At 39.6% G+C, this 108828-nt stretch overlaps 2 protein-coding genes across 2 annotated transcripts; one reads left to right on the top strand and one right to left on the bottom strand.

Annotated features, from left to right (window-relative positions):
- Positions 1–10223: 10223 nt before the first annotated feature.
- On the bottom strand, positions 10224–34198 carry kif18a (kinesin family member 18A; the record flags this gene model as incomplete). Its single annotated transcript, XM_079161947.1, has 17 exons — positions 10224–10887; positions 11159–11262; positions 11501–11593; positions 14893–15274; positions 20188–20244; positions 22120–22397; positions 22504–22625; positions 23597–23761; positions 24351–24513; positions 27338–27435; positions 27556–27630; positions 27757–27933; positions 30720–30917; positions 31211–31321; positions 31605–31709; positions 32260–32417; positions 33883–34198. 17 exons carry the CDS (start codon positions 34196–34198, stop codon positions 10757–10759), a joined length of 2733 nt encoding a protein of 910 aa, XP_079018073.1. The 3' UTR covers positions 10224–10756.
- Positions 34199–35716: 1518 nt separating this feature from the next.
- mettl15 (methyltransferase 15, mitochondrial 12S rRNA N4-cytidine) lies at positions 35717–81199 on the top strand. The gene is made up of 6 exons (XM_079157549.1): positions 35717–35740; positions 38211–38456; positions 60127–60263; positions 73146–73337; positions 74720–74898; positions 80077–81199. The coding sequence occupies exons 2-6, from the start codon at positions 38226–38228 to the stop codon at positions 80505–80507; spliced, it is 1170 nt and encodes a 389-aa protein (XP_079013675.1). The 5' UTR covers positions 35717–35740; positions 38211–38225; the 3' UTR covers positions 80508–81199.
- The last annotated feature ends 27629 nt before the right edge of the window (positions 81200–108828 follow it).

Raw genomic sequence — 108828 nt, 5'->3', positions numbered from 1 at the left:
AATCTTAGTCAAACTGTTCCTTTAAATTGCTCAGCAAAATGGAAATCCAAACATCTACAATTCCATTACAATTGTGAGCAAAGTCCAACAGCCAAAGAAGATTTTGTGATGTGCTTAAAAGCTCCAGAAGATTGTGTATTGACAACTGTTGATGACATATGTTTTCATATTTGTACACCTCTTGTTATGAACAACAAACCTTCTTGATAAACAATGTGACATGGTTGGTCAGGTGATGTTTTTTCATATCTGAACTGCATGCCCCCAACTCCCCTTCAACCTCCCCACACTCCCCAACAAGATTCCCCATTACAGTTGACAGACAGACAGTAGGCACAAAGTTTAAAATACAGGTCTTAAAGGGAATAAAAGCTTTGCAGTGAATGGTGAGGGAATTGTTAAGGATAATACAAAGGAGTGGGATTTCTCGTGCATTTGTCTGCGAGGGATATCCCAGCCAAAGTTTCTCTATACATCAAAGGGCCGCGGCAAATAAAAGCACACTTGTCAGGGGCGAACAAACTGCCTCCTTTGTGCCTTCTACCAGCCAAATTCAGGCACACAAAGCCTTTGGATGTACAACACTGCAAAGAAGACATACTATTCAGATGACATGCTTTGCTCTCTCTCTGGTGGTTTGCTGTGTGCTTTTGTCTGCCCTGACCAGGATAGATATATAATATCACTGGATCAAAAACCTTTCAGTCCCTTTTACTCCCTGTTAAAGACTCCCGTTACACTCCCTCCCCCATACACTCCACTATTCTTTCTTTTCTTAAACAAAGTAAACTTGATGCAGCCAGATAACACTTGCAGCCCTCAGGCCTAATGCCCAAAAATGAGTCTCAGGTTCATTCAGGTTTTTTAGGCAAAGAGTCTTTGGTCAGACAGACTGGACACGATTCACTGTTGCCTAAGGAAATCTTTGTCCGTTTTGGTTTAAACATCTGTTGCCAGCATCTTTTACATTCCTGTGAAATAAATCGCTTTCAAAGTTTCAAAAACGTCCAAAAAAAAAGTAAGCAGATGACTCACACTTACACTCACAGACACACACACAGACACACACACACACACACACACACACACACACACACACACACACACCTACACACACACACACACACACACACACACACATACACACCTGAATCACACATAACTCTATAAGTCCATCCAAGTGCAAACTAAAAACACTGAACATACATACAATTTATTGCGTTTCAAGTGTGAAATCATCACATTATTGATCTATTTCAGTCAGGGCTGCAACTAACGGTTATTTCATTATCAATTAATTTGCTGATTATTTTCACATTACTGGCTTGTGAAATCTTCACATTTGAGATGCTAAAAGACGTTAATTTTGGACTAATAATTATAATATTTTCATGTATGCATTGTTGCGCTTCTATAAATGTCTTATGTTTATTTTAGGGATTTTGCTCTCAAAAAGTTTACAATAATCTATGCAATTGAAAAAACAAACGAAATATGCAGTATCTACCAAAACCTATTATGATACAGTGGCAGTGGTTCCCTCAAACAAACTGGAAAACTGTTGGCAGTGGTTCCCAACCTGTGGGTCGGGACCCCTCGAAGGACTCACAAAAAAAAATAGAAGAAAGAAGAAATTCAGTAGTGTTCACAATTCCACCTTTACTGTACATGCAATGAAAAGCTCAGTGAATAAAATACAGCTCCCATTGTCAACAGTATTATTAAAATAGTGACTTTCAGTCACATTACAGAGCGCATTTATTCCTAGCAGTCTTGATTATTTTCATTATAACGACACGTTTACACTTATTTCCAAGGAATACCTAATTGTTGATTGGCTGTAAATGCTATATAAGGCCCAAGATCACAGCTAAAGGAGTTATTTAATTGTAAGGTGTGTGTGGCTGTGAGGATTTGAATGACTTTATGAGCTATTTTTGCTCAACGTTTTTTTTTTTTTTTAGAAAAATATCAAGGCACACCTGAGCTCACACTGAGGCACAATGACGAGAACCACTGCTTCACTCTGCCTTTAGAGATTTCAGGGTGTTGAATAAAGCAAGTCTCTGAGTGAATGCAATGACTCATCACCAGGGTCATTTGCCCTTCATTGCAAATGAGTGTGGGTGTCTGACTAACTTGCAGTTATAAGCTGGATATTGTTTTTTAATCATTGGAGAGGGGGAGAGAAAGGGTGAGAAAGAGAGACCTAGTTTTGGTGCTTGTGTGTACAGTAAGAAAGAGTGCGTATGTGTGGTTTTGTGTGTGTGTGTGTGTGTGTGTGTGTGTGTGTGTGTGTGTGGCTGTGTACAGTATGTGCGTCAACGAGACAAAGACTGAGGGTCGCATTTTGAGTCTTTGAGACGCATTCTGCACCCGGAGCCATGCGTGTTATTTATCAAACAGCCGCTTCGGCCTGGAAGTGCAGCTACCTGTCATCTGACGGAGAAGCCCTCTGTGTGTCTGCCTCCCTCCCTCCCACATTAATTTGAGGGAGGAACGCACCAAAGGTGGGAGGAGATATGAAAAGTGTGGTTGGATGCACATTCTGCCTGATTTCTTAAAGTTCACACACTACGAGAACTTTTTTCATCTCGACAAAGCAGGGGCATTTTTTGCAGGTTTTAAAAATGAAAGGCTACGGTGGGTAGGAGAACATTTAATTAAGCTCTATCTGCAGAAATCCAACCCACATAGCTACTATAATATCCATGGTAACACTTTATTTAAAAGAGTGTACATTGCACTATTATGAAAGCTGCTAAGATCATGAATTCAGTTGTGTCATTTACTCAATAATGTCACCCAAAAGTGTTGTCAATTGCTTTAAGCTCTCAGCAGTGTAATGCCACATAATCATTTCTTTATGAAACCTATAAACTCTACCATCGTACAAGTAAATGCCTAACACAACTGACATGAGAGCACTTAAAAGTGTGATGATACCTTTTAGTTCAATATATTTATTGGTTTTCATTTTTTTCCACCATAAACAACAATACAAGAGTAAAACAAATCAGATATATAGATACATGTAAATAAATAAATAATTTAATGAATTAATAAAATACAATATTTTATACATACCTTTTAATTCCTGGCATGTTTTTCACATGCTTAGCTAAGGCCATGTTGCCATAACAGAGACCCCCCTTTTGTATAGGAAGAGACATTCAAATACATTACGAACGCGGAAAAAAATTGCACAAAAATGTAAAAAAACCTGATTGAATGCTTGCACATCCCCACAAAACAATTGGGGGGAAACGTATTTGGATGGACCTCAATTTCAGTGGATTTCCGCCTACGGAAATCAAAATTTGACCAATGAAATGTTATACCTCCAGGTAGCTTGCTGCCAAAATACATCTTAACAATTCAATTTCACAGCACCCAATATTGTGCGACAAAAACTGCAATAACTACCTCAAAAGATGAAAAACAATAAATGACTTGATATCACCCATACCTTATATGTTGGTAACGGAACGGGGCTAGCCACAACAGCTAGCACTAGCATCAAATTTGGGGTCCAATTAGTTTTATGTATTGTGTAGTTAGCGTTCGCCCCTTTAACATTCTCTGTCGTGATATGTTTTTGTCGTGTGGATTGGACACGGGCTCTATCGGGGCTCTTTTATGAAACGTGCTTAAGTTTAAGTTTAGGCCAACACGGAAAATTCTCACGTGTGCATAGAAGTTATGCAGAAAATTTCCATGCGGAAATCCGTATTCCCGCACCACATTTATGCATCACAATGGAAAGAAACAGCTTAAATGCCAGACAGATGCACAAACACACAGGGCCGCAGAAAAATATGTCAAAATGACATTCCTTTTGGTTGTTTTGTGATTATTGGCGGAGCTAGCTAGAGCCCCAACAAAACAAAGTGAAGCCTTTCAAAAGAAGTATGCTTAAGATTCAAGTGGATTACATTTTACACCATGTTTATGAACAACGAAAAGAAAAATGTGAAACAAATAAAAAAATATATAAAATGAATTAGGCTATTAGTGTATTAGTTTGAGTAATGATATGCACATTTTTTTATGTATTTCATAATGATTTGTAAAAAAAAAAAAAAAAGTTACACACGCACAACTTATAGAAGCGTTTTCTAGATTGGCCTCCAAAGAAGAACGACACCATCGAGCCCCAAAATTAAACCTTTACGTGCACATAACAAATCCCTCTAGCGGCTGTAGTGATTATTTCGGGAGCAAAGGAGGAAGTCAGGTGATGTTAATGTTGGGAGGAGGTCAACAAGACACATGGCTTTAATTGGGAGACTGCTGTTCATTTCACATTTCCAACTCCAAGTGTTTTTAAAGCATGACCCAGAAAGATCCTTAAACTTAGCCGCGTGGATATTACTGTAACAATGGCAACGAAGGTCCCCTTACCTTGACGAAGCCTTTAAAGTTAAAGTTTGGTGGAGCTATCCAGGTAATAGAGTAGCTAAAAGTGAGGAGTTACTTTAGAGCTTGAACGTAAGAGTAACGACAAGCAACTGCATTAAAAAACTAATTTAAAAAATAATGAAATAGTCAATGGTGGATCATTTTGTTCCCAATTGCAACGATGAAGTGTTTCGATTTTGCCAAAGATCTGATTTGTGGGTCTATGACCTGCACCAATGATGGCTGAGGCTCACAAGTGTCGTAACATTTAGAGCCAGCAGTCTAGTGTCGTAACATTTAGAGCCAGCAGTCTTTGTGAACCGACAGAGAAAACAGGATTTCTCAGAAAAGCAGATGACATAATTAAAACTGAAGGCGATAACATATGCGTTTCTCAAATTATCCAGGAGACATGCCTCTGTGTTGAGAAACAAAGTGGATTGTGTAAAAGAAAATATTGAAATTTTCCTTGGGGGACAATATTAATGTCACCTTATCTCATTACCTGAGGTGACCAAACTATTTGGACGTACTAATAGGAATAGCACCCTAACAGGTGCAACAAAACGTGAAAGTGATGCAGATGTGAATCAAGCACAGCCTGTTCGCAACCACACAGTCCTGAGAGGAGGTCTAATGAAAACACCTGTGTAACATGCATGTGTTGGCTCTTCGTTGGCTCTAACTGTATTTGAAACAGGACAGAATGTGTGAATAAAAAGTTGTTGAAGTGAAGAATAAAAAGGATGTTTAGTTCTGTGTTGTGCTTACACTTTCCCGTGCAGGTGCACGTCCTACTGCCACACCCCAGCGTGCGCACAGGCAGTCGCCTACAACGTGAATGTGAGAGATTTACATATTTTACTTAGTGGGCAGCATAGTTGCTTAGTGTTTAGCACTGTTGCCCCACAGAAAGTAGGTCCTCCGGCAAGACAACCTGGGGGTTGGAACTTTCAAAAGGGCAAGATAAATCTGACATGACAGGAAAGCAGAAAAAAAAAATGTTTTATTTTAATACCAGGTGTAAATGTAATCTGTTTATATCATATTAAGATACAATCTGGATATGAGACACATTTTAGTGGAAGGTGTAAAGGGGGTCAAAGGGTTGCATGTGGACCTCGCTTTGTTGTAATGAGCCAAATGCCAAAAATACTCTACTCAAATGATTTGCCCCTAAAGACGTCCACGCTGGGTATCAGGGATAGTATTCCTACAATGTGTTGCCCTGGCCTCAAAAACAGGGTTTGTCCCCACCAGGCCCGCAGCACAGGGATTATAGGGATTAATAAAGTCTAATTTAAATCAAATAAATTTAGACATATCACTTCAGCTACGTCGTCATCGGGTGGATAACCCTAACCCCATTAGTGGTAAACTTTAGGATATAAACAGCACAAACAGAGACAACAGAAGGGCAGGATGCTACAAACCGAATGAGGAACAAGGGGAGCTTTCCGGGGCATTTGAAGGGAATAGGTGCGAAAGGCTGCTGGGAAACAAACGTAATTTAAATGTCTGCATATTCCCTAACCATCCTAAAGGGTGGAGTCACCCATCCACTCAGTGTGCAGTGTTTCCTGGAAGTTGCGGTAAAGGGTAATGAGCACACACTCATGCACTGTAAAATACCAGTAGGTTTGGGACTTAACCCTGTCTCCATGGCAATTGCTGCAACGATGACAAATTTGCTGTTTCACGAAACAAAATGACTAAAAATTCTGGAGCATTAACTGGTGTCTCATTGCTGTGTGTTTTAGCGACCTAGTCATTACATGTGTAACTCAGAAGGGACACGTTAACGCAGGAGGATATTTTACACCGTGTTTCCTCACAGACAGAATAAAACTGAATTGGTTTGTCAGAGTTTGTATTTGCAGTCTGTGGGTTGAAACTGTAAGTCAGCAAAATACTTCAGTACACTCTGCAAATCTTGAAATGTTTATTTGCAAGGGTACCTGCACCATACAGCTGATTCTCCTGAGGATGAGTCATCCACAGGCTACATACAGTACATTTGAGGTGGGCTTTGGATGAGCTCCTGGAGGAGAACGTAGAGGGGCAAAGAACACTGCTGAGCCATCACAGCTGTACTGATTTTCTGTCACATTGTTTCACAACAGGAGACATTAACTGGTAAAGGAAACTGTAAATCTCACCCATCCCCCCACTATAACCACTGCACAAGGTCCTGTCATCAGTCAGCCGTGTATTGATAAGGGGAGCCAGGCATTCGCTGCCACAATGTTTCCTCACAAAATGTGTTTTGCAGAGTTAAATGTAGAACATGAATAATATTCCTGCAAACAAACAGCGAGGATGTCAAACAAACACTTAACTAAATATACAGGTATTCAGATAAAATTCTGTTGCTGCAAAATAATCCGTTTGGTAACATTTGACTGATTAATAAACACAGTGTGCCAGCGGGTTTTCTCTGACGTCTCCTCCTTTTTGTATACGGACAGTATACATATAATGTCCTCTGAGGTAAGATGTTTGTTGTTGCCTCAGATCGACAGGGCTTCATTTTTTTTTCAAAGTCAACCAATCAACAACCAACTTCTTTGTAATATATATATTTTGAACAGACAATCACGGGCACTCATTCACTAAAAAAATGTAAATCAACCAGCTGATTCAATAATAGATTCCGTGTTTAGTCCATAAAATAGTACGAAATACCCATCACAATCATCTTGGGTTCTCACAAAGCCCACAAAGATTAACGGAAAGTTGTTGCAGATTTTTTGCTGACTGACTAATCGATTAATCAAGTTATTGTTTCTGCACTCGTTCACATTTCTGTGAAGGTGTAAGTTATCAAGGCTTACCGTATCCAGAATCACTTTGTCTGACCTTCTTTTTCGAGTTGAAATATCTCCTCACAATGTGATCCAATTTGATGGACAATACACTTAACTTTTTATTTCTACTTATATGTCGATTCCTTTGCCTCCCACTGTCGGATGTACTGGACACAAAATGTACATGGTGTAAACAACAATCTTCTTGGCCCTGCTTTACATACCAAATCCAGGGTGCATACCAGGAATTTCCATAACCCGCATTTAAATATTTGCATCAAGCATCACGGGACAGGACGATGAGCAAAAGCAACTCTTCGCTTGTGCTTCGCTTATGATGCTGTATTTTCGACTGAAAATAGAAATACATTGAATTTTCCATTTTTTTCTTTTTAATCTTCTCTTTTTTTTGTCTTCTTTTCTTGCTTAATTGAACGATCCACAAATGCATGTGTCCCCCAAAAAAGATGAGCAGAGGAGGACGACATAAAAAAATACCAAGGCTGCTCTTGACGAGTGTTTTAAGCACAATTTGAAATATGAATCCTCATTTTTCAGCGTGTTCGCGTCAACATGAGACTCAGTAAGCTGACGACGTAGGTGACATATCATTTTAGGCTAAGAGGTAAAACAAAAGTAGAGAAGAGACACTTTCAGTGGTCAGGGGACAGACAGTGTTGGCGTTCAGCTCTCCACGAGTTATTCCACTGAGACATGTTGATGTCAGGTCATCTAAGTCGACAAGGAACAAAAAGTCATGGTTAGGAGGGATCAAATGCTTATATTTGTATGTGGTAATCTTTCCATGGCCATGCACAAACATAAAGGCTCTTTTCAAACACCGGATTTACCAAAACACTCAAGGTTTCTGGAATCAGAATTATATTACAGTCAAATTGAATTGCATCAGTGCTTTGTGTACGTTTGTGTGACGGTATCTGCAGGTGTGGCAGGTTGAATATTGCTTCAAAAGCAAATGCAGATGTTTCCTCTACGTGTAGAATCTTAGTTTTCAGCAGCCTCATGTTTTGTGTTCACATGCCCTCATCTCTGACTCTGCATGGAGTTCAATAAAGGTTATTACCTCGGTAATCAGAAGTGAGAATGAATTAAAAGTGCCCCGACTTGAGGGTGAAATGCCGTTAAAGTCACGTGATCTTTGTTTAACAATACAAAAATAGAGTTAACAACTGTGTGACGCATTTGCACAGGGGTGTTTTTTACTAACAAATCACAACACATAGCATGTAACGTCTCTCAGGGAGGCAAGATAAAACAATGGGTCCGACATGATCTGAGATTCTACCTGCAGTTGCTAAGCAACACCCACCTCCAACCTCTCAATCTGTCCCATTGGTCAGCAGGAAAAACGCACAAGGAGCCCCATTGGCTAAGAGAAAGTTAATAAACTTTAGCCAAGACCTGCCTCCTTGTGTGCGCACACACTCTCTCTTTCTCTCTCTCTCACACACACACACACACAATGAAGAGATTCTTGTGAATGAGAGCATGAGAGGGTGTCAGTGCTTGCGCAGTACAGTGCTGATATATGCATTGAGCTCCTGAGCTAAAAATAAAGATCACACTGAATGCTGTGCCACTGAAAGTTGCAAGACTGAATTGAAAGTGACAAGTCTAGTTCTCTCCAGACAGAGCAATGAGGTCCCACCCTCATCACAGATCCAGCAGGCATTTTTTGACGTTCGTTTTTAGTACAGAATTCTAATAAAAGCTTGTTCCTGGCAATTCTTCACATTTGATCAGGCTAAAAATGCAACACAGGAAAGCCTAAATATATCTTTGAAATACAATTCAAAAGACGTATTTAGCAGTGGTTCCCAACCTTTTTTTTCCCCCCAAAGCCTTTTCAGATGAGCTCAGGTAGCTTCACTTATTTAAACGGGATGTTATTTAACACTGAATATGATATAGCCTAAAAGTGGAAATACATTACATTATTGTTTTTTTTTCTTACAACTGAATTGGCAGAAGTTGGACATTACAATAGGCTGTTTTCCTTTATTTATAGTTACTTAGCCAACTAATTTCACTCCTTTTCGGCTACATATTTCAATCATTTATCCATTAGTTTAAGCCAACTCTATCGTTATTCTTAGTTAACAATTTCAATCACTGATTAATTACTTTTAGCTGGTTTACAATCTATTATATTGCATCCATGCATTACTATTTCGACCGTTTATCAAGTACTTTTGAGTAATTTTATCAGTCACTCTTAGGCAACTATTTCAAGGATTTATCAATTACTTTGAACTATTTCGACTTCCCTGCTAGCTTGCTAATTGGATTTTATGCTCCATCGCACACCGTGGCTTTACGTGTTGCACTCGGCTCAGGTTTGTAGACTACTGGCCTGTTGTAGTTGTAAATACTAAAGGGCAGCCCGTAATACCGTTTGTGAGGTAATTTTTCTAAATGATGCAGGTACATTTTTCATTCAAATTTTTATTTTTTCAAACTAACTGAGCTACTTCACCATCTTATCATGTTGTTCCAGCGACTGTAGGCTTTTGCTTTGTATATTTCAAAATTGTGGATCTTAACTGAAGTTTTGGACATCGGTGTTTGAGTTAGTGGCAACGCCTCTTTCAAGACTGAATGTGGAGTCTGTCTGTTTAAAGGTGAAATACACTCTTCATCCTGAGGCCCCATGAGGCATTGGTGGAAACAAATAGCATATCAATCACTACACTTGAGGTTTACCTTTTTTCCTAAAAGGCATATGAAACGGTTGCTTTTTCAATAGGAAGACAATAAGAAAGTTATCTTTGCGAGTTATGCTGTGAGTCACTCCCAGGTCAGTTACATTTTTCTTGCCGTTGTATTTTTCATCTTTTCTGAGCCTGGCCTACGTCACTTATTTATCGTCGGAACAACTTGTAACTTCATTGAAAACCCCAGTCAGACTCAATAGCAAAAAAAAGCAGATATTACATTTTGGAAATGGATTTACTTATTGAAAAACAGGCACAGATTCTGTTACAAGGACTTTTATTATGAGATATCTATTACCCCATGTTAATAACTGTACAGGATTAAAAAAATACAAAAGTGTAGAGCAGTTTCAGTTCTTTTGCAGCCATACGTCCATTTGAGGTAATGTATAACCATCATTTTTTAGAGAGCAGTGGAAAATACATAACATGTGTAAACCACAAAACATCCACAGTACATGTTTTTATTCTTGCAGTTAGTATGAACACGAGTGTTTCAATATGTTCAAATCTAAAGGAAGGCTTAGAAATGATTACAAAATGGATCCTTCAACTATGATCTATACACATGTCCTAAACAATGTTTATGTACAAGTCAAGTAAAATTTCACTGCAGTGTGAGGCTAAAAAGACAAAAACTAAATAGTGCAACTTATATTACATTTCGTCTCATTACATTTTCATTTCAGTTGGAGAAACCTACACAATGGAACACTTTGTTTTAGGTTTTGAGAAAATATTTTGAAAAGATGAACGTGGTTGGAAAAGGGTGTTCATAGGAGCAAAACGGTGCGATTCAAACACAATGTTGCTTTACATTCGTTTGGCCACTCGTTTTAACTGTTGGGACGTTTTATAAAAAAAGGACTTCGATTTCTGAGGGTCAAGAAGATTCCCTTCAGAAACGCTCCTCACAACTCTCCGAGGCTTGTTCTCCTCTGAACCTGGGCACAGACACCAAAGTAAACAAGGATTAGTAGCAAGAATTAACACATCCACAAAAAAAAGAAAAAAAAAGACGACACTGTTCCAAACATAACGCAGAAACAGTTTGGAGTCGTGAGAGACAACATATTTCTGGTTGCAACTCACCACAGTGAAAATAACAAATCCCATTCGGGTTTGTTCCAATGAAAATTTCATCGGAAAATGATCTTTTATTGCAAATTATAAGATCATTTTCTTTTAGCTGTGTTTGTCTGTGTTGTCACTTACCAGCAAAACGACACACTCTGAGTGGCCTGCGGGCCACTGAGGGGTCCTTCTTTATGCGCTTTGGTGCAGAGACACCCTGTGTTAACTCTTCTTGGATGCTGGTGCTGGTACAGTGAATGAAAAAAAGTAATCAATCACAACATTAATAACTGGATTCCTTCATAATAATAATAATAATAATAATAATAATACTCAGAACTGGCAATGAATTTTGTTATTTTGGTGACAGTTTTGACCAGCTTTGGTCCGGCTGCAAGCAATTATACATATGTTGAAGCAGAGTGTTCAATCCGCTGCTGGTATAAAATAAGCTGATTTACATGAACATAAGAGGCACATTACCAGGTAACTTTACGCTTCCCTTGCGCAGCAGACGTCATGTCCATGTAGGTCCGGTGGGCTCGTCTCAAGTCTTGTAAAGACGGGATCTGTTGTCTACAGAGCAGAAGTTCATGTTACTGTCACATCTCCACTGTTTGGACATTTCCCTTTATATTCAAAATCGTAATAGCTTATAACTTTTAAATTTGCTTGCTTTGTTTTGCAAAAGCGATGTGTATACAAATCTTAACTCTCGATATTTGATGCTTTGTTTCAACGCACTTCCATTCAGGAATTGGGATATGCAAATGTGGTGGTCTGTCAAATAAATTTGCAGCATTTTATTTTCTCATGGCACCTGCAGTTACAAAATGTGTAGATGTAATCTCACAATCCTCTAGCAGGTCCATACATGCTGATGTGAGGTTTAAAAAAGGTACAATGTTCAATACCGGGCCACATGGTGCAAAAAAAAAAGGGGGGCAGCATTTCACCTCTACTACTGGGTCCATACAGTGTAAATTTACAGCCATCAATCATTGAATACGCAAAATACCAAACTGCTGAAACTCCGAGAGACGATAACACTGCTGTCTGCATCCGCCTATAGTTCATGTTAGGCATCTTTGTGCAATGCCCCTGGAGCTGGAGTTTGCACTGGCTGAATTTGAGCTAACTGCTAACTGGGGGGGAGAGGAGCTGCAGCACGCTCTACGCCAGGGGTCCCCAAACTTTTTCCTGTGAGGGCCACATCACTGAACATATCGTTTGACCTAGGGCCCGATTATGGGGGGGGGGTGCTACGTGCGTGCTACTCGCAGGTGAGCGACTGTTGCATCGTGCGCGTTGATCGGGGCGGAACACCACCGTAAATAAATTAAGCACAAGTACTCGTCCTTCAAGCTCCGCTGTCTCTCGGCTCTTCTACTTCTTCTACTCTTCTACTTCTACAGGGTGCGCGCATGACAGCTCTCATCTCGTTCGCCCCCTGGTGGTTGGCTGATTCAGGAAGCGTTTGATTTGATATGTAGCAGAGCACGTATTTTAAACGTTAATATCGCAGACGATCATGCTCATTTACTCGTGGCAGCCAAAATCGTGATCGCGATTAAAATTCGATTAATTGTGCAGACTGAAAAAAAATCATAATGCGTCTCTGGTATTGTTCAGGGGGCCGGACCAAATGTGGAGGCGGGCCGCATCCGGCCCGCGGGCCGTAGTTTGGGGACCACTGCTCTACGCCCTGCGAAGTAGCATCACAGAGGCGGGGAGGACGAGGCGTTTTTCCGTTTCTGCCACTTTGGATTCAATCTTTAAATAAACCATCAAAACGCATACGAACCATGAATGTATAGAGAGCTGCAGGAATGAGTCCTAAAACCCCGAAATGAGTCCGCATTTTTGCACTTCTGGTTCCCTCGTCTAAAATATAATGGGTTTTTGGCTAAACACCTGAAAGAAGGTCTGTGGTTAACACAAGCTTAAGAGATTTAAACGTTTTTTTCTACAACATAAAATACATCAAGAATCAGATTTAGAGAATAAATGTAAAACTTTTCCTCCCTCTAGTGTCCCTGTCCACTAAACCTCGCATGAACCCAGCCCACTGTACCGACAAATATTTACAACAAATTAAAGCTTTTTCTTGCTAACCAAATGGAATAGTTTTCCTTTGAGATTTGACCTGTCTGTTGCAGGACAACGTAGTATCCAAGTGATAAGTGCTCTCATGAAGTCTGGATTAGCCCCCGATCTTTAGCACGAGTGGAAAAACAACTCTTCTTGATAAAGTCAGATTGCAGGGCAGCACAAATGTTGCCAAGCAACTGCTATTTCCTTGATTGAGGTGATGCATTTTAATTTTTAGGCTTGTTTGTAACACAAACTAATACACGGTCAATGTGTTAATGTGGGGGCTCATCTGCTTGGAGCATTATTCACTGACACAAACCCTGTCTGATGCCAAAATGTTTCCTATTCTGTTTGCCCCTTCTTAGCTGACTTAAGCCTCTTGGCCCAATGTTCCAGTCTGGAAACTTGCTGCTGGTGAGAATCCGTATACTGTTTGGCCTCCAGTCTTTGTCTTGTTTTGAATAAGGTTTGGGGGATTTATCACTTTTGAATGGTTTAGTTGCAATCCACACTGAGCGTCTTTTACACAGAATCCTTCAGTTGCTATGAAACTTTCAGTGGGCAGCTAGGGGGACATGTTTCAGATTGTTTTTAAACATTTTATGGAACCGTTCATTCCCTCGGAACCCATTTATAAGAATGTTTTTATAAAGATTTTGTTCTTCATGCAATTTTCTGTTTACTGCAACCAGGCTTGCTTAAAAATTTGATAATTTATGCTTTCGGGGAGTAATGATTAATTCATAATGTGTAGTACAAGAACTGTCCGGGTTTAAAAAGGCATGAACACTCAACTATCATGCTTCGTTTTTTTAAGTTAAGACATTTTAACAAGATAAGCATGGGTGACATAAGGAGTGTTTTTTTAATCTGTACCAATTTCTTTAGAAACACCAAGAAAAAGAAGAGGGGATGTCCCGGACGTTTTAAACTCAACAACAGAGTTAATGACATTCATCATCTGTGTTTGATATTCTTGTTAAAAGCTTCAAAACAGATAATTCAAAGATTTTCCCACATTTAAAGACGCAATCTGGAGGATTTTCAAATAAATAAATGCCTGTTAAGTCACTATCTATCCCCAAATAATGTAAAACGATGGTAATTGAGCCTATAGCCAACTGATGAAAGTATTGGGATACTTGCAGTATTACAAACTGGGTGTCTGTAGTGACATACCCGGAAACAATATTGTGTAATAGTTTTTTTGCCATTACATACACATAAAAAAAATGGAACTATGCACACAATTCTTGATAAAAGCATGTTCAGATAAATTGTTTGGTGAACAGGAGGCAAGAAAATGTGACAAATGGTTTTGATACATCACGGCAGCTGCTGCATGTTTCCTTCTGAACTGGACTTATAAAAATGAATGTCCACAACTCGATTGTGATGTTTGGTTTTGGTTTCTGCCGTTACAGCAGTATTTACTTACAAATGTTCCTGTTTAGAGAAGTGAGCACTGTTGTAGCAGAACATTTTGGAGGGACCACAGGAGTGCCGTAGGCGGTGTGTGGGTGTATTGATGCATTCGTTTAAGACTACTTTAATGTGTTAATCGGCCGCACCATATGGACTGCCAACAGAACCAACATGCGTAGAGTCAAGAGAACTGTAGTCCACATTACAAGCCAGCCTGAAAATTGATTTGTTATGTTATCTAATTGACTTTCAGAAGACAGAAAATATCTTCTGAAATCACGTGAAGTGTGTCTAAATTACCATGTACACTGTTAAACATCCTCAAGTCAAAAGAAAAGTTTTGGATATTTTCTCACTTTTTAGCAGGAATCCGGTTTCCATCATTGGCCTCGGGAGGATGGAGCAGTTGGCTGGGACCAGAGAAGTCTGTTGACGTTGATGCTGGACAGGGACTACCACTGCTAATTGTAATCGTTCCATTACTTGCAGTTTGTTCATCATTGTCCAGAACTTCAAATGTCATGTTGGGATCCATGACGCTGGAGGAGCTCTGTGGCAGGGCCCAAACAGTCTTTTGTGAAGGTTCTGGTGTGCACTGGAGTGGGAACATGCCCTCCTCAAACACTTGGGCCTTGGCAACGGTCCGGGGGCTTTGCTGTGGCAGGGACGCAGACAAATTTCTCCGAATTGGCATTCTGGGACGTGGTTCCAGTTTCATATCCGTCAGTTTTCCTTCACCTAAAAACAAAACAAAAAATAATTTACAGTTAATAGGAATTAAACAAAGCAGCAATAACATTTATTCAACCTAACTGACAATGCACCTAAATCCATGCAACCCAATTAACAACCTATGAAAGATGAACATAGTCATAAAGGGAGTTTAAAGAAAGCTGCTTAGCACTTTGACAGGGTAAAGTCCATGAAAACAACTTTTTACCATTAGTGATGTGGGCCAACAGAACCACAACTTCTTCTGCCAAAGCCAGAACAGTTTTGGATATTCTACATTAGAGACTTCTTTATTAATGTTTTCTTCTGTACTCGTCCCGCTAGTTTATAGCATTAATGGAAGTTGTGGGTTCTTTGCATAAGTCCGGCACTTCAATCAAGCCTGATCAAAACACACCCACACAGTCACGGTGAAGCAAGTCATTTGAGATTTTGATGTTTTTACAAACTTTAACTTTGTTAGTCAAGAAAGTTTATTTTTATAGAAAAATGAGATGTGAGAATATACAGGGGCTTTAACAAGGAACTGTTTAAGCACAACTAGTTTCATAACAGAATTATAAGGTTCCTTATCAAAAAGCAAATAATTGAACATAACAGAGGAGAATCAAATCACACGGAGAACTCTACAGTAGATTGAAAGGGGAACGTCCCAGTAATCTGCTTTCTGTATCCCTTATTCACTTTCTTTGATTAAAATATTACCGCCGCAAACTAATGTGTGCATCCAGTGTTTATGGGTGCAAATGTTGCGTGTTTGTGCTTGCTGATCAGAATATCACAAGACATAGGACGTGGTATGGCAGCAACGTCACCATGTGACTTTGTGACTAAAATGCCTGCTAAGAGAACGATCAGCTCTGCAACCGACATCGTTTCAAGACGTATTTGCAGCAAATCAAACTCCTTTAAAAAGTAAGCATGGCAACACTAAACACACCCCTCCCAAAACGATGCCGTCCCCCATACTAAATCAGTAATAAGCACTGAAGTGCCAGCCTTAGGCTAAACAGTGCAAATTAAAAAATGTCCCAACAGAGAAATGCGATGGATTATTCCCTCAAGTTGCATCAGAATGTGATCAGGAGATATTATGCATGGCACAAGGCATTTAAACATTATAGTGCCCTCCTTGCACATATAAACTTTACAATGTAAGAATGGAGCCGTGACATGCATTATCACCCCACCTCCCCCCAAAAGCACTGCATTTTATAAATAGACATGAACTGGGGGATTTTACCTGCTAACAGCCTTGGATGTTCTTTTTCAAACTGAGAAAAACATGGTGCTCAAACACATGACTCTAAACTCTTTGAACTCTACTTTTGAAAGGAGAACATGTAGGTGCTGCTGCTGTAGGTTGAAAATAAAAAAAATTGCATATTTATTTTTGTATATATATTGTAGTTTGTTGCTCCCATGACGTTAAAATGTACCATTGCATTGAGTACAAGGGAACAATAAAATCGTGATGAATGTGCCCTTAAGCGGTGTGCTAATATTAGCTAGCAATCTTTTTTTTGGTTAGAGTTTCTATTTTTTTTTTTTAACTTAAAACATCAAATGTCCCATCTCTCTAAACACTCTGCACCCAATTGTCCCCCAGAAAATCAAGGGCATGATCAATGCAGGCTAAATTAAAAATGTTTTTTAAATTGTATAAGCTGTATCGACATGTATTTTGTAAGTTCGCCAAGTGGATGGTGCCTGGCTATTTGCTGTTCAAAAGGACAAACAGAATGATGAGTTTATTGGTCAGTTATTGATCTAGCTTTAGCCAACTGTGGACGTCAACCACGCATACTGTAGCTAGATAATAGTCGAGTACTGACAGACAACTTTTGCAGATTTTACCAAATTTAGAATCCACTGACAAATAGCATAGAGGTTGGTTGAATTTGCCTTAATTAGTGGTAATTATTAGTGGTATTGCAAGAAAGCCGATTCCCTACAGGACTGATGTTTGTCATTCAAAGCTAGTTAGCACAGTTAAATACCTTTAGATCAACGTTGAAATCAAAATATATGTTTAGCCCCAATGATGATGAACCCCGTGGTTTATTCAGCATTACTAATCTTAAACACTAAAACAGGATTACCAAAGTATACATACCAATGTGTATTAAAATACAGATTGATATGAGAAATTGTATCCAGTAACTTTTTGCCACATTGTCTAGCTTCATTTAAAAACAACAGCAACAAGAACTTGCACAAGTTGCAGCGCAGAATGAGGTTAAATCTCGGTGTCTGCATCACATTATGCTCATGGCATTTCCTGCTGGCGTGTAGTGGGGGTTAGGGAGGGGGCTAAAAAGGAAAAATGCCAGCACATTTAGGAAGTGAGAGCACTAAATGCAAAGTTGAATAACTGACTTAGACATTACCTCAAATATCAAAATGCAATATTTAGCAAATGTGAGTCAGACCTCAGACAGCACACCGAGTGAGGAGACGATGACAAATAGCCCTTTTCTGTGGCAGAGGACATGTCCCTAGCAGTAAATGGCAGCAGAGTTCCTTCAATCACATATTTTTGGCTTGTAGGGGATTAATACATGCATGAGTTGCTATTTTTGGTAGAGGCTGCGCTGAATTAGGGTCGCCTGGTTGCTGCTGCCTGTTTTTTATAGTGCGCCTTTTCTGGTTGGTGGAGCAGGGGAGCTTACGTCTGTTGACGTTTTTTCCTGCCCTGCTGTGGATCTGCATTTTCATGAATGAAGCTCAAGAGGGATTGGGAGGGTTAGATGCTAGACAGACAGAGAAAAACATTTCAGGGTAGGATGGAAAGAAAGGTAGAATGGAGGAAAAAGCCAGACTAACGGATGTTTGAAGCAAAAAGGGACAGAAAAAATCTGAGGAAAAAATAGATACGAGAAGTGAGAGGTTGAGGATTCAATTGAAATATAAAAAGGAACAGCATAAAGGAGGCAGTGGGAGGTAGCTGAATGAAAAACCATGAAGCTATTAATAAATGCATGTGTGGACACATTTAAAAAAAAAAACTGAATCGTGTTCCTTCCAAGTGATTACTTCTGTGTGATTTGCTATTATTAAGCGGTGCTCAAAGAGTTAATGCTCTTTCAAAACCTCAACCCTCTCTAAAACCAAGGAAATTTGATTGGCTTTGCAAACTGCAGGGTGGAGCTATTTCTCATAACATGCTGCAGTGACTACCATGAAGAGCTGAGGAAGCAGTAAGGGACTGCCAAACAGCATCAGGATAAGATCAGAGCAGTTTGTCTGGATGCTATGTAAGAGCATTATTCATCAAAACATCCGTGTTGTTTCAGATGTATATCATTTTGAATTGTGTCAATAATTGACCACATAGAACAGCTGATAATGCTGCACAACACATATGAAGCTGAACCTATTGTATATAAGTGTGTGTATATACTACATGCATGTGCGAGTGGTAGCTCTGACATTAAGAGGGACATGGTGCTTTTCAAAAATGCAAGTATGAGCCAGAGAATAGAAGAACAGTTATGATTGAAATAGTAGACATATGATCTGAATTATGGGAACATAGTGATGCAAAGACACTTTTTAAAGGCTAAATAAATTACACTTATTGTACTTTTTGGTAACCCATTATCATAAAGCCTACAAAAGGCATGGCTTGCATGTATATTGTGTTAATATAGGACGAATATCTGGACAATTCATTATTTCTTAAAGGTGCTGCTGTATGTAAGCTGTAGACATTGTTGACATGTCAACATACATCTTTTCGTGTCTGGTATATTGAGCTATATTACTGTTCAGCTGTGTCAACCATTGCAGAGGGTATGTTTTATTAGTTACTTTAGGTATCTTAAAGGTTGCAGATTATATCATTTTTATGCCCTCGGTTAATAATAGGTATTATTTAAGCATCATTATATTAGTGGAAGGTAAAAAGTATCAATTAGTGTTTCTCAAATACCAAATCCACCCAATGTTTTATTTTGGGTGTGTCAAATGCTGAATAAAGTTAGGTCATACAAGTTTTTCTTTTGCTAAAATGTTAAAGCTTACCATAGTGATACCATTAGTGTGTAGGTGTTGACATGCGTGGAAAGACAGCGATAGATGTTTTGGCAAAGAAAAGTTAAAATATGAGAAAATTACAATGAATGACCAAATGGGGAGAAAAAAACAACTATAAAGCAACTGGCTTGACATGGAGTGAAGGGTTGGACAGACAGGCAAAACAGATTTTTTTTCATAATAACTTGCAAGGAGATTTAATAGCAGTGGTGACAAACTCCCTCGTGCTTTCATGTTTCATTTCCATTCACGGAACTATGGTCATCTGGAAAGAGTATTTTCTTCAAAAGTTAAATTTCCCACAATAGGTTTCAGTGAAATGTAGACCACCTGCAGTAAATATCATTACAGCCAATTTGAACTGCAATATTTCACAAAGGTTTTCGTGTTACATTTCCCCAAAGGTTCCATGTGTACAGTTTTCCCTCTATAAAACTGGTTGTGAGTATTCACATCGTTTCATTATTCATGTTTTGGCCAAGACAGAATGTCTGCAGCACAGCTATAAATCAAATTATATTACATGTTTGACTTTTATTGTTTATTTTACTACTCCCAACAAGTACTTTTACTTAAACTGCTAAAAACATGTTCAGCAAATAAAAAGCAACACGGCAAGTGGAAATTTAGGCTAACCCAAAACAATTGAGCATTTATATGGCACATTAAAAACACAACTTTATGGCGTGTGTGTTCTGCTTTAATAAAATGCAGCATCATCTCTTAAAGTGTGTTTGGGCAAGTGTGATGGATTGAGTGAAAGCTGACAAGGAGAGAAGTGAATGATTGAGGGGGAGGTTGGGATTAACAGGCATGCAGGCGTTTTAGATTAATGACTACAGTATGTTAGCATGACGGGGGAGAGAGGAGAGCAGATTTACCTTTGGGTGACGGAGCAGCATTGCACAGTGATGTTCTTTTCGTACGGCCCTCTGCACCTGAGAATTAAAACATCATAAAGAGGTTCAAGGAGAAGCAACATCAACACATCATTACAATTACAACAACTTCTGCAAGCCCTAAGTGGTTTTCTTTAATTAAAAATGTTACATTGTTACTAAATGTCTGAAAAGTGCCCGCTTACTTTTATTTCTTGGATTTTCAAAGTCAGTCAAAGGAATTCACTGAACATGTTCTTACATGTGTTGCTTTCTGACAACAATATGAAACACTACCAAGGTGAAACACCACTTTCCAACACTATGATTACACACATTTCATTGTGTCTACTGTCTATTTTTTTTCTAGAAAGAGTCAATCTGGCTATTGTACAATGTTCAAGAAAATCAAATCTCACACAAAATCCCACGCATGATGCACAGTGCAATGTGGCCCAGCCGTGAAGTCAGAAGAAACAGCTGTCATTTATAATGAATTGCCCAAAGCTCAAGTGAACCTGGAGTGTTTTGGGTCTTAAACCAACATGTTTTAATCATTCAAGCTGTATTCTATGATCCACAGGAGGCTGACACTAATGTCTTTATTCAGGACTTGTCATTCTTTGTTCAACTGACAATAAGTTTAGTTGGAATTCCACAAAAACAGTTTCAAAGAAGTAATGAATGTAATACAATCTGAATCGAGCCAGCAGTGGAACTGAGGGACAGGTGCAGAGTTTAATGTCTCACAAACGATAGACATTATCATAGTAATTGATTATTGTTAGCCAGCTTGGGTTCATTGACCAAATTTTCATTTTAACTATGTGCAAACAAGTTTTTGCTACAACTATATAATTATTGTTTTAAAGAACAGCAGCCTGTGCTCAACGGGATACTATTCATGTGTGTTTGGAGTTTCAGCCACTTAAGTTGTAACCTGCATGTGCTACAGTGGGACGTGACACTGTTACCACAACCTAACTGGGGGCAGCCTATTCAAAATAGTCTCGTCCATCCGAACGTTATACGATCCTGAATATAACGTAGCCCTTTCAGATGCAATGGCATCCGTTTTGTGGAGCTTTGATGACAGCATTGCAGTTTGCTCTCAGCTAAAGGAAAATAGGAGAACGTTGAAATAATTTTCCAGAACATTTGACTTTTTCTGTCATTTTCCATTTATTATCCATTACTGGAAAATTGGCCAACTGTTTTCCAGTCTGCATGGGAACCCTGATCAAGCCCAAATTGAACTTCAAGTAAACGTATTTACATAAAAGTATCTGCTGAGATTCTGCACGTCAGAGGGATGAATGGCCTATTTGATATATTTTTGACTATTCGCAATTAATTTACGTTGGAGCTGTGGTGCATTATCTAAATTTCTGTTAACATAACATTCAATGGATATTTTCCAAGTCGCAATCACCAATTATTGCAACATCTAATGTTTTGGTTTTTTGAGCATTTTGCGGTCATGTGGTCAGGTCTTTATGTATTTATAAAGCAAAAATGGCATCTTCCCATTCAGGCTGTATGGCAGTACATTTTAAGACTAAAATAATTGGTGGATTAATTGATCAAGAGAAAATGAACAGACAATTTTATCTTTGAATACATTTATCAAGGAAAATACCAAACACTGGTTCTAGCTTCTAAAATGTGAGGATTTCTTGCTTTTTTTAAAGAAATCATTATAAATGTAATACTTTGAGTTTAGAGACGGGCATATTTCACCTTTCTAGACTAACCAACTCATGGATTAATCTAAACTCATAATTGCCATGTTAATTGATAATGTAAATACTCATAATTTGCTCTACCCTATTGTTCCAACCTTCACTAGTTTTGTAATTCTATCCAAATTGAATCCATGTAAAAGTATGCCCAATAAACAACAGAAGAATAAATGATAAGAGTATGATGACTTACTGCAGGGGCTACTCTGGTGGTATAGCAGATGTGAGAAAAACAGGACAGGTGCCAACTCGCTGCGGTCCACCTCATTCGTCTCCTGCGACCCCTCTCTGATCCCCACACCTTTCAGCTGCTGCCCCACCCCTTCCTGGTCGGCCCAGACCACGCCTCTCTCCCTCAACACAAGGTGCTCCAGCTCATGGTTCTCCATCTCGTCTGCGGCTGTGACCTGCCCAGCCCCCCGCAATGCAGAGTAGTGCCGACTATAAGCTGGCAACAAGATGTTCACCATTCTGAAATGCAATGGAAAAATGTTTTTGAGACATTTCTTCCAGGAAAATGAACACGAGTTACAGTGAGGTGCAGCATCTTCATTGGTTCTTAGTATTGTCAACCTACTTCTGCATGCGCTTGTTCTCCTGATCCTGCAGTGCAGTTAGCTCGACCATCTGCTTGATGTGTTGTTTGAGGTCATTAACCTGCAGCTCCAGTCTGTGGCAATGTAGGCTCCTATCTAAAACCTGAACAACACAGATAAATTAGTTCAGAAAGCATAAATGATGAGGCAATAAGCATTCTAACATAACAGCATATTGAATTAGCTCCCTGGTGGGCAGAATTAAAAGAAACAATAGGTGGTTAGAGGTCAAGATACTATAGAGAGAAGATGCAAAGTTCTGTTTTCATCCATGTTTCATCAGAAAAGCTATCTGCTCAGGGTAAGGGAGAGGAGGGGGAAAAAAGGAAAGAACTCTGACGTAAAGAAACTACGAAACAACAGCAGAGAGAACATTTGACCGGTAGGTGCGTCATAGTTCTGGGTCAGTTCCTGGAAGAAAGGATAAAGAAGAAAAAAATAACATGGGCATGGTTTTAGGTAACTGGCTGCTGTGTGAGGGATGAGTAAAGGGTATTGATTTATTCTCTTCAGTGATCCACGAGTGAGCCGGAGAAATAAAATGAGCACGGTTCTAATTACTAGGAGAACAGATGGGAAGAAAACAAAGACAGTCACGACACCAGTAGAGACACCTACCTTCCAAAATAAACAAACAAAAAACACCAAGCAATGAGTTTTGAAGGATGTAACCCACATTGTGAAGTTTTTCCTCTACGTCCAATCATGCTCGTTTGTCTTCATACATTAACTCAAAATATTTCATCCTGTCCGCAAGTTATGTCATTTTAGTAACTAGTTTTACTCACTGTTCGCCTCTACCGAGCTATTGTCCAAAGTCTGACCAAAATTCATGCACTCCATCACCAATGTCGGTGTCAAGTGCGGTTAGAATTCATATAAACGTGGCTAGAAGCACTGTGGTTACAATCAAAGATATAGATTACACTTAACATTTAAGCAATTCTATTTGTTTAAACAAAACAAGTGTGAAAGGTCAATATACTTTAGTCACAACAGAACATATATTTGCCAGTTAATCACTCAGCAGTTTTTCAGCACCAGTAAATGTGAGAGTCAATTAGTTCTCCGTACCTCTGAGGTCTGATCATTCGACTTCAGCAGCTTTATCTCATTCTCGACACGATGAAGCAAGCCGTCGTTGTCCAGGAAACGTGTTCCAGTCTCTTTCAAACGTTTGTGAATGTGTTGCTGCCGAGTGCGTAAGCTGGCAATCTTCCGTTCGTGCTTACAAGTAGCCTATTAAAAGAGACAATAACAAAAGTCATTTAGGTGATATCATGAATCGTCCATTGTCTGTGCGAGCATTAGTATAACACACTATTAAGTATGTGGTCTAAATACCAATAATTATAGCTGCTAACAACAATATGTCACCAGGCTCCAGTCAAGCAATATTGATTAATCTAAAAATATTAAGCATTTGTTGTATATTGTTAAGAAGTTAATGTGAACCAATTTCTTCGAACTTACAACTACTGTAACTTTTTTTAAATAATTGTTTTGAAATGCAGACGGATGATTCAGCCACACTCTCTGGTAAATGCTCCCACAGTTTAGTTTGTATTGGATGACAGTGAACAATTCTGCAAAGTTTGATACTAATAATTCACTTTTTATACTTTCAATGGCATTTACAGCTGGGACTAACACCGGGGCTCAAATGGCAAAGAGGAGCCAGGAGCTGGGGAGCAGTGACCCTGTCTTGTAGTGGTGTAAATGAGAGGCTAAGACAACTATAGAGAACAGAGAAGTGAAATGATGACTCCGCAGCTGATTATCTGCGGGGATGATGGACTCTGTGGATAGCAGCGTAAGCATCAGCTACCTTCTCAGTCTTTTCCTTGGCACAGAAACATTGGACCTGCAGGTTGTCCTCCTCAGTGTACCGCTGGCGCAGCTCATTCTCCTTCAGTTGTCTCTCCAGATCCAGCTGCTCTTTCCTGATTTGGGCACGGCCCGAGAAGATTCGCTGCAGAGCTTCTGACACCCTAGAGAGAGAGCGAGAGAGAGAGAGAAAGAAAGAGAGAGGGAAAGGAGTGATGTTCAATTGCAAGAAGCTTCGCCTTAAAAGTGGCGGCATTAGAACATTTTAATGTAACAAAAGTGATTTAAAAAGTGGTATAAAATCCCTTTGGCAATTTAATTTAATTAAAACAATAAAACAGGTTATTCTAGTCTCAACTTCTTTGCAATTTAAGGAACATGCAATATATGTAAACAGAAATGGCATCTTGTTAATTGACAATAGCCTTGATAAACTGTGTCTTTGTGTAACTGTAAGGCTCAGTTTTAGCTGGTACTGTCAGACTGGCGTTCGGCTGTAGTGTTGTTTTGGACTGTATTTTATTGAAAAGGTGTTTTTTTTTGGTCCACTTTGATTCAAATTCATGGGACAGAATATTAGAAACACCTCTTGGTATAATGCAATCCAATAAAACATCGCCACCATCCCAGGGATTCAAGCAGGATGTGATTAGAAGCTGCTGTGCCACATGTAAAGGAGCTAATTTATATTAATTGCTGTGCCAAAAGCTCTTACAAACCACTTGTTCCGAGTATTTAACACAATAAAGCCCATGAGGTATTCAATTGTTTTATAAACACGTCAAAACCAGTTTAAATAGAGTAATACAGCTAATGTCAACATTTACCAATGTATTTCATCAAATGCTTGCATGGCTAATACAAGTATTCTCCACGATGCTGTTAACCTTTTCATTTCATCTAGATCTACTACACGCCAGTTCTGTTCGTACTGAGCCAGAAAGATATTTTTAGCTATATGATGTATATATGTATTCTTGGAGCAGAGTTGCGGTGATATCAAGATTGGATGCATGTGGCTGTCTGGTTGAGTTAAAGCAGTCGGAGAGACAGGAGAGGCATGCAGGTAAATAAGACCGGAGAGCTGTCGCTGAAATGTGACTGCACTCTTCAATGTAACTCCGGTGACGTAGGAGACGTCGTGGCCTTGCTAGACTGCTGAATTTTTAATAGCGTGAGAAGCGTGCAGCCTCTATTCAGAGCCTCTCACTGTGCGAGTTGTGAATTCTGATGCCAGTGAATGAAATGTGTGGGAGTGAGACTCATTCAGCTTTTCCGTGTCCCCCGCCCCCAACCCAAATACCCCAACAGATGCCACTGTGTGCCTTAAAGATGAATCGATGGGATGTGGTTAATCTGATTTATATAAAAGAAATCAATGTGTGTATATTATTTGAATTAAAATAAATGTTCTGCACAGCTGTCCCTATCAAATTAAAACTCCACATTTAAACAAAAGATAGATAAACTAATGTTGATTGTAGAAGCTATATAAAACACTAGTATTCTTTTATACACATAGGTACCAACTGTATATTTGTGGGAGGTATAAAAAGGAAATTAAGTTGCTTCCCCCAAAAGAAATATTAAGACTGTAAATGGCAATGTTTTTCAATCTTGATTCTTGGGCTTCAGAGCACAGTTGTTTTTTAATCCAAGAAGTAAAATTGTCCCTGACTAGATAGCTTTTATAAAGTTCCCTTTGAAAGAGATTGGTAAAGAGGGACATTAGATTGTTATGAGGATGCACTGTTTTCTAGGAGGTTCAAGTGACCATTTCGTGGCATAGCATTTCATAGAAGTAAGACAAACAAGTTGTTTAGCAGAAGACACATTGGATCACCGATTCTGAAAAGTTTGTTTTCAATGCACTCTGGGTAGGTCAGCTGTCAAAAACACCACTAATACAGTGTGTTGAGAGTGTGTGCGCAATGCAGCACAAACAAATAAATAAACAGCAGTTGGCATTTTCAACTAATGATATCCACACAGACACTGTGAGTTACCGATCAAAGAGAGTAGAGTTGCTTCGGGTAAGAAAAAGTTGCTTTGCTTCTATTTTAGCAACATTTTGCTGGTGCACCTCACCTCGAAAATGCTGCTCCTGGTTGAAAACTACATTTGAACTTTGGGATTTTGTTTATAAAAGTAAAGGGTGAAAGCAGGCTATCCAAACGACAAGCCTAGGAGCAGGCTCTCTGCTCCTAGGCTGCACCTAAAAATATGTATGGTGACCTATAATGACTTCAGACTTCGAGGTGCGAGATGCTTTATCTCGCACCTCCAAAACCGAAGTCACTACACTCTGCTAGAGGGAGTTGTTTTTGGGAGTGACAAAAGTCAGAGATTGGAGAAGAGCCACTGCTTCTTTGCTTTGAAAGGAGACAATCGAAGTGGTTGGAGTGTCTGGTTAGGATGCACTATGGACGCCTCCCTGTAAACGTATTTAAGGCACGTCCAGCTGAGAGGAGGCAGCCCTGGAACACACTGGAGGTATTATATATCCCATTTGGCCGGGTAATGCCTTAGGAACTCCAAGGAAGAGTTGGAGAAAGTGGGAAAGAAGTGTGTGTGTATACCTTATCCAGTCCTATATACCTCATGTTATTAGGCAATGTTTTAAATATTATCAGACAATATCGAAGAAAGATTTTTCTAATATAAACATTGACTAAGTAATGCTCGCGGTTGGCACTATGGTTGATTTACAAGAGCTCTCTCCGGCCTGTAATATATAAAGGGTCACTGTCAGCATATCAACTGTTAACTAATATGCTTGCTATAGGGACTTGAGGTAATACAATAGAAGGCTCAATGATGATAAAATGTATGTTTGACCATCGTGGCTAATTTCATCTTACACTGCCTGCAATCAGTGTGTGCATTACAATTACAATGTCTACCATAACAGAGTTCATTACACATAAAGAAACAACCTCTGAGATGTCTCGGGTTACAAATCTGAATGACAATTATTTACGTGCTTACCTTTTGAACTCTGCCTGTTTCTGAGATGAGATCATGTCAGAAGCCCCATGCACCGTGTTCTTCTCATATTCCGTCAGTTTTTTCTTCAATTGTACAATCTTTAGAGAACAGAACATTGAAATAGTCAGAATTGAACCACCGACAAATGAGAAAAATATTTTCTGTTTATCGTTCTTCAAAAAAGAATGAAGCAGGGTAGTGTGGTTGTTTCATAGTACCTCTTGCCTTTGCTTCTCACATATCACTGCATACTGGCCAATGTGGCTGTCCAGGCTTACAACATTACTTTTCAGCTGAAAGTTAAGGGAAAAGACAAAAAATGTAATGATTAAAGAGGAATTAATACATCTATAGCGCAAGTATCACATTAGTTATAACAATTGACAATTATAAAACAATAAAATAACTTTAATACTAACCGAGGACTTAATCTCCTTGGCCCTGTTGGCATACTTCAGTGTATTGTGGATGTCATCGTATGACTGGGAAGAGGGGCTAACATTGGCAATCATAACCGTCCTGCAGTTGCCCCCCAAGGAGTCTTTAAGCAGCCGCGTCAGCTTGCTGTCCCTGTACGGTATATGAGTTTTCTTACTCTAAAACAAAGAAGAAAAAGATAACATTAGCCCAAAGAAATAAGACCATTTTTGATGACTACGGTGTACACAAACATGCAGCTTAGAAAATAAAAAAAAATAAAAAAAAACTCCTGTGGTTCTATTGAGTTTACTTATTCAACAAATGAAAGTTTGAAATGAACAATAAGAGGATTGGTGATTTCAATTCAGTTCAGTCAACCATGACACACAAATGTGGGGTGCGCCTTAATATGCATTCTCCATCTGGACAAGCTCAACAAGAGAAGCTTAGTCATATTACACTATTTGGTGGGGACCAATAAACCTAACGGGTAGCAAAATTCACGATGGAGTGTTCATTTTAGGGTTAAAACAAGGATCAGCCATCCACAGCACTGGTCTGGAGTCTTTCTGCAGCTGGTCTGTGAACACAGCCCAGTCTTTAATAATGGCATTAGATAGACTACAGCTGCTTAGGTGAGTCACAATCTCGTGGGTACTGGGATTGCAGAAAGTCACATTAAAGTTAAGTAACAAAGGAGTATAAAATAATCTCTTTTGGGGTTAGCAGCTGGGCCTGCACTTCTCCCTGGAAAAACACGAAGCCTACATCTGGATTCAAAGACCTTAGTTATAGTTCATGTCAGGACCAGGGAGTTTCAGGATAGGTGTGCCAATTTGGAAAAAGAATCGCCTTTTTAATAAGAACACAAGCGCAGGCATCCTTACTCATTCTAAAAGTGAACTCAATTGTTTAACTCCATTAGTTTTGGCAATCGTATTGAATCCGTCACAGGTTCAATGTAAAATTACAGGCAAATGGAGGGGTGTAAAACAACCGTGAAAAACAAGTGCTGTCTTCAAAAGGAACCCAGTGACAAGGGGCTATGTCTGGTGATGCATACAATGTGGTGCTTTGTTCCTTCACCTTCTACTCTCCAGATCACTCATATTGTTTTTCATCATAACAGACCACATAATACAACATTTTTGTTGTCAAACAACTGCAAGAGCAAACAGTCATTTGAACACAATCTGTAAATGCTACTTGTTAGCCAAGGTTAAGAGTAATTCCACAGACAATCTGTCTCATGTACTACTGTAGGATATTGTGGCAGTTTAATAAAAACAACTTTCTGTCATTTTTGCTCAAAGTTACCAACTGTGGCTTTAACAATACTTCAAAGATGCTGATGTCTGAATGTATCCACTTCGGACAAAAACTTTAGAAAGCCGCTTTTTTGTTGGTGGCAAACACTGGCCTTGTGCGGATGGATGGCCAAGATGGAGCCAAAGGATGCAGCGTCAAATGTGTCTGCATTGCTTTGGACATCGCCTTAAGGCAAACAACTTACAACAAAAACCTCTGTGCAGCATAGCATGAGGATGACATACTGAACAGTCCAAACAGAAGTAGCGGACATTCTTCTTCACTCAAACGAATGGCATGTCAGCCCAGACACAAGTGGGGACATTCTTTCCTGTAAACAATGGCCACAACATGAATTCCTTGTCAGCCAACAGTAAACACTGCAGCACCAATAATCATGGGGATAGGGTCGGGGAAGGAGAGGGGATTTGTAGTGGGCATTGTAAGTGGACCAGATCAAACTACTGTATGTCCAATGACGGCAACACCCAAGAATGGTGAGCAAGGTATAATACTCACTGGACACAGTTCTAACACAAGAATTAAGTAACCTGTTGAAGAAGGATCACATTTCAACATGGACGCGGTACATTTGCACAGCACTTCCTGAATGCATGTGGCCTGCTTGTGCCTCATCCCTCGAGACTGGTGTGTAAAATGAGAAGACTGCTTGGCAGGTTAATGTATGCAACTGGAATGAAATAATACCCAAATACTCAGTTGACTTGCGACTTTCCAGGCTCTGCGTTTTATATATGGAGGCTTGTGCTTATCTTCATATACATATAACCGTAATAATATAGATAATGCAAAATTTCACAGATGATTTGCTGACCATATGCAAGCATAAAAACAGTACTAAATACAAAACATAGCTGAAGCACCTTCACTGTAGTTGTGCACTGTCTGTACAAATCTATATGTAAAATATTTTTTAATGTGTCGTGACTGTGACATTCTTTGTCAGATTGTCTGTAAACGTGGCATCAACATCTGTAGTTGGTTATAGAGTGAAGAGCTAGTAATGCCACAACCAAATTATACAATTTATCAATACAGACTACTCAGAATCTAAAATTACGCTATAACTAAACTATATATCAGCAAACAGACCGTGTCTTCCATTTTTCCTCTTTGCAATTTTCTTTTGAAGTCTGGAAAGCAACTCATTTGTTTAATTTTTGTGTGTATTTGATTACCTTTATTGGTTTAAACTGTAGGATCTCGCTCGACTTTACATTATCTGTAAAGCACTGTGTAACATTATTTCAAAAGTTTCTAAACAAATCATTATTCTAACTTTTGTTGGGCAGTGATTCACAAAGTAACTTGTCTTTTGTTACCAAGCTAACCAAACACTTTGTTCAGTTTCGACAGTCTGACAGATGCTGCTGTGCACAGCTGTCTTCGCTAACCAGGAGGTGTCTTCTGTGCATTCAAAAGTGTTACAAAACCCGGCACACAACACTGTTTGAATGTTAACTCCTTTGAGAACAGATCACTAATCTTAACCTCCAGCTGTCACTGAGACATCTGACAGACGGGTCCCAGCAAACCGAAAATGTTAAACACATATATATTTAAAAAGAGACCACATTTTCCACATTGTTTTTTACAACACTCTGTATGTTATCTACAGGTAATATAAACTCACCTTTGGGTCAGCAAGTGCATTGATAACATTTCCCAGGGCAAGAAGTGAGCGATTGATGTTAGCACCTTCCCGCAGACGTGCACCTTTGGCGTTGGTGGCGCTGGCTCTCTCTGAGCCGGCCAGATCAATCAGGCTCATTTTGGCAACGCAGACATTAGGATTGAGGCTGGCGGTTTTGTCCTGCTGTCTTAAATATATCTGAAGAAAATAATACAAAACTTTGAATTCAAGACAATCAAGAAGCAAACGTTGGCGCAATGTTTGACGTTTGTAGTAAAACAAGATACTTAAAATAATTATCATCTTATAAAATGAAGATATCAGTAACTGCCCACTTGAAATTGGTGAGTCGGAAAAGTTTGCAGTTCAGCTATTGAATTTATGTTTCTTCCTTTGCTCGTTATTGTATTTCTATTATCTTATTCTATGTTTTGACATCATGCTACAGCCTAATTGTGCCTTGGGATTTCAATAACACTGGACTGAAATACCTGAAATACAGCATGGGACCGGGAAGAGGTGGCATTCATGTCAGTGGGGTGCTGTGTCCGGTTGCGATTGCCAGAATCCAAAGCCTCAAGAATGTGCTCTGCAGATTTGGGCTGTATAGGAAAAACAAAGAAAATACATAGATGTAGTGTGACCCAATAAACCCCCACAGCTACAGAACAGTGAGGATGTCCAACATTAAATAGAACATTACATTTCTTGTCATCTACTCTGAGAAATATGATTTTCTAATTAAAAACATGACATTAAGTATTGCAAAAGCAACTGAGGGAAACTTAAATGGGTTTTAATAAATAGACTTTGCAATGACACCAGTATTTCCCGTTAATACACACTATGATGCCATGTATGTAGGATACATTTGCTGCTACTGACCTGATGCAGCGAAAGGCCCTGAACAACCACTCCTTTGGAGCTGTCCTCTCTGACTGCAAGAGGGCCGACATTAGCCAACAAGTCTCTGATTTGTTCATTGTAAACCTGAAAACAAACAACAAATATAACTGCAAACAGCTGCAATCTCATCAAAACCACCCCAAGAGGTCAGTCAAGACAGAAATGTATGATTTGTATGATGTACGCTTTTAACAACCGCAAAACTATGTCAAAAAAGCTGTTGACAAACTCTCACACAAGTAGTGCATTATAATCCAAGTTTAACTAATCCAGTTGAATGCTCGGTACTTTCCAAACACATGTATTTATGCTAAAACCGTACTATTTAAAACATCTCTGACTCGCCTGGACTTGCACATGAGATTGTTTATGCAGAAGTGTTTTAAATAGTAAGGTACTTCAATTCATCTTCATCTTCGTTCAATGTGGAGGCATGCGAGATAAAAAAAGAAAAGTTCTGAAATTCTAAAAGAATTCAAGGTAACACGGGGTGAGAAATAGATACACAAACGGTCATTTTGTGGGTGAAGGGAGGCTTTGTACGGGAAAGGAGTCTAAGTCTGAGAATCACTTTGACACAAAATAAGAACAGGTTCTGCACTGACACAGAGAACAAAAACAAACAAATATTCACCTCAAGATATGAGAATGCCACAGCAAACTCTTTCTCCTCCTTGGCCTCATCCATGCGTTTGAACAGCTCCGTCATGGTGCGGTACATGACCCCAGGCTCATTTTGAGAGCCTAACATAGTATGCGTCTTGCCTGCTCCAGTAGCACCGTAGGCGAACACTGCAAGTGAAAGACGAATTTAAATAAAGTAAAACATTTATATAAGAAATAAATGCTTATCGCAACAACTATAACATCAAACTTACTTTGGATGGAGCGCAACCACAAATCGTATTGTGAAAAATGTAAGTGATGTTCTAATCAGCCCACATCAACTTAAAACACCAACTAAAAGACATGCTTTGAACTCTTTAGCATTCTGCATCCGGTATAAACTCAGTTGCCAGATTATTAGGTGCACCAATGCAGTGTAATACACACATCTTACAGTAAATGCTACCTTCATGAGGGTTAGAATACTTAGTTTTTGTTGAAACTGTTTTAGAGAGGAGTTGCTTCGACCGTATGATCATTTTGGAAGCTGCAGTTTGTGGTGCCTTTGAATTTTATTGCTGTACACAAAAAAGTGCTTCTATTATTTCATCCATCTCATTTATATCAATGAGGTTAGGCTTAATAACAGAAACACCTATCTGTATAAGTTCAACAGCACCACCAACCACAACCTACAAAATGACAGTACATTTGAATCAAGGCCTCTTCAACAGAAACTGAGCATTATAACGTTCATGACGGGAGGATTTACTACAGGACTGCTGTATTAGACTACATTGTTGTAGCTAGGTGTACCTAATAAACTGCCAACAGAGTGAATATTGTTCAGCAGGATCAAGAGGTTTCGCTGCTCTAGGCATCTTTCAATGGATCAATGATGACTCTCTAAAGCCATATTTGTTTCGGGTCCTGTTTACAGCGGGTACACTAGCCGTCAAAATTTCCCATTTGTGCAGATTCACTGGTACTGCACATTGTTGTGAGCTAGTGACCAGCAAGTGAACCTTGGAGCAGACAAAGTAAATTAACAGCAGCCAGCAGTTTCAATTAATGATACAGCAGCATGAGTCAGCAAGCCATGTTGAGAAAAAACACAGCTCTTACTTGGTGCTGGAGTGGCTCATTACTGCAATTGAACTTCAGTATTTGGTCATGCTGGGGTTGAAGAGAGGCAGTCAAACATCCAAAACGTTTACTGCCATGGCAGATTAGCTCATTTTATTACAGAGCCCCTGATGGGTCATGGAGGGACTTTTCTTTCAAGTACTTTTGACTTCCCTCACAATACCTTGCAATGAATTATTTGTTCCCTTGCTTTAAGTTTTGCATTACGTGAGCTACTGTATTCTTGAACTCCTGTGGTTTATTGGGAACACATCAGTTATATCAGATAGAAGCAGCGCAGGCTCAAAACCCTGTATAGCCATAACCATAACACCATTTATAAAACCACACCCACAGCTTCAATCACAATAGTCAGGCAGAGCCGTGGTTGTATATAGTCAGTGCTCAGCCTCTCGAAAGGAGTATTTAGCAATAAAAAGATAATGTAAAGTGTCACATAATCTCTCCTTTCTGTAGACCAAGATGCTATCTGTTGCTATACATCTTTTACACATGAATTTGTTACCTGTGCAGTTAAATCCATTCATCACACCGTCCAACACTCCTTTTGTGGTGCTCTCAAAGATGTCATCTTGGGTAGAGTTCTCACCGAAGACGTGGTCAAAAACAAACTTAAGATCTTTGTTAGCCTTCTTGTTGACATTTCTGTTTCGTCCTCTTTGTGACCCAAAACATGATGTATCCTCTTCCTTGGGGTCAAATATTAGCATGTGGTTGTCAACAACCTGGACCACATTTCGATAGTTTTCACGCTTCTCCCTCTCGATAATTGGCCTCACTCGAACAACCACCTTTACGTGGCTGCACACGTCACTTGCCATTTTGGTCCTTCTACAGTGATTCTGCAAAATGAGAAACAAAAAGGTTAACTATATTTTCCACATTACAAATTAAAATCATCACTGTCATTTTTACCAATATGCTCAAATAATCATACAAATAGAAACTGTGGAAATGGACATAAGACAGCACTTCGAGGGTCCGAGGATAGAAGGTGTCATCTGCTGTACAGATTGTAAAGCCATTGAATCAAATTAGTGATCATGGGCTATATACATAAAATGTACCACACTGAATTAATCTTAAAAGTTTCACGAGCTTCCCTGGAATTTTTGTCTCAGCTTATCCTCGATGGCATTGCAGATAATAATTGATATGCTTTCAAATCAGAGTGAATTCAAAAGTCTTATTGTAAAATGTTCTTTTGGTACATGTTGAGCAAAGCATTGTTTCAACATTTTGTGTCAGTAGAGGGTAAGATAACATTAATAGGCTAGTTAAACCATGGATGTCCTGTATGAGGTCTGGGAGATGCATTTGAATACAAAAGCCCTGCAATAAACTATAATCTCATGAAGGACATGACTTTTAGTTTCGTTGAAAATGTTTCAGAGATGTCTTGATTCAAATTGATGGTAATTTGGAGGCTGTAGTTTTGCTTTATACTGACGTACATTTTTTAATATCAAATAGGATCTAGTATTTGGCCAATCTTCCTTGAAATAGCTAGCTTTAAATAGGTTCGGCATATGATGAAAACATTTGAAGTTCTGTTGTATAAATACACTGGTTTTAGCCAAGCGTACCAAATAACCTGATAACTGAGTGTATACATGTGCAAAAGCAAACTGATGCTACTGGCATTATCTTTATGCACACCGTCCCTACCATTGCACAGATAATACAAATGATTACCATGCTCCGTTGCTACACATTGCAATGAAACTAATGGACTAACGTTATCGTAGCTAAGTGGCAGTTATCACCTGAATAAAATCCAAGACGTAACGTGAAATCTACCGGCAATAACAATACATTCATACCCAACAGTTAACCTGATGAATAATATGATTACTAGCGTTACTCTCAAGCCACAAACGGTTTCACTGTTGGTTAAGATATTCAGCTACATGTTAGCAAAACTTTTTTAATTCAAGCACACATTAAAATGCGATAGAATTAAAAGCCAACCTGAAAACGTAAACTTGGCAACGGTTGGCTAACGCCTGTTAGCTATAATAGCTAACAGCTCTCGCACAACTTCCAACGGTAAACTAGCGTTGTTTTCTTGATGTAGAATTCACCGTATGCGATTAACTTAGCGTTACTTCTTACCTCTTGTCATTAACGGTTATCTGTATTTCCTGTAACCCGTTTTTTTCTGATTGTACACCAGTAGCTCGTATTGGAAAGATAAATTCGCTAGGGTAACTTAGACATTGCTAGCACGACTAGCGCCAATATTTTCAAAAACAAAGCCCTCTTCCTCTGTCGCAGTTGATTGGATGCGAGTTGCAGTGACGTCACCGTGACGCGCCGGACATGCTGCTGCTGGAGGAGGAGCTACGCTCTGTTCGACCAAGGTAAGCTACTGATACCTTTCAGAGGTGTAGACACGTGTCTCCGTCACAAGTCACCTTAGTCAAACATTTCTAACGGAATGTCCTGTTGCGACCTTATCCGTGAATTCGTTCGTGTAGGTAATCGCGCGTGGCAACCCAACATGGTGGCATAGCAACAATATCCTATGCATCCTTCTATCGTCAGGCTTAAAAAGCCCAGCCACTGACATGATAACGTTACAGCCACTGCACACACGCGATAATGAGTAGCACATGGTGTACTGAACGTTGCATAACCCTTCTTAGCTCATCTCTTAAACTCTACACGAAACACATCTTTAACACCCCTGTTAAGGTTAGACTGCGCATGCGTAAATCAACTCCATTCTTGTACATTCGCTCTACGTTAGCTCTTGTGTTTTTAGCAAGTTAGTTAGCTAACGTTGACCTGCTTCACACAAAAAGTTTTTTTTGTGTGATCCAGCAACATACACTTGAATCCAGGCCTCTGGTACAATGAGACATTGTTAGCAGCTACCAACTAACTGTTACTCAGATTGTGCTGTAACGTTATGCTAATGTGACCTTTTAAGCTCCACGCCTAGCTTAATGGCTACAGAAACTAAGTAGACATGACGAGAAGAGGGCCTCGAAAACAATACCTCCTCCTCAAATTGAATAACAATTATCTTATCACTAGTATTTTCTACCAGATGGGTTGTTTAATAGACCTATGTATGATGATACATCTGTTATATTAAGTTGAAGCGATGCCACATATAAAAATAATCCTGTAAGGTACCGTGTCGTGCTTTGCTGCCATTGAACATTTGCTTTGTGTTCACCAATGCTTTATGCAAATTAATTGAATTTCTTCAGCTCCTGCACATATTTCTATTTCATTAGAATCGTGCGTCACTAACTGAGCTCTAATTTTCAATGCATCTTGTTGCCAGGAAACACCTGAATACCCTTTTAACCAAGTAGCTCACTGCAGGTAGTGTTCATGTAGAATGCCAAAATGTTCAACTAATTAACCACAGATGTAATTACTTGTATTGAGGGTGTAGTGGGGATACAGTGTATAAGCCAAAGATGTGGGCTGCTGGAAGAGTTCAACCTTCAGAGGGATCTCAAACGTCTTGAAATCATAAAACCAGTGGCGGCTGGTGGAACATTTTCTAGGTAGGGCCAAACAATCAATTTCAGCAAACATCCCAGTATGATTTAATGCAAAAAAATTAAGGTATCAAACAGCATTACTACTTTGCAGTTAAATATTTAACATTTATTCCAACATGAAAAAAAGCAGTAAATAACACTTTGATAAACACGTCAGGACATCTTATTTTAGTCACCCTCACAGGGAATTCAGTATTATATATATATATATATATATATATATATATATATATATATACATACACAGTATAATATATATCATATAATAATAAGTATAATATAAAACACACACATGCATATATAGATATAAGCTATGATCAGTTCACTGTTAATTTACCATCTCAATTAAATGTTGATGCCTCCATGACCAAGTTCAGCAGATGAGACTGAGGACAACTATGTACAAGAAAAGATGTTCACTTTGCCTAATATGTAGCTTGACAGAGTTCTCCATGTGTGCCCTGGTGTTCTCATGTTTCCTTAACTCCTCCTCCCTCACTCCCTACCCTGGTGTTCTCATGTTTCCTTACCTCCTCATCCCTCACTCCCGTAACTGTCCGTGCTGGATCTGTCCCCGTTGTTTTAAGTTATTAGCATGACTGCATCCAGCTAGCCAAACCTGTCTGGCGTACAGGAAGTAGAGAAGCTTCGCATGTTCTGCTTCCCTTTCCCGCTAGTCTGCTGTCTGATTGTGAGGTCAGGCTGATCTGGGATCAGCTCGTTGGCCTGAAGTTTCTCCTCCAAAGTTCTCCTCTCGGGTCTTGGAGGAGTAGTGCTCGCGCTGGCGCTCACGCTCGACTGTAGAGACTTCTCCTGACGGGAACACGCAGCTTTCTGAGCTGTGCACACAGGCGGAGAGGGCGAGCTGGAAAAGCATATATTTTGCGCAGATATCACATTTTACACATATTACTGGGTACATTTCATAGTTCAAAAACACAAATATTGACATATTTTGTTTTTTTGTGTGGCTCAAGGTGGGGCCAGGCCCCATGGCCCTCTATTTGCCAGCCGCCAGTGCATACAACTGTGATGCCCTCTTGTTTTGGTTGGACACCTCAGGTTGGACACCAGCTGTTTGAGTCAGTTAAAAAGCCTCCAGCACAATATATCTGCAAGTTTGCTCTTATGATGTAGGCCTAATATTTGTGTTCCAAATTATTATACTTGATCACTACTCCAAATAATAGCATAGTAAATACAAACACTTATTCGGCTATTTTCAAATCTGTGGTCACCTATCACAGTGTTACAAACCCTGCTCCTCTAAATTGGTTTGAACACGTTGTTGCTCTTGTTTTCTCCATAGATCGATAACGGGATCATGCTTTTTTCAGTGTGCTCCAACCCAATCTTATGGAAAACAAATCGTACTGTGTGGAGAGCATGGAGGTCATGGAAGTTAAGCCTGCACTCTTCTACAGCCTGTGCATCTTCTGGTCCTGGTCCCCTTGACAGATCTGAAGAACTGTCTTCTGTTTTAACCCAAAAGCCTCCTCACACACCTGTTATGCTTAAAGAGGTGCTTCATTACTTAGACATCCAGCCAGGTCAGGTACGTTTGCATCTTCGTTATTTGTGCAAGTTTTTCAAAAGGAAGTTGATGTCTGTTTGCTAAAATGTTTATAAAAAAAGTCAAAGCTTCATTCAGATCAAATCAGTTCTGTGTAAAAGTATTCAAGCAACAGTTTAATTTTACTTGTTTCGTATTACAATTATTGCTAATAGAATGTATTCATCCACTAATGTGTTCATACATTAAAAAGCTCTTAGAATGTGTTCAGACTGTAGACAAATCTGATGGGTGTCTATATTGAATGTCAAGGACTGATTTCCCACTTATATAAGTAAGTGATTAGGTCCTATTTTTATTTTCAGGCAATGTTCTCTGGTCTGCTTTGGTTGCTGTGGTAATGACATAGGCATGAAAACTCATGCTGAGAGGTGTTTCTTATATTATGTCCCTCTGATTTGTGTCAGGACATTTGAAACACCAATGAATGTCATATACTTTGATACAACAGCACGACTAACTACATTCTCAAAAATGACTGAGCATCAACAACATTGTACATTTGAATCTCCACGAAGATAAAAATGTTTTGCATGTCTGTTCTATTAGTTTAGTAACAAATACATTATTTGATTTTAATTGGATTTAAAATGAAAGAACATCAGTCTTAAGAAATTGTTTTCCAAAATGCGTGCATCATAACACCTCAAGAGTATATCGTTGTTCTCTGAAGATATTAGAAATGACCTCTTTACTGATAATTATTCTCTTTACCGAGATGTTTCTTGCTTCGGTATGAAGTCTGTTCACAGTCTATACAACATTTTGTTATAAAGGAATGCGTGAATTGGACAGGGTGCCGACAGCTTTTACTTAATGTATGTACTACCAGGACAGATGGGCATGAGTCAAAAGCCTTCTGGTGTGGCAGGCAGCATAGGAGGGGAAGTGATTCAATTCAATTTATTTTTGTTAGTTCAAAATCACAAATTACAAATTTGCCTCAGAGGTCTTCACAATATGTACACATGACATCATCTTGTCCCGGAACCCTCACATCGGAACAGGAAAAACTCCCCCAAAAACCCCTTTAACGGGGAGAAAAGAGGAAGAGACCTGTGGGAGAGCAACAGAGGAGGGATCCCTCTCCCAGGATGGACAGAAGTGCAATAGATGTCAAGTGTTGACCAGCATAACAGAATTACAAGTCATTTACAGTCATTACAATGTAATTTCAACACATTCAATCAATGTATGACAGAGCCATAATGCATGGTCAAGACAGGTGGGGGCCATGGGTCAACAACTTAGTCAGGAACTGTGCCACTGTAAGGCTGTTGGCAGGACACAGGGTGCTGCGTCGCTCCTGCCTGAACTTAACGCCTCTAAACTCCTCCGCTGCCCGCCCATTTGCCAACTGTCCCAAGACAGCTTGCCAATCAGATGCTATTAAAAACAGTTTGATAGATTTTGTTTTTTGGACAGTACATGCTGCAGACCTCATGACGCGTTGTGGAAATGTTACATCCAGAAGTCGTGTCTTAAATGTTGCTTAACTGCCAATGTCTGCTAATTTATTTACTTAGACGATGACACACGTGTAATGTTGCAGTTATATCAATTCTATAAGCACAGCAGCACTACAACCTGATTAGAGTGCTGACACATTGCCATGTTACACATTTATATAGCTAAATCCTCACTCTGTAAAGACAGCCGCATGCCCTGTCAGCCTCAGTCAGGCAATCAAAAATCTGAAATCTGACATGACTCCCTGACAGAGCCGTCATTTAAGCAGTCACATTTGTGGTGGTTAAGTGATGGTGTCACTAACAGATCAGTTGCTGTGAGATTGAAAACCTGATATCAGACAAGTGTCCACTGAAATCACTGAGGGCAGTGAGATGTATAATTTGAATGACTATTGAAAAATAATCGCCAACATGTAATTGCTCTTGTCAGCTGAAGCAGAGTATGTGTGAATGGAGTACTTAAGCCATGATGGGTGTCGGAGCATATACTGCAGTTTAACCAAAAGTGTGTAAATGCAGCCTTTCAGTGCCCTGCTGCCTCCCACACACAGGCCGTCTGGCTGTAAATGTGTATACAGGTTGCTAATTTGCTCGGGTAGCCTACACTATATTTCCACTATTTTACAAATAGCCATCATGCTTACTGGATCTGGATTGATAGTTTTCATGTTTCTTCACTGAACACATACATTCACTTAACAAAGATGTACACAGCTCATCTCTAATTGACTTAAAGGAATAAAGAAACATCATATCTCACATGTTTTCAAGAAGAATCACAAGAGGTTATGTGTCTTGTGTGTGACTGTGTGAGTCTGTGCATCTGTGACTGAGTGAGGGTGCACCTCTGTGTCTGTCCAAGGCTAATCTCGCATCCTGCTACAGCAAACTATGTAATATTTTGGGTGGCCAGTTACCTCTTGTGGTTGCGATGAATCACACTTTCTGAAAACACCTGTTATTGCCTGTTTTATACTGCCATTGACTCCCGGCTGACCCCTCACGCTCTCACTCTCTTAACCACTCCGGCTGCCAGGGGCCTCAATTGATAACACTGCTGAGGTCATCGCTTTGGACAGTGTGTTTGGCTAACAACTAAGACGTATTCTCCTCAATAAATTCAGCTGTCATTTCCAAACTCTGGCAGAAACTCTTTCTCTCTGTCGTTCCTACTCACCTAACCACAGCTTCCTATGCTGTCCACTACAGAGCCTTGAGTCATTCAGAAGCTGGATTCACTCACTTTTTTTACTAAAATACAGTTAATTGTCTTGGTTTAACTCGAGAGGACTTGCAAAAATGTTGCATAAAGTAGCGGACATCTAGAGAAACAGTTAACGGATTGACCGAACTATACATTTCATTGTGCTTCTCATTTTCAATTGTTTCTTTTTATTTGGGCTTCGTCTCATTTTCGTTGTGAAAGCAAATATTTTTTGTCATAATTTTTTGTTGACAAATGTAACACTCTATACACAGGCCCAGGTTAACTGAACTTTAGTCAGAGAAAATGAAAGCAAATTTTAAAAATGAATATCCAAACTGTCCATTGTGAACATCCTTCACAGTTTACCAACTGATCACCTGGTTCAACTTTGACCTACTTGCCATGATTGTTTTGCGACAGGAAGCCCTCAACCTCTGGTTTTGCATCAACATAAAATGGTAGCTGATCTAAGTAAGCTGTTGGTTGTTTACAACCTGTATGATCATCTGATCACTCATCTTTTGTCCCCTGTTGGACGTCTCTTAAGCTTTTGTTAACAATGACTTTTATGAGTAGTGGAGCAATGTTATCATTCAGTTGTGGAAGTAAAACCCACGTTGTCATCAACCATATGTTTTCTATTAATATTGTCACAGTTTTTTCAGAATGTATTATTGAACTTGTCCATCAGATAGAGATTTTTACAGTCAAGACTTGGGAGTGACCACAGTTTCATCTGGGGAGGTCAGTGAGAGCTGGAAGGACTCAACTTGACAGTCCGCTAAGACAATAGGCTTTAAGGTGCACAGAGCTGCACACTGATGTTGATGCTCAGTGGAATTGGCAGAACCTGCAACCACTGTAAACTACAGCAAGCCATTTCAATTGAGTTTAAATATCGTTGTCAAACTTTGCTATCATCACAGCTGTGAAGCAGCAATAATAAATCTCCATATTTTTAGGTTTAGGTTTTTTCTTTGTTATAATGCTTTCATGAAACGTCCCCCTCAACTTGTTAATACTCATGGTTATGTAAAAGCATGGGCTGAAAAGGACGAAGGGTGAGAAGTCCTCCACTGGCACAGGCTGCTTGCGTAGGGGACCTCCGCTAGAATAGATTAATGAGCCATCAGCTGAGAGTCCAGGGGAAAAACCCTCTGCTGCTGTAGAAGGAGAAACGAGCTGCCTACTCCTACATTTCAGTCTCAACACACTCCCTCTTGTGGAATTTATAAGACCATAAGTGTTAAACCTCCTTTTTTGGATCAATATCGGAGTCTTTCAACAATCAACACATTTTTTAGTAGGATTAGGCAAATAATAACTGTCGCCGGACAGTTACACATGATGATATGGCAGATCTATTGTTCCTTACAATTATTGGCTTTAGGATATGTCAGTATTAATGTTTAACAAATGTTTTGTAGTTGTTAATTCAACTTTTTTTTTGCCATTCATATAATTATTTTGCTGAAATGCGAGCATCATGCCAGTCATTTAGAAATGTCCACATACAAATAGTCTGGATGAACAGTCTATATGATTTAATTCAAGTCAACTATGTATCTCATCTCTGTGCTATGCAAATCCAAAGGCAACAGCAGTAAACAATAAAAAACTCCTAAAAGTGTAAACTTTTTTTTTAGACCACCAAAGCACTGGAATCTTGAAGCCTGGGGTCACCATGAAAGTACCAGATGCATGAATGCCAGCTCCTGTGGAGAGCAGGTGGTCGCCAGACTAGACTCATGATGACGATGGAAATGTAGCACAAAATACAGCAAAACAGGCAAACCACAAATCACAGGTGTTGTAGCTTGTTAAGGCCCTGAACCACAGCAGTTGAGTGCTGCATTTTTCACTTCCCCTGTTATTTGGGTTATTTGGCTGGCTGTAATTCGGACACATGATGAGGCACTCTGTTCTTTGGATGGATGACCACAAAACACTCTGCCAGCTGCTACTTCTTGTTTTTTTAATTTACTTTTTTTACATTTTTAGATGCAAGATAGAACACAGACTAGTGTACAGCTGTGTGACATGAGTTACCATCTGTTTTATCTGTAATTTGTCATTTTTACATTAAATGTGTTTTTTGTGGAATTTATAGCTTATGGCGGTTGTCAGGGAGGAAAAATGCATCAATGTTTAATGCAAATGAATCCAGCATATCTTCAAATGTGTCCCCTAGTGTGCTAATGTCAGCAGAGGATAATCTTTTATCGGGTACTGAGTGTACCAGCTTGTAAAGAGGGGCATTGATGGGGTTAATATGATCTCGTCTGATTTAATTAGTTTGAAGTCTTACAGCGGAATTTTGGACCAGCTGAGGTGAGAAACGACTCTCTGAGTCTACAGTACAGGGAGCACCATGTACTTTTGTGAAAGGCTATTAAGAAACTTAATATACAATCTATAAAACCTCTGTTGTAAAACCGACGGGCAGCAATTGAAGGACATTTCAATATGCGTTTTATATATTCTCTCTCTGGTTGTCAGTACATGGGACGCAGCATTTTAATTGTACACTATTTCAGATGAGCAACATTTGTGCTATAACTTATATTCCCAGCATCAGCCAGGTGAAGCGCTGTTGTGGATACAAGCAAAGGGGTAATATGATCTTGTCTCTACAAATTAGTTAAAAGCCTTGCAGTTGCTGTTTGTGCTGTGCAGCTGAAGACTAGAAATTGCTTCAGAAGTAAATATGAACTACAGGGAGTTAGAGTAATTCAGTTACCCTCAACATTTTGTCTTTGCATCTTTTCTTTTTGTAAAGAACTATGTAAAACTGTTAAGACAGGCACTTTATAAATTAAGTTTTATTTATTTCTATAAAATTATTTGACACTGTTTGTCAGCAAGTGTCTCCTCAGACATCACTGGCATTTCATGAATGTCCCAAGAGTTTATTCTAATCTTTTATTTTTTTATTTTCAATTTGAACTGTAATCCGTTGTGTATTTGTAGGCTTAATAATGACATTTTATGTACATTCATCTGACAACAAATACTGAAGTTGTTTTGTAGTCATTCTTTAAAACGGTTTAACAGCTATAGACAAACGTATCTGTTGTATATGATGCACAGAATAAACACTATCTCTATTATCTGGAGCAAGCAACCTATTATTTTCTGTGCACAAATAATGCCACCACAACCTCTTCTGCGTCTTTAATGTTTTTTTTCTTTTTTTTCTCTTTACACTCCTTTTTTGGGAGCACTGAGTAGTGAAAGAGGAGGCTGGTAAATAATTGATCCTTGTAATTAAACACTCCAGCCAGGGATGCTGGGGCTGATTGACGGCCAGATATTAGGCCCTTGTCTCGTAAGGTTGCAAGTTTAGTCTGAGGTTATCAGTGGCCCGAAGACTCTTTCTCCGTCCCTGCCTCATTACTTTCATGAGTAGAACATTTCATAGTAGAGCGGTGGGTGGGGGTGTGGTGTGAAGACAGTCTGGGACTTCATTAGCCAAATGGGGTGCCTCAGTCTACAGAGCGCCAAATCGTTGGGCTTTGCTGAGCAGACAACCCTTTTGTGGGTGATTCACCACACTGTCTTGTTGAGTTGTTTTAGCCCTTTCATCTCACACATTCTTCAGCTTCACTTAAACAACAACTTCAACAAATAAAGTGAACCTTCTTGTGCCTACCTGAGCAGATGGTGTCTATCATAATTTAGCTCAAGTAAATCCGCCTCCCACCTTCCAAACTATATTTGCTCACCTTTCCAGTTTTGCTACATTATATATAGCTCACAGCTTACACTACAACATATTGCCCAATAAAGCTTAAATACTTTCCCAAATGTTGCACTTTATTAATGTTTGATTGCCATAAAACCATTGTGTGTGTGTGTGTGTGTGTGTGTGTGTGTGTGTGTGTGTGTGTGTGTGTGTGTGTGTGTGTGTGTGTGTGTGTGTGTGTGTGTGTGTGTGTGTGTGTGTGTGTGTGTGTGTGTGTGTGTGTGTGTGTGAGAGAGAGAGAAAGAAATCTCTTTAAAACTGATGCATGGCACAGAGGTAAACTGGAGAAGAGTGCTGCTACAACATAAATTATTGAGTTATATTTGCATGTAGCTTTAATAACAATTATTGAAATTGTATAACTCTATGCATCCAATATTGCTAAACTCAGTGAAAATACACTGGAACCCATCCTCGACACTGAATTGATGCTATTACACCAGGGTTTATTGCAATATTTACATTTGTTCCTGGTGTGTGAGTGTGGGTATGCTAATCAGATAGATGCCCTGTGGACAGCAGATGACTCATTCCTGCAACACATCTTCAATTGGTGTTTGTGTGAGGTCCAACTGCATTATCTCAGTGGTCTTTCTCTGAAATATGTTCAGGATAATTATAAAGCAAAACATTCATCATGTAGTCTAGTTACTGTTTATAACTTTCACGGTTTAGGTATGTTTTTGATTCTTATTTTTTCTGATTGATTCTGTTTTTTAACAAATGGTTCCATTTCTTGTCATATTATTAGACTGACATTTTGCTGATAGCTAAATGTATCTTAATTTTCACCCTATTTCGACTCGCAGAAAGGTTTAGCTATCACAAATGTTTAGATATTTTTGTTTTGTTTTGTAAAACGGCAAGAAAGAATCATTAAATGATTCCCGAAATGTGAATTTCTATACCTTGCTGCAGTAAATTGTTTGTCATGTTCCACATGCTTCCCCTCTTGCATGAAATTATGTTTTTAACAGAAATCTCATATTGTGTTATCATTAAAGTCTACCGCGGGCCCAGCCACATCTACAAATGCTACAACCAGGCTGTCATATTGTAAACACGAGAGATGTGTGGTGATGCACGTGGAAGCGGTGATGTAGACAAAAGTGACCTGATCTGTAAACACCAGCCAACACACACTTGCTTTTTGTGCAGTGTCATCAAAGGTGCGGCCCATTTCACAAAAGCGTTTTGTGAGCACACGCAGATCGAAAATGGTGGTAGCGTCGCGTTTCAGAAATGATTGTTTCTCTTAAATTGCAGACACATTTACGAGTCCTACTGGGCTCTCAACTGCTTATGGGCTGCAAGTAAGGCATTTGCTTTTTAAGGATCGAAAGAGGTCAAAATTAGCAAGAGGAAATTACCTCATGTTGTAAATTGCAGCTTGCACATGTGGTGAAATGGGCCCCTGGCTCAACTTGACACAGTGCAGTGCAATGTCATCAGCAAGTGGTCGAATACATGCAAGTTACATGCAGACAGGGTAATTCTACTCTTTACCTGATGGTCGAGACGGAGGAGCCAATGATAGTCAGCGACCAAATGAAGGTGATTTAAAACCGGTGTTATTTCTCTTACTGATCTTTCTCAGCATGTGTTCCTGCATCCTAATGATCTTTTTTTAAACTGCTGTTGCACCTTTTCTGATAAAGTCCGTTGCAGTGACCTTATCTGTGTATTCAACATTATCTATATTCCCAGCAGCATCCCGATGAAGTGCTGTTGTTCTCAGCTGGAGGGCTTCCACTCCTTGCCTACTCCGTTTCCCGACTAATTTGGCAGGGAAGAGCATGTCCGCTCGACACTACATGACACTACTGACCTAAACCAGTAGCAGAAATTTCCTTGCTTCCTTTTCACAGTTCTTACACAGTGTCTACCTCCACAGTTTAACCAGAGTGTCCCTGTACGGGGTTGCCGATTTTATATAAACTAGCCTATATTGCAGACACCCTGCTTCACATGAATTTCTTAAAAACCTGCTTGGTTCTTCTTAAAAAACAAAGATGGCCACAATATTCTCCCTCCCTTGTAATACTTTTGAGGGAAAGCCTTTCTGAGAACCATTGCATCAATTCTAACATTACAATGTAACTCCACTTCTGTGCCGCCAGCCACCAGTTCCGCTCATTTTCTAATGTTAGCTGACTATCCAGCCGCCAAATGAGAAAATGTAAACAACTTAATGGTAATCTACACACTCTTGTCACAGCGTAGTGAAGCACATAGCTATATATGTATATATAATCAGTCATTAACACAGATTTAGCAGATTTAGTCATTTACAGATGGCTTAATTTCCATTACACAGAAAGGATAAACACTGGGTAGAGGGGAAGAGGGTCCCAAACGGTCGTCTCTGTCTCAGAATTGGTCTTGCAAGATTAGGACTGATTTAAAACAGTAGATGGCGTTTTGAGCCATTTTCAACAAATGCAGTGCAGAATTTCTTTTATAAATTTGGTATGAAATGTCAATATTAAAACCAGCATTGATCTGTTTCATCACAGCACAGTCATATTATTTAATTCACAGATAACTTACAGATATGCTTTGAATCACACCTTCACCTTTTGCTGATAGGTACCTAAAGGAAATATATGCACACTAGCAGCATGCGTTCGATGTGGTACATTTTATCCCGACTGTATCAGCAGTGTCCTGCTAGGGGACAGCCCCCATTCACAAGCTTAGGTACCCTCTAGGCAGCCATAGGCTCCTGAGACTTACCATTACCCCCCAAAGACTGCTGTCAGAGATTGAAAGCTCGGGGCCGGCTGATGGTCATTTGTTCAGCTCAAAGTCTGACCTTTGGTCATTTCCACCTTTTACAAACGACAGATCTGTGCCAGCTCAGGGATGGAAAATATGAGCGTATGTACTGTGGGATGATTGAAATGTGTCAACCAGCCTGGTTGTAGGTCTTTGAATTGCTGCCCACATTTCTGATTTGTAGGAGCCCTGTATGAATGAATTTGAATATCATTGACACTGGGGCAATCATTTAAGAAAATACAAAATATTAGTGTACTGATGATAATACCAGTCATGGAACGGCCCAGGGGAACTCAATCAGAAATCAGCATAGCGCTGCACTGTAAAGCTTTCCTCAGAGCACACCCCCTCCCCCAAGCCACTGTCCACTGCCCCCGCCCCATTCCCTAGTTCTTTTCATTTCAAATTGTTTTGTATACCCAGTCTTCAAACTACTGGAAGCATCTTCTTAAATGCCTAGAAGTCTTTTCCCTAATACCATGCCTTCCACCACGAATCCTTCATTTAGCTCGACTCCTCTTTGCACTCCCTAATGGACTTGGCCCTGTTCTTCTTTTGTCTTCCTTTAGTACCATGAAATTCACCTTCAGGAGAGGAAGTCATCTTTCCTGATGCTTCTTTACATTTTGTGAATATAGTTAGATGATTCCACCCCCTCTTTTCAGTTTCCCATCTGCTTTCTCTCGGGCTTTATATAGTTTGCATTGTTTCCCTGGCACACTGTATTGACAGTAGTGTCACACTGAAGAGAAATCCTTCAGAGCAGTGAAGAAGAGCAATGAAGCATGTAATCATTTTGAATAGATCCACTGCATCATATTTGACCTTAATTCTTGTTTCCTGTTAAAACAAAGAAACAGCCTTTTGGCATTTCTGTCACAGTTTGTGGCATTTCCCATTCCCTGAAAGTTATCAGTCTATATTTTGTATTTTTACAACAAAGCATTTGTAGGAATGTCAGAATAACAGCATATGAGGTTGGACAACCAGATTGAACAAGACGTTTCTATTTTCAGTTGAGACTGGCCTCTCAAAATTGACAGTATTGTTTGTTCAAACTGCTTAAAAAGGCTTGTTTACATTCAGTAACACAGCTAGAGGTAGTGTGGCGTACAGGGCAGCAAAATGTCGTAGCAAGGAGTGGCAATATTCAGAGTTTCGTCCTCTCACCCACATTCAGTGTTTTTTTAAAGGTGCAAGATCCGTTACTGGGAGCATTTTAAGTGCTTCTCAACGGCTTTCAACATGTCGTCGGTGGGCTGGCTACAAACTACAACTAAAGTGCAGATAGAGCTAACAGTGTTAACCTGAGGGGAGGTTGTGGGACGCTGTCAGTTGGGACGGTGTTATCAGCTGTACCCGCTGTATGAGAGCAGAGCGGTGGCCGTGAGCTAACCAGTGGGACATGCTCACATGCACTAACACGCACTAAAATTACGTGGATTTTGTGCCTGATATGATTGTCACATTTCTTAAAAGTACATACTCCTTGAAAAATCCAGAATATGCAAATAGTTAAAAACATTTAACTGCTAAACCCAAGTTGTCTCCTACTTAACTGAAAAGTCCATTCTCATCTGCGCAGTGAAGGCGTCCTGTTTCCACATCACACCACGATTGGCTTCCAAACTAGTTGTGATGTCACATAATCATATTTATAGACTTGGACTGAGCACACCAAAACTTTCTCTTTCCAGCATATGGACATGAAAACAGCCATCTAGTGTTAAACTCTGCAAATGTCATTCTGCACAGTGAAGCTCAAATGTCCAAGAGAAGAAACAATAAGTAAAACTGATTTTTGATTGGAGGAGGACTTAAATATTGCATTAGCAAGTTTGCCAAAGCCTCCTTTTGGCAAACAACTCATAGACTGAAATAATAATGTCAGTTTGTGAAAGTAAAATGTCAAATAAAGTTCAGTCTTTATGGATATTTACATACCAGCTCAGGTATGACAATCGTGATTTGACCAGACTAGTCAAAGTAATGAGGAGGATTTCACACATGGTAACCCTCTGGCCCCTATTTTCCCCAAACTAACCTGCTAGACTCTGGGAAACATTAATTGTATTATCATGAACGACGGTTACAGAGCTAAGAAGTGGGGCTGTAGTCTGTGACGAAGTAAGGATGTTTCCTGGAGCCTCAATGCACTGGAGCCTCAATGCACTGGAGCATCTGTTTTGTGGAGTAGGTTGTTGTGACTTTAGTTAGTAAATCCTTATAGTTTAAGCCAGTTATATTGATAAAGGAACATGTCAAAAAATGTATCTCAGATTTGATTTATCAGACAGATTTCAATAACAGTCACTGGATATTTGTTGTAGTGTACCTGCAAATTTGAATCATGATGTTATTCAATAATTTCCTTGTTAAAGTCTGCATTCAGTTTTATGCGAAAATGAATCTTTCCAGCAGAGAAAATATAGCTCAGTAAATCTCCAACCTGCAAGACAAAAACAGACAGTTTGGCTGGGGGGGGGGGGGGGGGGGGGGGGGGAGAGTGATGACTCATGCACACAGTCGAGGTCCCTCCCTTTCCATTTCTTTCAGTATCCAATCAGTTCTTCCCCAGCTGTCACTCATGGCCTCCAAATCAGATCCTCACAATGCTTTACCATCCCCTGTAAATCACTGTATGTGCAAAGGTTTACAACTTGAAAGATAGATTAAAATGCCATACTGATATAATTTGGACACAAATCGTTACTTGATAATGTGATTTGCAGTGCAAATCATAATCCTCTGCATCTAGGATGCTTTGGTCATGCAGTGGCCCCAAATTCAACGGAAACACACATCAACACATTTTCGGATCCTCCAGAAGAGATTTTAAAGTTACTACTTAATGCACATTAAAATATGTTTTAGTTTTAATAGAAAAAGTACTTAGATAGTTCTCCAAGAAGCTAGATGAATTACTCATTCTTTTTAAATGAAATTACTTTCAGATTACTTTTTCAGAACACAGGCAGCCTATAAGGCATCAGAAAGACTAATCATTGCCTTGGATTGCCCACGTACAGTAAATATTGAGTTATTGGCTCAGAGAAGATACAAGTGCCTGCTATCCGTGTTTCTCCAGGGATCTCCTCATAACCACTGTGGTGTAAGAGCCAGGAGTCCTTGAAGTGGGCGGATGCTTGACATGGGCTTTATGAGCTTTATGTAGAGGACAGGGACCAGGGTTTTCCTCTTTGCAGTAAGATTTTAATTGAAAAATATAACAAATGTAACTGTGGAACATAGGCAGAGCTGGTATAAATGGTCTGAAAGTGGTGGAGAGGGGAAAAAAAAGAGTACATAAGGAGAAGAAGGAAAAGGAAGAAGACGTGAGGGGGTTGAGGATGTTGTGGTGTTTGACTTGGGGTGAGTAGAGTGAGTGGAGGTTACATTACAACATTACAAGAGGCTTCATAATATATCATCAGCCGTACATGGAGCTTTAAAACTTTTAACTAAACTAAAGTTTAGGCTCCAAAAAGATGACGTCCAAAGAAGAAGAATCAAATGTCTTATGGTAAAAGAGCAAGATCGATTTTTCTGAATAGCGTTAATTTTCTTCCTTATTATTGTCAGTTACTACAGTGCATGTTTGGTGTTTGGGGATTCTCATCACTGTGTCAATTCAGATTTGTTCAGTGCAAGATCACTCTATAATTGAGCAGCACATCATGTAAAGGAAGGTGCTAGGGAGGGACTGGTGTTTTTGATAATATCTAGGAAAATCTCCAGGGGCTTGGATAACGTTGCACAGTCTGTCTTCATGTCCACCGTCATGTAACGGGCTGATATCGGCACTCAAGCCACATAATCGAGGGCTTGCAAGGGAGTTAAAACAATAGCTTTAAATGCAATCATTCCAGTAAGACAAACAACCACCCAACCAGCCATTAAATTAGGAGTCATTAGGACTTTTAGCCTGGCATCCTACTTCAGCGATTGTGACCCTAAATAGTGATGAAGTGCTGAAGTAATCAGGGCTCTAAACTCTTGACTGATTACACTGACATTTTAGTTGGTAACACCAGCAGGTAATTTGTGTGCAACATTGCTGCTTCTGCAGACTGATTCCAAACTGCTTATGTATTTAAATAGACAAAGTTTCAATACCAGTTGGATCTCTATCCATTTAAAACCAATAAGCTGACTGGCTCTATCATTACAGTTGTGGTTAACCATCACATCTGCCCAAGCTGACAACAGCTTTGCTGTAGGCTTGCTCCTTAGTATATTGTGGCGCTGAATAGTATCATTAGATTGCAATAGTATTGGATTACAATAGATTGTCCTGATATACCTAATAGAGTGGCCACGTGTGTATGCATTCATGGCAAAAACAAATTAGCAGTAGTATTAGAAGTTTTGTCAAACACATTTGTTTTGGTGTTGCTGTGCTGTTTGGGAAGCGGCATTTAGGATTAACTTCACCCACAACATGACAAAACATATACCTCCGACTCCAGTGGTATCAGGCCATAGTTTGATTTCCATGTGTCAAGTTTTGTTGATATGTTTCTCTGAAAAATCTGCTGCCACCCAAGTACAGTGAAGGTGAGTGGTATTTCTCTTGTGGTGCTCATTCCCACAATTCAAAGTGATACATTCACACCTAACAGGCAAAAAACATTTGTTCGTCACCAGTTTACCTAACCTAAGGGACAATGTTGAGAATCCTCTGACAGCTCCCACATCCATGGCTGTCCAAGGATCAGCACCTTGGACAGCGATCATGGCACACTTATGTTCAAAATGCAAAAAAAATGATCCACCTGAGCTGAAAGCAAGAGGATCAATCGATAGTCTTAAACCTTTACAACAGCTGATCATAATATTATTTTAGATTGATTAAGTCTTCAGTTCACTGTAGTCTGGTTGCCATCCAGGAGCCTTCAGATAGCTTCAGCCTCATTAACCAGAGCCCCTGCTCGTATTCGAAAAATAAAAAGCACTTGATCCCATTTCCTGTTTAAAGGTGTTATTTCTAGTCTAAGTTTAAGTATCCTGCTGCTATTTTGTCAAATTTAAATTTAGTTTATGGCAGTTTCATGTCCTTGTTATTTTTCCTCATCCCAGTGACCAGCAAATCAGCCACATAATCATGTAGTGCATGCATGCTCAGGTAGAATCATGATCACAGTCCTCGTACAGTAAACAGAGAGACTTTGTGTTTGTTAAAGACAAGTGGGGTCGCCCACACATTTGCATTACAGTGCTGTGTGACATAAAGTGAGCTAGTAGAAGTTTCTTGTTAAAATGTCTTCACTTCTGTGCTCTTTCTTTTATGGATTTTTATTTATGGACTTTTCATTTTTCTGGAGGCATTATGTTATTGAATGGGGATTTCTTCTTATTCCTTGCAACCTAAAATAATGACAAACTAAGGACTAGCTTGGATGGCAGTGGGTTTCCCTTTACTAAACAGGACATTTCATTGTGTATTATGGTTTTCATACATGTAGTCTATTTTCCTGTCTGACGTGCTTTTTCTTCTAACCATGTAGCAACTGTAATAAAGCAGTTTTAACTGACTGTTGATTCATTTTACATTTCAAAGTTACTTTGTGCTGCTTATGTAGACCTAAACAATATATTACTTTGGCCAATGTCACATATTTGATCAACACTATTGATTTTCTTGCTTCTCCACAAATACAGTAAATAAGCTGCCTTATGTCTCATGGCTCCATGAATCTTTGCTGAGCTTACAGTAAGGCAAACCCAGAAGGAACATAAAGACACTTAACCGTGCTTATGTCTTTCATAACAGCCTAGATTGTGTCTGAAATTGGCTATATATGGTGTTGGGAGACACTGTGACAGACAGACTAGCCAGCTTCCTGAAATTGTTTAGATAGTTTTCCAGTATGTCTTGTGCCTTGTGCTACACTGAGAGCACACACTTCTGTAGACCAATAGCCTATGTCCTGTTGCAGCCAATCCAAAAAAGGGATGGCAAAATAGACTGCCCTAGTATTTGTGACTTTGTTTTCCCAGAGAATGAAAGCTATCGTGAAGAAAGTGAAGAAGTTATGTTCATCAAATCTTTAATGTGATCCTCACTTTCAGTGTCCATGGTTGCCATTGAAAGCGGCACAGTCCTATTTTATGCTGTGTCTCTGTGGATATTGCAGTATTTGATACACATTTACTACCAGTCTATGTCAGTCTATGGTTCGTCAGCCACTCACTCTCCCAGTCCTCATGGGAAGATTCCTGAATTGCATTTGCAGTTTGCTGTTGCTTCTTTTACAAAATCGTGTCAGCAGTGTTTTATGATTGTTTAGATCAAGAGCTGACTATTCCAAAATGTATTTGGTGAAAGCTGTGATGATTGAATAGTTTTTGCTATTGCTTTTAAGAGTGGCATTTGATTATAGGTGGAATATGTTATATGACAAAATAACTAACTGAAGACATTCATTTGGGTCTTGTATCATCTTGGGAGCATAAATCTTTGAATGAGTTATTAGTTGCAACTCTAGTTACGTGTGAACTTCTCAGAAGTGTGTTTGAACATGTCAGTAGTGTTTACATAGTAGCCCTGTATGTAGAATCATGCCTTCATTAGATTTAGTTTGATCCCCAGCAGTATTAAAACTATGTCAGCCTTGTTATACCTGTGCGTACATGTCTGTAGGTCGGGGAGCATTTCCAGCTAAACAAACAATGTGGCCCAGCCTACTTGTTTAAAAAAAAAAACGTGAGCAGAAACGGCAATCTGCATGGTGCAATCTGAAAAAAAGGGGCTTGACTGAGATAAAACCAAAAGATTAAAAATTAGAATAAATACATTATATGTAGGAGTCAGGCTTCAATACCATTTAATCAAATCACCTCCTCTCAACCCATTTAAAGGCAGCAGTTTCTTAAGGGCTTAAAATCAATAGAGTCCAGATGCAACAAGTGGGACAGATCAAAATCAAATCAATTTCATATACAAAAATCATTAACAGTTACCAAAACCCTACTTTAAAACAATTGAGACAGTGAATTTGACATTTGTTTTAATTTTATTCTTGTATTTTCTTTTTCATTTTTCTTACATCCCTTTTAAATTTTTTTTTTTTGCTCAGCACCAGCACACAGTTAATCACAAGCCATCCACAATTAGAATGATAAAGTTCACCAAATTAGAACGCATCCTTTGGGGACCATGAATATCAGCACCAAATTTCACGCTATTTATTGTTTCATTAGTGTTCATGACACTGTAGACCAAAGTGTTGGACCAAAGGACTGTGGGACTAGCAGACGTTGCCACCCTGTAAATAATCACAGGCCTTATTATCTAAAATGTTCAAATATTACACGTAAACAAACTTGTTGTATGATCTCTTTGTAATCTCCCACAAATAACAAAACAACCTCACCCCCTTACAGGAGGGAAGCATAGAGCCGGCACAAAGCTTTGCCTTATAGGATATAGAGTTTCTCCTATTATGCAGTTTTGACACCTACAATCCTAAATCTCACACAAAAACTGACCTTATATCCTTATTAGTGAAAAAGAAATCGTGGAATAACACCATGACTTAATGATGCTTATTTGAGCTCCGATAAAGGTCTGTAACAGCTGAGTCACTTCTTCCTTCTTCACAGAACTCCTATGATTAATTTCTGTTTCTAATTGGATTTTATTTATTTTAATTTTATTTTATTATATTTCTTTATGGCTTCTAAATTCAATATTCGTTGATTCTCACTTATTTGTATGAACTCCAAACTCCAGATTGGTGTTTTTGAAAGAAAATTAGCGAATGCAGTTTTTCTTCTCCGTGTAGATTTGTGTTGTCCTAACTAGCTCAAATACCTCCTCAAGAGCCGTTTCTTTAAACTTGTGCCGAAAGAGTGCAAACAGCAATGAATAGACGAGGAATGAAAGTATTTGTCGTAACTCCTCAGCATTCCTCTGACAAAAGAGAGATTATCTTAACATAGAGAGAGGCATTTGGAAGCAGCCTTCTGGCAAAGAGTTTGTCAACATTTTTGGGCTCCTGTATCACTTGTTCGCTCTCTCACTCACTCTCAGACATACAGGTAGTATGTTTAGTACACTTTGAATTTAGGTAGATGAGGCAAAAAGCTGCGTGCCTCTCCGACATCGCTGATCACCATCAATATAATCTCTTGACAGAGTAATTGCGGGAAGCTTTCATGCCCTTTGAGTTTGTCTGCTCTCACTGGCCATCTGTTTTGTGCACCACACCCTCACCTCCACCTCCTACATGCTCGACTAGTATACACACCTATCCCAATCATTCAAATAAAGTAGAGAGACGAAAAACACACTTTTACAGACTCTCTACACATTTTTTTAAGAAAGGTTGATATCAGAGAAATACTGAAGTCGTCATACGGGGGTTCAAAAGTGATTTTATTGTCAGATAGTCTTGATATTGTTTGAGCAAAGCAGCAGTTTTAAGTGTGAGATTGATGTCAAGTGCATTAAGGCAACAGCCAGACACTTCGCTGCTCTCTGGAGTCGATAAAACCATCACCATTCCCGTAATCATAACCTCCACCTTCATCTGTTCACACCATGCTGTCGTGTCGCAAAACCTACACAAATTTGTGCTCACTTGTATCTCGCCATGAACTTTGTGTGACAGAGAAAGAAATGCAAACCGGTTACCTCCACTCTTGCCATGGCAACGGACGCGACAAGAAAAGCGATCCTGTACCTGTGTATCTGTCTCCCTAATGGTCTGTGTGTTAGTGTAACAAGATCTGTAAAAACTCCCCTCAATGACATTTTAGATCCCCCACTGTAACTGACCTGGGCTGGGGAGTCACAAGTAGGATTTAGGTGAGTACTCAGCCTTCTCTCAGGTTCCTGTTCCCCTTTTCCTAATGAATTCAACCATAAGACGACTTGAGATGAGGCCCCTTTTTCCACATGGCCAGGATATTATTTACTGTTGTATGAGCTGTATTATGTTTTCAAATTCTCAATAAGGAAAAAAAGAATCCTTTCCCCACATCATATATGTTTGTAAAATCACTCTAAATAGATGCTCGAACCTGTTTTATTGTTTTAATATAGCAAATGAGTGACTGTAATGTGTTTACATTTTTCTTTTTGGGAAGAAAAGCTCTCATTAAGATTGCTATGGGGGGGACTGCTGACTGGTGTCCTGCATTATAGCACCTTGCAGCTTCACTGTCGGTCTGCACCACTTGGACCACTCCTAACTCTCCTATTCCCTCTGCTGGGAAAGGCAGATATTACACACCCTAAACGGAGTACAAAACACAGACTTCAGTAATTACTTGTATTTGGAGTATCATCTCTGCATGTAGAGACTGAGATGACCCACGTTGTGTTCTGGCTCAATTCCAAACTGCTGCATTCGCTAGGAAGGCCTGGTCTAGGTGACATCCTCGCTGACACCCCTCCCTTTGAAATATCAATGCGAATGACTCACTACCAAGTTTGATGTCAATCATCCTTGCAAATGCCAAACCCATTCCCACCAAATCTTTTCAAGAAGTAGTTTTGTCCATCTGGTGGCAAAAGCAGCAGGTTTTTTAAAAAAGAGGGAAGATTTTCACAACAGCATTCTGGGATTTTGAAGAAGCTTGTTTTCCCTCAGGGCAGGGGAACTAGATTTTCAATTTACTTTATAAATGACCTTGTAAACATCCAATTCTCCATTTTTGTTTTGCACACACTTAATTTCTAGCTTAGTTTATTAGGTGTGTGTCTGAGTGAGTAAAAGGGGTGAAACTTCTACAAAACCTCATACAGATGCATAGTGTCCGTGCTCAGTGCACCAGCGATACAAATGTGAAGTATTTATATTTTCAACCAACCAACCTCGGAGATTATTGAGCATCAGTTGGCAGTCTGCATTTGCAACAGTGACAAAAAGCAAGCTTTACCTTTGGTATTTGGGCCACAGCTTCCATAAGATGTGACAAAGCATTGTTGTGACAAGTGCTGCACACTCCAGTAGAGGACCAGTTTGTCTCCTGGTTGCTTGTGTCGACTGTTTCGATAAAAGCCAGCCTACTTTGCTGTTTGTGTTTGTGTTTTCCTTTTCCTTTTTTGTATTGAATAGCACAACAGGCAGGTTCATAATGCGTGTGACTCATCCCACTAGCCCACACCCCCTCCCCATCTGCTGCTGTGCGCTGGAAAGGAGAGGGAACCGCCATTGATCACTTCTTCCCTCACACATGCACGCACACACCCCACCTTCAACGTCACTATCAATCGACATGTTTAATGTTTTTGTCGTGAATAGCTGGCATTTCCTTTTCTGTCATTTTACATCTTTTCTCTGTCATTTGCTGAAATCCCAGAGCAGGCATTAAAAAAATACAAAGTAAAGTATAATCCAACAAATTATTCAAACAATCTGACTGTTCAGTCAGTGCGTTTTTTTTTTTTTTTGTAGCAGTGGCAGGCAGGAAATATATAAGTAAATATGCCTGGACAGGAGAGGTTTTGTTGAGTTTACAGCTGCCTGATAATCTAAGATGTTGTGGCAGAGTGGTTGGCAGGTATTGGACATATTCTGAAATAGTTCTATAAACTATAAAGATGGGATGTCATTAATACAAAGTGCAAATTCTAGGTATCCTTAGCTGATTTTCAACCTTATTACTTATACAGCAGAGGGCTCTAGTCATCGCCGTCTCACACATCTTTCTTGGGCCCACCCAAAAGTTAGTTCAGCAAATAGCCAGTGTCATTTGTTTTAGGATAAATTAAGAAATTCTCTCCTGGAGTAACCAAATGACTATAATACTTTTTCCAATAGAAACTATGACAATGTTTTTGGTGGCATGTATAAAAAATTCTGGAGAAGGATTGATTAAAGTAGTTAATCTACATTTTAAGAGTTAATCCATCATTGCTAGGTATTTGTTACAAGAGTTTAGTTTACTCTTGTTGGTACCAAAATAGACAGGCAGGCAAAGCGAATTTTAAGATTAGGACAGTATCAAATGGCCCTGAGAGGAAGGGTCTAGCTAGCATGTTGATGGCGCAGTGAGTAGTACCATTGCTATGGCGTTACTCAGTGGCATAGTTGTGTTTTTCCAAGACTGTCTTGAGAGGACTTTTTAATAAGGTGCTTAGGGGTGTTCTCATACATTGCTTTTTTGTCTCATCATTGGCTCTAAAGTGACAAACTTCAATACATGTCTTGCGCTCTCATTAGCTGTAGCTCCCCGACAGGTCAGACATTTTGCCTGCTAGGTGATACATCTGCAATCCTCTTTGTTAACGTCTTTAAACAGCAAGCACCGAGCCAACAGCAATTTCCCTCTGATCTGGGGATTTTGGTTGGAAGCTCCAAAAATTATTGGCGATTGAAAAATCAGAGCTAAAGTTGTGTATTGTGACCTACGCACATGACTGTGTCTGTGATACAGACCTTATTTCCCCATGTTTTATGTTTAACTGACTAATTGGGACAACAATTTCTGCACGGATAAAGCAGGGCATGTTTTAGGGCGTGGCTGCCTTGTGATTGACAGGTGGCAACCATGGTAATGTCTAGTCTGGGTGTTTTCATCTTACAACCTCAACCCTTTTCTCAGTGTGTTTTCAGTTCATGTAAGTTAATTGTAACCCCTTTTTGGTTGCTTAGAAGTTATTTTAGTTAATCAGAGTTCAGTTGTACTTAGCTCCAACCTCTCGCGTCACTTCTTGTGTGCAAAAAGCCGAAAAGATGCTAACAGCCTAAAACCAAGATGGTGACGGAAAAAAATGCTAAACTCAAGGCTTCAAAACGGCAGCCCACAAACCAATGGGTAACGTCACAGTAACTTCGTCCATTTCTTATTCAGAGTCTGGGGTTGCCCCTCTCTTCATCCACTCTTCAATTTTGTCGGAGCTCCTTATCCGTATACTCTGGCTAATATAAGTAGGGCTATACATTTAAAAACCTCATCCACATTGTGGAAATCATCTAAATATTCAGCCATGACATTGGAAATCTGTTTGATAAAAAAAAACTCTGCCTGGCGGGCCCTCACGTTTTCACCGCTGACTTCCAGCAAAACGCCACCTTGCGAGATTTAAGATTGAGACTTCTCCTTGAGCGAGACATTTATACTACCAATCAGAGTATATCTGTTGCAAAAAAAAAAGCAATTTTAGTTGATATAAGTGACGTTGCAAGCTTGCCCTGTATACCATTGCAGCTCTCGCTCAAAAAAAAGAAATTGTTGTCCTTATTAGTCAGTTGGACACAAAAATCATGGGAAAATAGGGTCCAGGTTTAGAAATACCGAAGTTAACATTTAAATACTGAGATAAGACAAATTCAAAATAAAATAACAAAATAACACTTGTCAGTGCACCACTGTGAACTAAACACTTGTAAACTAACATTGTGAAGATAAGATCATGATTAATTGTGTATATGGAGTCCTGGTGTGAGAAGAATGAGAGATGTGAGAATAACTGTTTTGCTTTCTCACATGTAGGTGGTCCTGGACATGACATTTGGAGGTGGCGGTCATACCAAAGAAATACTGAATATGGTTCATGAAGTCACAGTCCTGGCCTTAGACCGAGATCCTACAGCCATTTCTCTGGCCCAGCAGTTAGCCAAGGAACACTCGTAAGTGATTTATTGTAAAACATCAACTAGACCAAAACACAAGTACATGTTTGTTATAAGCCGTCTAGACAAATGTTTGTACTAAATCAATATACCATCATTTTTTATTGTTGCTGCTGACAGCTTGACCATTTTGAGCAGTGTTGTGGTCATTATTTCTTAAAACATACTGTAGGTGTGATGTAGTATTGCAGTTCTTCCTGTGGTTCTCACTTCTTGCATATTCTGAACCCGATCAAATACTGCTCGCCAAGATACAGCCCCTGAGTTTCACCAACCAATCAAATCCCTTCCTCCTTCTTAACTTAAAGCTTTTCTCCCCCCACGCAAAGCTGGTGGGCCCGGCATGTCATTTGTCAGAGTAAGAGCCCACGCCTGCAGTGTGAAGGAGATGCTGCCTCCCACGGAGGATCTATAAGATATGAGGAGAGGGGGGGGGGGGGGGGGGAGAGAAGCCCAGAGAAGTTAAAAAGTGGAGGGAGAGAGAGAAAAAGAAAAAGAAACCACAAGAGTGAGAGAACAGGGAGACACGAGGGCACAATGCCTGGGTGAGAGGGAGGGTGTGTGTGCGAGCATGAGCAAGGCGCGGGAGGATGAAAATGAGATGTTCCTAAGACCATGGCGTGGGAAGGAATCCTTTTACGTAGATTCTGGGGAAACCTCTCTCAAGGGAATCTGCCAGAGAAATGTGCCTGTGAGCAGGGAATGACAATTAAGAGAGAGGGAGAGAGAATGAGAACATTGTATTCTGTCAGCAGCAATATACCCCTGCTGTAAACTCTTCCACGCCTACTCGTGATGCAAGTTGAAAGAAGCTAGAGAAATCTAGCAATCAACCAATATTATTGGAAGCCTGAGTAAAAGACCCTGGCAGCCTACGCAGTGCATCCACACAACAGGGTTAGAGGATTTTCTCTCGCCTCTGTACTCCCATTTCTTGAGGAAAGTAAAACCTGAGTGCAAACTGTTGACTGTCGGTGTGAATCTGAACCCAGTTGTACAGTACAAAAAGAATAATTTCACCTCCTAACGTTTATTTAAAAGCTTATGAAAGTAACCCTCTGTTCCCTGATGTCTTTAAAGGGATTTGTCTCCTGCATGTTGAGCCTCGCTATTCTCTGCTTTTTTACCATTCCTGTTGTTGCTATGACTTCCCTGCGCTTGAAGCTACGCAGGAGTTGTGCCCACAATAAATGTTAGGAATCTGAAAAGGCACCAAGCATTATTGAAAAGCCCGGTAAGGCAAACATTGGATTTACATGTGTGCATATGGGCTCACAAACAGACTGATGAGATTTGGTATTAACTGTTTGTATCCACATTTTTATTTAAGTGCCATGCCACATCAGGATAGTAGAATCTGAAAATGTTGTTCTCTGTCTTTGAGTAACGCTATCACTGACTGCGGTAGCAGAGGCTAGGAGCAGTTAACGTTGTCGATTGAAGAAATCTGCCAATTTAAAAGTTATTTCTGGGACTCCGTTAGCTTGAACTGCTCATCTCGTCCGCACTTGTTGCCATTCTTTATCGCTATTTTTCATGGATGTAGCTAGGTAGTTAGCTATGTAGGAAGATAGCATCGCCATGTTTAGTTGAGATTCAGACAGAAAACAGCACCAGACGCTGACGCTGTTGTTTTACTCCTCACGCCTCTTTTGCTCCCATAATGCCGGCATGCTATCTAAAATCACACAACAAAGCAGCATTATGCAGCCCTAGATTGGTTCAGTGTGAAAAAGCTAAAGCCGGCATTATCTTCTTCATGGCAGTAAGGCGGAATCGGTGTTAAAGTGATCCGGGTCTTCCTGGAAAAGAGAGGAGCATTGCTCTCCCACCTGAATAAAAGAAGGTGAAAAAAACACACACAACGAGAAATTCATGTGGCTTAATTGTTAAGACAGCGGGGCTGGTATTGTTTTCACCGTGTGAGTCTATGGTTGAGTCGTCATGGCAAAATGTGGTCCTGGAGACACCTACTGTATCAAGAACTACCACAGGGGCGGTTTTAAGAACTTTGCCAGTTGGTTATATTTCGGTGTGTATTTGAGATCAAAATGAAGGTAGAATTCGAAGATGGGCATGGTCCAAGAGAGATATGCTTGTTTTTTTCCCAATAGAAAGAAAATCCAACCAAGTGTTATAGTCTTTGCATTATTCAGTACAAAACTCAAGTCGGCCATTCTCTATACGATCAATCACACAGCATAGACAACATCCAGGAAAGTGTAGATTTCCACATTTGTAAACTGTCCTGATCTGTGATGCAACATTTTCTAAATGTTCAGAAAAAAAGCCTTTGAACCAAGAAATAAAGACGATAAAACTAGAGACCATCTTACGATGGGATCACACCAGACCTCACGGCACTTTACGGCCCAGGGGCGTAAAGTGCCGCAGGAACGCTGCCGTGGCTGGTGAAGTGGACAAACAGCATGGAAGCATTTAACTTTTATTGATGACATTTCAAGGAGACGATGGCAAGGCCACCAACAAGAGAACAGACAATAAATCACAAAATTCACAATTTTTATAACATGCATTAGGTCAGCTGAAGTAGCACAAATTTGTGTGTGTTTGTCTTGTGTTTGTTGACTCTTTCTTCCTTTCTTCTTCTGTGGACTGTAGATATTTTCATCACTGCTCCCCTGCTGAAAACAATCAATCAGCATCTTGTCTTTGGCTTTTTGCAGGTAAAGGAACTGAGCGGGTCAACACAAGGTATCACTCCCTCCAGTAAATACACGACGCCTTGGTTCTCTCAACTGATGGATTTATTCTTCCTCCTACTTCTCCGTCCACCGTCGAACTGTTTAAATCACATTTAGACATACAAAACAATCAGACGTTTACATTACATAAAAACAGTTTGCGCGCGAATGTGCGCAATGGCGAATGTACATAAATAACGTACCTCACTGGCTGCACACAACTGAGAGGGAAATGAGTCCACTTGAAACACGAAAGATGATCCCTTGAAACTTGAACTGAAAACTTAGTTGACTTACTTTACTTTGTTTACTGACTGACTTACTGACTGACTGACTTATGACGCTTCGCGCCCTTCTGCTGTCACTGTGCCACGGTCAAACACGTCCCGGTACAACACAGCAAGCAACAATAGTTCCCCCCCTTTTATACAAACAAAAAACCCATTCGCATTAAAAAACAAACCTTACAAATAACGACATGTAAACAAACATACTAAACAATGACATAAATAACCTTATGGCAGTTAAACAAGGGAATATTTCAGGCTTGATTTGTGAAGAGGCAGCATTGTGTTGAACAAGCATGCGCTCAAACTGAGTCTGCTGTGAACGTTCCTGAGGTCCAAACTGAAGGGCAAATTCACAAAAGGGTTGCGCAGCTTTTGTGGCGCCAAACCTGCAAAAATAGAACTAAAAGCAACCTTGTTATTCTCAAAGCACCCACAAAGGATGAAATGCACTGCCAAGAAAATAACTTCTCAGTGTTCCTGTGCTATTTGCCCATATTTAAGTATAGTGATATGCATTCATTTGGCCCAAAATTGGCACCTTTTCATTTCAATGAGCCTCATTGCAAAAACAGTACAATTCTTAAAGATCCGCCATAATAGCCACATGCAGTAACTGTGAAATTCTTAGTCTTCAGAGAGTTGGTGGTAAGTGTATTAGGGTTGTTTAAAATTAGCCAAAAATTAAGTTAGAATATTCATTTTTCACCTTTCGTGGCAGTACTGCTTTTTTGTGCAATTGAATATTAATTCATCATATTCGAATATCTGTGTTTTTTATACTACTCAAATATATATTCAAATTTACAATAATTGTAGACAGCCTTGAAAGCGCATTGAAAGACAAACTGGGATATTAAGTCCCAAATACGGTTTCTTTCTGTTAAGTTCCCTGCCTGAAGTTTTGAGGAATGCGTCCGCACCTCATCGGTCAGGTCCTGTAGCTTGCAGTCTGACAATGTAATTTTTATTTTTCTACTGTGATCTTTGCACAGAGGGAACATTTATACTTTGCCACATGGATAATTGCAATCAGATGCAGAAAAGTGAAAAATTGCACTCGGCTGCAAAACTTTATGGACGCGTTCGCGCTGTAATATGATAAGTGCAATATCATTTTTCAATTGGACCACTAGGCAGATAGCAGTTGCAAATGATGCGTGGATTTACAGTATTAGCGGCCACAACCTATTCTTCGTGAATTCACCTGTGAATGTGCTCTCCTTCCAGATGGACAAGACCAAGTTAATGGAAAGAAATATTTAGTGGAGGAAGTTCTAAAGTGTAGCCAAATACTTTATGCAAAGTAAACAATGTTTTAATTGAGCTTGATGGTTTTTTATTGACCTTGGAAATGAAACTTTGAGAATAAAGATACATTATACCCTATTCTACTATACTTTTCCAATTTGTTTAGATACAATTTAAAACTTGTTTGATAAAAGAAAATCCTCTTTAGTGTAGATATTATAATATAATATATCAGATCAATATTTCGGATTGGAATGGATTAATTTCTTTCTGGCGTATGCTACCTTGTAATTTTGTAGCTTTTAAACCTTATATTAAGTGGATGGCCAGGTGCAATTGTAAGTGGAATGTACGTAAAGACAAAATTAGACTCAAATTTGCATGGGGCAATGTAGCCTGATGCAAAGATGTGCCCCTGCAAGTTGACATTTTTCGTTTTTTCCAGTAGTTGGTTATAAACCAAAATATTGAAAAGTAAAAAAAAAAAATATGTGAAGAATCAAAATGTCAGTTTGACTTCTAACATTTAGTTTTACCTATGGTAATGATGCTACAGAGTAAATGGTTATATACCGACATTTATTTTTGGTCGTTGGATCGACCATCGACTAACACTAGTATCATCAGAACTGGCTCTTAATCTTTGTCACTGGCATTTCACATATCCCATGATTCAAGCTTTGGACTGTCTCTGTGTGAGTTTTGGGAAGATCATATTCAGTGATAGGTTGATCCAGTGGGATGCCAGAATAACAAAAACTTGCATGATGTCAATGTTGTGGGGTGCTACAACTAAAAATAGCTCAGATCACTTAAGCAATTATGAGCCCACACTTGGACCTCAGCACATACACCACTGAAACTTGTCCTCTTTAATAATATAAGACCTTACGTAAGGCATTTATATCTCCAACACTGTGTCTAAGCCACATAAAGAAGTTAATAATTTAGAAATGTTATATAACTGTTTTGCATATTTTTATATCCTTCAGTGGCTTACAAAAACGAGTTGGTGAAGAAGTCGCAGTGTCTAGTGGAAGGTAATGTTCATCACCTCCATGTGGGTGGACACAGACTACAGAATTTTAATTGCCATGATTACAAGCCTTTGATTAGTACGATATACACTACCGTTCAAAGGTTTGGGGTCACCCAGACAATTTCGTGTCAATTTTCAGTTTCTTCGCAATTTCTCGCATGGAATAGCTTCATTTCTAAGAACAAGAATAGACTGGCAAGTTTCACATGAAAGTTCTCTTTTTCTGGCCATGTTGAGAGTATAATCGAACCCACAAATGTGATGCTCCAGATACTCCTATGTAGATATTTCATTAAAACCAGACGTTTCCACCTAGAATAGTCATTAACCACATTAACAATGTATAGAGTGTATTTCTGATTAATTTAATGTTATCTTCATTGAAAGAAACAGTGCTTTTCTATGAGAAATAAGGACATTTCTAAGTGACCCCAAACTTTTGAACGGTAGTGTAGCTTTCAGTATTGTATAAAGGCTAGCTATTACGATCATAAAATATGTTATATACAGTATATATATATATATATATATATATGGCCTTCAAATTGTTATTTTTTTTAAAGGATTCATAATTGGATTTAAAAGGATTTAAAGAAATGTAATAGAAAGACAGATCTCTTTTGTATTCGAATGCTGAGTTGGATCAGCTTACTTATTTTTACCTTTTCCCATTCATGCATATAAACTGGGCAGGGTTGAGAACACAGCTTCCTAACGTAGCGTAGTTTAACACTTGGACACATAACACATAAACTCCTCCCATAGCTGCCTTCAAATAAAGCTGTGTGGTCCCACTCAGTCTGAAGCTCTTGCCTAAGTTGCTCCCCTCAACCCTCTTTTGCCAGTATGCTGGTTGGCGCTGCACACAAAAGCACCACACAAATGTGTCTGCGGTTACACAGAGAAGGTACTCTACATAGACCAGCTCTCAATATTTCTATTCCCCAACACTATTAAAACGAGGAAGGAATTCAGCAATCGTTTTACGCAGCCCTGACTAGTTGTGTTACACTCATTGGAAAGCTTGAGGCTCCACCAGCGGACACTGCCCACCAGTCACTCTTCTCTCCCCCTGGCCATTCATGCAGATCCACTGTAGGTCAGGGATGGGCTTTGATGATAGAGAGGGCCACAAAAACATAAAAAAACCTACCAGAGGGCCAGATTGAGACCATGCACTTCCACCAGTAAGATACTGTATCACTCAATTAGCAGATTATAGCTATACTAATTTAATGAAAAGATCAAAATATATATTAGTAATCAAAGTTTACTCTACTAATATTTCTATTTTCCTGATGGTACAAAGGTTGACGCCAACACTAAGTGCAACAACTAGCATTCATGCTTGTAGGGCATTTCTATTCTCCCCTCCAATTCCATGACATGTTTCAAAGAAGCATGCATTTATCTAAAAAAAGCCATTGACCCTCACCCACAGGTGGATCAGTTCTGTCTCAATGAGATACTTCTGGCCTCTCCTGCTGCTGTGCAATAGACTGAATGTCAATGTTTGTGCATCCCATCTGCATGAGCTGGAAGGCTGTCAGCCGGTTTCTCTCTTTTGCTTTTATGTGCTTCATCGTTGAGGAAGCTGCTCTCGCAGATGTAAGTGCTCCCAAACATGCTGGCCATTGAGATTGCTAAATCCCTGGAGTGGAAAGCGGGTAGTCGTCTCCAAAATGAAATTCCCCTCTCATTGCGCTTTGCTTGAAAGAGGTCTGACTTTAGTTCGCAAAGGTAAGATTCTAGCGGTTTCATGGTATAGCACAGTCATATTTTTTTTCTTTTTGTTTTCCTTTTGGGCCTTTATGTAGGTTTATGGTGGCTTATTCTGCGATCAGGAATATGAAAAACATTTTAATGTCATCATGTATAAATTGAATTAATTGCTTAAATTGCTATAGGGTTTTCTTGGCCCCCAAGAATGACACAATACATGAAGAAACCAGAATGTATGAAACAGTGCAGAATGTAAACCAGGGGTGTCAAACATACGGCCCGCGGGCCGGATCCGGCCCGCCACGTCATTTTATGTGGCCCGCGAATCCGCCAGCAAAAAAAAAAAATGTAAAAGTCGGACAATTTACAAATATCCGTTGTATCGCGCACGGCGGAGCTCCTCCCCGATCCGCACGCGCCGCGCACACCTCCACCAGCGTATGTGGCAGCAGCAGCTGCCACATACGCCCCCCCCCACCCCCCCACCGAAGACGAAGGAGCACCCCCCCCCCCCCCCCCCCCGCCGACAACCGGCCCTTTGGGGGCAACCATGATGCTGATGTGGCCCCAGAGCGACAATGAGTTTGACACCCCTGATGTAAACAGTTCTTATTGTGCAAACTGCATCAAATAAACAATAGATCTTGAAGCTAATGTTGTCTTAAAACCAAAATATTTTCAGATAGTTGTATGAACACTATAAACTGACAACAGGTCCTTGGGTGACTGTACGACGATGTAGCTGGTATTATGTTGAGATAGCAGTCTAGCTGAAGTATTTTTGCCCCGACAAAACATGCCTTGAATCCAGTGTTTTATTCATTGCTCTGAACCCGTCTTTCTCGACTGTCTGTAGCGGGACCATATGCAGTGCTTTGGGCAAATGCCTCTTCAAGCGATGTTTGACACTTTGGCTTTGCTGTTTTATGGCCTCGAATCCAACGACCATAATCGCACTCTCTGTATTCCATCACGTTTTGTGCTGAGGTGACGGCAACAATGGTGGCTATGTCGTATTGTTTCAAACCAAAACAAATTCCAAACACAGCTCTTCTCTTGGACACAAGTTCTGGAGACAGAGTTATGCTGCTTGCTCGCAGCATGCCTTTTGGCAGTGTAAATTTGTAAATGTACAATTATTAGTTACAAATTGTTTTTGTGTCTCAAATTGTTGTGTGCCATGGTGTTGTACCGGTTATAGACCTAGTTGTGTGTTGTTGTTTTTGTGTTATAAAGTTATTGTAAGAAGGGTACACAATAGCTCTCCTCATAGGTATTCTGTGATGCAGCACTATATAAAACATGTATGTAGTTTGGGAAATTAAAACCGGTATACCGGGTAATATGGTATACCACCCAGCACTAGCCTACATGCTGCCATACAACACAGTTATGAATGTGGAAAACATCCTTGCCCTGGGAGTGTCATGCAAAGCTACCAAATTGCAATAACTCTTTGTGCACTTCAAATGAGCTGTGAATGGCTCATTTGTATTTGAGAAGCTGGCTATTATCCATCACATCTGTACTCTCATCCAACGCCAAGCCCGATTTGTTCAGGTCCTATGCCCTGTACAATGGGCTATCCTGACCCTAACCTCTCGAGGTCAATGCCGAACCTCAACCAATCGTCTCTACCTAAACTAGCTACGCATGGCGGGTCTTTTCAAGAAATGCAGTGAGATACATATTTGCATTTGATTTACTGCTTTTTGGCATGAGACGCCTTGAGCGAGAACTCCTGTGTAGTCATGGCTTAGGTACGGCTCTGCTGTTGTGTATTTTTCCTTTTGAGGTCATCTGTGATGGTGACTCTGGCAGCTCTGGTGTACATATTTGAGTTTGTGCGTCATGTTGTAGGGACAACCCAAGTTGAAATCCTTTTGTGGCTAATTTTGTTTCCAGGCACATTTAACACATAGGTTTGCCTTTTCTGTTTCCTATTTTGCGTGGAAGATATGGTGTTGGTCCAGTTTTCTCTTTTGGCCGTTCATGTCTCATCGTTGCGTGTTGTTGAGGAAGAGGCCTGGACCAAGACAAGACCTTCTGCAAGCAGTTGCTTGACTACAGGCTTTGTATTTCATGGGAGCACCCTCTATCAGTGGACATTATAATTACAATTGGCATCCGTGTTAAATGTGGTCAAATGACCCGCTTGATTCCAACATCTGTGAAACCAACAATTTATTGATATTTGGAAATTGACTCGAACTGACTAAACTTACTACTCTTCAAAATTTGTAATCATTCAGATTTAAGTAAATAATTACTGTTCATATTTTTCTCATCTAAGAAATTACACTATTTCATTCAGAATCCGTCAACTTACAGTAATTAACACACAAAAATAGATTTCAGACATTTGTAAACCAATTCAGAAATGTAGAGGGTAAGAATCACATTATTTTCACGTTAATCTTTTTTTGCCCCCACCGTAAAGTCCCGTTACAGTTTCTGTAAAGTTGCATTGCTTTTGTTTTAATTTACAATTTACTCGGTTCTGTCTCATCATTTCAAGCGGTGGGTGGGAGCTGTTTTCTGAAAACAAAAAAACACCCCCCAAAAAAGAAAAACAAAGCTTTGATAAATTCATTGTATGCCAGTTGTATGTTAGTAACTAGGTAACAAGATAATCATCCGCACAATACAGCGTCACCTCCAGTAAAGTTGCTTGAAAAGAAAAGAACCAAACAAGTTTTTAAAAAGTTTGTAATCTGTCACCAAAAAGACAAAAAAAATAGGTAGAGTGTTAGTGAGGAGGAAGTAAAGGAAAAGGCTTGCGCAGTTGATGGGAGAGAACAACAAAGCCTTTACTATAGATTTTTCAACAAATCAATCACGGTGCAGGATGGTGAATAACAAGAGAAAAGCAAAGGAAGGCCCTTTCAGCGTGGGCGAGATGCTCTCTTGCCATTTTGTCTTCTGTGGGTTTTGAAATAGAGGACCTGCCAATTTGTGTTTTTTCCTTGCATGCCCCAGGTTAATCATGAGAAAGGTGGAGTCATTGTTGGCTACATAAAAGGGGCAAAAATAAAAAAATGTTTTCAAAAGGGAAGGTTGTCGATACCTGTATTTTATCGATACCTATATTTATACCGATGCTGCTTACTGGTATCAATACAGTTCTTCCAGCAATAGGTAAAGTCAACTCGAACATTTTGCAAGAAATTTTGACAGTGTGGCTTCTACTGCCCGACGACGTCGCAATATATATACACGCCAATATTACCAGTAGTATCATTGAGGTCCAATTCAGATATCGCTTCTCTCTTTTCTGCATTTCTGATTCATACTCTTGGATTGAATCTTGTGTTTGTGATGGACAGTCCACAAATCGCTCCCGTCATTTCTGTATTGGAGATATATACAGTACCTTTGTTTGAGAAGCCTTTGGGAATGATGGGAGCTCTCTACTCCTGCTGAGTAGAGAGCGGAGAGTCATCTACAGTGTTTGACAAATATTAGCAAAATAATTGATGAAAAAGCACTATCAAAATTGCATTGATTGCACTCCCTAGATGGACTTCAGAGAACACCAGTGGTAGCAACTTAAGTGTGCGTTTTCAAGAAATAGATGGAGTCACACAAACAAAGGCTAACAGCTATGAAGTTGCTCTATCTTATAGCGACTGTTACCCTGACAGGGGGGTAAACTTCTGATGTTATTTTGAGCGTAAGGGAACATCTCAAATTGATCTTGGGGAAGTGCTGAACACTAGGGCTGAACGATTAATCAATCACGATTTCATAGAATGTAATTTTTAAATGTCAAAAGCTGCTGTGAAAGGATCAATTTTCACCATCTAACCAACCAGAGGGGTGACACTTTTGCGCCCTGGGCTTCATTTGCACAGACGCTGCCCTACGCTCCATGTGACATATGAGAGTAGGTGTAGAATGATTAAAAAACAACTTTTTAAAAATGCCTCGCCACGCAAAGCTTTGAACACACTACTGTGTGAAGTTGACCATGGCCAAAGGCGGGTTTAAGTGCAACCCACATGTTTACATCTTACATTGTTGTAAGAGTAGCGTAGCAAAGTCTCGCCTGTGCTTCTCGACCACGGTCTGGAAGCAGATGCAGGAATGATTAACAACAATGCTTTGAGTTATCTAAATATTTTAATTAGAGTGGTAGAGCCTTAGTCAGTGTGCACTTTAGTTTGTGGGATCTGATACAATACTGATAAGGCCAGTGTGGTTCATATTTAGTTTTCATAAATTAATGTTCACACCAGGCCTATTGTTCTGCAATGCTTTGTTGTTTTTTATTTGAATTATGTCATGATAATTGTAATGTTAAGTTATTATATTCTGCTGGGATTGATGGTTCTGAAAACCATCTTTTGACAGTTCAATATCTAAATAAAGATCTCATTTCCTCATAACACGTAGGCCTGACCTACATGAATGAAGAGCAGTTTATATGTTGACTATCAAATGTTGTGTTGGTCATACTGTAGATTAATGTGTTGCTTGTGTATAGTGAATAATGCAGAAGGTAAGGAACTTTGCAAACTGAAAACAAAAATTGCATTCTGAATTGCACTATTGATATAAAAGAGATGGGAATTAGATTATATTCCTGCATCGTCCAGCTCCACTCACTGCAAATTGAGAGCATATTATCACACTATTTTCATTGACTTTCCTATTGTTACCCCTCTCTACCATTCATTTAAACCTGTCCATCATGAATACAGTCCATAGAACGCAAACAGAACCATGACTTATTTGTGCGAAGTTTACAAATTTGTCATTATGAATAGCTAGACATGGGGAAGAGGCTTATTTAATATTAGGCAAACTTAATTGCATGCCATTAAACGAGACACGGGACACCAATGGCAGCGGTAGTATTTCCGAAGACATGTGGAGAGATCTTCACAGCTAGAGCGGAAATTCCCTGTGTTTAGGTCCCATAATTGAGGTCTAAAACATATTTAGCCTTTAAAGCCGATTCATGTTGACCTCACACTGATTTCACATCGTACTGAGTGCCAGTTAAGGAGGCTGTAGTCATTGAGCTGCTTAGTTTTTGCTGTTGGCTCTGTGATGTACAAAACCACTGATTTGGAAATGACAATCAGTTATTTTTGGTCACTTTTTCTTCAAGAGTAATAACTTCACTGAAATCAACGGGTGGAGAAGGTTGAAGAAGACCCTTTGCTCCTAATGTGTAGATGATAGCTCCTGTTGCTCTCCTCCGCCATCATCTTTGTTCACACAATGTTAAAAGGTCATATGAAAAATGCATGAATGTGGCTGGAGGATCTCACCACTCGTGCATGTGGAAGTGGCTGTGTACACAGTGTCTTGCTCTGTCGGTGACAAGGAAGGATCTGAATAGGCGAGCAAAGTCTGTTAGTGGGCTTCCAAGGAAACACCTGATTCAGTTTTAAAAGGTTGACTGGAAAGTTACTCGAGCTATTGTGGGTTTTCATTGAATCAAATATCTCATGTGGTCTTCCCATGAACACGTCTGCTTAAAATGCTTAATATTACCGTGACTTGATGGATGTTGAATGTTGGTGTTTTTTTTTCTCTGCTGTGTGTTTATGAAGCACCAGTTCATTGTATTAAAATGTCTATTATCCAACTGAAACTGATTACCTAAAAACATCAACAGAAAGGCAATCATCTTTCACTCATGCACGCAATCAAATAATGTATTTTTCTCTTATTGTCTTTTTATTACTAGTTTCGTACCTTGCCTTTCACCTTGCCAATGAAATACTACAGTCCTTTTGAAAACACTGGATGTCACTGAAATAAAGTAGCATTTTCTTTTTTGCTAATCCATTTAAACAGCAGCCACATGCATTGATATACAAATGTCTAATAACTCTATTACGTTCCTTAATCCTGTCTCCAGTGGTCGTGTGAAACCATTGCTTGGCCGATTCAGCGAGCTTGAAGCCCTGCTGTCCAACATGAACATTAAGCCAGGCAGCATTGATGCTGTCCTGTTGGATGCTGGCTGCTCCTCCATGCAGATGGATCAGGCGCAGAGAGGCTTCTCCCTCAGTAAGGACGGGCCCTTGGACATGAGGATGGATGGAGAGAGGTAAGAGTTTTGCGACATACAGTAGGTGTGTCTGGCTGATGGATCTAAATTTGATCAACACTGCTACAACAAAAAACACTTGACTTAATTTCCTAATAAATAGTGCTGGGAGGTGCTGGATAGTTAGTTATTGGTGCCTTGAACTTGCTTCAGTGCTCATTGGAGCAGTAATGTTGAAGTGCAGCTAATAAAAAAGGCGAAGCAAAAATGGGCTACCAATAACAACTTTTCTCTTAAATTTGAATAAGTGAAAAGTGAAAAATATTTTCTGAGTTCAATAACAAGATAACAAACAATCATTGTTATTTGTAAACAATTGAAACAACCTATGTTTTCCTGACAAGCAACCTCTTATGTGTGTGTGAATACAGCTGTCCTTTCTTAGTAGCAAAGGCAGAATTAGTTTTTTCTTAATTTTAAGCATGATTGTATTTGTGCCATAGTGTGTGAACATTAAATGTTAAAATAAACTTAAAAGTAGAGACAGACCGATAAATCGGCCAGCCAATATAAGCATGTTCCACATATTTTCTGTTAAGTATATTTCCCCACAGGTAAAAAGAAATGCTAAAGATATATAAATTGAAAACACTGTCATCATTTCACAAATCATGTTCAGTACCTATTTTGGTAACAATTCCTATTTCATGGATCCTCATCAAATATTTGTGTTCTAGTTAAGTGTGTATGTCAGTAAATGAGTATCTGCTGATATATCATAAAAACTAAATTACTAAAAACTAATTCATTGCAGTAAGTGTTTGCAATTTAAAATCCATTATCAGTCGAGCTTTCCTTTGAAGTTACAATATTGGAAAAGTGCTTTCACAATTGAATTTGAATAATACCATTTTTTTTGCACCCATGAAAAGAAAACTAAATGATTTGACTTATGGCGGCATTATAAGTCAATATTATCAAAGGCTGATGTGTAACACTACGCAAGTGGGTCAGTGTGTAATCTAAAGCCCTGTTGGAGACATGCATGTCCTTCTATTGTGTGTGTGTGTGTGTGTGTGTGTGTGTGTGAAAACAGATTGATTGATTGATTGATTGATTGATTGATTGATAGATAAATAGATGGATAAATAGATATGTATGTATAGATGTATATGTATTGCAATTTAAAGCTTCTTGAATGTTTTCATAAATATATATGAATCACTTCACAAGGGCAACACAATGTGCAAAGCTACCAGCAAAGATAGCCCGTTATAAGCTATTGCACAAGCTGCATTTTTTATTTTCATTCCCTCACAATCATTCTAGTCATAACTGTCAGCCATAAAGGTTTTCAGCTGTATCTCAGAGTTGTCACAATTCACCACTGTCAGCAAGGATGTGACGTCAAGCAGCTTAATTGGTCTTCTCTTTGTGCGTAGGTACCCCGACATGCCCTGTGCTGCTGACGTTGTGAATACCTTAGATCAACAGGCTCTTGCATCCATCCTCACTGCATATGGGGAAGAAAGACACGCCAGGAAAATAGCTTCAGCCATTGTGAAGGCACGCCGTGTCAACCCCATCACCCAGACACAGCAGCTGGCCAGCGTGGTGGCAGGTAGCTAGACACTATTCTGATTAATTCCCCGCAGCATTCTGGAGGCTACGAGGGAAAATAAAACACGAGTGGAGTTATTAAGGGTGTCTCCCTGTGGGACGTATTTGTCTCCGAAAATTACGTGGACTGTGACCGTAGTCAGTATCCTCTCTCCTGCCTCTGTTTTGGGCGCCTTTCTTCAACATCTTCCTTTGAGGGAGCTGAGACAAAGACAGAGCTGGAGGTGGCTGCAACAGAATGTGGCTAATGCCTTGAAAGCAAACACCTCTCGCTCTCTCACTCTCTCCTTCCACATTGCTTTTTATGTTCTTTTTCCTCTCTTTTTCCCTGTTTCTCTGCTGACACATATGCACACACACCTGGCACAAATGCAAACACCCATATATGCCCACACACATGACACACTCGTGTATAAAGCCAGGATTACATTGTTTGTCTTCACTGATGACACTGTGTGTCTCGGCGGCTGAACGAGTGAGATGTCTTTTCAGTAGTTATTGCACAGAGCAGTATGCAGAGCAGTGTCACCCTGGGAGAACAGGTGTGAGTAAGAGCAGCTGTTTGATCTTTCTTGAAGAGCAAAGCAAGTCACCACCAATGTTTATTTGAAACAATCCAAGAGGTTTTGATTTAAGAGTTCCAGGGGGGCTCTGTGAACAATTGTGACGTTGATGCCGACAGGAAAAATTTAAAGTCACAGTAGAGATGACGAGGGTAGGAGGATCTGGTGGCTCTTTTTTTTTTTTTTTTTGCACTTTAGCTTATCTTACACATTCCACAGCAGTTAATGCTGAATTTTCTAGATGAAACTAACAAAAAGTGCAGCAAAGAATGTGTGACGTATCTACGTTCATTTTTGTTGTCAGCATTAATAGTTTGCATCAGCATTGACTGGGTCACCTTGTCATACAGCATTTTGTCGTTTACAGAAGCATGGCTGTGTGAATGAACAGGGCTTTGGAGTTGTATGCACACCTGGGGCCAAAGGTGTTCGTTTGAGTTATTTTTTTCAGAAAAGTTACTCTCCACTTAATGAAAAATCCTTCAACACATCATTTTTGCGAGAGTGTAAGAAAATGTGGGCTAAAACTTTGCCGTCCCAAGAACAGCTGACAAGTCTTATCTGACCCGTTTCTGTTTATTTCTCTCCAAAAAAGTTATCTCTAAAATAGGTATCGCGAATAATCCGCTACCGGCTTTTGTCCACGAAAGTCATGTGTGTCCTAAAAATCTAGCATAGATTTTAGATCTAGCATAGATTTTTAGGACACAGAAAATTCCCACAGCCATTAACTGTCGTTGTTGTTGTGAAGGTGCCTAAAGAGCCTGGAATGGAAAGCAGAGCAGCTTTGCTCAATTCTACCCAACATGTAACTGAAAGGATAATGTGTTTACTTTGCTGAATGCTGACAGCAGGAGTCAAGTGAGCTACATTTAGCTACGTTACAGCACCAAATGTATTCAACACAACAACCTAATAAATGGCATAGTCACCCTGTATTTAACTGTGTGTGTGTGTGTGTGTGTGTGTGTGTGTGTGTGTGTGTGTGTGTGTGTGTGTGTGTGTGTGTGTGTGTGTGTGTGTGTGTGTGTGTGTGTGTGTGTGTGTGTGTGTGTGTGTGTGTGTGTGTGTGTGTTTGAATAGCCAGTGGGTCGGCCATGGATGCATTGATTTAGAGATGCCAACAAGCTGTGTAACGTTAATTTCGACCCAGAGCAACAACATTAAATCGGGTGCAGTGATCTATTTGAATTAATTCAACATTAGCACATCAGCTTTCACTGCCAATTTAGAAAAACACAACCTGTTGCAGAGTCCCGCAAGATGGCAACAAAAGCATCCTGCCTTTTGCTATCAAAACACTTGCATTCTCTTCGGCTTATCCAGGACCAGGTCTTGGGGGCAGCAGCCTTAGGGTATTCCAGATGTCCCTCTCCCCAGAAACGTTTTGCAGCTCTTCCTGTCACCAAAATGTTCAAAGGCCAGACAAGATATATAGTCTCTCCAGTGTCTTCTGGGTCTACCCCGGGGTGTTTGACATGCCCGGAGAACCTCTAAAGGGATGCCTGATAAGGTGATTGGCTCAGGCATCAGGATGCCTCCCGGTCGCCTCCCTTTTGGGCCCAAGATTCCAGTCTTAAATGTTTGATGAATATAAATGTTGTCACATGGACTAAGTTGCACAACATACCAACATATCTTCAATAAATGAATATCGGCTCTAAGCTCATTTGACATTTTTCTTGTCCTGTGTTAAGTGCACATAGAGGCATGTTTTGCAGTCATTTAAGAGGCAGGAGTCAATGGTACAAATACTTATTTTGAATAAAGTTACATTATTGCATGATTAACTACCAAGCTACTTGCTTAACCAAGTTAACTTCTAGTTAACTAGAAGTTAAGTGGGCTAGTAGTGGCTAGCTAGCGCCAGCATATTCCCAGTTAGATGGCATGTTACCAGTTTGCTCACCAGCTACAGCTACAGCATTTTGAGCTAGCAATGCAAGTGGTCATAACATCCCCACGTTTTCAGCACCACCCACTTCGTGAGGACATGTCAATTAATTACACTGTGCAACTTTCTGGTGTAACAAAGCTCTTAGATTTGATGCATTTCAGATTTTTGGCGATGCCACTTCATTTTAATCAAGCAATTTTTGGCTCAAATTAAAACATTTCAACTTGTCTTATATCTTATTGTGGAATGTAGTTGTGCTCTTGCCTTTGTTGGTGCGCACTACAAACATCAAATATAGGAATTTAAGATGAGACATAACACAAAGGTAGAGTTGAATTCTGTATGTTGTCCTACGTACTGATGTACATTCACAGTGCTGTTTCCTGCGTAACGACCTGATCTCCTCTTTATGTACACATCTTCATCTTTTAGTCTTTTTTTCCATGGATCTGTCTGTAGGACAGAGAGCACATGGCTTGGTGAGGCCAGACCAGGGCTGGTCCTTGTATTGATTGCAGTGTGAGTCACACCTTGGGCTGTTTAGTGCAGGAGGAGAGAAATGCCACATCACTCACTTCTCTGTTTATTGCAGTTTCTCTTCGGGTCTATATAAGTGTCTAATTGTTCATTTGTCTTCTGTGTGGGGGTTATGAGTTGGTCAAGGTGGAATCAACTTGTCGCATGTATTGACATAAAGCTAATGTTTTCCCAACTTTAATGTGCAGCACATTTTTTAAACATTTTCAGTTAGAGTTATAGCCTTAACCTTTAAATGAGTTTAACATTCTGAATATTAACAGCACACAACTATTTGCTATGTAAAGACATGGTGGAGTAATGTCTGTCTGAGCAGAGAATTAACTCGTTCTCCCTTTGTGTGTGTGTGTGTGTTGTTATCCGAGCTTCTCCTTGTTTTGTTGATATCGTACAGCTGATAACGCCGTCCCAACCGACAGCGTTGTCACGAAAGCGTAGGACCCACCCTCCTTGGTTTGCACTATAAGCGCTAATAGCAATGTTAACAATGAGCCGCCGGCTCGTCTTTGCCATGTTGAGAGCTGTTGAGAGGCAATCAAATTGCTCCCAATCTCATATGTTGTACCTTTATTGTCCACATTTATTGACCTTTTTGTGCCTAAATAAGTCTTTAAGTGCAGTTTTCCTCCCTGCATGTCTGCAGTTAGTAATGCCTTTCTCTTAATTGCACATGTATTTTGAGGATCACTCAAATAACTGGATGAGATATGGAAAGATTAGTATGGAAAGATTCCCCGCCTCTAAAAGGCAGGTGCAAATTCAGTAGTAGAGAGAGGTTTTGTTGAGGGAGAAAAACATAAATTACTTTTTATTTTACCGAAAGCAAGACGGAGTGCACCAGTCAGACAGCAATAACTACAGAAAACACAATATTTTGGTATTTTTAAACAGAAATGATGACATTGTCATCTAATGTCTTATGCTCAGGAAGAATTAACTTGAACTTGAGAGATCATGAGAGGTTTTCGGCTGCAGTTACCTCGGTACTGTAGCGACACATCCGCCATATCAACACCACCTCCACCCTCCATCTGCTCCGCATTGAGCCTCTGAAGGACCTGCCGCTCAGACACTCTCTCCCCACTGCTTACATTGGCTTGTATGTATTTTTCAAGGAGCTATGTTTTGTGCTAGATCCTGCTACGTCAATTAATCTCATTTTGCGTTATATTTTCTTGATTTAATGACTCCTCGGCTACGTATGTCTGAAGATTATCAGTCAATTACAAAATATCACAGTAACTAGTACCACGACAGTTGTATGTTTTCATAATCAAGAGCGTCTTTTAATTTGCTGGCTGGTGGAGAGATCTCGAGTTCTGTAGCTCTTTTGTGTTATTCACACACTGACAACACCTGTTGGATGTTAAGGTCATATATAAGTGGTTTTTCACATGAGTCAGAGTTACAAGAGTGGAGGTATGGATTGGTGATGCGGTAGCCGATAAGTGGTGTGGCAGTCCCCCGCTGTGTTCATGGATGGTTGTTTAAGTTTGACACATAAGGCCTCCTTCCCTCCTCCTTCAGATGATCTCTCTTATCCGTCCAAAACTTATATATTGCTGAACTCACAGTAGCGTGTCTTGTTTGGTAGATGGATGTAAACTTTGTAGTTTTGACCTTCAGAGTTGAACCTCTTGGGCTTTTTCAGTCTTTTCTTTTTGTCCCTGTGCATTCTTTATTGCATTTGGATTACGTATTGTATGACATTGTCCTTCTGATGTTAGAGAAAACTTTGCGTGGTAAAGGTTAGGGAAAGACCGAGGTTATGCTCAGCGTTATGAAAAGTATTGCACATGATCATGATACAAAAACAACCCCCAAACATTCATTGATAGTCTGAAACTGCTTATGAACCCTAACAACCCCTCCACATGTGCTGTCATTCTAGTTGTTATGGTGGATGAATTTTTGAGGGTGTAGTCAGACTGGAGATCACTGAGCGGAATATAAACCTATTGTAGGACTGTCCTCGAACCAAAGACATTCTTAGTCGACTAACACTCATATGACTGTGTCTAACCGATTACTTGATTTAATTGATGTATGTGTAAACTAACAAAGAATCACACAAAAGCATCACTTTAATACCTTTCTTGGAAATATGTCATTCAGCATGAAAAAGCATTAAAAAAGCCATCACGAAAAGACCCACTCACTCTGCCCATCTCTTTGTCTCTAGGATCATTTCCTGCAGCTGTTCTCTATGCACGTAAAGACCGACTCCAAAGACCTGCACACGTGGCCACTAAGACTTTCCAAGCTCTGCGTATCTTTGTGAATGATGAGCTGAACGAACTACATGCAGGGCTGCGTGCTGCCCGGTCGGTACTGACGCCTGGAGGACGTCTCTGCGTGATCACCTTTCATTCGCTAGAAGACAGACTGGTAAAACGTTTCCTCCAGGGAGATGACTTGTCTAATCTAGATCAGTATCACTTCAGCCCGAGGAAGCAAGGCGCTGGGAAGGGAAAACTGGTGGATGAAAAAAGAGATGGTGGAAGTGTTGATTGGCTTCCTCTGCGAAGAAAAGTGATCACCCCAGAAAAGGACGATGTAAAAGAGAATCCTCGAGGACGCTCCGCTAAACTGAGGGCAGCACTCAGACGTTAATCATGTGACGAAAATTGTGATTTTTTCATCAAATCTTTTGAGCTTTTTTTTACATCTAGAGTAACTTTTTTTCTTCTTGGCTGTAAAAGTAGGATTTTTTTCTGCACATGGGTACTCAGAGAACCTCACTAACTTGTTCCAACGAACACAATTGGACTGGTGGGAAGCCAGTGAGGGATGTCGTCCTCGACACTGCATCAGTGGTTGGTTAGGGCACCGGTGGTGCTCAGATAAATTTTTTTCATCCTGCAGGTGAAAAAAATGACAGAGAAAACTGGACTTTCCAAAGTGGGATTGGGAACAAAAGAAGTACAAAAAAATGCTAACTCATTTTTTAGAACTCATTCCTGCAGCAGACTAAATGCTGTGTGTGTATATATATGTATGTATACACATACATATAATGGCACCAGTCTGTCTTTCTCTCCTTTTGCCTAACCAAAAAACCTAACAAGAAACGTTTTGCAGTTCTTCCTGTCACCAAAATGTTCAAAGGCCAGACAAGATATATAGTCTCTCCAGTGTCTTCTGGGTCTACCCCGGGGTGTTTGACATGCCCGGAGAACCTCTAAAGGGATGCCCGATAAGGTGATTGGCTCAGGCATCAGGATGCCTCCCGGTCGCCTCCCTTTTGGGCCCAAGATTCCAGTCTTAAATGTTTGATGAATATAAATGTTGTCACATGGACTAAGTTGCACAACATACCAACATATCTTCAATAAATGAATATCGGCTCTAAGCTCATTTGACATTTTTCTTGTCCTGTGTTAAGTGCACATAGAGGCATGTTTTGCAGTCATTTAAGAGGCAGGAGTCAATGGTACAAATACTTATTTTGAATAAAGTTACATTATTGCATGATTAACTACCAAGCTACTTGCTTAACCAAGTTAACTTCTAGTTAACTAGAAGTTAAGTGGGCTAGTAGTGGCTAGCTAGCGCCAGCATATTCCCAGTTAGATGGCATGTTACCAGTTTGCTCACCAGCTACAGCTACAGCATTTTGAGCTAGCAATGCAAGTGGTCATAACATCCCCACGTTTTCAGCACCACCCACTTCGTGAGGACATGTCAATTAATTACACTGTGCAACTTTCTGGTGTAACAAAGCTCTTAGATTTGATGCATTTCAGATTTTTGGCGATGCCACTTCATTTTAATCAAGCAATTTTTGGCTCAAATTAAAACATTTCAACTTGTCTTATATCTTATTGTGGAATGTAGTTGTGCTCTTGCCTTTGTTGGTGCGCACTACAAACATCAAATATAGGAATTTAAGATGAGACATAACACAAAGGTAGAGTTGAATTCTGTATGTTGTCCTACGTACTGATGTACATTCACAGTGCTGTTTCCTGCGTAACGACCTGATCTCCTCTTTATGTACACATCTTCATCTTTTAGTCTTTTTTTCCATGGATCTGTCTGTAGGACAGAGAGCACATGGCTTGGTGAGGCCAGACCAGGGCTGGTCCTTGTATTGATTGCAGTGTGAGTCACACCTTGGGCTGTTTAGTGCAGGAGGAGAGAAATGCCACATCACTCACTTCTCTGTTTATTGCAGTTTCTCTTCGGGTCTATATAAGTGTCTAATTGTTCATTTGTCTTCTGTGTGGGGGTTATGAGTTGGTCAAGGTGGAATCAACTTGTCGCATGTATTGACATAAAGCTAATGTTTTCCCAACTTTAATGTGCAGCACATTTTTTAAACATTTTCAGTTAGAGTTATAGCCTTAACCTTTAAATGAGTTTAACATTCTGAATATTAACAGCACACAACTATTTGCTATGTAAAGACATGGTGGAGTAATGTCTGTCTGAGCAGAGAATTAACTCGTTCTCCCTTTGTGTGTGTGTGTGTGTTGTTTTCCGAGCTTCTCCTTGTTTTGTTGATATCGTACAGCTGATAACGCCGTCCCAACCGACAGCGTTGTCACGAAAGCGTAGGACCCACCCTCCTTGGTTTGCACTATAAGCGCTAATAGCAATGTTAACAATGAGCCGCCGGCTCGTCTTTGCCATGTTGAGAGCTGTTGAGAGGCAATCAAATTGCTCCCAATCTCATATGTTGTACCTTTATTGTCCACATTTATTGACCTTTTTGTGCCTAAATAAGTCTTTAAGTGCAGTTTTCCTCCCTGCATGTCTGCAGTTAGTAATGCCTTTCTCTTAATTGCACATGTATTTTGAGGATCACTCAAATAACTGGATGAGATATGGAAAGATTAGTATGGAAAGATTCCCCGCCTCTAAAAGGCAGGTGCAAATTCAGTAGTAGAGAGAGGTTTTGTTGAGGGAGAAAAACATAAATTACTTTTTATTTTACCGAAAGCAAGACGGAGTGCACCAGTCAGACAGCAATAACTACAGAAAACACAATATTTTGGTATTTTTAAACAGAAATGATGACATTGTCATCTAATGTCTTATGCTCAGGAAGAATTAACTTGAACTTGAGAGATCATGAGAGGTTTTCGGCTGCAGTTACCTCGGTACTGTAGCGACACATCCGCCATATCAACACCACCTCCACCCTCCATCTGCTCCGCATTGAGCCTCTGAAGGACCTGCCGCTCAGACACTCTCTCCCCACTGCTTACATTGGCTTGTATGTATTTTTCAAGGAGCTATGTTTTGTGCTAGATCCTGCTACGTCAATTAATCTCATTTTGCGTTATATTTTCTTGATTTAATGACTCCTCGGCTACGTATGTCTGAAGATTATCAGTCAATTACAAAATATCACAGTAACTAGTACCACGACAGTTGTATGTTTTCATAATCAAGAGCGTCTTTTAATTTGCTGGCTGGTGGAGAGATCTCGAGTTCTGTAGCTCTTTTGTGTTATTCACACACTGACAACACCTGTTGGATGTTAAGGTCATATATAAGTGGTTTTTCACATGAGTCAGAGTTACAAGAGTGGAGGTATGGATTGGTGATGCGGTAGCCGATAAGTGGTGTGGCAGTCCCCCGCTGTGTTCATGGATGGTTGTTTAAGTTTGACACATAAGGCCTCCTTCCCTCCTCCTTCAGATGATCTCTCTTATCCGTCCAAAACTTATATATTGCTGAACTCACAGTAGCGTGTCTTGTTTGGTAGATGGATGTAAACTTTGTAGTTTTGACCTTCAGAGTTGAACCTCTTGGGCTTTTTCAGTCTTTTCTTTTTGTCCCTGTGCATTCTTTATTGCATTTGGATTACGTATTGTATGACATTGTCCTTCTGATGTTAGAGAAAACTTTGCGTGGTAAAGGTTAGGGAAAGACCGAGGTTATGCTCAGCGTTATGAAAAGTATTGCACATGATCACGATACAAAAACAACCCCCAAACATTCATTGATAGTCTGAAACTGCTTATGAACCCTAACAACCCCTCCACATGTGCTGTCATTCTAGTTGTTATGGTGGATGAATTTTTGAGGGTGTAGTCAGACTGGAGATCACTGAGCGGAATATAAACCTATTGTAGGACTGTCCTCGAACCAAAGACATTCTTAGTCGACTAACACTCATATGACTGTGTCTAACCGATTACTTGATTTAATTGATGTATGTGTAAACTAACAAAGAATCACACAAAAGCATCACTTTAATACCTTTCTTGGAAATATGTCATTCAGCATGAAAAAGCATTAAAAAAGCCATCACGAAAAGACCCACTCACTCTGCCCATCTCTTTGTCTCTAGGATCATTTCCTGCAGCTGTTCTCTATGCACGTAAAGACCGACTCCAAAGACCTGCACACGTGGCCACTAAGACTTTCCAAGCTCTGCGTATCTTTGTGAATGATGAGCTGAACGAACTACATGCAGGGCTGCGTGCTGCCCGGTCGGTACTGACGCCTGGAGGACGTCTCTGCGTGATCACCTTTCATTCGCTAGAAGACAGACTGGTAAAACGTTTCCTCCAGGGAGATGACTTGTCTAATCTAGATCAGTATCACTTCAGCCCGAGGAAGCAAGGCGCTGGGAAGGGAAAACTGGTGGATGAAAAAAGAGATGGTGGAAGTGTTGATTGGCTTCCTCTGCGAAGAAAAGTGATCACCCCAGAAAAGGACGATGTAAAAGAGAATCCTCGAGGACGCTCCGCTAAACTGAGGGCAGCACTCAGACGTTAATCATGTGACGAAAATTGTGATTTTTTCATCAAATCTTTTGAGCTTTTTTTTACATCTAGAGTAACTTTTTTTCTTCTTGGCTGTAAAAGTAGGATTTTTTTCTGCACATGTACTGCAGAGAACCTCACTAACTTGTTCCAACGAACACAATTGGACTGGTGGGAAGCCAGTGAGGGCTGTCGTCCTCGACACTGCATCAGTGGTTGGTTAGGGCACCGGTGGTGCTCAGATAAATTTTTTTCATCCTGCAGGTGAAAAAAATGACAGAGAAAACTGGACTTTCCAAAGTGGGATTGGGAACAAAAGAAGTACAAAAAAATGCTAACTCATTTTTTAGAACTCATTCCTGCAGCAGACTAAATGCTGTGTGTGTATATATATGTATGTATACACATACATATAATGGCACCAGTCTGTCTTTCTCTCCTTTTGCCTAACCAAAAAACCTAACAAGAGCCTGTGTGATAGCTGGTTAAAGTTTTAAGTAAAAACTTTTACCCAAGTAAAAATATGTGAACTTTGTGTTGTTGGCCTTCTGTACTCTAAAATGTAAAGTTTCACAGTTGAAGTTTTTTTTTTTTTTCCTCCCCCAATTTTACAATACAAACACCTCTTGTTTGGTACAGCACTGTAATGACACTGCATTTGAGTGATGAATTAAGACTTTCATTTATGTGTGCTCTTTTAATAAATGAGATTTTCTTGCATTGCCAATGTTTGACAGCATATAAAGTGGTTATTGCAGCTAAATATTTCAACATATAAAACAAAAAAAACCCCACCTTTTCTCATTGACGTCTGTATTTCCCCTGAACCTCCCTTGATGAGTTGTTCAAGTGAAACCTCTACTGTACCATATGAATCAGTAATGCCACTAAATACTGAATGACACATGAAGTGTCAGAAGTGGTGCTGAATGAGCTGGGTGGTTGTTCGTCAGCGTTCTCTTACCTTCAGCTGTAAGCAGCTGAGGTGTTTTGATCTTTACTATTGGACTTTGACTAACTGTAATTGCTCCACCAAGATTATTAACACCTTCTGTCTTAGTTTAGTGCACTCTAAATATACCCTTCTCGTTACCTTGGAAACTAAATGGCGCAAGTAACATTTACATGTGTCTAAATTTATGTTCCGTTTTAATCTGATATGAAATGATGTCATATTGTGAGTTTGAATGTCCCTCCCTTCTGACATCAGTGGATGTGGACTACGTCGAGACATTTCGTCATTTAGATACTTTGCTTCTTTAATTTCACTAAAACCTTTACTGGATCACACTGTTTACCATTTATGGTAAGAACATGATACTACGCCTTCATTTCACATTGATGAAGTGTCCATATAAGAAGAAAACAATAAAAAAACATGGGAGAGATTACCACTTTCTTAAGTTCTGAAAGGTTTATCCTCAATATTTTTACGTGGTCTTATGTACTGCTTTTTCTACTCTTTTACTCGCCATGCAGGACGTAATGCTGTAAAGTTAATGTATGTGTGTGTGTTGGTACTTGTTGTACAATCTTCTGAACACTAACTCAGCATCTACAAACTCACCACACATACAATACCTACAGCAAGGATGTATATTTCAGAATTCACGTGTTAAGTTGTTGCCTCATAACAGTAAACTCATAAATATACTGTTGATTTTAACCAGTCAGCGTCAGTTTGAGACTGAAGAATCTGAGGATGTGGAGTTAAAAAGAAGTGAGACCTCTGTCGCCCGCTCCTCACCTCTGCTTGAGTCTCGTGGTTTGAGGTTACATTAGCCGCTACTAGCATGACACACCCGAATCTCCAAAGGAACGAATGTAGGAGCTAAAGACGATTAAAAAACGATGATATCTCTGGTTCTGCTGCCTTTTTCTTTTTTCATCAAGAATAATGAAATGCTAAATCGGTGGAGATAAAAATGTAAAGGTGCTAAACTTGATATTCTGAACAGTATTATAGCAGTAAACAACTATTTGCCATTTAAAAATGTAGGGGGGTAATGTTTTCCTGAGCAGAGGCCTCATTAACTAGCTCATGGCCGCTTAGCAGCCACGTTCCGGTTCACTCTCAGGCTAACACTGCTTTGTTTTGTCATTGTTTGCACTGTTAGCGCTGCTAGCATTGTTAGTTGCAAGCTGCTTTTGCGATGTTGAGAGACTTTGAGAGGCAATCAAAATGCTCCCAATTTTTCAATCTCCAAACTTTTCATTTTCTGGAACTTTATACTTCTACTACACTACATTTCAGATATTATTTCTTGTAACATATTGTCTCAGGAATAAGTGTACGATAAGGGATCATATCTTCATATCTGTTGAAGCTCCCAATTTTTCTGATCCACTGTTTAGACAGGTATGTTTTAGTTTTAGTGTTTTTTAGGCAAGAGACAGACTCAGTTGTATATCCAGTGTAACCAGTGTCAGGGTGGACGGTGACGTATAAATGTACTAAAATACACTACATTTTTCTAAAATTCTAAAACAACTGTTTGTTTCTCGATGCAGGGGCAGATAAGACAAGACAGGAAAATAAGTGATTATACATTTTATCTACGACTGCAAATTCTCAATCCCCATGGAAACAGTAACCTCGGCTAATGGTAAATAAACTGTAAGACATTGCTATTATTGTAGACTTGATCAATCCAGAAATAGACTACCAGGTAGCTAATAGCTACTGCTTTTGAATCACGTCTCTGAAACGGCAGTCAGACACAGTGAGCATCATCAAAACTGATGCCAACAAACCTGCAGACAGGATGAATGTCTTCAACAGAGATTGGCTAAAAAAAACCCACAATTTTGTGAAAAGAACACGTGACAATAGTGCCTTAGAAAACCTTTTTTTAATTTGAGAGATTTGCAGTGGACATGAGGCTTTAGGAGCACAGAGGTACAATGAATGTATCCATCTTGCTAGATTGCGCCCAGTATACGTCAGCGCAGGGTGTTTGATTCACGACGCAATCATTCACAGACTCAATAATTGCCTCTAATGACATTAAGCAATTATGAATGAAAAATCCAAGAGTGTCCAACCCCCAATCTTTTTTACCTTTTTATATAACTTATTTTTTATCACTTTCATTTGCATCATATATGCTAATCATTGTCTTAACATACCATCCAATCTCTAATATAGGAGGCACAGGATCAGATAGATATGTTATATAGTAAACAAGGTTTGTCACTTTCATGACTGGAAATGTATAAATAAAATCTTGTGGAATGTAACTAAGCATATTCAGTCAAGTACTGTAATTATGTAGAAATACGAGCTACATGTACTTCACTTGAGTATTTATATTTCATGCAGCTTCATACTTTTACTTTACTACATCCCAGAGGGAAATATTGTACTTTTCACTCCACCACAATTGACGGCTTAAGTCATTAGTTTTAAAAGAAAAAATTAAGATTTTACATACAAAACATGTAATTGGCTTAAACTGTACTAATGTAGATTCAACTACCCAACAACATATTAAGCAGGTAACATGCGCGTCACCTTAACAACAGTAAAATTCTACTTACACATTATCGCATGGTCATCAATGATCTATTAATATTGATTGACAATTTCAAAAGACCTTCAACTGTCATGACACACGTTTGAATACAGTGCATTATAATACAATATAAATGCATTTGTTTTTTATTCTTGTGAAATGTTGGTATTTGAGCATTGAATTGGATTCATACTGTGAATTTTCTTTTTTCACTCTGAACATGTGAAATCCAAGCATTTACTCACTCATGTGAAGGAGTTATGGGCAACAGAAATGTCGCCAAAACAGGAATCCAAGCCAGGTTTGAAAAGGATCGTTGGAAACAAGAAATGCCACTGAGACCAAAGTGGTTAAATACAAGGTAAGAAAAAATACCAATGAAAATAAGGTGTTGACATTTGAATCTCCCTGGAATGTTGTGTTTTGTGTCTGTGCTTTACTAAACCTTTTGTTTATTTTATGCCTGACATTCCAGCTTCTCAACTGATAAAATGTTTAGTTTTTCTTTGTCGTATAATAGTAAATAGATATGTTCTTGTCTTTGACTGTTGATCAGACTTGATAAGCTATTTGAAGACATCAATTTGGGCTTTAGGAGACTGTTTCAGCCATGTCTTGCAATATCTTGATGACAATTTGTATCTAAAAATTATTAATCAAGAAAATAACTGTCAGATTAATTATTATTGAAAGTAATAGTTCGTTGCAGCTCTATATGTTGGGTAAACAGATGATTATCAAGAGATCAAATTTGTCTTTTTTTATCAATAACAAACAAAAGCACAACACCAAAAGAATGAAATACTGTCATTTGTCGCAAACATTCTGTGGATTCAGAATATTCTGTAAATGTGGGGTTTAAGATGATGTGAAATGCATTCCTATAGTACATTGTAAAAAATTAAGTATGATCCTTTGAAAATGTATCATATGTAGTACTTCAGTTGTAGGCGTGCACTGAGCCTTTAATTGAAAGAAAAAGAGGTACAAAAAGTCTGTAACTAAGGTTATAACTATTGATAGACCAGCTAGCTTGTGTATTTTTGTACTGGGGGATTATATTGGGATTCTGAACAGCAGCACCATGTAGAACTAACTAAAAACTAACTAGACAAAGACAAGACGACAACATGACAACTTAAAAAAAGAAGAAAAAATAGCTGTAGGCTGAAGCATGAAGCAATAACCCAATGTTGTCTCCCCCCAAAAATGAATGACTATGCACTACCTCTGGATATTCATCTACCTCTGAGTAGCTGTTTGTGGCACTGTGACCATTAACTGTCTGTGCGAGGAGAGAGACATGCGTCAGCCTGTGGCTCCCCCTCTGACAGACTGAAGAATGTATGAGTTTAGAGGACAGACTGAGGTGTCCACAGAAAGCTCATTCTATCTTTTCTCCCCTCCCTCCTACTCTCACTCCCCGCCCATCTCTGCTGCTCCGCCTGCTATAAAAAGACTTGTCACTGAAAAACACTGAGGTCAAAGCCATTTGAATAATTTTTGTGATTGACGCAGGGCCTGCAGGTCTCTTAGGAAGAAGATCCAACTGTGAAAGAAGACAGCCATGTTGGATAGTAGCGCAATAGTGCACAGCCAGCGGCTACTACTGCATTTTGCTGACATTCAATTTGGAATTTAGTTCAAGGGATTAAAGTGTGTGACATTGAAAACATTAATTACAAGTCCGTTCCTCTTCAAAGCTTACCGAAATTCCTCACCAGTAAGGTGCCAAAAATAAATCAGGGCTGTTTAGTGTATCCTGAAGCTTAACCCTCTTGTTACCTTCAAATTGACTAACATCTTTTATCATTGGGGTCAATTTGACCCCAGCAATTTAAACCTCCAGAGAATTATTATAATTAAAATTGTTACCCAAGTTTATGTGTCAGGTACTTTATGTTTGTTTGTTGACTACCTAAATAGCCCTTTTAAATATCGCTGAACCCACTTGTCCCATACATCCCGTATTGCTACGAGTTTGTCACGCTCTTCGTCGGCCCTGCCTTGTTTCTCTGTCACGGAGAAAACATGGAATGTGTTTAGAGACATGGTGGCTGGAAATATTGCCCTTCCAGTGTCTGCAGCCCAAAGGCTTGCTGTTGCTTCGCCTTTTGACTTGTACACTCCTGCCAACATGAGCATCCAAGTCTTTCCAACTGTCCCCATACATGTGCCTCCCCTCTAAATGTGTCATCTCAAGTATATCCTCTTCGATTGATGGTGTTATGAAGAGCTCAAATGCTGATTGTATGTCTTGGACATGGCTGAGAGCGTATCTGGTGGGGCCTGGAACTATTTTGATGACATTAGCAGCACTGAGTCTACCCTGTTGTTCAAGTGGGGAGACGGACCATAATGACTTTCAATTTTTTGGAAGGTAGTGTGTTTGCTGGTGGTTGAGAGACAGGAGGGTCAACAATGAGAGTCATCATCCAAAACAAATGTGTGTAAAATAATATTTCTTATAGGTTTTATACAGCTAAAACAGCCTGAGGTCAAATTGACCCCAAAGAACACCGATGCGTACAGCATGTGTAGAGGACATTGACAACATATTACCATGTTAATTTTATGTTTACCCATTTGTCTCCATTAAATTAGGAAAAGTCATTAAATATGAAGTAAAAAAAATGATGTAATTTTGGAGACGTTAAACATTGAATGGGGTCAAATTGACCCCAAAAGTAACAGGAGGGTTAAGTTGATCGCAGCGTCTACGTTATATCTGACCCATCATCAGAGCACCTCTTGCTGTGTCAGGTGGTTTACAGGGTGACCTGATGTCAGCTCACTGACTCGAGAGTCTCGAGCTGAAGGAGACACAACACCGCCTTTCTTTCCTTCTATAACAGCCAATGATATTTTTGCACCTGTCGGACTGTATAGCAAACCCTGTCACAGCCAAGTGGTTGGTCCTGTAAAAAACAAATCCTGATATCTGAGATGGTAAAGTCTAAATGGCAAATACCACATAGTTAGTTCAGGAAGCTTAACATGTGATCAGTACCTGGATATCTTATCTTAAGTAACTTTTGCCAACTGTCACATGACCCTCACCTTGCAGGTCAGAGCGGTCCTTTGACAGGCACCCACATCACTCAACTTGACCTTTATGCACCATGTTTGTTAATATAACCTCCAGCTCTGCTCAGCTTGTTTCCATATTGTGATTCGATCACAATGCAAGGGGAATGGAGATAATGTGAATGCTTGTTAATACCAGATACAAAAGCAAATATCTGATTTTGTTATGTAGATAATATATACAGATGCAGCTTCATCTCTGAATGCAGGATAGGTAATTTAACAAAAGAATGTTTACGTTATTCAGGAGGAGAAAATAGAAGGATTGTGGTGGTGTTCAAATGCTTTTATTTAAACATATACCAAGAAATTAAAAAGCATCCATCATATTGGACTAATCTTCATCAATGTGTAGGAATATGATCAACCAAGTTGATGATGATCCCCAAAAGGTAGAGCATGGGATGAAGACATGAATCCATAATGTCATGATATTCTCTCTGAACCGGCTCTACTGAAAATGGAAGTTGAGGATTTGTAGTTTACATTGTGCTCTCTGAAATTTAGTTCAAGCTGTACCACCAAAATGTGTTTCCTTTCATAGCAGTTCTGAGAAAGGAAAATAACTGGCATTTTTCCCTTACGGTGGTAAAATAACACAGGAAGAAATCAAAAACCCAACTGCCTTCAAATTAGGTTGTAGGAGGTGAGATGGCAAAACCTTGAAACCATGAACCGCTGTAATCAACACCAATGAGGCGATATATTGGATGGTGGCAGCAGAATACAATCACCACCCTCCAAGTAGGTGTACAGTATATGACTAAATCTTACCAACCCCCCCACTTACTGCCATTATCTCACCGTTGGGAAAATTGCCTGGGTACAAGCCTGCAATATTCCCAGCAGTCGTCCATTTGGCTCTTACAGAAGCACCACTCTCTCAAATGACAGTGAAACGGAGGTCACACGTCGAACAGTCACCCTGGGGTTAAAATGATAGAGTTTGTGCAAGTGTAAATTACTCTATAACACAGGACGCCTTCACTCCAGTCTTTAATGGATACCTTCTGAGTCTTATTTATAGCTATCGTATCAGTATGAGCCCTGTTAACTTGTGGATTTTGACGTGACAATGTTAACACAGGACTGTGATCTATTCTGTCTTTTTGGTAATTTTTTTCAGCTGAGCAACTAACAATGTTACAATGCTTTTAGCCCCACTCCATATTTCCAGCCCATTCTTATTCCCAACTGGTTGCGCACTGACTTTTTGTCACACCAGCTACACTATGAAAGCAGTAAACACCTGGTTAACGGTGGGAATTCATACAAAATATTTGCTTAGGTTTAGGCAGCAAAACAGAAAGAAGACTTTGGTTTGGGTTAAAATTACTTAACAGCCTCACTCCCATCTTAGTTAGTGCCACTTGGCATCGGAGATCAACGCACTAGGTACCCCTTTAGTGTCAGTTTTGCACATGTCAGCATACGCTCACTACATGCATAGTGACCTTTCAAAATAAACTTCTGTCTTCACAGGAAGTTAGTTTCAGGCAAGAAAACCACTTAGTTAGGTTAAGGAAAAGAGAGTGGTTTATGTTAACTTGACTGACGAATGAGTGACTCACATGACTAGTGAGTGACGAAAGAGTTACGTGCCTAGCAACTCATGTGAGTGACGTGACTAATGACACTAAAGACAGGACAGAACCAGGCAGCAACCTCCGGTTCTGAAAAGTAAGGCCAATGCGAAAGTGCCTTAAACTTGCATTCTTTCTAATGGCCAGCAGGGGGTGACTCCTCTGGCTACAAAAAGAAGTCCAATTGTGTAGAAGTCTATGAGAAAATGACTCTACTTCTCACTTGATTTATTACATCGGTAAACATGAGTTTATGGTCTCAATTGCTAGTTTCAAGTCTTCTTGAGTCTACAGCATGTTTATTCAGTAAATTATGATCCCATTTGGAGTAGGTTAGACGATAAAGCAGGGTATGCTTTAGGGCGTGGCTACCTTGTGATTGACAGGTCGATACCGCTATCAGAGCTGTGTATGGTGTCTCTACGTCACTCTTATGCACTCTTATGGTTATGACACAACAACTACGTCCACTTCTCATATACAGTCATACAGTTGGGCAGGCGGGAGGGGTGGTGGATGGGTCAAAAAGATTATTGTGCGCTAACGTCTCGGGTTCTTCCGTCCTCTAATGTTTCTTTAATAATCAAAACACATCAACAAGTCCTTGAGGATGACACACAGAAGCGCTTTTCAGCAGGACAACATCATCTGTCTGTTCCTGCCAAAACCGATACAAATACTGTTGTCTTCCATGACAAATTTTTGTAGCCCCCCCTATGGTTGGACTCGATACTGGTGTGGTCGTTCTTCTTGGGCAGACAGTCTTAGAGAATCTGTTGATACACAGGCATGTTAAGTTTTCAACCTCTAAGAAGTTTGGTGAATTTAACTATATTTTTGTGACATTCATGGCTAAAAGGTCAAACCTTTTGTTTCTCTGAAATACATGACCATTATTAAACCTGCTTGAACATTTTTAAAACAGTCATTTTTGGACAACTGCAATATATTTTTTTACGTGATTAAGCCTGACGCTTGACTTCAACCTAATAATAAGGTAATACAATGCTGATTCCCCTCCCGATAAAATCAAACATTCAGCACATCTCATAATGTGTTATCTGGTTTGTAGGTCTTTTCATTGCATTTGAATTGGATGGTCAAAGACCTGATTAAAACTTGGATTTGCAGTGAGCATTCAAAAACGTTTATCAAAAGCTTAAGTCAAGTCAAACTCTCTTAGTCAGTCATCACAACATCAACATGGCTCAAAGAAAATTGGATGTTTCTACTGGCTTTTCTGAAATCCCAACACCTTTAAGGATTTTGTTTGGGCACATTTAAAGCGTTTATAAAGATGGTTGCCAAGCCAGCTGTTTGAAATAGTTGGAGGAGAAAACATAAGGGCTGTACCACTTTGTGGGCTCCAGAGCTGTGGTAGTAATCGACAGTGAATATCCAAAGCTTCGGCCGGGGAAACATAAAGAACATGCAAAACATAAAGAACCAGAAAGATGTAATTTTGCACTTGTTGAAGCAACAGCAATAAATGATTTCCCCCTTTATTTCCCTGAAGCCCAGACATGGGAATGTTCCACAAAACAACAAACAAAGAATAAATAATAAAAAACAAACACGTCATAGTACTACTTTCCTAAAGCATATTTACTCTGAAAATGATGTAGAATTAAAATAGTAGCCTTCCACCTTTTGCCTTTGCAAACGGTTTTTTCTTCTCTGTGACTGCAGGATTTATGCCTCACTATGGCCTTCAGAAATAAAGTAAAGACCACTTTAATAACTTGCTGGAGAAATAAATTCCACCTACTGCTCTCGGCTGCACCTTTGTGATTTACCTTCCAACAGGACTTCATGTACATCCAATAGGTGAGAGCAAGGTGTGCATGCTACTTCCTGCAGCCATCCATCATGTATATATCCTTGTGTTTTTCACTTGCTCTGCCAATTTACATGGAATAAAAGCATACAAAAAACATTTGTGACACTGCTGCAGTGATTGCAGAAGGTGAAGGTTCTGAGCAACAACTGCTGCATTATTTACACCTTATGGATACAAATGTACCGCGCAGGACATAGGGTTATCTGCATCATTACATTATATTTTATATTACTACATGCCACACCTAACTTTGGAGGAAAAATACAGTCAGGTTTGTCATAAGATGTCAGACAAAATTGATGTTAGACCAAATGAGAATTATAGCTTAGAATTCACAATGTACAGAGTGTACTCTGATTTTGGTTTAAGCGCAATGAGTCACACTTTTGCTCGACACTGGTAGCCAGACAAAGCACAACAGACAAAGCTCTGGTCGTGCAGTCAGATAGATAGATAGATGGATAGTTAGACAGACAGACAGACAGTTAGACAGACAGACAGATGGATAGATTTATGGATAGATATATGGATAAATGAATAGTTAGACAGATAGATAGATAGATAGATAGATAGATAGATAGATAGACAGATATATAGATGGATAGATTGATGCACATTTTTCAGAGTCTCTCTGATGTGAGAAAGGCTCAAGTGTGGCTGCTGCTCACAAAGAAGTTGAAGCAGAGAAATGCCACAGCGCACGCTGAGTGACGTCAACCAGGAGGCCCCGTGGGGATGAGGTGAGTCAGAGCCAGGGCCGCGGCCTCGCCAGCTCTCCGCAGCCATGAGCGCGTCATCACCAGTCTCACTGACACCCTCTCACATTTCTCTGCATCTGCTTCAATGTGCCTCTGCCTCCCTCCATCCCTCCGCCTCCTCAAGAGGATCTCTTCACATCCATGGCATACGCCAGTCCTAGCTATGCCTGTCTGTCTTTGTCTCTCTGCACACTTTGGGGTGGGTACTCATCAACCTCTATAGCTAATGATGGTGAAAGCTTTCTGTCAGTTTATAATGTATCGAAGAAGCACCCTAAAATAAAAGCAAAACCAACAAGATAAGTCCCAAGTTTGTCATGAGGTGAAAAAGGCTATGTGAAAATGATAGTTTTGTATTGATATGGTACAAACAACAGCACAGTTTGCTGGTGCAAGCGGAGTGAGTCACTCCTTTGCTGTACACTGGTAGACAAAGAACAGCGCAACATCCTCTCATATCTTCCAGACCTAATCATGTACAGCAGGGGTGTCAAACATACGGCCCGCGGGCCGGATCCGGCCCGCCACGTCATTTTATGTGGCCCGCGAATCTACCAGCAAAAAAAAAAAAAATGGAAATCGCGCACGGCGGAGCTCCTCCCCGATCCGCGCGCACACACCTCCACCAGCGTATGTGGCAGCAGCAGCCCCCCCCCCCCCCCCCCGACGACGACGACGAAGGAGCAGCAGCACCCCCCCCCCCCCCCGCCGACAACCGGCCCTTTGGGGGCAACCATGATGCCGATGCGGCCCCAGAGCAACAATGAGTTTGACACCCCTGATGTACAGGTTAAGAGAGCAAATGCCTCTGTAGCTCAGCAGTGTAGGTTTATGCTGATACGGAGCTCATTAATGCAGGATATACTGTTAGTGATGGATCGGGGCTGGCACATCTGAGCTGTGATGATTCATCCATCACTTGCAGAACAACACTTTAAATATTTTTGAGGGACCGCTTAGAAACAAAGTACCCTGTAAACCTTCAGCACTTAACCTGCCTCTCCTAACAGCCAGCACTGATTGGAAATGATGATAAATAGATCCTCCAAACAAGGATTACTGACATTTATTATCACAGTCATTAATGTATCTAAGGCTAACAAATCGACACAGTTGACATCAAAATTAAAGCAAGTAAAATACTTTGGTTTAAATAGCAGTACATTAGTCTTAATTATCTTTGTAGCCGAGTATACATGGCATCATCAAATGGTTAGTTTTTTGTATTTTACCAACTATCAAATGACAATATACGCAAGTCTCAGGAGCTAAAACAATGATTTAATTGCCAACAAATATATTCGCAACTATTTTGATATTCACTTTCAATAAGCTTTCTCCTTTTTTTAAGTGACTGTGGCTTTTTTAAATGTGTGGAAATGCTGCCATCACTGTACAGTACGTGTTATATATTCTGCTAAATTAAAGTTCAAGTCAAAGAACTGTTGATCAGACAAAACAAGACATCTGAAACCACCATATTGGGCTCTGGGAGTTTTCGGTGGAAAACAATAACTTAACCAACATGTTTACAGAACTGACTAATAAACCTAGAATTAAACATTTCTACACACAGCCAGCTCTTCTGACCTGCAATTTACTATAGATACCAGTTGCTCTACAGGGTAGCAGTGCTACGATGGCATGGCACAGACAAGTCTCTAATGGGGAGGAATGCAGTAGATGGAGGGGATATGGAGATATAGAGTAGCAGACTTCCTTTTTGTATAACTTCCTTTCAATTGGTTGACTTGACACCCGTCTGCAAGCTGCCTGCAACGTGTTCAAATTCCATTCATGCCAGGTAGAGCATGCTCAGTTAAGGGGAGCATGAGGGTGTCTGCTGGGGGTGGCGGTGGTGGTGGTGGGATGTGTGTTGCTGTTGGGTTGAGAGCGAGATGGGGAAAGTAGCTTGCCCGGAGAAAGAGGTCTGCACCACATTCAACATTCAAGCGGACATCTGACGTCAGAGCATCAATAATTAAAGCATTTTATTCATAGCCTCGGAGAAAAAGAATCAATTGACAAATCACATATTCACTTTGACGTACTTCAAACGGTGAAACAATTAAAATACACAACATGTCTGTGTTTGTGTGTGTATGTGTGTGTGTGTGTGTGTGTGTGTGTGTGTTTGTGTGCGATGCCATTTATACATTTTCTATTTATAGCTTCCATGTTATTTAGGATGCACTCCCCATATATGGCAAAAGCAGGCACAGAAATCGCTTCACCTTCTGCAAGAAACATTTTTTTTCTCCTACTAGTCTGCCCTTCTGATTGGTTCTAAGATGCATCCAGCCATTGCATTTATCTCATTTTTCATGCTTTGACATGCCAACTTCCTCATTTGTATTTCATGTATTGTTGTGCATGCTATCTAAGAATATTCAAATTTTAGTAATAATTCATGTTCAGATTTGAGCGTACGTGGTTCACTGACATGAAACCTGGTTTACTGCAGACTTCAACTCAACTGTTCAGCTTTATATACGATGTAACATGAAGCACAAACACTTTGGACAGCGGGTTGTCCTAAACAACTTTTTCACTCTTAAATGAACTCATATTGCAGGGCTAAAATTAAGATCATACATCATTCACTTTTGGAAGCTAAACGCTCAACATAACCACATGATTAAAGCAATGCTATACACACATAACAATGCATATATTAGGGTCAAAGGTGTAAATATCATCTCTTCTTGAGGAAAATGTTTCTCATTATGGCTTTTAATTTGTGGTATTTTACAAAATGCTTTACGGTAACGGTTTCCTTGTGTCATTGTAGAGTGACTTGCTGAATATGACGTCTCTTTCTCAGATGAGCAACTTCTTTTTCTGGCAAGTCTCACTTGTTCTCTGTCAACAGTCCTCTTAAAGCTGCAAAGCGTCCCACAGTCAACCATGTTTTCAGTGAAAACGCTCAGATAAACCCAGTGCACGCTACCTGCTCAGCACCAAACAGGCAAAGTTAGCAACTGGCCGATGAGCGTAGTGGAACATTTAGCAGCTACAGAGCCAGATGTGTTTTTAAGGAGTAGGTGGAGCCCAAAACAGAGGAAAAGAGGAGTGAATACTGTGGTTAGAGATGTCAGGTTGCCAGACACTTAACTCTAAATGAATGCTTATGTTGCTAAGGTTGTTTTGCTGTTGGGAACAACACAGGCTTATTTGCCAGACTATTTCTTGGCTGGAATGCAGTGACTTTTGACAAAAACACATTTAAAGGGACAGTTCACCCCCAAATCAAAATGACTTATTTTTCCTCTTCCCTTTAGTGCTATTCATCAATCTAGATTATTTCTGTATGAGTTGCCAGATTCTGGAGATATCGGCCCGAGAGATGTCTGCCTTCTCTCGAATATAATGCAACTATATGGCACTCAGCCTGTTGTGCTCAAAGGGCCAAAAAACAACAACTCACCAGCAATGTCTCTCACCAGATATCAGGACCAGGTTACTCTGGATATCTGCAGAACTTGTTCTTAGCAGTTTCATTTAGGGCCTTTTTTCTTTCAACCATAGTTCCTACATTATATTTGAGAGAAGGCAGACATCTCTATGGCCTGTATTGCCAAAACTAGACAACTCACAATTGATAAATAGCACAATAGGTAAGAGGGAAAATATGTATTTTTGATTTTAGGGTGAACTGTCCCTTTAAGAAATGACATATATTGTGGTAACAAGCGTTGCTGGTAAGCAGATTTTCTAAACTTTTGGCTTGCAGTTTCTTCATTTTCTGTCTTCATGCTATGCTAAACTAGGGGATCCTGGCAGTAGCTTCAAATTGGTGGCATCAATCTTCTCATATGGCTATCCCAAAATGTCAAAGTATTTCTTTAAAACAGCTTTAATAAATCAGAAATTCTTCAAATACTGCAAACATGATGTTTCTCCGGTCATGTACTGCTTGAATTTCTTCAGCCAAGCAATCCTGGGAATAAAATAAACTGAATTAGAGATATTTTAAGTATAAAATCTGAACAAACCAATATGAATGTTGACTTCATTAACATGTCAAGCGTTTCCTCTGTTTTCCCTTACTGACCGTCTCTGGCCTGCATGCTGGCCTGCCTCTGACCTGCTCTGTCTTTGCCAGTTGCTGCATCCCGGCCTTTGCCCTTTGCACCTCCCAAGACACTTTTGGATGCTCTTTCTGGGGGTTAAGAGCATGTTTTTTTTATTATGGTTAGAATATGGTAGTAAGCTTTATTCAAAAGAGGACATTATCACTGTCACCTCCAAGCTGAGTCAAAGCAAGACAAAACAGCATTCAAACAGATGCCTGCAGAGTTCAAGACAACGATAGAAAGTATACAAAAACATGCTATTGAAGTATTTCTTTCACAAAATCTTCAGCACTTTCTGATAGAAACAGAGAGCTGAGTAAAAAGTATTCAACCACAATGTTGACTATCAGGTGTTTAAATGGGATGGTGTTGTGAGAAATGCGTGTCCTGTTGTTTAACTTTTCACTACTTTGCATTTTGCAGCACATTCAGCTTGTTGCTTCCATCTTGTTTATGACTCTTTGAAACTGTCTCCTAGGAATTATGTTAAAACACTATTCATTTGTTTTGTCAAATATGTTTTGAAGGAAACGTAATAACTGCCTGGATTATGAGTAGTGGCAAGTGCTTTCAATAGAAGAATAGGTTTTGTAACACACTGAAGTTATCTGGTGGACGGGAGGTGTACAATGTCCAGGACTTTGACACCAGGAATAACGGTTCACAGCCTGGTTCTAGGCAGCTAAACCACTTCAGGTTAAGGTTAGGGAAAGATTGTGTTTGCAGTTATGTTAGTAAAGTAAACTTATGCTTCAAGTCACCTTTGACAACAATGTTTTTCACCTTAACCAAGTGCTTCGAGTATCTAAACATAACCATAAAAACAATCCTGCTTTAGCTGCTAAGAGGAGATTGTTTCATTTGTAAAACAAATACAATAGTTTGTCAGTGAATGTTTCGTTCATACGTTCAAACTAGCAGTATATGGACGTAATTACGAGACGGGGTCGTTATGTCATGGCTTGTATTCTTTTTTAATTTTGATTAACATTTGGCAGATGTGCTGTGACTGACTAACTCACTTTCACCTTTCAACTCAGCCTCGCCTTTGTACCGCCGAGTTTATCTGACAAATACACTGTGATTCCACTTTTGAAAGCATGTATTTACATTACAACTTCAACGTTAATCATGTATGAATCAATGTAATGTTACAACTTCCTAATTCATGACAGACTCAAAGAGAGACGGAAAACTGACTGAATAATGTGTAAGCTGGTTGCTGGTTTGGACAGACTGGAAGAATCAAAACTAAATCACTCATTTCAAATCTTTCAATGTTAAGTCTCAAAGCTCTGATTGTAGACTGAGGCAGCGTCCATGTTGTGTTCGCAAACAATAAATCTGTTTTTGAGTTACGGTGTGTTATGAAAGTTTGTTCAATCTATGACTTTGGCTCCTCAGGAACAACCTATTCACAAAATCTGGACAGTGAAATAAAGTCCAGGCTGTATCTTTGACTCTATGCGAGGCTGGCCATGCCACTCATGTCAATGTGCCATTCTCTGACTCATGGTGTTGCCTACAGTGGGGGAGGGAAACTCAGGAGGCAGAGAGAGACTCTGATACTGAGAGTGGGATGAAGTGTTTTCTCCCTCTACTGACTGAAAAGCTGTCCGGTATTTTCTGTTGAAACTTCTCATAGATGCAAAAGCAAACACGGATGCACATTCATTCATTCATGTGTACTATTTTTTGTTTTAATTGAAGCTTTGTTTTAAGATTTCTTTATCCTCTAAGGCAGGGGTGGCCAACCCGCGGCTCCCGAGCCGCATGCGGCTCTTTGCCCGGTTTCATGCGGCTCTTACCTTCATATCGAAGTTTGTATTTGTGTTTTTTTAATGTGCGTGTTCGCTTGGCTTGAGTTAAATACGGTATTTTCGTCAAACGCGCATGTGCGGCCACAGATTACGTTCCTCGTTGACCCATTTAACGCCGAGACGGACTGTTTGAAAGCCCCGATAGTCACAGATGAGGATGCGGCTGAGTTGGAGATGATCGATCTTTGTGAGGAGGACCAACTCAAACCTGCTTTAAGGGACGGGACCATTGAGTTCTGGAAAAGTGTGCCAATGAAAAAATACCCCAATGTCAAACGGGCTGCGCTTAAGATACTGTCAATGTTTGGGTCAACATACGTCTGCGAGTCTGTGTTTTCTACCCTGAAACACGTGAAATCAAAGCATCGATCTGTTCTGACTGACATGTGAAAGAATTGCTTCGAGTGGCAACAACGGAATACAAGCCAGATTTGAAGAGGATTGTTCAAGGCAAGGAATGCCAGAAGTCCCACTAAGTAACATGCATAGTAAAAGAAAAACACTATTGTAAATTATTATATTTTTGTTTGTGGACTTGGTTGAACTGAGAGTTTGTCTGTGTGAGACAGTGTACACAATGTTCATTGTTGAAAATGACTGGCCTGTGGTCTTAGGAGTCCATTTCTGTCATTATCATGTTGGTGTGTGACATTTACAATAAATCTGGCTGAGCAAAGGTATGTGTGTGTGTGAGGAAGGGATAGGGTGATGTTCATGTGTGCCCATGTGTATGATGTGGCTCTTTGCAGTAACACAGTAAAAAATGTGGCTCTTGGTCTCTGACTGGTTGGCCACCCCTGCTCTAAGGTCAATGGAAGAATATTGTGTTTTGTAGTAGTTTTAATGAACAGTAGTAGTAACTTCTTTTCAGTGAAAGGCTACATGTTTTTTTTTATGCTGCCATATCATGAAGAGCACAAGTAAAAATGTAATGACTTTTTATTCCAATATTAAATTATCTGTTGAAATTTCCAACATGAAAAAGATTCATGTGTAGTTTTTATTGTCACAGTTTTAAGTTGCAGCCAGACAAACGTGTTTTCAGTTTAATTACTATAAAAATTTACATTTTGCAATTTTGAAACAGGCTAGATCATCAGAAGTTACATCTGTTAATGAGTGCTCATCTGTTCTGTTTGCATTATACAATTCCTTTTCACAGAAAGGTAAAAACATAAATACAATTAGCAGGTGTAAAAATGCAACCCAGTAACTTATGGAATTAATTATTTCATACAATTCTTGAATTAGCACATGATAAATACCACACTTTTCAATCGAAATGCGGCATTCTAGCACATAAAAAAAGATCACAAAACATTTCCATATGTTATTTCCAAAACATATGTTTGTCTGACAAAATAAAATAACAAAACATCTGCAAGAAGTAATTCAAAATCAGCAAACAACTCAGTTGGTCCCTATAGGAGGCAAGACTGTAATTTATCAATAATATACTTTCACAGCCTAATTGAGCAATAAAAACCATGAAACCCACAGGGTCCCAAGAGTGTACATTACCAAATGTAATGTTAACTCCGAAACTGCACCATTAAGCTTGTATGAAGAGCATCACTGATTTATCATCACTTGTACGTGAAGCCTTTGCTGAAGTTCTGTAGATTTCAGCTCAGCTGTATACGGTCACTGACAAAACAATAAATACGTATAGAATTGAATTATGATGAATATTTAAATTTGAATGCTGATACAACCTCCAGTTTACCAATAGCTTCTGTCTGTTGCAATAGGTATAATTTCACTGTTTGATACTAGTAAACTTTGAGGAATATAAATGTTATTCTACAAACTATTTTTGTTTATTTAACAAAAGAGGCTAAACTTATCAAATGTAAAGGTTTTGTGCAAATAAATTAATACAAAATAAATGTGAATAATAATAATAATTGTGAAAAATAATTATTATTTAAATCTGATCACAAGACGAGTAAATAAAACTACAAATCTGAGTAAACATGTGTTGCTTTCTTGCCAGTTTGCGCTACTTTGTGCTGCAGACACATTTCGGATGGCACCAAGAAGTGCCGTGGTTTGAGTATAATGTCTTTTGTCTATTGACTGTGTCTTGCCATAATTCGACATATTTGTATTCTCTGTCATTAAAAGAGTAACCATCGTTTCGAAAATTGCTAAAGATTTTTCTTTTAACGCGCACCTTTTAATGTTTTTTGTGTATCACACAGTGACGGGCCATCAGGGCCTGCAAAGCCTTCTCTGCTGGCCTAAACAGAATCACAAAGTTATAGCTATTTTATAATTTAATAATTTTTCTTAAATACACTACATGCATCATAATTTATTAAAAATATTGTTGCCATTATCGTATTTTCTCATTGCACAGCTACTGTCTTCCTCAGTTGCTCTGCTTCCAGTGCAGCTTGTTTTAAGTAGAGCTTTTATCCAATCAGATTTCACCTCTGTGTCTCTAGGTAAGAAGAGAGGCCCGAGGCCTGCAGACTCACCAGTGCCTCCATGTGCAGTTTAAGTGAATGTTGATGATATTGTTGATTGGCATAGTCTTCAACCAATCAGATCTTTAGTTTAACATTCTTTGACGCGCCAGTGCGGCCTGCAGGCCTACAGCTACGTCAGCATTAGCAGCAGCGCTGCAGTGAGATTCTGTGCTGTGATTGGTCAGTGGGCGAGCACGTGACTATTTTGAAACAAAATTTACAGCAGAGGCTTAGTCGGAGTAGTAAGACGAGTTCAAATTGAAAGATACATGAAATTATGATATTTTTAGCATTTTGCTTGGGGTAGATTTTTATCTTTTTTACCTAGCTTTGTTTTTTAACACTCAATGGCTGAAACTGGAAGATAAACGGATTTGTGAGTTGGGATTTAACTGTGGGATTAAACTCTTTGTCAACAAAGAAAAGAAGATGTGATCAGCATTTGGTAAGTCAACTGATTTGTTTTTTTACATCTAATATCTGAATGGCCCTTGAGTGTGTAGCAGAATGCGTGTTACTGCTGTTGTTTTTCCATTAAGCTAGTTAGCCTAGCCTCCCGGAACACTTGCGGGGCACAGCTGTTTTTGTTCCGGTTCAGAGGTCACACAGACCGCTGTCTCCTAGTGAGCGCAGAAAACATTATATTTCCTACAATTTAAGCTTCTGCATTTTCCAAATGCACTAGTATTATTCAAACTTTTTGTTCGTTTTGTAAGCCTCGTACCGAACGGTTTAATACAAATACGTAACGTTATATAGTTACAGCCCAAGAAACGAATAATAACCCCAGCTATGGCGCCATCATGTGGTTATAAGGTGGTATTTCAGCAGTGAAGGCCCAGGTATAAAATGCATGGCCCGCCACTGGTATCACATATTGTCATGTCTCGCGCTGTCCTATAGACATATATAAGAAGTGGCTGTAGTCATCGTGACGTCACCCATTGGTTTGTGAACTGCCGTTATGAAGACTGGAGTTCGGCGATTTCGTCGTTGGCATCTTGGATTCCGGCCGTCGCCATGTTGTAGTTTTTCCAGTCAATGAACGGAAGTGACCATATTTGGAATGCGGAGAAATGACGTAGGGATGCCGTACACATCCCACCATAAAACATACTCAGCTTTATGGTCTATTTTTACTCTAAACTGGACTATAATTTACTAAATGAACATCATGCTGTGTTGAAGAAGACTTAAAGATAGCGAATGAGACCATAAACTAATGTTTACAATGTTTACTGAGGTAATAAATCAAGTGAGAAGTAGGGTCATTTTCACATAGACTTCGATACAATCAGACTTCTTTTTGCAAACGGAAGAGTCGCCCCCTGCTGGGCAGTAGAGAGAAGGCAAGTTTTAAGACACTTCGGTATTGGCTTCACTCAGCAGAAACTTCCTGTTTTATTTCGCTACTCGCTTCATTTCCTGTTTTTGTGTTTTCTCACCAGTCTTGATTGTTTGCCTCGCCCTGATTAGTTCCACTCGTCCCTCATTAAACCTGCAACCACCTCATCTGTTCCCCTATCAGTCGCTCACAACATATACCTGCCTACCTCCTTTCTTCCTTGGCAGTTTGTTTTTTCATAGTATCCAGCGTTCCAGTCCTTTTCTCTTTCTCTCTCCTTTTTGTTCCCTGTTACCTGTCTGTGGATGAACCTGTGCCTGCCGGAGCTTCAGTTTCATTCGGACTTAGTAAGTTTATTTCAACAATAAATCATTGAACTCCTCCTGCTGCCTTTTCATCCCGTTTATGTGGATTGGGGTCCAACCCTGTGACTATACCACATTATATTCTTTTACTTCTTTAGACATGTTGGATTACACAGCTCCATGTGAGCTCAGAGACCTGGATGTGAGTGACAAACCAGGAGTCAACCGGATCATCCCAGTTAATACTCTCACCTACTGTGAGGATATTAACAGTGAGAGACAAAAACCTTTCATGTCTGATGCAACTCAAAATTTGTCCAGATGTAGAATCTTAGTGTTTCTATATGGCTTATGCAAAAACAGAGCAACTCATTTCAGTTGCTGCATACTGGTACATGTGCAAACAAATTTAGCTTGCATTATCTGGTATTAGGAGAAAAGCTCTCATCTGACTACACTCACGTGATTGTCTGTCCATGTGCACATAGGTGCGTCAGTGTGTGTATGTTATGTGTTTGTATTTTGATTCTAACATGAAAAGGCACTTCCACACCCATATATTACATTCTAAAAATAAAGTCATGACGTCAAACAGTTATTTCAGTTGGTCAGCTCGCATTTCCCCCCTCCCTTTTCAAAATGCACTCAATAACAGCAACTTTCAGGCTTAAAACAAATAGGTGTAAAAATGTTTCTCAGTAAACAAGTAACACGTAGGGTAAATGTGACCTTGCATCTTATATTAATGATCCTATAATGCAAACATTGCTGTGAGAAATTCCAAAAAACAAACATATTTACTTTTTTATTCTCTTTCAAACAGCTTATCTGCATTTTTTTCATAGTCGTGGTGTTATGATGATGTTCTTTATGTTAAAAGAACGAATTATGTCCCACTGGTTTATTCATAAAGGATGGATATGTTACTACAAGGCTGAAGTGTAGAAACAAGTTTAAGATTGTTGCCTTGATAAGTATTCACATCACATATAACGCTCTGCAGTGAGGCTTAGATATGAGTCATAGTCTAGAATGGTAGGAGGGCACATTAACAGACTGACTCTTTATCACCACTCAGCCGAAAACAAATATCTTCATCGATTGGCTGAATGACTGTGGAACCATAATAGGAACTGACTAATTAGAGAAATATTAGGGTGCTTATATACACATAGTACAAAATATAAAATGTTGAATTAAACTGGAAGTGGTCTGGGAAAAGTGACCAGGCTGATTTGAACAATGTTGAGGATCAATGACGGTTTTGATTTATATCGCATAGGAACAGACAGAAATCCACAACAAAACAAAAAAACTTTTGAAATTGTTATTTGATTTTGACATGAGATTTAGTTGATTACGGAGGCTGAAATGAGCCAATGGGATGATTACAAATGTTAGTGGTGAATTGATAATATATTCATTATTTTACTGACGCAAATATGAATAAGGCAATTTAACTCAAGTTTGAATGGTGCAAGCAAAAGATTATGAAAGATATGAAATGTACTTATTATTCAGAAGAGGATTTTAACTTTAACTTGCTTTAACATTCACCTTTTGATTTCTTCTTCTACACTGAAAGATGCACAAATTAAAAAATAGAAAATACAATGTAAAAGGAAGTCCAACCCCAGGAAAAATATTAGGAGCTCAGCCATCACTTCAATATACATGCTTTGTATTGATTTGAAGACAGAACAGAGTTGTTTTATTTTAAAGTGTATATTAAAAGGAATAAAACATGTGTATGTTAGTGTTTGTGCGAGAGTAAGTGTACTGATTATAATAGAACATCAGAGTGGAAAATGAAATTCCCCCGTTAATGCAAACTTTGCAGACTGTAATGTAACAATGATCAAGAGTATGATATTATTTTCTGTTAAAAAAAGAGAATCCCCAGTATAACATGACTCCGTTGTCGTACTGATGAAGTTAGTGCTGTGGAATTTATTAGAGATGGCCTTTATCTGTTACAGGCCACATCCTATTAGAAACTCATTGTTGAAATACCAGCTTTTATGAGTATTCACGGTATTCTCCATATTTACTTGGGAGCATAAGACAGTGGTGTAGATATGTTTGTAAAGGCCACAGGAAGTTTATTCAACATTTATTTGTCTAACAACACTTCTTCAATGCCTCTAATGGTGTATTCATCTCATCTCTGGTGTCCAGTTCCTCTGAGGATTGTATTTGATCCACTCACGAGGCATGAGGAGGTGATTCTCAGTCGTCGGTCCTTAAACTTGATCTGCTGCACGCTTTTTGTCTTGTGAGCAACATTCAGTATGATCATGAACCTAGACAAGTATTGAGAAAAGATTTAAAGACAACAGAGTGACTTCCTGCCTTTTCTTTTAGATTGAAGGCCAGCAACACCTCTGCAGGTACCAAGAATGGCTTCTTAATGTGGCAGGACTCGGTACATCTGCTAACTCGTGAGTCAGACTCAGGATAGTTTCTTTGGGCAAACAAAAATGACACCGACAAAGCCCTCACTGCTGTATACTACTACTTACTCTGGTCTCTAAAAACTCTTAACTCTCTTGTTACGTGCTCTGAAACATTTGTAAGAATATACCAATTATGAACAACCTTTTGTCTATGATTTGGTGTGACAGGTCAGGAAGTGTCACTCGTACCATGGACACACTGGCCATTAGGTGTCACTGATTGTTACCACGGAAACACTGGTCAGTAAGCTGCCATTTTTAAATCAACACAGGAAGAAGAGAGAAGGCCGTAAATAAACCGCAGACTGACCGTTAAATCTATCGGTGTTCTGACGTCATCCACCGACTGATACCGAATCTGTCCGTAGCCTGAGACCGACTGGTTAGCATCCAGCTACTAGATCGTTACCCTGGAAACACTGGACAGCAGGTGTCACTGATTGTAAGCCTCGGGGACTTACTTGAATCTACCAACGGTGTTTCTTTTCAGAATCAGCTTCAGTTGGCCGCGTATGCGTGCACATTTTGGGTGTTGTACTGTTGGTCAGTCAAAAGAAGTTGGAGAGTAAAATGGACAATTTTCTTGTGATTTTATAGACCTAACGATTAATCCAGAAAATAATTAGCGGATTAAACAATAAGGAAAATGATCCTTAATAGCAGCCCTACAATAATGGAGCAAAAAGACATAGTAATGGAAGAATAGTTTTTCCAAAGCTGTAAAGCGACACTGACCCTCAACACTTAGCGTTTTGACAGTTACAAGACAAAGCCTGCAAATGCTTCAAATTCCATGGAGGGAGTCCAAGTGACAGCACTTCAGATATTTTGACGATGAGGAACCGTTTCATTTTGAAGAACAAAGCAAGAGCTCTGCTCCATATTCATCCCTGTTTTGTTAAGTCTGCCGCATTTTGATGCCACAGAAAAATGTAAATATTGAAACTTGTCAG

Source organism: Pholis gunnellus (assembly GCF_910591455.1).
Source record: "Pholis gunnellus genome assembly, chromosome: 1".
Taxonomy (NCBI): domain Eukaryota; kingdom Metazoa; phylum Chordata; class Actinopteri; order Perciformes; family Pholidae; genus Pholis; species Pholis gunnellus.
The sequence above is the reverse complement of the archived record's forward strand: the minus strand, read 5'-3'. Positions and strand labels throughout refer to the sequence as shown.

Excerpts from the sequence above, each read along its gene's own strand:
- mettl15 (XM_079157549.1), top strand. The coding sequence starts at position 38,226 with ATGCTTTTTTCAGTGTGCTCCAACCCAATCTTATGGAAAACAAATCGT. Across the intron at positions 38,457-60,126 it reads TAGACATCCAGCCAGGTCAG|GTGGTCCTGGACATGACATT; the intron begins GTACGTTTGCAT and ends TCTCACATGTAG. Across the intron at positions 73,338-74,719 it reads ATGAGGATGGATGGAGAGAG|GTACCCCGACATGCCCTGTG; the intron begins GTAAGAGTTTTG and ends CTTTGTGCGTAG.